Consider the following 121,896-nt stretch of genomic DNA (forward strand, 5'->3'; position numbering starts at 1 on the left):
ACTCGCAGCCAAGAGCACCCTATTTGTTATAACCAGAGAGATGGTCAGCTAAGTCAGGTAGACTATCTTCCTCCAAGTCCTGAGCAGGGCAGATAGTCCACCAGTGGTTCAGGGAAAGCCTTCATTGTTACACAAACATTTACTGAGAGTTTCTCATTTGTTTTAATATCTACCCATTTCAACATATAAGTAGAATATCAAACCTATGACACAATTTTTAAAATAAATTTCTCCATGTAAAAATGTGACTTATTTCAAAGGAGAACACTAGGTAAATAATAGTATGCATGTCACAAAGCAAAATATGAGACACAGAAAGCAATTCTGCAATATGGGCAAATCAGATCAGAGGCTAATGAAGAACTGGCCAGTAAGGAGTGGGAGGAGAAGAGGTGAATCACCATAAGTGAGACATCTTCAATCAGCAACTACTGATTAAGTTCCTGAAATTGCCAAGTCTGGACCAGGCACTGGGGACCCAGCAAGGAACAAGGCTGCCATCTGCCCAGCTGCCCCGGGGGCTTCCAGAGTAGCAAGATGGATGTTGACCAGGAAACTTTGCCTCCCATTATTTAATTACATCTGGTAAATTCTATAAGGGAGAAGGGGTGTTAGGAGTGTGCATATGAGAAAGACTCAACTTCACCCAGAGGGTCTGAAAAGTCCAGAGAAAGAAAGCGAGAAAGGGAAAACTCTCCAGAGCTGCTTGCACACGGGCCCAGCTCAGCTCAATATCCTTAAAATGAACTTTTATTCTAGGAGGCTGTTGTGGCCTGAACTGTGTCCTTTCAAAAACTCATACACTGAAGTCCTAACCCCCAGTACCTCAGAATGTGACTGTATATGGAGATAGGGTCTTTAAGAGATAATTAAATTAAAATGAGGTCATTAGAATGAGCTGTAATCCAGTATGACCAGTGCTCTTACAGAGTTTCCCTGGTAAAGAATCTGCGTGCAGTGTAGGAGACTCAGGCTTGATCCCTGGGTCAGAAAGATCCCCTGGAGAAGGAAATGGCATCCCACTCCAGTATTCTTATCTGGAGAATCCCACAGACAGAGGAGCCTGGCAGGCTACAGTTCATGGGGTCGCAAAGAGTCGGACACAACTGAGTGACTATAAGAAGGAGAAATTTGGACACAGAGACACACTTGAGAGGGAAGATGGTGTAAAGATACAGGAGAAACTTGTCATCTACCAGCCAGGAGCGAGCCTGGAGCAGAACCTGCTCTCAGGGCCCTCAGAAGGAATCAGCATTCCTGCCACCTTGATTGTAGACTTCCAGACTTCTAAACTGTGAGATAATGAAGTTTTGTTGTTGAAGTCACCCTGTCTTTGTTAAGGGAGCCCTTGTAAACAGATACAGAGGCCAAAGTGAGTGTTTGTCCTTTACAAGTGAAAGAGCCCCCACTGCCCTTAGGAGCAAGGAGACTCAAATTCGGGAAGGGAAGATCCTGGTTGGGCTGGGGGACTTCGCAGGACAGCCCCCCTGTGCCCAGTAGGCCCCATGGTCCACCTCCATCCCTCCCACTGCCCCACGTGGGAAGGTGCAGCAGACGCCTGTCTTCCCTCCTGGATGGGGAGTGAACTGCGAAGGAGAGCCCCACTCCTGCCAGGTTATGGGCTCCCTGATGTTCTGACCACAGATCAGTTATAACAGTCCTCAGGGACAGCGGGGTTTACTGCCAGGAAGAGAGACCCCAGGAAGCCAGGCTGTCTGTCCTCAGGACAGTTGGGGTGGAGTGAGATTCTCCAGCCATGACTCACGCAGGGTTTCATGGGGAAGGGAAGTTAAGAGAGTCATAACGACCATACTGCAAAGCAGTTAAGCCCATTTTCACAGCAGTATTACACAGAATTAAAAACTGCACTATTTGCAGCCACAGCCACCAAGAACTAAAGCACAAGCAAACTGGGCAGGGTGGGCTTGGTACTCTGACAGTCTAGGCACACGTGGGCACATGGCCGGTATCCAGGGCAGGGAGCCTCTGCACTTGACAAGAAAAGGCCCTCGCCCTTCAGTCCCACTGCTCTTCCTCAGACCCCTTGAAATCACCTGGGCGGCTGCCCCGGGTGGGGACATGGTTAGAGCTGGCCTGCTGGCCTGCGCAGTGGGAGCCAATGAGACTCACTGTTGTCCTGGTGAGAAGAAAACCCCCCAGGCTGCTGGGAAGGCAAAGACTTTGTAGTCATGCCTAGAGCTGACTCGTTTTTCCTTTCCCTGAGTTTCTGGGCCTGAGCGACACCTCCAGCAGCAGAAAGACTTGGACAGACAGCGCTGAGGAAATCCCGGAGAAGTGGAAGGCCCAGCAGGTTTCGAGAAAAACAGGCTCTTTCATAGAGGACAGGAGATTGACAGGTGCTAAGTAGGGGGGTTGGGGCTTAGCCAGGGGCAGTGCCACACAGCAGCCAAGGCTCAGGGGGTAGGGCAGGTAGTCCTTCCAGGCCAGCTGGTGAGAGCAGTGATTCCGTCTGTCTGCTAGCGTTCATTGAGTGCTGACTGTTTACACTGAGCAATAGCAACAAGAGAAGAGAACTTTAAAAACAGGAGCAGACTATATTCTCTGGCATCCCTGTCTTTGAACCTGGCCTGGATGACAGTGCATCTCATCCTCTCCTTCCCCTCTTCCAATGGAGTAAGCCAAAGGCCACCATGGTCATGGAAAAGGGATTTATGTGTGCAGCTGCTTCAGCTGTCCCCAAGTTCACTCAAGTCCTATTTGCGTTGTGCTAACCTGGTTTCCAGAGTCAACAAACCAGCATGTGCTGTGTGCACTGCCAGGGGGACATACAGAGCGGGCGAGGTTGGAGGACAGGCCTGCAATGATGTTTTCAACCTACCTGAAAGAGACATGTGCATTTGAATCATCACTAAGATCCCAGGTGTTGTGGGTGGAGGTGGTGAGGGCCCCGAACTTTAGAGAGCAAGAGGCAGCTGTTGGCTCACTTACTTCCTCAAGCCACCCTCAAGTGATCCCTGCCCTCGCCTGTCCATCATGAAGAGGAGAAAGCATCCAGAAGCCAGCACAAGGAAACAGGCCATACTCTCCCAGCCCTCTCCCACTCCTTACCCTTGTCCCAGGGTGGTCAGGAAATGCCAAAGGAGCTTTCTTTCCCACTCTAAATAATTCTTGATAATAATGACCCGAACTATTCACTGAGGGTCTGTTATCTGTCCAGCATTGCACAGCTATTCTTTTCAACCTTCACAATGATTCTGCCAAATAAATGGAACCTCCCCATTTTACAGACGTGAAAATACAGTGAAATATTTAAGTTCCTGCCCAAGGCCCACAGCTGAAACCAGGATTTAGTGCAGGAGAGTCTAACGACAAAGGTTTCCTCCCGTCCTGCCTCAAAATTGTTCCGTGTTCCCATAATCAGTGATTACAACTAATTCAATTTCAAGAATAATAAATTTGGAGTGCGTCTGAAAGGGAGTTGAGCAGCCATAAATAAATACTCATGTCTATTTCTCTTGAGCAAGATCCAGTAAATTATTAGGAGCCACAGTTCTACCTGGAATGCATTTTTCATTTAGGACACAAGTCAGCCGTGGGCGGATCTTTCTCCAGGCTTCACAATGCAAGAAGAGTGAGGCCGTCAGCACTGTTTCCTTGAATCCCGCTGTGCAGTGGCAATTTATTCTAGGAACCACACTGCAGAACATGACCAAAAATAGAAAGGCAGGTTTTGCATATTTCCATTCCCTAATGCTAGCATCTTGACCCTGTCCATAGCGGTCTGGCTTGGCTACTGGATAAATCAAACTTTATTGACACTTGATGTGTTCTAAGTGGGCTAGAAATGCCAAGTAACTCAAAGGTGACTGTTACCTTCAGAAAAGCACTTACATCAAAGTTATATTTTAAGCATGTCAACCTCACTTGATGCGAAGTTTCTAAACCTCAATAGACATATTGAGGAATAATGTATTCTTCATTAGGACTAATGTATTCTTCCTAACACATTAGGATAATAGGACTAATGTATTCTTCAAGGCTTGGGCCATGATCAAGCACAGGTTTTTAAACAGTGAGCATAGCTGACTGAAGAGATTTGAAATGGCAGGGGCCAACAACAGCCACAGGTCCATTTAGGTCAATTCCTGACCCCGATGGTCTGGGCGTGTGTGCGACCTAAGTTGCTTCAGGTGTGTCCGACTCTTCGTGACCCCATGGACTATAGCCCACCAGGCTCCTCAGTCCAAGGGATTCTCCAGGCAAGACTACTGGAGTAGGTTGCCATGCCCTCCTCCAGGGGATCTTCCCAACCCAGGGATCAAACCCATGTCTCTTATGTCTCCTGCATTGCAGGTAGCACTAGAGCCCCTGGGAAGCCTTGATGGTCTGGGCAGTTGATGCCAAGGAACAGGGCTCAGTTCCCACAACAGTCAGGAGATGGAAGCAGATAAAGCTGAGCTCCTGAAGCAGATAGAAATCCAATGGTGAAACAGAAGGCAGAGGGGCAGAGAAAACCATGAGGTTCTGTCTGTCCCTACTTAGCCCCTACTGGTGGCTGACTTCCCACCCTTAGGTATTCATCCCTTCTAGTCAATGCAGCCCTTCCCAAATGACCATCACAGGTCAGCAGCAAAATAAAGCTAGTGAACTTTCCTAAACCAGTTCTATTTCTTGTAAAAGACTATCCTTTAATCTGAAATTCTACCCTTTCCACTATTTGTTGCTGTTAAAAAAAAAAAATGCTTTCTTTTAAGAAATACTGGTGATATTCTTGGGTGGGAATTTGTTTTCTTTTTAACGTTCCCACTTAGCAAAGTAAAAAGTTAGCTTTTTGTTGGGGGTTGCCAAAATTTTTGAAAATTTTACTGGCCAAGGAACCTCTGCATTAAAACATTATTCTCGGAAAGCTCGCCTTCAGGATGCAAACAGTGCGTGGTAAGCCCAGAAGAGGCCGTGAGAATGAGCTTGTGGGTTCCTTTTTCTTGTTCAGTGAACATCAAGCAATGCTGAATGGGGACGAGACTTCAAACTGGGAAGGGGTCAGTCAAAAGGACATATTGTTCCTTTGATAATTTTGCCAAGGCTCTTGCTAACTGCCTTTCTGCCAAAACAAAAACAAAAACAAAATATGAGAATAAATCCCCCGAGGAAAAAGGAGAACTGAGCAGATTATGATCTGGAAGGGAAGCTTTATTATGGGTGACTTACCGTCCTTCGGGAAAGACGGGTTATTGTTGGGGCATCTCTAATCAGTGTTCTCTATCTCTCAAAAGTCCTCAACGAAAGGAAATTGCCTCCAAATGAAGCAAGAACGCATCCAGTTAGTACTTGCTGTCACCCCAGACTGGAAAGCTCTTCTCCCACCTTCTCTTTCTTGAGGCCCCAATTCAACTTCTTCCTGATACCCATTCCCACTCCTCCAGGCAGGTCCCACCCTTCCTTTCTCCAGGTTCCCATGGTATTCTGTTCATACTTCTAGTATTACACTTCTCATTGGGTATTTTTAAACAGGCCATTTCCTTCCGATTATAAAAACATAGAAGTTAAAATGTTCAAACTTAAAAATAATAATAGCAAACTTAGGCAAAGCTCACTATGTACCTGGTCTTCTAAGCAGTTCACAGTTATCAGTCCCTTTAATCCTCTCAATAAGCCAATGGCTCAGCATCTCAAGTGTGGCCCTACTCTCACAGCCAGAACAAGGTCCCATCCATCTTCCTGCCTCTGGTGCCTGACATGGTACTAGCCACAGTCAATGCTTAATAAAAGAACTCTGAAATTACAAGAAAGACAATGTTTGATTTGCCTATTTCAAATGTTGCCTAATCTAGGAATACAGGGCTGGTCTAGATGATGCTTGAGAGCTTTTTCCAGCTGTTTAACTATGGGACCCTATCATTAATTTGCATACACTATGGTCATACCAAATGCATGAATATATCAATATACTCATAATTTATCAATTTATTGATCACTAACTGGTAGCTCTGGATATGTAATTCTATCACTACCTTGGATGTTACAGTTATGTGAGTGTGTACAAAATTAGTTATGTGTGTGTGTGTCCCAAAAGGATTAGCAAATTAATACATTGTGCCTGTGTCAACACTTCTATTTTTAAACAAAATGATTTACTTACTTGACTAACTTTTGGCCTTACTGACAGCTATTAGTACAGCAGACTGGTATTTAATGAAGCAGAAAAATAATAAACCATGTTGATATTATTCCTCCAAATAACTGCTTTTTAAAAACATCTCTTTGCTGGGAAGGCAAAATGGAACTGGAGAAGGTCCAGAGAAATGCAATAATATGGTCAAGAAAACGGAATGGTTCCTATAGAGCCAAAAAAACAAGCAGGTCTCTTTCTCCTGGAAAGAAGAGGGATGAAAGAAAATGCAATAAAACACTATAAAAATTGTGAAAGAAACAAAGAAGAAAAAACATAGAGTGTTAGTTCCATAGCCCAAAATTACAGAAGTACGTTTTCTTCCTATCTTGGAGATCAAGGTAAATTTAGGAATGTAAAAGGAAATATGATTGTCTCTGTGTTACGGAAGAGGAAAGTACTATTTGTTGCACAGTGACAGCTTGGAGCTGGTAAGTGGTTTAGAGGTGTATGGATTAAGGAATCATAACAAATTATTAACGGAGGTAGGATGTGGGGGGAGAGAGGGATTTCCTAAACTGACAGCCCTGACACCACCGCCTGGAACCATGCCTGCTACCAATCATGCCTCAAACCAGACAGTGTGCTGAGCGATCGTGAATATGGCACTTGTTTGAATGTATATATCTACATTTCCTATTGTATTTATGTATCAGTTAGATGATGAATTTGATTTTTCACTAGCATGGGTACCTGAGCAGTTTCACAGCATCACTTTTATATAACAATAATTATCTTCTAATAAGAGGTCTCATTTTCCCAACACATGACAGACCTTCCTGACAGAACTACCAGCAGGACACTAACACATGGGCTCTTTGGCTGGTCTGTTGAACGTTAGCCCAAGTTCTGCCCTCAGCCATAACACATCTGTCTCTCTGTTCTTCCAGTGATTTCAAATCACTGAACTGCTGTGTGTTCCAGATGCAACAGCCACGTAAATGATCCTTCTGTTCATAAACTTGCCTTGGCCTTGGGATGCTGAGTCCTGGCAGCCATGCCATGGAGGTGCCCATGGGGACATGTTCTAATACACGAGAGGGGATGGATGGAAAAGGGTCAGGACGCCTTCCGGGGTTTTGGTTCGGCATGCTGTTGCCACTCCTCTGGCTTCTCCTGACAGAGCCTTCACTTAGCAGATAATCACATTTCACCCTTGAGAACATGTGATTTCTATTAACATTGCAGCATTGCCTGGCAGGGCAGCCAGCTTTTCTGTGGCTGCTGGATGCGTGTGGTGCGTCCACAGAGCAGGGGCAGCGCCAGCCTGCTCAGTTCCAAGTAAAATCTTGGAGATCTTTGCCTTAAATAGTAATTATTCTGGCAAAGGTCCTTTATACCTTGCTCTAAATGTTATCCCTCCAATAGCAGAAAATGACTTTGTGGGAAGTCTTTTTTGTTTCAAAAAGTTTTAGTAAAGGCATAGCAGTGTCAGAAAAGGAATGTGTGTGTTTTTATAGGCCATTATGAAATGGACTTGCAGTAACTAACAATTATTTCACACACCCACTCACCTTTTCCAGAGACCTTCCAGGATTCAAGATCCCAAACCAAGCACAGCCTTGTGTGTTCCCAAACTATTTTTTCTAAGTGCTAAAGAGAAATTCCCATGAAGCCTCATTCTTCCAGGATGGAGCACCCTATCCATGCCAAAGAAAAAATACCCGTAAAACTGTTTCTCAGTATTAGGGTACATTATGGATATGATTAGTCCAAATCTCCCTGGTCATATAAAATATGTCACATAATTGTTTCTTTGGTCAGAGAGGAGTGTTACAAAATAAATATTTCCCCATTAGAGCACACTGGGAAATGTTTGCTGACACCTACACTCAAACCCAGCAGGTTTCCTTGGAAGAGTCTGGCAAAGAACAGCCCCCTCCTTAATGAGGTGCTGGAGTTGGTTGAAAATTAAATATTAATTTACAAAAAATTTTTGCATCTTAAAAGTCAAAACTATGGTGTGCCTCTGGGCGTCTATGCCTGTTATGTTCCTCCAGCTTTTGGTCTGTGAAATGACTTGGGTCAACCAAGGATCACCGTCTTTTATTGAATTGCATCATTCTTTCTCTTTCTAAAACAGTCTGTGGAAAACATCAAGAAGTTTGGGTGTTTTGATTTTTTTTTTTTTCCTTCCCCAGAATTTTTTTCTTTTTCTATTTCCCCTACTGGAAAATTCTTTCTGAAACCATTGATGGATTGTTTCATTTGATTCCAGGACAGTCACAGTTGTGAGGGCCATGGTAGAACAAATCAATAGGTGTGATAATTACTGGTTCCTCTTGGAGAATTTTTTTCCCCACCACACCTTCTAGAGAGTTCGTGCCCTCCCCCCACCGCCCCCCAGTCATGCCCAGTTGCTGGGGTCCAGCCCCGGCTGATCCAGGGAGTTCGAAGTGGGGACGGCGTCGGCGAGGATCAGGATACAACAGCTTCAATTAGATATTAATTAGAGATGTAAAAAGTAATAGAATGAGGATAGCTCAGTAGGAAAATTCAGTGGAGAAAAGAGGCTGAGTAGCTTGGTTTATGCGGGAGACCAATAAAACTTCAAGACAAGAAGCTTGCACCACTTATGTAGGCTGAAGGCGTCCTTCAGTTCTCCCGAAAGAGAGGAGACACTGAGGCCTCCCCGGTCGGATCTTAGAAGCCCAGGCAAAATTAGTAAGCTTGGTGGGTTCTGCGCTCCAGATGGAGACTCAGCCAGAGTGAGAGAGAGAGCGACATGGGGAGACCAGTATTTTGAGAAACTGATCCCAATTCTTTATTTTCCATGGTCTACTTTTATACGCTGAGATGTTATGCAAAAGTCATGCGGGGTCAGCAGTCCTGACTTTTATCAAAGTCAGGTGCTTCATACAAATGTATACAGAGGTCTTAGGGGTGTTACATCATCTTCTGGCCAGGGGGCCTGCTGACAATTTATGACCCTCTCCTTGTGACAGCGGTCAGTCAACCAGGACACTTATTTCTCCAGGGGTGATTATTCTTAAAACAGACGCCACCCAAATAAAGTTACATTCCTATAGGGTGAGGGTATAGTGGGTTTTAGTTAAGGAAAGAATTTACTTCACCTAAGGTCTAACATGATTTATATCAAAGGTTAATACTTATTTCTTCTATATATTCATTAATGTGTGTAAGGGCAGGGGATGTGGAGACTTAGCAACAAACATTGGCTCAACAAATGAAAAACCCTTCACCAATACAATTTCTAATCAGCCCACTATACTTATACTAATGGTTTTCTAACTTTTCTAAGGAACCTGTTTTTAGAAGGTTTAAAGCATCTCGTGCCTCTCACAGCTGGGAGGCTGTGAGCAATCACTGTGGCCGGACAAGCCTGTCAGGCAGGCTAGAGAACCTTCAGAGGAGTTTGTAGGTTAAAACACTCTTGTCACACCCAGGAGTTTTTATTAACTGGAGCTCTAAGTTAACTCCTTCTCTGAAAGAGGTGGTAGGGGACAGCCCCCTGTAAAGTCAGAGGTGTAGGTGAGAGCACAAAGTAGTAAAGTAGGCAGGCTCTGGTTATGGGGGTAGATGCTTGAGGATTTCCAGGGGGACTCCTGAGGCTCGATCCCGCCTTTGCGTATGTCGAGCCTCCTTCCTCATGACCTTTGCCACGGGCCGAGTGCCTCACTCTGGCCCCAAACACCCAGTGCTCTGACGAGTCTTGTCTGCCCTGGCTCTGACTGCCAGGTTGAAGCATGATGACCACAGAGCTGCCGGTGGGGCTTTCACTGCTCCTGGCCACCAGGGGGTTTAGTGTCCTCATTTTCAGCTGCTTACGGCTTTCAGGTCCAGATCCAGGAATTTTCCCTCCAGCTCTCATGTTCTTAACAGAATTCCTCTCCTCCTTTCTACACATTCACACACTCAGTCACTCAATTCACACAAAACTTTGTACAGATATGTGGTCTTAATTTGTAAGTGGAGGGATGGTTGCAAATTATACTGATCCTTCCAAGGCAAACTGCATACATTTTAATCCCCTAAGGCTCTGAAAATATTTCTCTTACCTCTAATACTGGAATTTCAAGGCACCAGAGCAGATGAGTAGGATTTAGAGGCAGGCTGGCCTTTGAGGATTCTTCCAATCACAACACTGGCCCTGGCTGTGATCTTCAGATCTTGGGGGTGGGAGTTTCAACACTACCAAGAATGCAAATCAGTCTACATATTTTAACACCCTTTCCCTCTGAAAAGAATTGTTTTTTGGGGGAAAGATGGGAGATGAAGAACTTGACAAAATAATTCTAAAGTGTATTTAAGAGAATAAATACATGAGAATAGCTAAGAAACCCTTTGAAAGGAATAAAGAGAGGGTACATGCTTGATTAGATATGAAAACATATGAGTTCCACTCCTACCTAGAATGTAGAAAGGTTGAAAAAGTACCTCTCCCATCCTCCAAACAATCAGCAGAATCACCACTTTTCTTGAATCCATCTGAAAACTAAGGTCATACAGAATCAAAAAGCCCAAAGGCTATGTATGGACAGACAGCCTCTCCAAAAAGAGATGAAACTAAGCAAGGGCTTACTTGTGGTTGAGTATAGGAAGAAGAGACATTGGGTACCGTACAAAACTAAGCTAAAATAAAAAGAACTCAGCTAAAAGTTGTAACAAACCGTGAAAGGACAAAAGTGGGCTAGCATGAGAGTACAGCACCCCTGGGAGCTGCAAACACAAGAGGAATTCACACCCACTTGCAGGCCCTTCTCTGCAGACGTCCACTCATTGCTCCAGAAAGGACAGAAAGCAGGCAGGAGACCAAAGAAGACTCCCTTTCCCCAGTGAGTCTGGAGAAGGGGAGCAACATTGCTGAGGGAAAGCCACAAAGTTACACCTAGACTCCTCCCCTGAAGCCACAAGGCAGTAACTGTTCATTCAGGGCACAGGTGAAGACCCACCATAGCTGGGGGAAGGATAAAAGACAAACAAAACTAAACAAAACCCAGAAAACCTCTCTATCCATGGGGAATGAGCAATAAATAGCCCTGGATCAGGATCCTGTAAGAGGTGTCCTATCAGAGGGAGATCGGCAGGACATTCTCTTTGACATAAGACAGAAAACAGAGTTCAGCTGTTAGAGAGAGAGATGAGTGGCAGAATTTCTGAGAAGCCCTATATTTGAAACCCACATGCACAGAACCTGCTCAAGCCTGGGATGGAACCAGCAGGAAACACATTTTGTGTTCCCCAGAGCCAAGTAACAAGCAACAGCAGCATACTCCACAGCCTAGAAGCAAGAACCTTTCTCAGACACAGATATAGAGTAAAGATTGCAATCTACAAGTAAAGAAATAACACTGAGAAAAACCCTCTGACATCCCAATCTTAACCATAAGGTAATGCTAAAGGAATTTGAATCTGGTAGTGCACTGAATGTCACTATAGCAACAACAAAACCCAAACCCAGCTCAAACCCCATTATAATTCACTCAATTTAGCAGAAGAAAATGAATGCCCATTTCCAGCACAAATACTATTTACCTCAGCCTTCTCTGTTGTATGTCAGACATACAACATCTGACATGCAATCAGAAGTTAGGAGAAAAACAAAAAAGCAAATAAAAAACAATCCACTGTTAAGAGATAAACTAATCAAAAGAACCAGACTCAGAGATGATACAGATAGAATTATCTAAATAGGGAATTTAAAATAATAATGATTAGAGTATTAATATCCTATTGGGAAAGGCGGACAACATGAACAAATCATGAATTTTATCAGAAAAATGAAAACCATAACAAAAGATTAAGTGGAAGTGTTAGAAATTATAGTAGCAAAGATGAGGAATGCCTTTGATGAGCTCATAATAGATTTGACACAGCTGAGGGGAAAAAAATCAGTATACTTGAAGATATGTCAATAGAAATAACCAAACTGAAACACAGAGAGAAACAAACAATAACAACAACGAAAACAGAGAGTCCAAACATTTAATTGGAATGCTAGAAAGAGAAACGAGAATGAGACAGAAGAAATATTTGAAGAGATAGTGGTCAAATTTTTCCAAAAAACAATAAAATACATCATGCCACAGACTCAAGAGTCTCAGAGAAACACAGGCAAGATAAATCAGATCAGATCAGATCAGATCAGTTGCTCAGTCGTGTCCGACTCTTTGCGACCCCATGAATCGCAGCACGCCAGGCCTCCCTGTCCATCACCAACTCCCGGAGTTCACTCAGACTCATGTCCATCGAGTCAGTGATGCCATCCAGCCATCTCATCCTCTGTCGTCCCCTTCTCCTCCTGCCCCCAATCCCTCCCAGCATCAGAGTCTTTTCCAATGAGTCAACTCTTCGCATGAGGTGGCCAAAGTACTGGAGTTTCAGCTTTAGCATCATTCAGAGAATAAAAAAAGCAAGCATATTAAGACACTTTCAAACTGCTGAAGTCGAATTATACTTACAAACACCTGAAAAATTCAACAAGAAAAAAACAACCTTAAAAAAAAAGACCCATTTGATTCCACTGGAAAATTATATCAAACACTTTAAAAATAAAGTTGCCAATTATACACCATATATTCTAGAAAATAGAAGAGAAAGTAACATACTTTGATTTTATGAGGCCAGGATTACCCTAATATCAAAATCAGACAAAGGTAGTTTAAAAAACTTATCATTTTTACATATGTAGATATCCCTTCAACATTAGCGATATACAAAAAGAATAATATGTATATAAATACCAAGTAAATGATAAACAGATAATTAAAAATGTTTATGTTGATGTTGAAAAATTGACAGAAAAAAAATACATCATTAACAAATGGTGTTTATCCTGGGAAAACAAATTTGATCCAATTTTTTAAATCAATCAATGTCTTCTACCATACTAATAGCCTAAAGAAGGAAAACCATATGATCATATCAATTGATGCAGAAAAAGCATTTATCAAATGTCAACATCCACTCATGATTAAAACTCTCAGTGGAATAAGAGAAGGAAATTCCTCAAATTGATAAAGGACATCTACAAAATACCTACAGCTAACATCACAACTGATGGTGAAAGACGAATGCTTTCTCCTGATATCCTCTTACGAGTCCGATTCAACATCTTACTGGAAGTCCTGGCCAGTGCAGTAAAGAATAAAGAGAAATAAAGAACGTGGAGTTTGGAAATGAAGTGAAGAGAAAGCTGAAAACTTTGTGGGCCTGGCTTGAGGCCCAACACTGAGAGTGCTCAGCACCTAACTCTAAGACTTGCACCTATCTCTAAGTTGGTCATGGAACATGTTAGGTCAACATTAGGTCATGCAGCAACCTTAAGCAAATTTCCATAAACAAGGTGCACTGTAAAATACCACAAAATCTCTGACCCAGTGGCACATCCCTCTTAGGTATTAATTTGGCCCCAAGAGACCCAAGCCTTAGCTAAAAAAAAAATGGGATTCTCAAGTTTCAAAGAATTGAGCATGCCACCTTCCAGCAAAACTTATTTCATAAAAGTCTAAGAACTAGTCCTGGAAGCTGTAAGTGTCTACAAAAATAGAAAATCTGGCTAAGACAATCCAGAATCACAGTGACTATTATAGTATGGTGAATGTTCCAATCAGGTGGGATCATTCATTTACGATGTACACATAGGAAGTAAGTGGTCCCAAACCAAACAAATAGAATGGGATCTGTTTTAACTGGAAATATGCAGAAGCCTCCGAGACTTCAAGATTACAAAATAGCTTCACTGAAAGATTCATTGCAAAGGTTGATGAAAAATTAGACACAAGAGGTAACTAAAATGAAAGACTATAAGACTAACATGACTCCTCCCACTCCCCTCTATCCTCCTTTACCTGAGGACTTGGTCTATGAATCCTCTATTGAACTGTCTTTCCACTCTGATGGGACTACAAGACCATAAGTTGAAGACTACCAAGTTAGTTACCTTATAGCTGCAATAGCTGCAAATAAATAAACCAGAAACCTTAGAACCTCCAGAAACCTTAAATAAATAACACCTGAACCTTCCCTATTGCACCCAACATCAAAACACTGGCCCAGAATTCAATGTCTCATTTGCAGTCAACCAGGGCACTGGAAAAAATTATCCTTGAAGGTTTTGTCAAATCCTTCCATCCAACTTGAATGCTATCATATGTACCCTGGAAGGAGAACCCTCACATGACCACCACCACCCCTCCTCCCCAGGGTTGATGGCACTGTGAGGGACTGTCCAATTAACTGCTATCAGTTTATTCCCTTAAGCAGCCAATAAGTGTTCTAGAAATTGTAGGAAATTCCTAGAAATCTGGTATGTCCTGGTGTAATGCTGTTATTTGGAGGAGGAAATGGCAAGCCACTCCAGTATTCTTGCCTGGAGAATCTAATGGAGGAAGAGCCTGGTGGGATACAGTCCATAGGGTCACAAAGAATCAGACACAACTGAGGTGACTTAGCACAGCCCAATGCTGCCATTACCTTAACACGTTATATGTCAAGAAATAATCAAATTTCCTTGTCAATTCCATTATAATGTACTCTCATCAAAACTTTAACCATGAGAATTTATTTACAATTTTGTTACTTATAGACAAGTTACTGTTTTACTCTGATGCTTTTGCAAAAGTGAGATTCAAGAAAAGGACCCTCCCAGGTACTCTTGACCCCTGACTCCACTGCCAGATTACAAGGTGTTAAACCTTGGGTGCATATTTCACAACGGAAGAAGGATGCATCTGACATCTGGTTATGTGCAAACACTGACAATGCAGTTGTCAGCTTCCCTGGAAGTATCAATTCATGCGCAGCATGTGGTTTTGCTCATAGTCAATCACACTGACTCAAAAGAGAAGATGCTGACATCAAGGTAGACTGCTTCCTCCTAAGACATCAAATCTTCAATGCTTCTTTCTAATCTTCCTTCCCTGTCTGTCTTTTTCCTAGTTCTTGTTCCATGAATGTCTTTATGATTCTTTTGTCTACCTTTTCCCTTGCTCTGGCCTGGAAAGGTAATGCATATCTGAGAATATGTCAAAGGAGGAAGTAATCCAACCTTAGAACAATGGTTGGAGTTGCCATAATGTTGGTGATCCTGTTGTTCTGCCTATCACAGATTTCTCCCTGATTTTCAATGCCTGTTTTTTTTCTGGAATAAACTCAGCCCTGTCTCTGTCACACCAGGCTCTGTACAAAGAAAGGGACACAAGCCAAGTGTAAGTGTTACCAGAATAAAATTTCCCATGCAGTCTACAGACCTTTCAATTTTCCTGATTTCCATGGCTGTCACCTCTCCAGTCTTGAGCCACAGATTCAAATGGGAATTACCAGGAGAAATTCATGATGCAGGGGTCTCTTCTGGCAGATCCCTACACCCCTGGCTAGAAGTAATTCCAAATGAAGTTGTGATCAGAAACCTCTCCTTAACTCTCAAAGATATTTCAGAATCTGCTGCTAAAGTGATAGCTGCCCAATAAAAATCTCTAGACTCTCTGGCCAAAGTTGTTCTTGATAACAGGACAGCCCTTGATTATCTTTTAGCTAAGCAAGGAGATATCTGTGCTATGGCCAAAACCACTTGCGGCATGAGAACTGACACTATTAGGGAAGCTGAAACTCAACTGCACAGGATCAACTGAACAAGCCATTGGCTTAAGAAAGTGATTCTTTCAACAGGGTCTTTCTTTGACTTATTTGATTCTGACTGGTCTGGGTCTTGGGGACCCTAGCACCGAAGTACCCTCCAGACACTGGGAATTCCTCTGCTTGTAATAATCACGGCAGTCTCCCTGGTGCGCTGTAGTCTCTCAAAAGCTTTAAATACATGTTCACAGCTGCTAACCACCAACCAAATGATCTCCTTATGTACAGAACATCAGAAAAGGAACAAAGAGAATGGCCCACTAAAAAACTGTGAACACGACATCATGACCCATAAATACCACACAGAGATTCATCAAAACTGTAGGAAACCCAGAGTGGTCGCTGGGAGGAGCACTCATGCCTTAAAATTTTCATTGTGTCTCTCAGACAGAAAGTCTAATCGATAGGTGAGAATTGTTAAAAACCAGACAGCAGTCTCCAAATGGAGTCACACTAAGCCCCAAGTCACCAAACCGAGACTCGATTAGGTTTCGGCCTCTCCCAGAAATGGACTCTTAAACCAATCAATCGTGAATCACCTGCTCAGCCCCAGTCAGGTCATCTACCTGATAGACCCCCACCATCCTCTAAAGCAACCTCCGTGATCAATGCCTCATGATCTGAGGTGGAGCTGATATAATAATAATAGAGACAAAGCCCATAATAAATGTAAAGTGCTTGAATCATCCTGAAACCATCTCCCCTGCCCCTGTCTCTGGAAAAACTGCTTTCCACGAAACCAGTCCCTGGTGCCACAAAGGTTGCGGATGGTCCCTGTAAAGGAAAGTGTCCTTGCAATAATCAGCCTGCTTTCTTGCCTGATACAACTTCCTTGTTCCTGCTTCCTCCTGCCTATAGCTCCTCAGAGTCCCTTTTTACCTGCTAGACTGGTTGTTGCCCAATTTATGAATCACTGAATAAAGCCAATAGGACCTTTAAAATTCACTCAGTTGAATTCTGGTTTCTTAACATGTATAACATAAGGACCTCACGACAGGATATTGTGTACTGATCCAACATGTGTACTCTTATTATACATTTTATAATACTTTTACATTTCATACGCACATAATACACTGCTACTAGTTTTTTTCACTCTCGACCATCATTTATCTTTTAGAACAATCAAAAATTTTAAGTGTATTTTACCTGCGTTTACTCAAATTCCAGTGCGCCTCCATCTTGCCTCACGTTCCTCCTGAAGAAATTCAACATTTCTTGTAGACAGCATCTGCCAGCAATAGTCTGAGTCTTCCTTTTCTGAATTCTTACCCCTTCGTTAGGGTGGAGGGTTTTTGATTTTGCTTCCCCCAGTTTTGCCAGCACTCTAAGGGAAATAGTGTTTTGCCCTTTCTCCAGCAGATAAGGGTTTTTTGCTCCAGAAAGGGGATGGGGGAGGGTCCAGCAGGGCTTTGCAACCCTCCTGCAGAGGATGTTTTCCCCTCCTCCAGACCCTATTGAGGGGGTTCTCAGGACTTTGTCCAGTCTTTTCGGTGAGAGCTCCATGGAAAAAAGCCAGCGAGAAGACGCAAGCCCCCTCTATATCTGTAGTCCCTCGGGGCTCCGTGCTCCCTCTCCAGCCCATGCTCACTCTCCACCAGTTCTTTACCGACTCCAGGTGAATTCTATTGATGGCATCTGCACCTCAGGTCAGCCCAGGCTCGTCCCACACAGGCCCGCATCAATCCTTGATTTCAGGAGAGGTGATCCCCACTGTGACCTCAGCTTTTGTGATGGACCCCAAAAAAGTAGTAAACTGGCAGTTTGGAATTTTTAAAATAACAGTGGGGGTGACACCCCTTCTAGATTGCTACTTGGTGAGCTTCTTCATTCTCTTTTCACTTGGCTAAGGCAGTCCTGTCTCTCTGCAGGTAGCAGCCTTCCAGGGGTCAGCTCTATCTCCTGGAGAGCCAGGGATCCAGCCGAGTCCTGCCCCATGCTGGGAGGGAACAGTGGAGAGTCCAGCTTGCAGAGAAGGCAAGGGGGATGCCAGAGGCTACCTGGGGTCCTTGACTTTCCAGGCTCTGCCTCAGTGTCCACAGCCTGTCCTCCCCTCACTGAGACCATCTGGGAGGCGGGCACCTGCCCCCACTCTCACAGCATCCCCCCATGTGATATCAGGATCTCCCTCTTCAGAGCTTTGGGGAGCAGTGAAGATTGTTTCAGCTTTTGCAGGTGAGGAGAACATGTTTGAGGGGCTTCCCTGGAGGTTCAGTGGTAAAGAAACCGCCTGCAACGCAGGAGACGCAGGTTTGATCCATGGGTTGGGAAGATCCCCTGAAGAAGGAAATGACAACCCACTCCAGTATTCTTGTCTGAAAAATCCAATGAACAGAAGAGCCTGGTGGGCTGCAGTCCATGGGGTTTCAAAGAGTTGGAGATGACTTAGTGACTGCATAACAACAATAACATGATCAAGGTCCTCATTTACTGGAAAAAGCAAACAAGACTCTGAAGGCACTCTGCTCCTGGTCCATACTGCATACCTGTTTCATTGTGTGAGCTATTCTGGCCTCCAGCTGGTTCATTTGACTTCATTTCCTACAAAGCGCAGGGACACGGTGAAGAGATGCATGCATTGTTCCTGTTGTCCATATGGGGCGTGTATCCATGCGAAACCAAAGTTGATTTCTTTCTTTTTAATGAAGAGCTAATAGGAAACTGCTGAACATACAGCAGAGCCTCCCACTAGACTACACTCAGGGCTGCCTTTCATAGCAGAATTCATCATTCTCTTGCCTTCAAAGATGGCAATGCTCGTGCACATTCATCAGTGACACTGCTTATGGACATACTATGGAAGAGCACTGCGGTTCTTCGTAGGGTTCTTTCACATTTTCACCCAACGCTCACCTCAAAATACCCCTAGAGTGGTAGCTTTGTCATCTGTTCTTTACAGATAGTAAAACTGAAGCTCTGAGGGAACGACTCACCTGGAGTCATTTAGCCCCAGAGCAGAGGAAACGTCTTGCAGTAGTACTCGTGTATCCCCAGGTGGGGAGAGTGGGGACTTTTAAGTGGTAGCTGCGTTCAGTGGTACACTTTCTTGCCTTTGTCACTAAATCCTCTTGTTGGTCTAAGCTTGTGTGTCACTCAGTCCCAGCAAGAAACAGATGACACACTCAAAAGGAAACTTCAGTAAAGGGGACTCATACAATGTAATAAGCAAAGCTCAAGGAAATCAGCAAGGGATAGTGAAGCACCCTCAGGGCTGCGTACAGTGCATTGGTCTGCTAAGGCCGCTATAACAAAACAACATCCAAGTCCAAGATCAAGGTGTTACAGGCTTGGTTTCTTCTGAGGCCTCTCTCCTGGGCTTGCAGGCTGTCTTCTGACTATGACCTTGCATAGTCTTTCATCTGTACGTGTACCTCCCTGGTGTCTCTTTGTGTGTCCACATTTTCTCATAAGGACAGCAGTCAGGTTGTATCAGGGCCCAGTCCAATGGTCCCGTTTTAACTTAATCACCCTCTAAATTTGGAGGCCCTACCTCCAAATACAGTTGCATTCTGAGGTCCTGGGGGTTAGGACTTCAACATGTGAATCTGATGGGACAAAATTCAGCCTGTGAGAGCTAGTAACAATGGAGGAGGCAGCTATTAGTGCCCAGTGACGGAAGGGGCAAGAGGGGAGGTTGACAGAACCCAGACGCTGGCACAGTTGGCTGTGTGGAGAGGCCCCCTGACAGGAGTTGTGTGTTTGGTAGGGAGGTGCAGCCAACAGTTGCCTGGCAGGGAGGGAGTGGCGGAGGGGATAAATACCCTGACGTCACTGTCCTCCCCTTTCTGAGCTCTCGCTGAATCCAATGGGAAGCCAGAGGCAAGGGAACCTACTGACACAGCCCAGGGGGTCAGCCTCTGAGGCTTAGAGTGGGGTGGGAAAGGGACAGGGGCAGGCACAAGACACTCAGAATGACTTGCAAACTGCCCACTACATCCTGCTCTGAAGCCATGGTGATTTATGACAGGAGTGTTCAACTGCCTGAGTTTCTACTTAACGTGGGTTATGTTCAAGAACCCTGAAAAACAACTGTAGGTCATTCTGAGGACACATTTCCTAAGAAAACAGTCTTCAGAGACATCTTCCCTGGGGTCAAAGTTAGGAGGTCAGAAGAGTCATTCACATTGCTCAAGTGTCAGCAGAGAAGGGTCAGGTATGACTGGGTTTCCACCCCCTACTCCGAGCCCCTTCCAGTCAGAGTCCAGGTGTGTTCCTGGGCACACACTGTCATGCTTCCAAGCCTTTGTGCACGCTGCCCCCTCTGCCTGGAGTGCCCTTCACACTCCTTCACTCCTTTTCACTGTTCAGTCTCTCAGTCGTGTCCAACTCCTTGGGACCCCATAGACTGCAGCATGCCAGGCTTGCCTGTCCTTCACTATCTTCCGGAGTTTGCCCAAACTCATGTCCACTGCGTTGATGATGCCATGCAACCATCTCATCCTCTGTCGCCCCCTTTCCTCCTGCCCTCCCTCAATCTTTCCCAGCATTAGGGTCTTTTCTAATGAGTCCTTTTCACTGACTGACCCTTACTTACCCTTCAAGAGCAGAACTAAAGGACGTTCTCTGAGCTTCCTATAAGGTAAGGAGACTCTTACTGGAAATGTAGTAGGCAGATCAGTTTTCTGTTAGAGGACAATAGCAAGTGATAAGGGTGATTATCCAAAGATCGCAACACTTTAATATGTTTTAGGTAGGAAACTATCTCATGTGAGGGTGAAGGAAAGCTGGTATCCATCCACCCCATCTGAGTATATCCCCGGGGAGCTAGGAGGTAAGGGGATTTGGAATAGCAGAAGTGACAGCTTTTGCCCTGCAGTTACTTCCAGGCAGACAACAGGAACACACACACACATGAGGCCTTCGACCTCACGTGTACCACTGTGTACTCCTCTGCGGCATTTCCCTGAGGCGAAGACTGTGTCTCCCGTGTTACTGCACTAAGTTTTACAGGCAGTGTAGCACTGCTACACCGTACGTGACCTACTCCCGTGGTGCAAAAGCTGGACTTTGGAATCAGTCTTCCATCCGGGCTCTTATCAGCTCTGACATGGGACATGTTATTTAATCTCTCTGAAGCTACTTTATCATCTGAACAATGGAAATAATAGTGTCTTCTGCGTAGGATTGATGTGAGGGTGAAATAAGCTAGTAGCACAAATTAAGGACTAATTGTCTTATTAACCAAAGTACTCAGGCCTTCAGGAGAGAGATCACTATGGGCCAGGGGAGCCGGGAAAGGTTTCACAGGACAGAAGAGACTTGAAGCCTGGGAAGGTGGGCCTAGAATTTCTATGGATGATGAACAAAAGGATAGGTAATGTAACAACCCCAAGTAGGGAATTCCCTGGCTAAGACTCCACACTCCCAATGGGGTTCTGGGGGAGCCTGGGTTCGATCAGGGAAATAAATCCCACACACCACAACAAAGAGTTGGCATGCTGCAACTTAAAAAAAGATCCTGCATGCCGCAACTAAGACCCGGTGGAGCTAAACAAATAAATATTTTTTAAATTATTAAAAAATATACATGGCCAAAGGAGAGGAATTCCTGTTGCCTCTGGGCTTAATTTCTACTCCTCAATCTAGCCTCCTGCCTCAGGCAAACACCCCCTCCCCAGACCCTGCTTGCAGGTCTGGCTCAGTCTTCTCCTGCTCAAAACCTCCATGATTTGCTACATGCCATGTGGCCCTCTAATTCCATCCCAAGGCTCCAGAGGTGCAGACCTGCAAACCAGCATGATTAGCCACCACTGCTAGCTCCCCATTCAGCATATAAATCTAGTGCCTGGGATTACCTCATGCCAGAAAACCGAAATCCAAGTCAGATGGTTAAGGCATTAATAGCAGTGAGTGTTGTAAAGACTCAACAATGTGAACCTTCCCAAAATGAACCATCCTGACCTCCCTCGCGCTGACAATGCGTGTGTGACATCATGTGTAAATGAGCCTTAAATTTGAACCAGGTGCCGAGAGCTGTCTGGCGTCTCCTGGCTGCTGTATTAACCACTAACATGCACTGGGGGATTCCGAGGCTGTAAAATGGAGCGAAACGGATGGCAGTGACCAGCGCCGGGCGCAGCAGCTGTGGCAGTTAACAGTCAAATCCCGCCCACCCTGTTGGGTCCAGGCCCCCCGGGGCCTGTAAGGCTGATTTCCGGAGGGCTGGGAAGCCCAGGGAATTTGGCTGGCTTCACTCAGCGACAAGAGCTCCTCCATGCAAATCAAACCACTTGGACTTACTTCCTAGACTTGATGCTGAGCTCTGTCATGATTTGCATCCATGAAGTGGGACTCTCAAGCTCGGTCTGAAGTGGTGGTTGGTCACAGTCAAAGCCGACGCACGCAGGGTCAAGTGGTCTAAGACATATTTTTGCCAAGGAAGAGAGCCAGCTTCAAATCCTTAAGTGCTACGGTTTTCACCCGGCTGGCATCTGGAGATAAAAATATACCTTTGTCCCTCTGGCAGCACAGATTCCCTCAGCTGGGTCTCTCCCCACAAGAGATCAAATGACAAACAGGCCCTAGAGACACTAAAGAAAATGTGGAGGGATGGAATGAGGGGTGTATGTTGTGGCGGAGGGGGGGTGTGCCTTAGCATTGCTACTCACAGAGAAAATAGATGAAGGAGAGAAGGAAACGGCAACCCACTCCAGTATTCTTGCCTGGAGAACTCCATCGACAGAGGAGCCTGGCAGGTACAGTCATGGAGTACAGACATGACTCAGCAACTTTCACACACACACACACACACACGAGTTAGGAAGAAATTAAGCCTGAATAAAAATGAGTTTTCCTTTTTTCTCTTTAAATGCTTACTGTTCATGGTGCCCAATCCCCGGTTATTAACAGCATGGCACATTAATAGCCTGTATTCTGATCATCACTAGCAGACCCATAGAAACTGGCAGCTAGGATAGGAAGGAAGCAGTGATTCTCTCTTGGTAGGAACTGTTCTAGAAGCTCTACACATGCTGGTGAAAAGGAGTTGGAGCCAGAGAGAGTGGAAAACCCAGAGTTCATGGAGTCCATAGGACTTCAGCTCCAAAGAAACCCTCCGTGGTTCAGGGCAAGCTCTTAATCCACCAGTACTCACCAAGGATACCCACACTGTCCTATGAAGTTCGGGGCGCTGGGGTAGGCGTGGGAGGGAGGTCCTAGATGAAAGATGTGACGGGGCACGTAGATGGAAGGATCTTTCCTAATGGCTATGACAGTGTGCTTAGACATAAATATACAATAATGTGTATATTTTGTAATTTAAAGAAATTAAATGTGGCATGATGATGTTGGGGATGGATTTTCTGAATAATGAAACAAAGAGAGTCACATAAAATCATACTCTCAGAAGTCCTTCCAGAGGAGGTTAGGTTTTGAGGAAGAGGACGAGCTTGGGGGACAAAAAAGGATATATAATTTGTGCAAAAATGTGGAGGCGGGAACTCGTGGGGAGTCCCTTGAGATGCCAGAGGTCTTAATAGGATCTGAGGGCATGAGGAACTTGCCAAACTCCAGGACAATTCTTCAGGCTCCCTGGAGCCAAGACTTTGGAACAAATGAAGTGTAGGCTTTTACGTGACTAGCACTTAAAGGGCGAAAGTACCTCTTCTCATAACGTTTTTGGAAGATGATGATGTTGGGAGTCAATGCAGAGACACAATTAATGTTTTTCTATTACCATTTTGGATCACGTCTTGCTCTCTGATGGAAAATCCCACATCAGCCTACCTTTTTGCATTCTCTACAACCAGGCTCCTACTCTTCAGCTTTATTTCTCAAACTGCCATTACCTTTGCTCCCGGCAAAATTCTTACCTATCATTCTCAAAATATTTTTACCTTCTCATTTTCTTGTATGTTTGTTAGCATTTTCTAGTGGGAATGCCTCCATCCCATTCTCCATTCTACTTTGGTTATACTATAATTTTACTCAGCTGTTATTTCCTCCACACAATTTCCCCCACTCACCCAGGGGGCAGTGAGCCCCCATCCCTATGAAGTCCAGCAGAGCTTTTCCTGTTAATATTCCTCACCAAGCTACGTCACTCTTTTAACAAGCACTGCTGATGCTCTAGTGTGCCCATAGCAGGTACTATGGCCAATTCCTGTCCTTCAGGACATTACAATCCTAGCTAGGGGATTATAACCTCCAGAAGTGATTCATCAACTAAAGAACAAATATTATATATCAGTATATACAATGCCATATAGCTATGTGATAGGCAAAATCATTTACTCACAAATTAGGTTGGAAATGGAGTTCAAGGGATTTCTCTCACCAGAATAAAGTTCTAAATGGCTAGAGTATGGCTCTGTGATTTCCTCAAAGCAAGTATTGTTTTTTGTGTTACTATATAGAAATGACAACACTGTGAAATGTTGGAGTAACTGAACCTAGGACTGATTAGACATCTTTTGGAGGAATTGATTGAAAAGAATAAAATCTGGGAAAACCATTTGTACATTGACATTAAAATGCATGAATGCAACTTACTTAGTCTGGTTAACTATTCTGGGGATGAATGAAAACAAATAATTTATCTGAATGCAAATAAACCGCAGATCTCTAGACAGAGACACGGCAAGTCTGCAAGTATTTTGCTTCCCTGTGAAATGTAAATATTATCATGGTATAATCATTACTGATTGACTTTCAATATGAAATATAAACCTATGAAGTCTTATAGCAGAAATACTGTGTTTTCCCCTAAATCCTGAAAACTTGGCAAAATTTTGTAAATTTGTAAGTTGGGAATCAATTAGATATTTTTCCCTTCCAAAGTTTAGGACCAGCAATTTTGGAAGAGAAAGCCAATTAAATCATTAATCTATTTTCGTAACCAAGATCTTTTATATATATATACACACACATATATATACATATCCTTTTGAATATAAGATAATTGAAGTCAGTAAGCATTAGAGGTACCAAAATCTCTACTGAATTTTTTAATATAGACTTTGATTATCTAGACCAATAGTTTTCAAATATTGAAAGTGAGGAAGTTTTCATGTCCTTGATGAAAAAAAAAAAGGAATATAACAGCAAGCATTTAAGAAATCTAGATCTATTGAATTTAAAGGACTGTATTTTATTATAACATGACCTTAACTGAGCGAATTCACTTTCACTTTACTTTTTTATATTAAAGAATGGTGATGAATGGTGGCAAGTTTTTTTTAATGACCTTGGCCAATTTGCAAAATAATGTTGGCAATCTTATGAATGTCCCCAAATTTGTTTTGAAGTTCTAAGAAGAAAGAAGAAATTCAGTTTTATTCTTCTTCAGTTCAAAAGAAATTCAGTTTTGAAAACAATGAATTAGAGTGTTGATGGTCTGAGCTATATCTGTATTTTTAAAAATTGTATTTATACAGAGTCATAGAACACAGAAGTGGATTTCTGTTTTTCAAAGGAGCCAAGATTTCTCTAAGTTTGACTGACAAATATTGGAACACATAACTTTTCTTTGCCTAGAATTTCCTCTGAAATATTTCACAACAATGCTTTGGCAACAGACCATGACTCAGAGGACACATAATGGGCCCAAATGCTGTCTGGTTGGTGTGCAAAACAGACTTAGGCTTATATACAACATTTAAAATGAATAAAGCAGCCTTCAACACAGTCAGTATTGACTATATATCTACTATGAGCAAAACCTTTTTATGGGAAAAACCCCAACAGTTGCTTATACTTAACTATTAGCATGACATTTATGCCCACAGGTTTTACAGTCAAACTTATTTATATTCTGGATGTGTGACTTTCGACAAGTCACTTAACTTCATAACTTTTCTAAACTTTAACCTATTAAATGGTGGGGGCGGGGGGGCACAGATTTAACTACACCTGTCTCCGATCACATGAGATTTGGCATGGTGCCTGGTCCATACATATAAGGGCTTGCTCATCATTATCATTTTATTTTATGAGACTGACAACCTTCATTTAACACACAAATCTCTCTCAGATTTGAATGGAGAACTAAGAGAACTAGAGAATTCTATAAGAGAACTAGGGAATGCTACAAAACGGTCTTCCCTCTTTCCCCATAGGAGTGCCCTTCCCAAGGGGCTCCACCACTTCCTACTCTCACCATCCAATTAGAAGTCAAGTTAAGGGGTTGGGTTTTTCAAATGAAAAACACCTCAGGTTTCTATAAGGCAGCCTCTGGGAACCCAGCCTCTGAAGCACCAGGCTTGGTTCTAGACAATCTGGGAAGATGACTCCAAGGGGAAGTGTTAGGAAGTGCAGCACTGACACCCGTGAGATCCACTTCTTTGAAGGTCTGGTCTTCTGGCTGTTAGAAAGAGGCATTTCCTTACATGTATGATGGATGACTAATCAAGAATGAACCCCTAAGTCAATGAAACGATACTTTACTGCCACTGAGATGTCAACCAAAAGTGCCTGCTCTTTGAGAGTCAGGCTAAGTTGGTTCAACCACCTCTTCCTATGAGGACAGTCTCACAGCCCCTCCAACTCCCCAAGGACTCCGGGAGGAAGCAGTGGTGACTCGTTTGTGTTCTTCTCATCTCTGGCTCTGAAGTGCCCCTTTCCAGAGGTTTCTGGACCACCTCGCTGGCACGTGTGCTACACTGTTCTGCCCTGTGTGGCTCGAGAGAAGGGTGTACACACATACGCTCCTGCTCACACAAGGCATTTCTGTGTATCACTGACTTTTATTGGTTTCAGGAGATGGAGGCCAGCAAATTAAAACTGAATATTAGACATTTATGCTCTTAAAATTCTTAGCTGCTTTTCCTCAGTCTCTAGACTCCCACCATGGCTCAGCACCCACTGCAGGTCTCCTTCTGCTCCACCTCAACTTCTTGGTCCACGCTCTTTTCATGTAAATTGTGTTAGCTATATCTCACTTTCACTTCCTCTTCTCCTGTCAACTCATTCTCATAGGGGCTCACTTTTTTTTTTTTAATTAAGTGAAATTCACATAATATAAAATTAACCATTTTAAAGTACAGTATTCACAGACCTTTAGGACTCTCACACTGTGAAACTGTGTAAGGTCTCTCACTTGTCATTCTCAAATGACTTATCAAGATAACAAAGACAGTAAACAAAGACACTAAAGATACTTCCCTTACTAAGAGAAATTCTGGTGTCACCTGGTCACCCCCTACTTCCCTTAAACCTTGTTCTTCCATGGATATAAGTCTTCTGACATTTAAGGAGAAGATATCAGATGCCATCAAACACTTCTTATCCTTTTGGAGAAAGGGATATAATTTGTAAAAAAAAGGAAAATGTGAAACATTTTTCACAATAGTGTATAGATTTGTTTATAAAAGGTGATTTATAGTACATAAAATGAATTTTCAGCTTTATTTAATACTCAATGGAATATCAGCAACTTACCTGTAAACCATTCTATATATATATATATATATGTACAAAAAATGAACAAACATTAAATTTTCATGGTGAGTACATGGACATGTTCTAACTTATACATATGTTTGAAATTTTTCATAATAAAAAGTTGAATTGGATAAAACTCGATAGAGTAGAGCTTTTAAGATACTTTATAGTATGTGGAATAAAAATTTGTTATCTACTAAGTTCTAGGACATGTTTAATCTGCCTGCAATGTGGGAGACCTGTGTTTAATCTCTGGGTTGGTAAGATCCACTGGAGAAGAGAACGGCTACCCACTCCAGTACTCTGGCCTGGAGAATTCCATGGACTGTACTGTCACTTTGACTTGGTGTCAGCTACAGTCCTTATGCTGAATATTCAAATTAACCAAACCTGTTAACAGATCTAAAGACTGGTTGATCTTTCTGAGATGATTATAGAGAATCCTGGAAAAGCAACAGAAATGGACAGCAATCCTCCTAAAAATATCACACAGGTCACCTCTCTCCTGGGAATGGTACACATGAGAAATTACTACATTGTTGGTGGGGATATCAATCAGTAAAACTTTTAAAGGAGGACAATTTACTAATATCTATCAAAATTAGAAATGCATACACATACCCTTTGACTCAGAATTCCAGTTAAATGTTTACAAGTTTATCCTACAGACATATTCATATATGTGCTAAATTATGAAAAAGATGGGAATACCAGACCACCTGACCTGCCTCTTGAGAAACCTGTATGCAGGTCAGGAAGCAACAGTTAGAAATGGACATTGAAAACAGACTGGTTCCAAATAGGAAAAGGAGTATGTCAAGGCTGTATATTGTCACCCTGCTTATTTAACTTCTATGCAGAGTACATCATGAGAAACGCTGGGCTGGAAGAAGCACAAGCTGGAATCAAGATTGCCGGGAGAAATATCAAGAACCTCAAATATGCAGATGACACCACCCTTATGGCAGAAAGTGAAGAGGAACTCAAAAGCCTCTTGATGAAAGTGAAAGTGGAGAGTGAAAAAGTTGGTTTAAAGCTCAACATTCAGAAAACGAAGATCATGGCATCCAATCCCATCACTTCATGGGAAATAGATGGGGAAACAGTGGAAACAGTGTCAGACTTTATTTTTCTGGGCTCCAAAATCACTGCAGATGGTGACTGCAGCCGTGAAATTGAAAGATGCTTACTCCGTGGAAGGAAAGTTATGACCAAACTAGATAGCATATTCAAAAGCAGAGACATTACTTTGCCAACAAAGGTCCGTCTAGTCAAGGCTATGGTTTTACCTGTGGTCATGTATGGATGTGAGAGTTGGACTGTGAAGAAAGCTGAGCGCCGAAGTATTGATGCTTTTGAACTGTGGTGTTGGAGAAGACTGTTGAGAGTCCCTTGGACTGCAAGGAGATCCAACCGGTCCATTCTAAAGGAGATCAGTCCTGGGTGTTCATTGGAAGGATTGATGCTAAAGCTGAAACTCCAATACTTTGGCCACCTCATGCGAAGAGTTGACTCACTGGAAAAGACCCTGATGCTGGGAGGGATTGGGGGCAGGAGGAGAAGGGGACGACAGAGGATGAGATGGCTGGATGGCATCACCGACTCGATGGACATGTGTTTGAGTAAACTCCAGGAGTTGGTGATGGACAGGGAGGCCTGGCGTGCTGTGATTCATGGGGTCGCAAAGAGTCGGACACAAGTGAGCGACTGAACTGAACTGAGAGCCTGAACACTGTCATTTTTTAAAACTCCCCAAGTGATTCTAAAAAGCAAACAACTTGGGTGGAGAATCACTGCAACAAACCAGGCACAAAGAGATGAGGCTCAGATGCAAGTGCTGGCAGGAGGGTGAGGATAGGATAAAAGCAAATCTAGGAGACATTTCCAAGGAAGAACTGATATGATGACAAACTGGAGGTAAAGAGTAAAAAGATATATAGTTAGTAACAGTCCTTTATGTATTCATTCAACACATTTATTAAGCTACTCCCAATTGCTAGGTACCCTTCAAGGGTCTAAGTGTTTGGTGATAAACAAGCCAGATGATTCCCAGTTCTTATGAAACTCGCAGTCCAATGGACACAGGCAACAAAAAAATATGCAGATCTAATAGGGTAAAGTTATAAATCATGACTGTATGCTAGGAGCCACTTGCTTACATTAGATGGTCAGAGAAGACCTCTCTGAGAGGGTGATGTTTGAGCTGAGGCTTGATGATGAGGAGCCAAGCTTGCAAAGGTCTTTGAAGAGAATGGTCTAACAAGGGAAAAGAGTAAGCCCACGGTAACAACCTTGGTGTGTTCAAGAGACAGACAAGCCTGTGTGCTAGAGAAGAGTGAAAGATAGATATTAGGTGAGGTCAGAGAAATGAGTAGGTACCAATGAAACTGAGCCTTGTAGGCCATGGCATTGTGAGATGGGAAACCATGGGAGAAAATCAAGTAGGGTAGTGAAGTGATCTGACTTACATGTTTAAACGATAACTCTGCCTGTACTGTGAACATAGACTGCAGGTGGCAGGGATGGAAACAAGAAAACCAGCTGAGAGGTTAGATTACAACAGTGGGGCCACTGACAGCCATGGGAAAACTGTGGAGGGGGATAGATTTGAACACACTGGGTCTGAGGTCACTGTGTGGCACCCAAGAGCAAATGGCCAAGAACAACTAGAAACATGAAGAATAGGTGAGAATTTAGGTTGTGCCTACTAACTTGGGAGATTCTTCCAGGGGACCTGAAGAAAAGCAAGTTAGATGACACTATAGGAACATAATAACTGCACCCAGAGATGAGGTTAATGATGACCTGGAAGAAAGGATTCTAGTGGTGGGCTGGGGGTTCGGTAGTTAGTCTTGTGTCACTGAACATTTTCATCTGTGAACATTTTCATCCTCTTTCATGGGATGAAGAAAGGGCAAGACAACAAAGAATGTCAAAAAGCAGGAAACAACCCTAATGCTCTAGAATCAAGATTCATGATCACGCACTTTCTAAGTCTAAAGTGTAATGACGTTGTGAAAAAACTGATGTAAAAACAGAGTATGTATTACAAAACTACAAAAATTATTTTTTTCTGGGACAGAATACATCAGTAGTGAAAACAAATTGCATGGGTCAGGATTATTTCTAGACCACTATTTTCTGATCAGGCTGGTGACTATTGGTTGAAAGCAGAGAACAGAGAAGAGATACATGGTTTTGGAAACTATGTGATTTGAGGAAACATCAAGTAACGAAATTGTAGTTATATTCAATTCAGGGCTTAACAGAGAATGTTTCCCTCATTCAGTTCAGTCACTTAGTCATCTCCAACTCTTTGCAATCCCATGGACTACAGCATGCCAGGCTTCCCTGTCCATCACCAACTCCCGGAGCTTACTCAAACTCATGTCCATCGCGTCGGTGATGCCATCCAACCACCTCATCCTCTGTTGTCCCGTTTTCCTCCTGCCTTCAATCTCTCCCAGCATCAGGGTCTTTTCTAATGAGTCCATTCTTCATATCAGGTGGCCAAAGTATTGGAATTTCAGCTTTAGCACCACCACTTCCAATGAAAGGTCAGGACTGATTTCCTTTAACATGGACTGACTGGTTGGCTCTCCTTGCACTCCAAGGGAGTCTCAAGAGTCTTCTGCAACACGACAGTTCAAAAGCATCAATTCTTCAGCGATCAGCTTTCTTTATAGTCCAACTCTCACATCCATACATGACTACTGGAAAAATCATAGCTTTGACTCAGTTCAGTTCACTTCAGTCGCTCAGTTGTGTCTGACTCTTTGCGACCCCATGAACTGCAGCATGCCAGGCCTCCCTGTCCATCAAGTACTCCTGGAGTTCACCAAAACCCATGCTCATTGAGTCAGTGATGCCATCCAACCATCTCATCCTCTGTTGTCCCGTTCTCCTCCTGCCTTCAATCTTTCCCAGCATCAAGATCTTTTCAAGTGAGTCAGCTCTTCACATCAGGTGGCCAAAGTATTGGAGTTTCAGCTTCAACATCAGTCCTTCCAATGAACACCCAGGACTGATCTCCTTTAGGGTGGACTGACTGGATCTCCTTGCAGTCCAAGGGACTCTCAACAGTCTTCTCCAACACCACAGTTCAAAAAAGCATCATTACTTCGGTGCTCAGCTTTCTTTATAGTCCAACTCTCACATCAGTACATGACCAATGGAAAAACCATAGCCTTGACTAGACGGACCTTTGTTGGCAAACTGATGTCTCTGCTTTTGAATATGCTGTCTAGGTTGGTCATAACTTTCCCTCCAAGGAGTAAGCATCTTTTAATTTCATGGCTGCAGTCACCATCTGCAGTGATTTTGGAGCCCAGAAAAATAAAGTCTGACACTGTTTCCACTGTTTCCCCATCTATTTCCCATGAAGTGATGGGACCAGATGCCATGATCTTCGTTTTCTGAATGTTGAGCTTTAAGCCAACTTTTTCACTCTCCACTTTCACTTTCATCAAGAGGCTTTTGAGTTCCTCTTCACTTTCTGCCATAAGAGTGGGGTCATCTGCATATCTGAGGTTCTTGATATTTCTCCCGGCAATCTTGATTCCAGCTTGTGTTTCTTCCAGCCCAGCGTTTCTCATGATGTACTCTGCATATAAGTTAAATAAGCAGGGTGACAATATACAGCCTTGATGTACTCCTTTTCCTATTTGGAACCAGTCTGTTTTCAATGTCCATTTCTAACTGTTGCTTCCTGACCTGCATACAGGTTTCTCAAGAGGCAGGTCAGGTGGTCTGGTATTCCCATCTCTTTCAGAATTTTCCACAGTTTATTGTGATCCACACAGTCAAAGGCTTCAGCATAGTCAATAAAGCAGAAATAGATGTTTTTCTGGAACTCTCTTGCTTTTTCGATGATCCAGCAGATGTTGGCAATTTGATCTCTGGTTCCTCTGCCTTTTCTAAATCCAGCTTGAACATCTGGAAATTCACGGTTCACGTATTGCTGAAGCCTGGCTTGGAGAATTTTGAGCATTACTTTACTAGCATGTGAGATGAGTGCAATTGTGCGGTAGTTTGAGCATTCCTTGGCATTGCCTTTCTTTGGGATTGGAATGAAAACTGACCTTTTCCAGTCCTGTGGCCACTGCTGAGTTTTCCAAATTAGCTGGCATATTGAGTACAGCACTTTCACAGCATCATCTTTCAGGATTTGAAATAGCTCAACGGGAATTCCATCACCTCCACTAGCTTTGTTCATAGTGATGTTTCCTAAGGCCCACTTGACTTCACATTCCAGGATGTCTGACTCTAGGTGAGTGATCACACCATCGTGATTATGTGGGTCGTGAAGATCTCTTTTGTACAGTTCTGTGTATTCTTGCCACCTTTTCTTAGTATCTTCTGCTTCTGTTAGGTGCATACCATTTCTGTCCTTTATTGAGCTCATCTTTGCATGAAATGGTCCCTTGGTATCTAATTTTCTTGAAGAGATCTCTAGTCTTTCCCATTCTGTTGTTTTCCTCTATTTCTTTGCATTGATCGCTGAGGAAGGCTTTCTTATCTCTCCTTGCTATTCTTTGGAACTCTGCATTCAAATGGGTATATCTTTCCTTTGCTCCTTTGCTTTTTGCTTCTCTTCTTTTCACAGCTATTTGTAAGGCCTCCTCAGACAGCCATTTTGCTTTTTTGCATTTCTTTTTCTTGGGGATGGTCTTGATCCCTGTCTCCTGTACAAATGTCACGAGCCTCCGTCCATAGTTCATCAGGCACTCTGTCTGTCAGATCTAGTCCCTTAAATCTATTTCTCACTTCTACTGTATAATCATAAGGGATTTGATTCAGGTCATACCTGAAAGGTCTAGTGGTTTTCTCCACTTTCTTCAATTTACGTCTGAATTTGGCAATAAGGAGTTCATGAACTGAGCCACAGTCAGCTCCCTATCTTGTTTTTGCTGACTGTATAAAGCATCTCCATCTTTGGCTGCAAAGAATATAATCAATTTGATTTCGGTGTTGACCATCTGGTGATGTCCATGTGTAGAGCCTTTTCTTGTGTTGTTGGAAGAGGGTGTTTGCTATGACCAGTGCATTCCCTTGGCAGAACTCTATTACCCTTTGCCCTGCTTCATTCTGTACTCCAAGGCCAAATTTTCCTGCTACTCCAGGTGTTTCTTGATTTCCTACTTTGCATTCCAGTCCCCTATAATGAAAAGGACATCTTTTTTAGGTGTTAGTTCTAATAGGTCTTGTAGGTCTTCATTGAACTATTCACTTTCAGCTTCTTCAGCATTATTGGTTGGGGCATAGGCTTGGATTACTGTGATATTGAATGGTTTGCCTTGGAAACGAACAGAGATCATTCTGTCGTTTTTGAGATTGCACCCGAATACTGCATTTCGGACTCCTTTGTTGACTACAATGGCTACTCCATTTCTTCTAAGGGATTCCTGCCCACAGTAGTAGATATAATGGTCATCTGAGTTAAATTCACCCATTCCAGTCCATCTGAGTTTGCTGATTCCTAGAATGTCAACATTCACTCTTGCCATCTCCTGTTTGACCACTTCCAATTTGCCTTGATTCATGGACCTAATATTCCAGGTTCCTATGCAATATTGCTCTTTACAACATCGGACCTTGTGTCTATCACCAGTCACATCCACAACTGGGTATTGTTTTTACTTTGGCTCCATCCCTTCATTTTTCTGGAGTTATTTCTCCACTGATCACCAGATTCATATTGGACACCTACCGACCTGGGGAGTTCATCCTTCAGGGTCCTGTCTTTTTGCCTCTTCATACTGTTCATGGGGTTCTCAAGGCATGAATACTAAAGTGGTTTGCCATTCCCTTCTCCAGTGGACCACATTCTTTCAGACCTCTCCACCATGACCCGTCCGTCTTGAGTGGCCCCACATGGCATGGCTTAGTTTCATTGAGTTAGACAAGACTGTGGTCCATGTGATCAGATTGGCTAATTGTCTGTGATTGTGGTTTCCATCTGTCTGCCCTCTGACGCCCTCTGTCAGAACCTACCATCTTACTTGGGTTTCTCTTACCTTGGACGTGAGGTATCTCTTCACGGCTGCTTCAGCAAAGCACAGCCACTGCTCCTCACTTTGGACGTGGGGTAGCTCCTCTTGGCCGCTGCGCCTGACCTTGGATGTGGGTCTAGCTTTGACTAGATATACCTTTGTTGGCAAAATAATGTCTCTGCTTTTTAATATGCTGTCTAATTTGGTCATAACTTTTCTTCCATGGAGCAAGCATCTTTTAATTTCATGGCTACAGTCACCATCTGCAGTGATTTTGGAGACCCCCAAAATTAAAGTCTGTCACTGTTTCCATTGTTTCCCCATCTATTTGCCATGAAGTGATGGGACCAGATGCCATGATCTTAGTTTTCTGAATGTTGAGTTTTAAGCCAACTTTTTCACTCTCCTCTTTCACTTTCATCAAGAGGCTCTTTAGTTCTTCTTCACTTTCTACCATAAGTGTGGTGTCATCGGCATATCTGAGGTTATTGATATTTCTCCCAGCAATCTTGATTCCAGCTTATGCTAGCTCAGTTGGTAAAGTATCTGCCTGCGATGCAGGAGAACTGGGTTTAATTCCTGGTTTGGGAAGATCCCCTGGAGAAGGAAATGGCAACCCACTCTAGTATTCTTGCCTGGAGAATCCCTTGGACAGAGGAGCCTGGCAGACTACTGTCTATGCGGTCGCGAGAGTTGGACATGACTGAGCGACTAAGCACACACACAACAAAAACACAAGGTATATTTCCCCTGGTCAAGAGAAAACTCAGTATCCAAACACAGAAGGTCTTCACAGACTTCAAGTAACTTTTCCCAAATTAGACAAAAAGAGGTAAAGCTGGAATTTGGACACAAGTCAGTTTGACTCCAAAATCCTTAATATATATGTATATATGTGTGTGTGTATATATACATACACACATATATATCTGTGTATTAAAAAAATTAGTCACCCAGTAGTGTCTGACTCTTTGCAATCCATGGACTATAGCCCACCAGGCTCCTCTGTCCATGGAATTCTTCAGGCAAGAATACTGGAATGGATAGCCATTCCCCTCTCCAGGAGATCTTCCCGACCCAGGGATTGAACCCAGGTCTCCTGCACTGCAGGCAGATTTTTTACCATCATCAGACATGAGCCACCAGGGAAGCCCATATCTGTGTATACAGAGATACAAACATGAAATATATAGAGATATAATTTCTCCTTTGGGTTAAGCAGTTTCACTTAACAAGTCCACCTGAAAATGTCCAGCCAGAAAAATCCGAGTTGTATCTAAGCTTTTTTTTCAGGAAAAAATGTGCTTTATTTACCTTCACACTTTTAGCTCCAGTGAGACTGCCAGTACACAATATGAGCTCTGTAACTGTTTGCTTGGTGGAATTAGCCAGCTCCCTTACTGGTGTTGTGCATCAGTGCACTGATCAACATAAGATAAAACACATATACATTCAAACAAGTGGGAAACATTTCTCTGCAAGTTTTTTTTCTTTATAACATTTCATATTATAATGCCTTTTAATTCATCTGTTTTTCTTTTTTCCCCTGGCAACTCCATTTCCCTCTCCACCATTTACTTTGTCCCATAGGTGAAAAAACCTCTCACTCCAACCTGTCCACCTGGCCATCAGCCAAGATGAGTCTTCCTGCTCCTCATAATTGCTCATCCTGATTGACAGGCTGGCAAGCCAGGACACTGGATCACGATGATAGCAAAACCATACATCAGATTGTTTAGGAAGGGTGAGAAGCAAAGAATTCTGATGGCACTGGGGGAACCACCTCCACAACAACTTTACTCATCCTTTGTCAAAATTTTGCTTTCCCATTTTGCCTGCTTCATTATAAAAAGACTATATTTGGGAGGATTATGGTAGAAAGATGAATAAATTATGTGTTTAAATTAGAAAAGCTAATTTCTTATTCTATAGAAGGTTCTGAGAAGTTCTTAGATCAAAAATTATGACACCTAAAATGTAGGCAAAGTGGCAGGAAACAAAGTATGTTTCCAATAGGCTTAATTCTAACACAGCCACAGAGTACTGTCAACATGCCAAGAAGGAAACCAGGTTAAAATGGATGCTTTGAGTCCCTTTGTTTCTAGCACCTACTCTGCATCTCCATATACTAAACTGGCAGTGTCAGCACTGAAGATAGCCCAAATGGAAACACTCTCCACACCCAGCTCCCCACAAATTGCCTAGGAACCTGATCCTGCAAATACACAGGGCAGAAAACGCAGAAGAGAAAAATCTGATCTTCCACATTCATTAACATCTTATACAATGCTCTCATCATTTCATTTGTGCTCACATAATCTTATTCCTAAAACAAATAATTTCAGGGTCAAATGGCTATAGCCCTTCCACCAAGGGATCAAATCTCTACCTCCTGCATTGGCAAGCAGATTCTTTACCACTGAGCCACCTGGGAAGCCCTGTATACCAGGGTACCAAGCTTAAATTTAAAGGGTGCCATGATAGGAAGAAACATGAGGGTACAGAAGCAAACAAAGCCAGAGAGGTAGGGCTGACCTATTAACTAGCTACCCATCAAGTGCCAGTTAGGAATTTCCAGAGAGTACAGAACCTATGCTATTTTACTTTCAAGACTTCAATTCTAAACCTAAATTGTGCTGTATTTCAGATTCTCTTTCTAGATGGAAAAGAAGAAAACACAAAGATTTCCAGACCTGGGTGTTTAAAGGGCCTTCACACAGTAAATCAACCTACTGCTGTCTTGCTTGCTCCACAGCCAGACTGAATAATACCGCGCCAGCAGAGGTGTGAACTACCCCCATTCATCTTAATGGAGTGTTAACTTCAAAGGCTTGTTTTAACCATTTAAATGCTAAGCTCATGAGTAAACATTCTCTGAAAAAAAGTACAATTTAAACATTCACCTTCAACATATGAAAGTAATTTATATTCTCAGCACTTCGTCTTTTAATTTAGCAAACAAGTCTCCAAGTGTTAGAAAAATATAGATTTTGTGCTTTACTTAGTTTTATTTTAAATAGTTATTACCTAATAAATTATGAACATTAAGCCCAAAATGAGAAGGCCTATATTTCCCAGGAAAAAAGCTGAGGAGAACTTGAATAAGGTTTTATGTGAAATCCTGATGAAGGGGGCACTGCTTTTTACCAACCATCTTACTAGCTTCCTCCAAACTCAGGGAAAAGTTACAACTCCAAACAGGCAACTAGATAAGGCAGAACAGTAAAGTAAAATAAAAATAAACACCTCTAGAAATAATTTCTCTTGATATTAACTAAGTTTTGGGCAGTGTTAAATAGGTTACTTGTCTCTTTGCCAAACCTCCCATGATCCCATCTTGTGAGCAGGTGACAAATGTATTAATTGATGCCCACCTGTCATCACACTTAACATCTGCCCCTGGGGACATCCTTGCATCTGCTGCAGATTTAGGGTTATTTTGGTATTATTGGAGTTAGATTTATTTTAGCAGCTGAACACCTATTTGTATTTGGATCTATAATTTCCCATAGAAATGTGGGAAAGCACTAAAAGGAAGGCACATGGGACCAGTTCTCCTGTGAGTGATGGCTAGAAAGATTCTAAACATAATAACTGTGCAAGATGGAAGAGGAAAAAATTCCACATCCGTGTCCGAAAGCAAATTCATTTTACAGGTCAAGGTGAAGGGATGGAAAAAAAGGGGATAAATATCCAATCTATTAAGAGAGCCTGTTTTGGTCTGCACCTAATTTATACAAGGCCATTTAATCCTCTCAACACAACCCTGTATAATTGGTATTAACTCCATTTAATACCGATGTGAAAGTAGAGGTTTGGAGAGGTTAAGTAGTTTGTCTAAACTCACTGAGATTTTCATCTATGTCTTTCTAACCCCCAAACTTGGAGTTTTTCCATTACACCCTGCCGAAGAGATATTTTAACTCAAAAGAGCAGCTCAGTTATCAATTTTTTAGCCCATTTCCTAAGCGGGAAGCAAGGGGGCACCTGCAAAAGTGTGTGTTTTCATACATGCAAATTGGCAGTTTGCATGTAATTCTCTACTTTACATGTGCTCTGGGGCAGGATTACATTTTACTGATACACCCTGGCTTTGGCAGGCTGCTAACAAGGCGCCTTTACACAGAACACGCCCCGGGGCGGTGGGGGTTGGGGGAACCTAACTGCTGGTTTCCAACCAGGAATAAGCCACAGCAATGGGAAGGTGGGAATGATCTATAACTTCCAAACAAAATATGATATAAATCATCAATATTTGTCTCTGTTTGTCAAGTAGAAAATCACATGTTTTAGTGACAAATGAGAAGGCTCAGAGAACTTTCAAATCCACAGCCAGTCATCACAGCTCTATCTCATACTGTATACCAGAGGAAAATCATTAAGTTTCTTAGTCAGGATTTGGAGTCAGGGCAAAATACAAAGTGAAATAATCCCACAGTTTTGTTATGAGTGACTGATGTTGATATTAACGCATGAACTAAGATTTAATTTAGTATATCAACAAGTACTAATTTGTTAAAAAAAAAAATTATCTCAATATATTTAATAACACTAAAAAACTTCTTGGTGAAAGATGCTGCTAAGAGAATGAAAAGACACCCACAGACTGGGAGAAAATCTTTGCAAAAGACATATCTGATAAAGGATTGGTATCTAAAATATATAAAGAATGCTCAAGACTCAACAGTGAAAAACTACCCAATTTTAAAAATCAGAACCTCACCAAAGAAAATACACAGATGGTAAATAAGCATGTTCAACATCATATGTCATTAGAGAAATGCAAATTAAAACAAAAATGAGATATTACTACAACTGCACACCCATTATTAGAATGGTGAAAATCCAAAATACTGACAACACCTGATGCTGGGGAGGATATGCAACAACAGGAACTCTGACACACTGCTGGCAGGACTGCAAACTGTTACAGCCCACTCTGGAAAGCTGTTAGGCAGTTTCTTACAAGACTAAATATTCTACCATACCATGCAGCAACTGCTAAGAAGCAAAGTCTCTGGTAGTGGTATGAACCCAAACAAGCTAAAAATCTCTATCCACACAAAAATTTGCCTACAAATGTTTATAACAGCTGTATTCACAAATGCCAAAATTTGAAAGCAAACAAGAGGCCATTCAACAGGTGAAAGGAAAAACAAACTGGTGCACGTGTGCTAAGTTGCTTCAGTCATGTCCGACTCATTGCGACTCTGTGGACTGTAGCCCACCAGGCTCCTCTGTCCATGGGATTCTTCAGCCAAGAACACTGGCGTGGGTTGCCATGCCCTCCTTCTGGGGATCTTCCTGACCCAGGGATGGAACCTGCAGTCTCTTAGTCTCCTGCATTGGCAGGCGGGTTCTTTACCACTAGCGCCACTTGGGAAGCCCCAAACTGTGGTACATCCATACAATGGAACACTATCAGTGATTCTAAAAAGAAGAGCTATCAAGTTATAAAGAGACATGGAGGAAACTTAAACACATATTGCTAAGTGAAAGAAGCCAGTCTGAAAGGTTAGATACTGCATGATCCCACCAATGTTTTAGGAAAGGCTCATGGTTTTTATGGAGACAGTAAAAAGGTTCATGGTTGCCAATGCTTGCATCTAAAGTGAGCTCTAATGTAAACCATGAACTTCAGTTAATAATAATACATCAACATTGGCTCATCAAGTATAACAAATGTACCTCACTAATGCACGATGTCAGTAACATGGGAAAGTATGGGGGTGCTAGAATGAGGGAATATATGAGAACTCTCTGTACTTTCTGCTCAGTTATCTCTGTAAACATTAAAACTACCCTATTAATTCAAAAAAATAAACTCACAAAGATGCTCAACACACTTAAGAGCATTTTGAGTTTGTTTCTTATTTTGATTAAAACTGCTACATCTACTTTCTCCTACCCACTCTTGTTTTGTTCTGCTTTTCTGTTATGTTTGCAAAAATGTTAACCCATATAAAGAGGATTCATCCAAGGTGCTTTCCATAATCATTCCTTTTTGCATAAGGAGGTAAAATATGCTTCATACAAAGTGGGAAAATAATTTCTTCATTTATTAATCCAATTAAAAATAATGAGTGCTAAACTAAAATTACCAACCAAAATACCAAAGATGAGCAAAACAAATGCCTGTAGAAATAAGGGAAAAGATAAAGAAAAATTAGAATTATTTTTTAAAACCTTCATCCTCTCCAATAATGTATATAGTTCAAAATATATTAACTTTTTTTGATGTAGGTAAAAGACTTAATTAAAAAATGACAAATTATTTCTTAAAATAAGATTCTTAGAAGAAACAAACAAAACCCAACCTACCCCCAACTTTTTCCAGGAAAGAAAATCCTCTCTGCTCATTTTAAGATAAAACAGTCCTGGGAACACAAAAATCAAACACGTTGATGTACTGGAACCTTAAAGTGGGGAGAAAAAAAAAAAAAGAATGCCAGATTTAGATGTGAGACTAGATGATAATTTTACCTATTTTAGAAAACGGAATTTTTGAAATAGAAAACTTACCAACTATACCAAATACATTCCTAATGTCAGGAACATATATTGCAAGTAAAACAATGACAATATTGAGAGCTAGAGTGATCAAAGAATGGCGAATCCATGAGAACGGAAAATTGGAAAAAAACATCATCATTAAAGCTTTCCTTGCCTGTAAAACAGAAAAAGAAACAGATTTAAGCAAAGAGGAAGTGTCAAAGCCACACTACTTGCTTAGGGAAACCCATGTATGGCACGGGTACTATGATATTCCAAACCATTTAGATGCCCAAAATATAGCCTGGACTGTTACTGTAAAGTATTTGTTGCACATAAACTAAGAAATGTACCTATCTGTGTGACCTTCATAAAAGTTGTCTTGGTTTAATTCTTGAAAAAATCATCACATGCAATTTCTTTAGGTTGCATAATTTTCAAAATTACTAACCATAACACTGTGTGAAGAAATCTCAGGGTATCATTTTCAGGAAATTCAACAGATAAAAGAACAAATGGCTCAAAACAGAAACAGAAGTCATGCCATGGTAAAGAAATTCCATTTACTGTTTTATATTATTGTTTCACGGCATGTAAATAAGAAAAGTAGTCCATGATGTTTCCCACTGCCAAGGCAGGCAACAGGCGGTCACAGCCCACAAACTTCTATCCAGCCCCCACTGCACTCCTGGCACTGCAGTTCACACAGGAAGGGGGCAAACATCGGGAAGGCTCAGGTTTTCAGGAACTCACTGTTTAGGGATTCAAGATATTCATGTAGAAGCATTTGTACCCAAAGTTTATGTTTCTATTTTCCCAGAAATTCCTAAGATTCTTATGTATCACAACTAATGCAGAATGAAGATCCATTCTGTCCCTTAACTATAATTCTAGAGCAAATAAAATTTGTGACTAAGATTAAATAAATTTCCAATAAACCAGAAGGAGCTTACTTTTGCTGACTTGACTTTTTCTTCTTCATACACATTCTTTTGAATACAGAATTAAAGGGGGAAAAAAACCCCAAAAACTTTAGAACAACTATGGTCTCTAAATTGGAAACAATGCTGTGGGAAAGCGAAAATCTAAACTAAATCTGAAAAAGCACAAATTCGTTTAGCGGTTCACTGTTCTTTTTGTGCTTTCATGGGGCCATATGCAAGTATGAGGTCTTTGATCAATCCCTTGACAAATGAATAAGATACACGAGACTAGATGCAATTCAAACATTCTAGTCTGTAAAGAATTAGTGTTGCCATATTAGGGAGCTGCAACACCGAGGAACAAAACCTTGAAGAGTACTTACAGGGAAGTGGATTAGAGGGACTGTCAAAAGCACAGAAAATAGTATGCATAACTTCACAGTCATGATGACAACATCATGTGGCAAGTATTTACTGTAACCTTGCAGTAATTCTGACGCCACACTGTCTGTAAATTCAAAAAAATAAGGATCACATTATAAACTACTGAGATGTTAATAATAGCAACGCTATTTGCCTTTGCACAAACAGATCTTAGCAGATTTTGGAGTCCCGGTACCAAATCCATCTCTGGCCTTTTTCCTATCCTACGAAACACAGACACATTAGTCAAACATCTTCTTGGAACTTGCTGTCTTTTCTTTTAATGTAACTAGAAATTAGCCCAGGCAGATTCTCTAAAATTATGACAATGAATATATATATATATATATATTTTTTTAATCTCAAAAAAAAAAATCTCTTTAGAACTTTTCCATAATCTGAAAGTTTTAAGCAACATCTATGTTATTTTGTAAAGTGCTTTCATGTGTACTGCTGAATTTGGTCCCTGTGATAACAATATAAGATAGTAGCTAATGGCAACCCACTCCAGTATTCTTGCCTGGAGAATACCATGGACAGAGGAGCCTGGCGAGCTACAGTCCATGGGGTCGCAAGAGTCACACATGACTTGGTGACTAAACCACCAGGTTAAAAATATTAACTGACTTGCCCAAGATCATACAAGACAAAGGGGTAGGACTGTACATCCAAATTTTTTGATGCCAAAGCCTTTCCTTAATATCATGATGTTTTCTAGGACCTTATAGTCTCACGCATGTTACCTGCTTCATCAACATTTCATCTATAGATTTGTGTTTCATAAAGGAGAATGCAGTGCTAGGGCAATGGCTCCCTCAGCAAGCCGGTGTGGTAGTCAGCGACAGAATCGGAGCGAGCAGACCATGCTTTGCTCCCTGGTGTTGCTTCTACCCTTATGTCATCCTCACCCCAGGCCAGACGAGGACTGTGAAGAGTGGGTACTCAAGAGAACTTCATATCACTGCCATGCAGGGAAAGATGAGTTTCTACTTAAAATACAGTGGTGGATTTTTTTAATTTGAGACCGAATGCTTTGGGAAAGTCACTTTGGAGAAAGTTAAAAAACAAATCAAACACAACTCTGTTTTCAAAGACCTTAAAATTTAAAGGGTGATAAGATGAAAGACACATACATATAATAGAAGGTGTATAAACACAGATACGCACTTAAGTGGCAGAAGGTCTAAACAAAGAACTATGCTGATTTTGAACAGGGAAAGATAACTATGGCTTTGGGATGAACATGAAAGAAATTCAGGAAAACCTGAAGAGAGTCATCCTGAGATAGTGAGCAGCGAGACAGTAGAAGCGGGACTTGAACTCGGGGGTTGAACAGACCAAGATTCAAAATCTACTACTTAGTAGCAACTTAACTTCTTTGAGTCTCTTGGTTTTTACATCTGTAAAATGGGGACAATAATATGTTGACCTATAGGGTTGCTGAGAGCATTACATTAATTAACCTATGTGTGCTCACACTCAAAGATGTTGAGGGAGAAGTTCTGGAACCAAGAACCAGCACAAGCAGAGGCCACCAAGCAACAAAGGGAATTTGCGTCTGAGAAAACAAGCAGCCCAGGAGCACTAGAGAGGCTGAAAGACTGCACTATAGAGCCAACAGCGACGGGTGATAAGGCTGGAAATGCATGAATGACCAAGCAACAGAGCTATTTGTACAGTCAGGACTCAATCTGGTAGGCCACAGAGATGCAATGGCTTCTGAAGAACAGCATGTTATGATTTAAACTAAGTAGGAAGACAGACTGTAAGAAAAAGAGATCCAAAACAGGACTAACAGAAGGCTACTGTCATAATCACTGAGAAGTAATGAGAATCTGAACTAGATTAGTAACGATGGAAATGGGATAGAAACCAATTGTGGAAAGTATCAAAGACATACTTGACATAATACAGGACTAATGGACCAGGCAAGAAATTAAGAAGAGCCAGGAAAGCTGAATTCTAGTCCCAAATATGAGAGATACTTGTGAGTCTTTGGAGACACATGGCAAACTATTTTCACTTTCTGAATCATAAAAATGAATTATTAACACATTGCTTAACAACTTTGTAGACTTTTAAAATGGTCTGGTTATTACGCAACATTTGGGTATTGGCCTGCTCACCAGAGGAACACTTTATTCCTCATCTTATAATGCTTCAACATCTGTAATCAGAACCAATATCATTAATCTAGGTACATACTTATTGGTCCCTTAAACCTGACAAAATTTAGATATTAACTGAGTCTTAAGAACACTGAATAAAAGGACCCCAAGCAGCTCCAGAAGCCTGAGGAACTAGATTTATTACAAATTCAAAATACCTGTCACATATCTACTTTCCCGAGATAAAAGGCTTTTTCCTGAGCCAGCAGTTCTGTGTTCTTAGCTGAGCCTTAACATGTGTAAGGGATAGAGGACAGCACACTTCTCCGGATTCAGACAAATCTCTACAAATCTCAGGAAGGACCCAACAGTGATTCCTGCAAGATGTATATTCTACTGAAGCCAGGTGGCTGTCCTGTTTAATATACACTGTCAAACAGGGGATGATTTTATAAAGATTCCTGAAGAATAACTGAAAGATCACTGGACTAATATTCAGGAGACGCAGGAGACACGCCTCTATTTTTGGACAGGTCACTCCACCCAGGCCTTAATCGGTGACAAGCCCTTCTGATAAGGCCTCAGGTTCAATCAGCAATTTCTTTCTGAAAGACTGAAAGCTACTGCTATTCCAACAGAAAAATACTGTAAAAGATTTACACTTTTATACTGCAAAAAAGTATATACTTATACCGCAAAAAAGAAAACACTGTGAACAGCAAACCAATTCCTGAATCTTCTTCTGTCTTTGGAGAAGGAACTACTTTTATACCATTCTTTCTTTCCTTTTCTCTGTCACCTACCTACCAACCTACCGTGTGATTTTTCTTAGATGCACAGTTCTCCATTACATAAAATGTGGATATTCTGAAGAATTTGAATCAGTGGAGAAGGGTTAAGTTAGAGACAACAACTCTTACTTGATAACCAAGAAAATCCCTGTGTGGAAACATTTCACGTACATGATGAAAATATTTAGTCTCTGTGTTCAAGCAAAGACAGATACGTAGATAGGTAGGTAGGTAGAGATATACCTGAAACTTAAGTATGCCAGGTTTTTCCAAAAGTTCACTCTGAGAATGACGGGAAAATGGATTCTATGGCATAATTCCTGAGGAGGTAGGTAGCACAGAAATACAGGCATTGATTCTGGAGAGAGTCAGAACTGGATGCAAACCTCAACTCATTCTTCATTAACTGCAGGTACTAGCCAAGGTGGCCAATCTATCTGAACCTGTATCTTGCAGAGTTGTAAGGTATGAGTTAGGCAATGTATATAAAACACCTTGCATCTTACATAATAAATGTTACTTCAACAGATGTATTAAAATCCATCCTTCCTCCACTTCCCCTTTAATATAAACTTTCGTACAATTTAACACGGCTCCTAACATCTCATAGGAATTTTTACATAACTACTTTTTGGCTATCCTGGAAATTGGCAGGCATTTAAGGTTTCCTACAGATAGTTCTGTTTATCCATAGGGAATAAAAGGAGGCACGTTTTTTGGACCTTTTCTCAATTTTGAAGATCCCTAACTAGAATATTCAGAAATCTAAGATCATGGCATCTGGTCCCATCACTTCATGGCAAATAGAAGGGGAAACAGTGGAAACAGCATCAGACTTTATTTTTTGGGGCTCCAAAATCACTGCAGATGGTGATTGCAGCCATGAAATTAAAAGATGCTTACTGCTTGGAAGGAAAGTTATGACCAACCTAGATAGCATATTCAAAAGCAGAGACATTACTTTGCTGACAAAGGTCCTTCTAGTCAAGGCTATGGTTTTTCCAGTTGTCATGTATGGATGTGAAAGTTGGACTATAAAGAAAGCTGAGCACCGAAGTATTGATGTTTTTGAACTGTGGTGTTGGAGAAGACTCTTGAGAGTCCCTTGGACTGCAAGGAGATCCAACCAGTCCAGCCTAAAGGAGATCAGTTCTGGGTGTTCATTGGAAGGACTGATGTTGAAGCTGAAACTCCAATACTTTGGCCACCTCATGCGCAGAGCTAACTCATTTGAAAAGATCCTGATGCTGGGAAAGATTGAGGGCAGTAGGAGAAGGGGATGACAGAGGATGAGATGGTTGGATGGCATCACCGACTCAATGGATATGGGTTTGGGTGGACTCCGGCAGTTGGTGATGGACAGGGAGGCCTGGTGTGCTGTGGTTCATGGGGGTCGCAAAGAGTCGGACATGACTGAGTGACTGAACCGAACTGAACAGTATTTGTGCCAGGTGACAATTTCAATTTATAAAAACATACAGCTATTATACAAAGTTTTTGCTGAATTCCTAACAAAGACCCTGCTGGAGTATCTCATTGCTACAGAAAGGTCTTACTGTGCTCAACTCTGTACAGAAACAAACCTAACAACCAAAAATAGTTCATGTATTTCAAAAATGCTGTTTCCCTACTAATGATCAAAAAACATTAAACCATCTATCTTAGCTTTCCTTGTAGTATATCCAGGATCATGTTGGAAGTAGGAAGTATGCTCTTCCTGATGGTGTGCAGAGCTCTACCTCTCTTAGCTGACACAGCACTAAAATGCAAGAGCAGATTTTGGTTCATCAGTTGCTTTTATTACTGTTGAAATGATGTAGAGTTGGCCAGAAAAGCACTATAGAGAGCAATTATAACTTTCTCACACATTGAAAACTCCAAGATAATACGCTAATAATAATATACAGAAGCTACCATATTTAAATTAGACTTTATTAATGAGAGTAAGGAGAGAAGTATAGTGCTGAAAAAAGAGCACCTGAAATTATGAAATTATTGCAATAATGCTGTGTGCCAGATACTGTAATAGGCATTGTACATACAACTTGTTTCCTCTTCAATACAATGCTATACAATTATCTCTGTGTTACACATGAAGAGATGAAGGTGGTGTAAGGTGAAGTACCCTGTTCAAGATCACATAGCTAGTTAGAGCAGAGTGGTTTTTTCAACCATATTTGTTGGGTTTCAAAATCCAGACCCTTTCTACTGGGCTTAGGAAAGGTGGCTATGCAAGTAAATGTCCAAAAACTTGTCAGAGCTGAAAAATATCTGAGAGGCAGGTAAAACCATTACATCTCATTGTGAATGTCTAAAACCTGAAACACATATACACAAGGCCACTCACCATGAATTCAGTGTCAAAACAGCTAAATATCACAAGAACAATAATAGCCGTCTATCTGGAGTGTTGTTATAAGAACATTCATAGACTGAAAAGTGCATTCAAGAATTTGACAAATTGAGTGTAATTTATTATGTGTTTGTTTACAAATTAAACAAGTGTGTCTGCAAATTAAACAAGAGAGCTTACAAGTTTTTCTCTTGTAGACTTTTAAGTTTTTCTTGAGGTTCTTATCAGAAGACAGCAAAACACACTAAGCATGTAACCTTTCAAAAATAAAAGAAAATTTCACTTTTATGAATTTAAAAGTGTCTTTTAAGAATTTAGGGAGAAAGGTCATGCCAAAGCACAGAACACCCACCGCAGAGCTGTGTGAATTAAGTCTGAAGGCAGAGGTCTCTGACCCAAGTGTGCAACTACAGTCTAGCACGAAACTCTTTCCTTCCTTGACTTGCTCTTTTGCCATTAAGATGACTGATGCTCTTAATCTCCCAAACTGCTGAACTAGAGTCTAATATATTGAAATCTCAACGTAAAAAATAAAATCATTATTGTACTTTTTTTTCCTTCACAGAAAGACTTCAATGTTTCTCAGCCCAATATTTTATTTTTAGGTGTTTATTTTAAGAAAATTTTCATATAAAGTTATCAATCTTGAACTTGATCCACTCTTTTAAAAGAAAGAAAATTAGTTCTTTAAGACCTGTAGAGCTACCACAGGAGTGCACTGAATTCTGTCAGCCTGAACAGATTAACTTGCTAATGAAAGGCAGAAACAAAGTCCATATTCAGGTGTGAGATCAACTACAGAACAACTTATATTGTCATCCATAATGAAATAATATGCTTACCATAAAAAGTGAGGTACCCAAAGAGTGCAGATATAAAATAAATGAGAAAACTTAGAGCAATTGCTGTATTGGTTACATTCTGCATCCTTTTCTTAGAAGGGCTAAAAGACAAAAATGGCAAAATTAGAATCAGAGAGAGACACGGGTTTGATCCCTAGGTTGGGAAGACCCCCTGGAGGAGGGCATGGCAACCCACTTGAGTATTCTTGCCTAGAGAATCCCATGGACAGAGGAGCCTGGCAGGCTACAGTCAGTCCATAGGGTCACAAAGAGTTGGACACGACTGAAGTGACTTAGCACCATCTGAATTAATCTAAATAAATAGATATAAGGATTCCTTAATCACTCAAGCCCTGATTCATTAATAACTACACAACAGAATTCCTGATTTTAAATTACTGTGCAAAGGATTATGCTTCCAAGAAATATTCTCAACTTAGACAGAACTAACACCTAGAATCAAGTGATAGGAGGGAAGGGATTCATGGAGGCGAATATCATTCAATCTGAAAGTCCTAGAAGTCAAAAGAAGCAATGAATACATTTAATATATTCCAGGATTCTATAGTACCTTTGAAGTTCACAGTATATGGGCAGTATTGAGGTGTGGCATAGAAATGAAAAAGCCATGGTTGGTATGGCATAAGCACTCTGAAAAAAAAAAAATTTAAGATTAAATTACTAAATTGTACTCTGTTGAAACTACTATTTCATTTGAAAATAAACTCAGTTTTTTAAAAAATAAATTTAGCTATATTTCATTTTTCATAAATCATCTGTTTATAAAACACGTTGTTGTTATTAGTGTTAAATGAGACACACAGTTATGGTCACTAGCAAGTATTTTACTTGATAGGTGGATTGTCTGTACTAGCTGAAATATTTCTTGGCTGCTTCTATCCATGTTGTTTTTACTACAGTCACTACTGCTTCTATATTATTTTGGTAAGATAAAAATAATTTAGGTAAGATAAATAACATTTAGATAAAATCAAATATAATAAAATTTTAGAAATGATCTTATTATAATTCTCAGTCTTTCCTAATGTAAGTATTAGGAAATCTTAAATATATCTTACTACCCTAAGCAGCATTAATACTTACGCTTTTGAACCAGCTTTCACCAAGTCAACCTAAGTACCCACTTATTCTAAGAGAATAGTGAATGTATTAATACATTTTAGCATTTTTGGAGAAGGAAATGGCAACCCACTCCAGTGTTCTTGCCTGGAGAATCCCAGGGATGGGGAGCCTGGTGGTCTGCTGTCTATGGGGTTGCACAGAGTTGGACACGACTGAAGTGACTTAGCAGCAGCATCTTTAGGGTCTCTTTCAATGGGATTGAACATGATTTAGTCTAGACCAACAAATTCTTGGTGATCCACTGGAATATACGATCACAAGTTGTTGCTGTTTTTAAATTTAGAATAATTAACAACCGGAGAAAGTTACAAAGCAAACAAAAGTTACCATCTAAGTGAAAATACTGTCTTTACAAGTGGATGGTAATGATTTACTTTCTCTTTTCTACTCCAAAAAATTTCTCCTTAACTAATTTAAGGCTCTTTAGCACAAGAAGTTCCAAATGACTGAAGACCTGTCTTCAGACACAAGACCTCCTCCTAAAATATCTGAAGAGAGCTGGGAGGAAGGAAAGCTGGAATATTTCCCAAGGCTAAATTAGGGGAAAGAGTGTTCAATTCACAAACTTTCTTTCATATATTTCTCAGTTTCCTGACTTATTAATTACCCTACCTAAATCTTTAAGACATGCGGAAGCCATTACTATGCAAAAGATGTGGTAATCTCCCTTGTGGGGCCAGACAGACATTTCTCATTTTAAAACTGGGGAGTAAGGGAGTTCCCTGATGGCCTAGTGGTTAGGATTCTGGGCTTTCACAGCCATGGCCTGGGTTCAATCCATGGTCAGGGAACTGAGATCCCGCAAGCCATGAAGCACAGCCCCCCAAAAAAACAAAAACAAAAAACCTGGGGAATAAAAAGGAGAATTTTGCATGGAGGAGTTATCACACTAAAATGCTATACTAATAGAGTTGCACATGAGTGGAGGGTATTCTAGCGTCTAGGACCTCCACTTTAGAGAATCAAAAACTGTACATGAAGAAGCCTACAGCAACAAGGAAGACATGGAGCTCTTCTAGAATGGTTAAAGTAGAGATCATCCAGATAACAGTTTCCTGTCTCCTCTGCTGATGCTTAGGGGCTCCTGCAGGCATTTCCAGTATCGTAGGGCTCTCGGAGAAGGCAAGGGGACTTGGTCTTTCAGCTTCTGCTATAGGCATCACAAATTTTAACTTTGGAATGTCAGCCAGGAGACACATTGTCAGTGCTCAATTGCTGGTCCAATCATGAGGCTGTTTAGCCACAGACCAAGGTTCTACTCACAGGGGAGGAGTTTTTGATATAATTGGCTATTTAGCTTTACAAGTCCAGAGGGCAACAGGAAGTCTGTATCCACAGAGGACCTTATTGGCCAGACCAGACATTCGGTAAATCTGTTCTTTTAGGCAGTGGCCCATTTAAAACAGGCTCCATTTAAAGGCATGCCAAAAAAAAAAAAAAAGGTGGCTGTTTCATAATGGGCCACCCTGTGTTAAATAATATTATTCTTCTGGTAAGCAACCCTATACTTAGCACTTTCATGAAAATTAATTAGTTACAGGTACAAAGACCTAAGAGACTCTGTTACACAAATCTCTTAAAACTTGAAATGTGAAAAATCAACCGAAAGTATCTGTTAATAACTTACACACCTCTTTGGAGAAATGAAAGAGCTTTGGTTTACAATCATCTGTAGCACTTGAAATCTGTTTAAGAGGATTGAGGGGAAAGAGAGAAACCAACAGTTATTAAAAGTTAGAACACTTAGGGAAAAAAAAAAGAGAGAGAGAGATGAATTTATTATTACTGGGCTCTCAAATAAAAATATTTCAAAACAAAGTTCCAAAATGCAATATAGCCATACTTTTTTATTAATTAGGCAAAAACCATTATTAGTCAAAAAATTTTAGTTTAAAATAAAACAAAAAGCTAGAAACAAACTGTTACCTGGAAATACTGTTCTACATAATTTAATGTCAGAGGACAAGGGATGGACCATTTTTTAATTATTACCTGTAAAAATAAGTAGAATCAGATTATTTCTTACAAATCTCATGACAAGAAATTGATTTCAAATAGGTCAGCATTTTTTCAATTAATCTTAACACTATAACAAATAATATGCAAACAGAACTATAACAAATAATATGCAAACAGAAGATATTTTATTTATGGGATTTTCCCTGGTTAGAATAGGGTCATCATTTGACATGTGCCCTATAGTGGGGGAGGGTGGGGGTGCTGTGTATCTATTCAGTGGAGATCTCCCCCACTGAACATTGAGAATACTCTCCTGACAGCTTTCAAAACTCCAATAGTATCAAGGCATTAAAAGAAAATGCAGCTCAGAATGGGAACATGATGTTCCCCTATACGGCTATTTGTGGACCTGGCATCAGTAGCAGATAGAGAAATATTAATAGCAGTTTTAGAAATGACCACAGGCAGATGCAAAGGGGGAGGGATGGCTGATGCATGGGCACTGTTTTTCCTCGTTGTTCTAAGACTTATGTTATTTTGTTGTATGTGGATGAATCTGGCAAAGAATATGTTATTTTGTTGTATGTGGATGAATCTGGCAAAGAATAAGAGCACAAAGCTAAGGAACTAGAGATGATAAAATGAATTTTTTAAAAAATTCAAAGAAATCCAGGAGAATGCTACTCCCCAGAAACAGTCAGTGAAAATGGTTAGGATTTTACTCTTAACTGTGGGCATCCTGTTCCTAGACCTACAGTGGAGTTGTGCCAGCATCACCATTGTTGTGGTTGTTTCAGGGCACATAATTATTCCGTAAATCCTTGCTCTGGGCTGAAACCCAGCAAACAAAAGGGCAAGGGGGAATAAAGGAAGCATCTGTCCTTTGTAGCAGACAAGTAAGTAAACACTACTCCTATTTGCTATCTATCTAGTTTTGTTAACTAATTCAATCAAAATTTTATATAGTGATAAACTGAAAAAAATATACTTTCAGGATTAAGTTAATGAGTGCACTGAAAAATTACTCTTATTTAAAACTCACCAAGGGAAAAAAAAAAGAACTATAATGATAATTGAGCAAGTTGCTTTGACATTTCTAGGTAAGTTTTTCATATGAAATAAAACTAAATAGACAATTTATTAGGAGGAAAAAAATCAAAAGCAATAATTTCACGATTTTTTTCTGATATGTTTCCCCAAAGCGGGTGAGGATGGGGTGGGGTAGAAGGTTGTTGCTGGTCTCTCTCTTCAGCCCTGCTCCAAACCCAGCATCTCACATTTCCTCCTCACTACTAGTGGAGGCAGTAGCAAGAACCATTTACTGATCATGTACCAGAGACATTGATAAAGGTCGGTATGTGAGCCACTTCATTTTATCAGCTGTTGTCACCAGACTTGCAAATCCAAATACTTCAAAACAATGCTCCAAAATGCAATGTAATTATTATTTTTTGTTAATAAGAAAATACCACTTCTCAGCCTTCTGGCTAAGATCAAGTGTAGAAAATATCATTAGCAGCCTGAATTTATATTAACATAAAATTCAGTTACTAGAGCTTATTTCTCTGCAGAGACCCACCTCAAGCCCAAGCCCGGGGGGAGACAGAAGTGATGTCCTAGAAAGCAGAAGTACAGGACAGGCATGGAAGATACCCAATAACAAAGGGTAACAGGAGGTCCTTGCTCAGGCTGAAGGCAGAGCACAGTAAGAAGATCCACCCAGGGGTTAGAAAGAAAAAGAAAGAAAAAAAAGATTAAGCATCAGAAACACTTGCTCACTTGCACAGAAGGCCTTTCCTTCTTCTCTCTGCTCCAAGACCTTCCCATCTTTCAAGGCTCAGCTCAAATTTTATTTCCCTCCACATCCTTCTTTATTCTAGCTGTTGGTGATCATTCTCTCTTCTCAACTCTTATAACTTCTATTCTGAAGCAGATATATCAACATTTAACTATGTATTAACTATGTTATTCTCTATTTTTTTTCTAACAAATTTACCTTATTTTCCCAACGAGATGGACAGATCCTTACAAGTAGTATCCTAGTTAAACTACCACAACTCTGATGACTAACATAGTGCACAGAAGGAAAGCCAAATCTAACCAAAATCCATTCAGATGGCTCTCTATTTTCATTACTTACTAAAATGTTAGTTCTAATATTAGTATTAGAATACCAATCTGTTATTATTCTGTCTCAAGACAGAACTTTTATTTATTTATTTATTTGCATTTTCTATTCTTTGTGCTTTTTATTTATTTTTATTTTTTTAAAATTTTATTTTATTTTTTAACTTTACAATATCGTAAGAACTTTTAGAAACACTGTAAATTTGTGTTCAAAAACAAAGCAAAAAAGACACCATCATGCTGAGCCACTGTTACAACAAACTTTATTTTTAAATTTTTAGATATTTCAGCTGGAGAAAAAATTTATGTCAAAAAATTTTAAGCAAAATAAATATCTGGGCTTCCCTGGTGGCTCAGACAGTAAAGAATTTGCCTGCAATGCAGGAGACCTGGGTTTGATCCTTGGGTTGGGAAGATGAATGGCTACTCATTCCAATATTCTTGCCTGGAGAATTTCATGGACCGAGGGGTCTGGCAGGCTATAGTCCACAGGGTAGTAAAAAGTTGGACACCACTAAGTGACTAAAACTTTCAATTTTTTTTTCAAGGATGTGGGACAATAGATGAGAGTGTAGGTTTTGATTTGCATTGTTGGAGAGCATAATTTAAGCAAATAATAGTTTTATGGGCCAATTTTTAAAAATTTAATAATAAATGCTACATAGATTTACAAACACATATTGATACTTTCTTGGGCTCCAAAATCACTGCAGATGGTGACTGCAGCCATGAAATTAAAAGATGCTTGCTTCTTGGAAGAAAAGCTATGATGAACCTAGGCAGCATATTAAAAAGCAGAGACATTACTGACAAAGGTCGATATAGTCAAAGTTATGGTTTTCCCAGTAGTCATGTATGGATGTGAGAGTTGGACCATAAAGAAAGCTGAGTGATGAAGAATTGATGCTTTTGAACTGTGGTGTTGGCAAAGACTCTTGGAGTCCCTTGGACTGCAAGGAGATCAAACCAGTCAATCCTAAAGGAAATCAGTCCTGAATATTCATTGGAAGGACTGATGCTGAAGCTCCAATAGTTTGGCCCCCTGATGCAAAGAAGTGACTCACTGGAAAAGACCTTGATGCTGGAAAAGATTGAAGGCAGGAGGAGAAGGGGACGACAGAGGATGAGATGGTTGAATGGCATCACCGACTCAATGGACATGAGTTTGAGCAAGCTGTGGGAGTTGGTGATGGACAGGGAAGCCTGGCGTGCTGCAGTCCATGGGGTCGCAAAGAGTCAGACATGACTGAGTGACTAATCTGAATTGATTGATAAAAATGGGGCTTCCCTGGTAGCTCAGGTGGTAAAGAATCTGCCTGTAATACAGGAAACCCTGGTTCGATTTCTGGGTCAGGAAGATCCCCTGGAGAAGGGATAGGCTACCCACTCCAGTATTCTTGGGCTTCCTTGGTGGCTCAGATGGTAAAGAATCTGCCTGAAAAGCAGGAAACCTGGGTTCAATCTCTGGGTTGGGAAGATCCCCTGGAGGAAGGCATGGAAATCCACTCCAGTATTCTTGCCTGGGGAATCCTCATGGACAGAGAAGCCCAGCAGGCTTCTCTGGGACTGAGCAACTAAGCACAGCATAGCGATAAAAATAATTAATGAAAAAAGGTACAATGGAAAAAAAAAATCCTAATATTATCAGGATTAATATTATTAAACATTAATAACATTTAATGTTTATTAATGTTTAATATTAATAATATTAAAATAATAATAAAAATTGGAATCCTTCAAAAAAATTGGGGTTACTATCTACATGTTTCCTTTCCTTAATCACTATGTATTTTAAAACTAATAAAAGAGTCTATAATAAATTCAAGCATACGTCATTTGATTGTGCTTTAGTTTACTGAACTTCACAGATACTGTGAAGTTCTTTCTTTATGGATTAAATGTTCATGGCAACCCGGTGTCAGACAAGGCCATTGGCACCATTTTTCCAAGAGCATTTGCTCACATCGTGTTTCTGTGTCACATTTTGGTAATTCTCACAATATTTCAAACTTTTTCATTACAATCATATTTGTGATAGTGATCAATCAGCTGTGCTCCGTGATCTTTGATGTAACTATGGTAACTGTTTTGGGGTTCCATGAACTGTGCCCATGTAAGATGGCAAACAATCCATAACTGTTGTGTATGTTCTGACTGCCCCATTGACTGGCAGTTCCCATCTCTCTCCCTCTCCTTGGGTCTCCCTATTCTGTGAGACACAAAAATATTGAAATTAGGCCAATTTATAAGCCTACAATGGCCTCTGTTTAAGTGAAAGGAAGGGTTGCACATCCCTCACTTTAAATCAAAAGCTGGAAATGATTACGCGCAGTGAGGAAGGCATGTGCGAAACTGAGATAGGCCGAAAGCACTCTTGTACCAAACTGTTAGCCAAGTGGTGGATGCAAAGAAAAAGTTTCTGAAGGAAATGAAAAGTGTTACTCCAGTGACTACACGAATGATTAAAAAAAAAAAGTGAAACAGTCTTATTGCTGATATGGAGAAAGTTTTAATAATCAGGATAGAGATCAAAACAGCCACAACATTTCCTTAAGTCAAAGCCAAATCCAGAGCAAGGGCCCCAACTCTCTTCAATTCTATGAAGGGAGAGAAGTGAGGAAGCTGCAGAAGAAAAGTCTGAAGCCAGTGGAGGCTGGTTCATGAAGTTTAAGGAAAGAAGCCATCTCTATGACATCGAAGTGCAAAGTGAAGCAGCAAGTGCTGATGTAGAAGCTGCAGCAAGTTATCCAGAAGTTCTAGCTAAGATCATTGACGAAGGTGATTACTAAACAATAGATTTTCAGTAGACCAAAGAGCCTTCTATTGGAAGATGTGATCTAGGACTTTCATAGCTGGAGAGAAGTCAATGCTTGGTTTCAAAGCTTCAAAGGACAGGCTGACTCTCTTATTAGGGGTTAATGCAGCTGGTGATTTTAAGTAGAATAGCACAATGCTATTTTACCATTTCACAAAACCTAGCGCCCTTAAGAATTATGCTAAATCTATACTCTGCCTGTGCTCTATGGATGGAACAACAAAGCCTAGATGACAATACATCTGTTTAGTATTTTAAGCCCATTGTTGAGACCTACTGCTCAGGAAAAAAGCCCCCTTTCAAAATACTACTGCTCATTGACAATGCACCTGGTCATCCAAGGGCTCTGATGGAGATGTGCAACAGGATTCATGTTGTTTTCATGCCAGCTAACATAATATCCATTTTGTAGTCCATGATTTCAGGAGGAATACTGACTTTCAAGTCTCATTCTTTAAGAAACAATTACATGAGGCTGTAGGTGCCAGAGATGTGATTCCTCTGACGTATATGAGCAAAATAAATTGAAAATCTTCTGGAAAGGATTCACCATTCTAGATGAAATCAAAATATCTGTGATTCATAGGAAGAGGTCAAAATATCAACATTAACAGAAGTTTGGAAGAAGCTGATTCCAACCTTCATGGATGACTCTGATTTCGGCAGAGGAAGTCACTACAGACATGGTGGAAAGAGCAAAAGAACTAGAATTAGAAGTGGAGACTGAAGAAGTGACTGAATTGCCGCAATCTCACAACACAACTGAATGGATTCAGAGTGCTTTTTATGGAGGAGAAAAGAAAGTGGTTTCTTGAGATGGAATCTACTCCTGGTGAAGAGGCTATGAAGATTGCTGAAATGAATACAAAGGATTTAGAATATTACATAAACTTAACTGATAAAGCTATGGCAGAATTTGAAAGGACTGACTACAACTTTGAAAGAAGTCCTACTGCGGGTAAAATGCTATCAAACAGAAAAATCATCGCATGCTACAGAGAAATCATTTATGAAAACAAGAGTCAGTGTATGCACCAAACTTCATTGTTATCTTAAGTAATCGCCACAGCCGCTCCAACCTTCAGCAACCACCACCCTGATCAAGGGACGACTTTTCACTAGCTAAAACAGATTACAACTTGCTGAAGACTCAGGTAATAGTGTTTTTTAGTAATATTTTTTTCTTTTCCATCAGGTTATTGCAAGATATTGAATATAGTTCCCTGTGCTATATAGTAGGTCCTTGTCATTTATCCATTTTATATATAGCAGTGTGTATATGCTAATCCCAAACTCATAATTTGTCCCCACCTTCTCTCCCTTTTGGTAATCCTAAATTTGCTTTCTGTATCTGTGAGTCTGTTTCTGCTTTATAAATAAGTTCATGTGTATCATTTTTTTAAGATTTCACAGTAAGTGACAGCATATGATCTTTGCCTTTTTCTTTCTGTCTTACTTCACTTAGTGTGATAATCTCTAGATTCATCCATGTTGGGGTAAATGGCATTATTTCATTCCTTTTTAAGGCTGAGTACTTAGAACATCTACTTCTGCTTTATTGACTACACCAAAGTCTTTGACTGTGTGGATCACAACAAAATGCGGAAAAGTCTGAAAGAGATACCAGACCACCGTACCTGCCTCCTGAGAAATCTGTATGCAGGCCAAGAAGCAACAGTTAGAACTGGACATGGAACAACAGACTGGTTGTAAATCGGAAAAGGAGTACATCAAGGCTGTAAATTGTCACCCTGCTTATTTAACTTATATGCAGAGTGTAACATGAGAAATCCCAGGCTGGATGAAGCACAAGCTGGAATCAAGATTGCCGGGAGAAATATCAATAAGTTCAGATATGCAGATGACACCACCCTTATGGCAGAAAGAGAAGAAGAACTAAAGAGCCTCTCGATGAAAGTGAAAGAGGAGAGTGAAAAAGTTGGCTTAAAGCTCAACATTCAGAAAACTAAGATCATGGCATCTGGTCCCATTACTTCATGGCAAATAGATGGGGAAACAATGGAACAGCGAGAGACTTTATTTTCTTGGGCTCTAAAATCACTGCAGATGGTGACTGCAGCCATGAAATTAAAAGACGCTTACTCCTTGGAAGAAAAGCTATGACCAACCTAGACAGCATATTAAAAAGCAGAGACATTACTTTGCTAACAAAGGTCCATCGAGTAAAAGCTATGGTTTTCCAGTAGTCACGTATGGATGTGAGAGTTGGAATATAAAAGAAAGCTGAGTGCCAAAGAATTGATGATTTTAAACTGTGGTGTTGGAGAAAACTCTTGAGTCCCTTGGACTGCAAAGAGATCCAACCAGTCCATCCTAAAGGAAATCAGTCCTGAATATTCATTGGAAGGACTGATGTTGAAGCTGAAACTCCAATACTTTGGCCCCCTGATGCAAAGAATGGACTCACTGGAAAAGACCCTGATGCTGGGAAAGATTGAAGGCAGGAGGAGAAGGGGACAACAGAAGATGAGATGGTTGGATGGCATCACTAAATCAATGGACATGAGTGTGAGTAAGCTCCAGAAGTTGGTGATGGACAGGGAAGCCTGACAGACTGCAGTCCGTGGGGTTGCAAAGAGTCAGACACAAAAGAGCAACTTCACTGACTAAGGCTGAATAAGCAATAAAGTGTTTTTAAATTAATGTATGTACATTGTTTTCTTAGACATAATGCTACTGTACATTTAATAGACTACAGTACAGTGTAAACATAACTTCTGTACATACTCAGAAATGATGTGTGTGACTTGGTTTATTGCAATGGTCCAGAACTGAACCTGCAATATCTCTGAGGTATGCCTACATGCCAATTAAAAGAGAAGTAAGAAGGAAGGACATAGTGTGTCTTCACTGCCTCATAGTAGACCAAATTTAAACTGTGCTCAAAGGTAAAAATCTGAGCACATGGTTTGTAAAGTAGGATAATAAATGCAGAATAAGGGTATTATTTCCATATGACAACTACAGGAGAAATCTGCATCAAATTAAAGAGTATCTGCCATGACAGAAATGAATACTGTGAAAACTACAATAGACGTGTGGTATCAATATATTTTACCTGCTTCAAACTGTTGGCTATAAAAACCTAATTACTCCTACCTATGCAGCACTTGTGTGGTCAATTATCTGTGAAGAAAATATTCAATGTTATGTATACTGATTCTCTTTAATATCTGTATGTTCATTTGCAAATACAGGCCACTCTTAACCACGTAGATGCTTTTCAACAATCAAATTATGATGGAAATATTTTTTGTTCCCCTCTTAATGTGACACCTAAGAAGTGTGCTTATCATTTCACAATATATGTAAGTTAAGTCATCATGCTGCACACCTTAAACTTACACAGCACTGTATGTCAATTATATCTCAATAAGACAGAAAGAAAAAGGTCTTTTAAATAAGTGTATGTTCAACTCACTTATAAGATACAAGTCAGACAGTTTGTGGAGGGAGGGCAATGATTCTAATGTTGGTAAGTTCAACAAATGGTTAAATGGAAACACTGTCAAGTATTTTTAGTTTTAAGAGCATTCATTAAATAAATATTCCTGTACACTGGAACCAGGGTCACTTTCACTTCATTTAAATAATCTAAAGTTATTTTATCCTTGTATTCCAGAAGATAGTCTGGCCTAAGTTGTATGCATCCTAGATTGTTTTGACAGCTTGGAAATCTGGTTCTATCCTATGGTTTAACTAATGATGTGTTGTCTTGCTCTTTTGGATGGCATGTTTCTTTCATTCATTTCTCAATAACCCAGGAGAGTTTAAATAAGCTTATGATTTTAAGAGTTTAATCAAGCCATTTAGGCACGTATTTTGGAAAGTTTAAAATGTTTAATCCTACTTAAAGTTGGACAGATACTGACTGTGGAATAAGCTGCTAAGCAAAAAGAAAAGGATCTTTCCCCCCAGAATTTCACAGAAAGATAGTCTTTGGAATATTACAATCTGTTTTAGAAGAATTAAAAGGAAATCAGAAATTTAAATTCTCTTTTATCTTCATATTAAATTATTTTATAAAAAGTTTACCATCTGAGAGATATTTTTCCTATAATTAAAATGAGCTAATTTAAAAAAATATTCCACATGTGAAAAACAGTATTTCTGTGCAGTGAACTTTATGACAGCTTAACCAATGCTTAATAAATCAGATGGGAGAGAATTCAGGCACTCCAATTCTTACTAGATCTCTTCAGTGGGTAAACCCCTGAAGCTCTGGTTTCATTAATGGAACTAAGTTTTAAAATTAAGATGATTAGGATTCAAATTGATTTTACAGCTTAGAACCAGCCTGATTCTTATGCTTGAGAACCCCCAAAACATAAACATACATACACAATCTTGTACAGAAATAAGTGAATACTTAGACTTACTCAAAGAATTATACTCCAAGGTTTTAACAAAACTGGTGTGCTCTTCTCTCTAGTTAAGCACAGAGAAACTGAACCTGAAATGCTATTCTTGCTAAGCTTCTTCAAAATAGATACTATGAAGGAAACAGTTTTGCAGAATAAAAGTGCTTTTAATAACACACTGAAATAAAATGGGATACCTTTTCAATAAAAAACAGAGTAAAGAGAAAAAAAGACATTAACACAATGATTTCAATTTTAGTGAGGAGATAAGTAATACAGTATATTTTAAACTTACCACAAGAGCAAAGAACACCATAAAGAAAAATGATAAACTACTTGTGTAGCCAAGAAAGCCTGTAAAATAACAGTAAAATAAAAAGCAATTTATAAGGAAAGTGATCCTAACATGCAGCTAGAGCTATACATCTCGGGCATGTTTTTTATTACACTGCTTGGTATCTGGGGCTTAGGGCTGAGAATAACAACATTCCGACTATCTGTCACAGATCATTTATGTAGCTCTGTACGGCAGAATTGGAACTGGCTTACCACTAATGGCACACTGTAAGGAAAGGCTGCTCTTTAATGTTCCGCTGTAAAGATTTTATTTTAGTGGGGCAGACAAAATACTACTGCAAACCAAGTAATAGGTTAACTAGGCAGGGCTGAAGGCTGAACAACCTAAAATAAATCCAAGTTCAAAATTATTCACAATCACCTTCTGATAAAACTGTGGAACTGTGAAATTTAAAAGCCCCTTAACGTTATTTCTTTTTTCTCTTTTCTTATAAACAAATAACATCCTCTTCTCTAGAGACTTACCTATTTTAGGAAGAAGTGCAAGAGGGAACACAATGCCAACACAAATGATTATTAGTAGTGTGTCTCCATCAAGATACCAAGACCTATTAGGGGAAAAAGTTCTACTTGAGGTACAGAGCAACTAAAACCACCTTGACATATTTTGTAATAAAATAATATATTGAATATATCATAAATATATTTAATATGATAACAAGTTTGAGGGAATATAAAGATTTATTAAAAATGGAAAGGAGCTATATTTATAGCCATTATACCTGCATGGTAGAAAGATGGATAATTTTTCTTCTTATACAGTGGTTTTACATATTTTTAAAATTTTCAGGAAAGGGTATGAATTACTAGGAGAAAACATATTACATTTTTCATATAAAGGTAATAGAATACTGAATGAGAAAAGGTAGGTAAATGTGTGATTTGATTATTTTTTTTTAAAAATGGATGCAGAGTTACAAAAAAGTTAGAAAGATATACTTAAAATACCAAAAGCAGATATTTCTATGTAGCAGCACTGAGAAATCTTTGTGTACTGGTGGCATATATAAGGTTTTAAAGTTTCAATATAAAAATACATGTGTTGAAGTTTTTAAAAATCAGACTTAATTCCCTAAGAATTTAATAGTAAAGACTTCTCTTTGGTATATAATAATTAAGCAATTCATAAAAGAAGTGCAACTAGTAAATACACATGAGGAAAAATCCAATCTCTGATGTTAAAGAAATAACTAATAAGGCTATTGAGTACAAATATTTAGAAAATAATATTCAAGGATGTGAATAATTGGTCCTTCACACAACGTTAGTGATCTTGTCAATTAGCACTATCTTCTGGAAAAATACTGATAATGTGTGGTAATCTCTGAGAGAATAATCTAAGATATAAAGAATTCTATGTGCATGAAGCTGTGAGTATAACATTATCATAATATTAAAAAGTTGAGGAAAATCTTATATAACCAACAAGAAAAAATGTTTGTCAAAAACAGCATACTCAATGGAATGTTAAACAGCTTTTATTTTTTTTTTAAAAAGACAGTTTACTGAAACAGAAAATACTAATGATAAAAATACAAAATAATGATTATTAACTATGTTTTTAAAATGTTTTGGTGGAAAAATTCAAAGGAAATAAAATGATAGCAGGGATTGGGTAAGAGATGGTATTATGTATAATTTTTATTTGCTTTGTCTTCTAAATCGTCTGTAAAGTAGCTATCATTTTTACTCTGAAATATATGCATGTGCACATCAAAATGGTAACAAAGTAAAATTCATGCTGATATGAGAGCTGGGAGCATCAAAGATAACAGGTATTACTCTTTCAAGTCGTTTGTTAGATGTTCTCTGAATTTCCACTTGACTATAATGTATCCTTTCACTACCAGCCAAAGTCTCCCACTGCCACATTCAATTAAGAAAATGGACAAACTCCTAGAAACATACAGTGTACCAAGACTGAATCATGAAGAACTAAAAAAATATAAACAGACCAATAATGAATAAGGTCACTGCACCAGTAATAAAAAACTACCAACAAAGAAAAGCCCAGGACCAGATGGTTTCACTGGTGAATTCCGCCAAACATTTAAAGAAAAGCTAACGCCAGTGCTTCTCAAACTCTTCCCAAACACTGGACCATAGAGAACAGTTCCAAACTCACTTTATAAGGTGAGCATGCCCTACCATCAAAGCCACATAAGAACATTACAAAAAATATCCCTGGTGAATATATTATAAAAATTCTCAACAAAATATTAGTAAACCAAATCCAACAGCACATTAAATGCATCATATATTATGATCAAGTGGGATTTATCCATAAGATGCAAGGATGGATCAACAAATGAAAATCAGTCAACATGAAATAGCACATTAACAGAATGTAAGATAAAAAACACATGGTCAAAAACATTAAAACATATAATAAAAATGTTAAAAAATAGGTTTTATAAAAATGTTAAAAACATATGATTAAAAAATAGATGCCAAAAAAGCATGTGACAAAACACAATATTCATTTATGATTTAAAAAAAGAAAACTTCAACAAATTTAGTACAGAGGGAAGAAATCTCAACATAAGGGCCATATATATAAAGCTCACAGCTAATATCATACTCAACAGTGAAAGGCTTAGTTTTTCCTCTAAGGTCAGGAATGAGACCAGGATGCCTACCCTCACCACTCTTATTAAACATAGTACTGGAAGTCCTAGCTAGAACAATCAGGCAAGATAAAGAAATAAATGGCATCCAAATTGGATAAGAAGTAAATCTGTCCTTATTTGCAGATATGATCTTATATATAGGAAATTCTAAAGACTTCAACCAAAAAAACTGTTAGAGCTAATCAAAAAATACTATAAAGCTGAATGATACATAAACAACGCACAGAAATCAGTTATATTTTTATAAACTAAGAAGTATCTGAAAAAGAAATAAACAATTAGTTTGGTCGTGTCCAACTCTTTGCGATCCTGTGGACTGCAGCATGCCAGGCTTCCCTGTCCATCACCAACTTCCGGAGCTTACTTAAACTCATGTCCATCGAGTTGGTGATGCCATCCAACCATCTCATATTCTGTTGTCGCCTTCTCCTCCTGCTTTCAATCTTTCCCAGCATCAAAGTCTTTTCCAATGAGTCAGTTCTTCGCATCAGGTGGCCAGAGTACTGGAGTTTCAGCTTCAGCATCAATCCTTCCAATAAATAATCAGGACTGATTTCCTTTAGGATGGACTGGTTTGATCTTGCAGTCCAAGGGACTCCCAAGAGTCTTCTCCAACACCACAGTTCAGAAACACCAATTCTTCAGCACTCAGCTTTCTTTACAGTCCAGCTCTCAGATCCATACATGACTACTGGAAAAACCATAGCCTTGACTCGATGGACCTTTGTTGGCAAAGGAATGTCTCTGCTTTTTAATATGCTGTCTAGCTTGGTCATAACTTTTCTTCCAAGGAGCAAGTGACTTTTACTTTCATGACTGCAATCACCATCTGCAGTGATTTTGGAGCCCAAGAAAATAAAGGCTCTTGCTGTTTCCATTATTTCCCCATCTATTTGCCATGAAGTGATGGGATTGGATGCCATGATCTTAGTTTTCTGAATGTTGAGCTTTAAGCCAACTTTTTCACTCTCCTCTTTCACTTTCATCAAGAGGCTCTTTAGTTCTTCTTGGCTTTCTGCCATAAGGGTGGTGTCATCTGCATATCTGAGCTTATTGATATTTCTCCTGGCAATCTTGATTCCAGCTTGTGCTTCCTCCAGCCCAGTGTTTCTCATGATGTACTACTCTGCATAGAAGTTAAATAAGCAAAAAAAAAAAAAAAAAAGAAGAAGTTAAATAAGCAGGGTGACAATATACAGCTTTGATGTACTCCTTTCCCAATTTGGAACCAGTCTGTTGTTCCATGTCCAGTTCTAACTGTTGCTTCTTGGTTTGCATACAAAGTTCTCAGGAGGTAGGTCAGGTGGTCTGGAATTCCCATCTCTTTCAGAATTTTCCACAGTTTGTTGTGATCCACACAGTCAAAGGTTTGGCATAGTCAATAAAGCAGAAATAGATGTGTTTCTAGAACTCTCTTGCTTTTTCAATGATCCAGCAAATGTTGGCAATTTGATCTCTGGTTCCTCTGCCTTTTCTAAATCCAGCTTAAACATCTGGAATTTCATGGTTCATGTACTGTTGAAGCCTGACTTGGAGAATTTTGAGCATTACTTTGCTTATGTGTGAAATAACTGCAATTGTGTGGTAGTTTGAACATTCTCTGAGATTGCCTTTCTTTGGGATTGGAATGAAAACTGACCTTTTTCAGTCCTGTGGCCACTGCTCAATTTTCCACATTTGCTGGCATATTGAGTGCAGCACTTTCACAGCATCATCTTTCAGGATTTGAAATAGCTCCACTGAATTCCATTACCTCCACTAGCTTTGTTTGTAGTGATGCTTCCTAAGGCCCACATGACTTCAGACTCCAGAATGTCTGGTTCTAGGTGAGTGATCACACCATCGTGGTTATCTGGGTCATGAAGATTTTTTGGATAGTTCTTCTGTATATTCTTGCCACCTCCTCTTAATATCTTCTACTTCTGTTAGGTCCATACCATTTCTGTCCTTTATTGAGCCCATCTTTGCATGAATGTTCCCATGGTATGTCTAATTTTCTTGAAGAGATCTCTGGTCTTTCCCATTCTATTATTTTCCTCTATTTCTTTGTATTGATCACTGAGGAAGGCTTTCTTATCTCTCCTTGCTATTCTTTGGAACTCTACATTCAGATGTGTGTATCTTTCCTTTTCTCCTTTGCTTTTCACTCCTCTTCTTTTCACAGCTATTTGTAAGGCCTCCTCAGACAGCCATTTTGCTTTTTTGCATTTCTTTTTCTTGGGGATGGTCTTGATTCCTGTCTCCTGCAAAATGTCAGAAACCTCCGTCCATAGTTCTCAGGCACTCTATCAGATCTAGTCCCTTAAATCTATTTCTCACTTCCACTGTATAATCATAAGGGATTTCACTCAGGTCATACCTGAATGGTCTAGTGGTTTTCCATACTTTCTTCAATTTCAGTCTGAATTTGGCAATAAGGAGTTCATGATCTGAGCCACAGTCAGCTCCTGGTCTGTATGCCACTCACAATAGCATGAAAGCAATAAAATACTTATAAATATTTAACCAAAGAAGTGAAAGACAGTCAAACTTAAATGAAAGAAATTGAAGACACAAACAACTGTGTTCATGGATCAAAATAATCAATATTGTTAAAATGTCCAAACTATCCAAAGCTATCTATAGTCAGTGCAATCCCTATCAAGTCCTAATGACAGTTTTTTTCTCAAAATAGAACAAAAATTCTAAAATTTGTATGGAACTACAAAAGGCTCCAAATAGCCAAAGCAATCCTGAGAAAGAAAACCAAGTTGACTTCAAAGTATACTGCAAAGCTTTAGTAATCAAAACAATACAGTACTGGCATAAAACAGACACATAGTTCAAAGGAACAGACTATGGAACCTCGGCATACTCTCCCACCCCATATACTGTCAACGAATATTTGAGAAAGGACTCAAGAATATTCAGTGGGAGTCTTTTCAAAAAATTAGACTGAGGAAATTGGATAGCCATATACAGAAAAATGAAATCTATCTTATACCATTCACAAAAATTAACTTGAAATAAATACTCAAATGTAAAACCTGAAACTATATAATTTATAGAAGAAAACATAAAGAAAATGCTCCTTGACATCGGTCTTGGCAATAATTTTTTTTTTTAATATGACACCAAAAGCACAAGCAACAAAAGCAAAAATAAATGGAACTATATCAAAATGAAAAGTTCTGTACAATAAAAGAAACAATTACCAGAATGAAAAGGCAGTCTACAGAACGAGAGAAAATATTTCCAAGTCATATATCTGATGAAGGGCTAATATTCAAAATATATAGAGAACTCTTACAATTCAATAGCAAAAAATCAAACAAATCCAATTTCTAAATGGGCAAAGTAAATAAATAGATATTTTTTCCCAAAGAAGATATATGAATGGTTAACAGGTACATGAAAAGATGACCAACATCACTAATCAGGGAAATACAAATCAAAATCGCAAGGAAATATGATCTTACACCTGTTAGTATGTATATCATCAAAAAGACAAGAGACAACAAGTATTGGCAGGGATGTGGAGAAAAAGAAAGATTTGTGCACTTTTGGTGGGAATGTGAATTGGTTCAACCACTATGGAAAACAGTTCCTCAAAAAAGTAAATGCAGAACTACCACATGATTGATCCAACAATCCCATATCTGGGCATATATTTAAAGACAATGAAAACAGGATATCAAAAAGATATCTGCACTCCCATGTTTATAGGCTATTATTCACAGTAGCCAAGATACGGAAACAATTTAAGTGTCTGTCAATGGATGAAGGGATAAAGAAAATGTGGGATAAAACACACACACACACACACACACACGGGAATATTATTCAGCCATGAGAAAGATATTTTGCCATTTGTGACAACACTGATGGACACTGAGGACATTATGCTAAGAGATCAGTCAGACAGAAAAAGACAAATACTGTATATCATGTACATGTGGAATTTAAGAAACAATAGAATGGTGGTTAGCAGGGGCTGGTAGGTAAGGGAATGGAGGAGATGTTGGTCAAACGGTACAAATTTGCAGTTAGAGGATGAATAAGTTCTGGGACTCGAATGCAAAACAATGTGATTATAATTAACAGAATTATTTTATATACTTGGAAGTTGCTAAGAGACAGAATCTTAAATATTCTCACCACAAAAAAGAAATGATAATTATGTGAGGTAATGGAGGTATCAGCTAAACACCACAGTGGTAATCATACCACAATATATGTGTATCAAATTTATACATTGGATACCTGAAACTCACACAATATATAGTTGACAATGTTATATGTTAACTTCAGTGACTCAGCAGTAAAGAATCCGCCTGCAATGTAGGAGACATGGGTTCAATCCCTGGGTCAGGAAGATCCCCTGGAGGAGGGCACAGCCACCCACTCCAGTATTCTTGTCAGGAGAATCCCCATGGACAGAGGGGCCTGGCAGGCTGTGGTCCATGGGGTCGCAAAGAGTCGGACACGACTGAAGCAACTAAGCACCAACACAAGCATCAATATCTCAATTTTTAAAAAAAAGAAAGAAAAGGTTTTCCTTTAAATCGGCTTCAACCCATGGGTTTTAACACAAACGTTATGACTCACTGTGTCTCTTTCACACCTTAGTTTATGAAGAAGTCCTCTCTAATGTATCTCGAAAAGGTACTGCTGGGTGCTGACAACTTCCTCTTTAACAGAACAAGAGAAGGAGCAGCAGCTGAAGAAACACCATGATCACAGCTTGCCCTTCTCCACCCTAACTCATGTCTTTAGGAAATGCACAATGCCAGACACTAAATCCTGCACACAAGTATTTCTAGCTAATGGGCCTGAAGCTGTGCTCTCTACATCTGCACATGCCCCTCAAGTCCTGGTATGCAGGAGGTTCTAAGAGAGCATGGAGATTACAAATACAACATGACACTTCCTGGCATATTCGTCTTCTACTCACTCTTGAATACGCATGGAAATGAGAACTTCAAAATATCCCTCACCGAGGAACACCTGGCAACTAAATTTCTAAAGCTGGCAAAAAGCCCAGGGCTCCATGCCTGAAATCTCTTTCCTTCTGTGACCCAAAACAGACTCAGACAGTTGCAGCGCCAGGAGAAAAAAAGGCCCAGAGGCACACCAAAGAAGATTCCATCTGTTAGTTCTGCTGTCCCTCCTGTTACAAAGCAAGAATTGGGCACATTAATCCTATGGACCAAAGATTCTTTTCTCCTGCATTAAGATTCTTAGGAACACTTGGAAACCCTGCACTCTATAACATTTACTATTATGTATTATACTTTATAACTTTACATTATTTCAGATCATAATTCACTCATGTCCACGGAAGTTACACGATTGCCCAAAGCTTTGGGTCTGAAGATAAGTTTACCTCCTCCCAGTGGTAACTCGGAATCTCAGAGTTATGGAATGTTAGAACTAGAAGGGACCTCAGAGATTATCTGCTTCAACAACTTCATTGTATATGTCTACAAAATCAGCAAAAGGACAGTGACAATCTTAGTAACAGAAGCAATGGAAATACTCTCTATTCTTGAATAGTCACTCTGAATTTATGGCCTCATTTTTCTCAAGACTGTGATTTCTTTACGCTCTCCTCTTCACAAGACTACACTTTTAATTTCTGATATTAAAAAGAACTTTTAAAAAAATTTTCTCTATCCCTAGTTTGGCTACTGATTAATATTAGTCATTTCTTATCTTTATTAAGTTATGTTAACACAGCCAATTATAAATACAATGCTTTTCTTTACTATTTGTCAACAATCAAGCAATACAGTAATGCACAGTAAAATTAGCTCAAATTTCATGTGCATGTCACAGTCAACTGAATTGTATTTGGCAATGGATATTTTCCAAGGAGCAGAAATGACTAAATTTTACAAAATAAAACTCCAGCTTGAGAAATACAAGCCAGTACAAAGAAATTGCAGAAGCACAATTGAAAAATCAAGATTTTAGAAGAATATGCTAACCTTAAAATTTTTCCTAAGTAGGGGAAGAAAAGAGTTATCTAACAGAACCCCTGTTTCCTACTGTGATCTAAATATATATTCTCTTCAAGCCAAAAGATTTAGAGTAAAAAGTTTTACACTTCCTAGAAAACTCGTGTGATCTGTGGACTAATCCTATATGATAAAATTGTTCCAAGTATGAAATATATGGTATAGATCCCTAGCTGCATTGCAAATGCTTTGGCATGCAGATTTTTCCCCATATTTTAATGAAAACCAGATTTATTTATAAGTTGCTTTAATTTCATTCTTGAACGGAATGGAACAAGAGTATCATATGTTCTGAATTAGGATCTTACTCACATCCCATATCAATTATGTAACTCAAATGCAAGACAACTTAATTGTGTCAATCATATTCTGCTGACAAGATCATTAAATGTTAACATAGAGCTTCCAAGTTATAACAGCCATAGATTTTTTTAAATGTTACTCTATGAAAAATATAGATGCCTCATAAAAGTTTGGTATAAGTATTAAATAGCTTCTGACTTCTAATAATAATTTTTGAAATTAGAATATTATAAAAGTAGTTTCTTTTTGATAACATCTTTATAAAGGTTTATTTTTCACAAAGGTACATCAAATCTCACATATAACACAGAACATAAGCACAACTGAAAATTCTTAACTGCAATTTATTGTAACTCAAAACCTAAAAGTACACCAATATTATATTGATCTCACAGAAGAAATACTGCTCTGTAACTCTACCTGGAAATAAACTGTGCTAGGTAGTCAAATCAATTACCATAACATTTATTTCTTAATTATTTCATAGTATTAAACTTTTTTCATAGTATTAAAATTTAAAGACATGATTTATCTGCATTCTAACCAATTAATATAATTAGTCACTTTCTAATGCTTTTCAAAACTTTGAAATCCAAAATAAGTGAATATATATTACATTTAAAACAAGATGAGCAATTTTAAAACATCGTTAACAGATGTTGCAAACTGTTCACAGTATTTTGAAGTATATACAGCTTTAAAAATTCATTTCTGATGCAAAAATAACTGATCAATTTTCTTCTAATATGAATAAGATGGGAGTTACTTTTTATTTCCTTCTTTAAACAAATTAGAGAAAATAAGAAAATGACAACTAACTTAAAATGACACTATGGTAAAAGTATCACTTTTAAAGAAAGAAGACCTAAGTTTTAATAGCAATTCTGTCACATACTACCTTAATTATTTCCAAAACTTTATATGTATTTTTGTCCCTCTTCTTTCCGCAAAGACATATGACATAAAAAAAGTAAATAGAAGTAACCAAATTCAGGATCAAGAAAAAGGAGAACACATGTGACAACTATTAAGATTAACACAGTTAATGCAATACATTCAAATTTGACTTTGACCTTTCTGGCAGTTAGAGCAAATAGGGAAAAGCCACCTTTATACAGTCATTATTATTGCAATTTCTTTTTAAAAATTGAGTTGTAACTGACATACAACATTATGGAGTTGCTTGATTTCCCACACTTACATTATGCTATCAGCTTACAAAAGCATGTATATGTATCATATCTTACTCGGTCATCCCAACAACTTTGTGAAGAAGGCAATACCAGTACCACCATTACACCAGATAAAGAAACCTCAGGCTCAAAATTAAGTTATACGGCCAAAGAAGTTAAATTAATTTCCTGAGATTACTGAATATGAAATGAATAGAACACATGTTTCCTTACTCTTAGCCTAACATTCTTCATTTTACCTCTTACTGCCTTGAGTTTCTTAGCACTAAGTTATAATGGAAATTTATGGCATAGAATTTTTTGAGTAATAGAAGTTGTCCTCATTATTTTTTACAGCACATGTAAAAGCAAATTTTACATAGGTGTGTCATTTAGCAATTGTTTATCAAAATAAGAGCATAAAACTTAAAACTAGATAAAGCTACAGATAAAACAAGGTAGCTCTAAGTATCAAATGTGACAATGAATATGGAAACTTTGTCAACTGTAAAGTACTACACAAAAGCACATCTTCCAATGATGAAAAATCGGTAAGGACTTCTCCTTACCTTTTTATCAATCACAGTTCCTATTCAGACCTAAACTATATCATATTTTTCTTATAAATATGTATTTGTAGTTGTCTAAGTAGAATTCTTTCATGGAAGCCAACTTGTAAAAGCTAAAACTCAATTTTGAAAACTTGCCCTGCAATCCAGAAGAAGTTGGAACAAAATATTGGAGCAAAACAACCAAATATTTAAATCAAAAAGTCTGATGGGTTTTGGTGTTGTGATTTAGAAATTATATGAATTAATTTGATGACAATTAAAAGGATTCATTTAGCCCTTTCAAGTTTGTTTTTCTCAAAATTTCATGTTATATATAGTAAGAGGAAAAGTATAATTAATTTGGACTTTTTCCTCATAAAAAAAGATGAATTAATAGTCTTTAGAACCCAGTGTTTTTATAAAAAAAAAAAAAAGGGCAGTATAACATGGTTTAGTATTATATATAATATTGTTAAAAACAGGAAATGAAACAATTTTTTTCCAATAATGCTTTATAACAGGATTTTACATAAGTCTGCTGTAACTTTATCACTCTGATTTCTCTTTATCACTGTGGTTTGCTGAAAAGTGACAGCAGGATTATCTGCTCCCTCCTTTAAGACCTTTACCGTCAGTGCTTTCAGCCTCCCTGCTCCTCCAGCCAACATTTCATATCCAGAAATTTCTCCTCCACTCTTCTCTAAAAGCTGGCTCATACTTGTCCTGCTCTTTCGTACCCCCATGGAAAGCAGGGATTGCCATTGGCCTGTCAGAGGGTTCACAGACCATTGTTCTGAACATAATGGTTACCACCAGCGGTCTGCAGGGGTTCCTTCTCTAGGACCACTGTCTCCACATAACTTTGTAAGTGTCTTGAGGGCAGGAACTACATTTACCTTATTTCCCACAAGGGCTTAATAGATATTTATTGAATTAATAAATAAATGAATACAATGTGAAATACTTTTTCTTACCCACTGTAGTCTCCAGATAAAAATTCTGATATAGTAGCAGGAAGTTCTGTTTTAATGATTAAAAGATAAGATGACATAGCTGCAGACAGAATAAAAAGAGTTCCTATTAGAATCCTATAACTTTTAACCATTTACAGAATAATCTTATTTAGAAACACGGATACCGATTTGGGATATGACAGCATGTGGAAGATTAATTCATACTGCACTGTCCTCAAAGAAAGATACATACCAGGAACGGAGATAAATAAAGACAAATAATTAATATTCTTTGTAGAGAAGAATAATTGGTAAGCTCATTAGGTATCTTTTGTTTACATTTCAAGTTCAAGGCAAAAGATTTAGGTAAGAGAAAGGTTCTTGATTACAACCCACTTAGAAACAAAATTTTGCTTGTGTGTGTGCATGTGTACATGTGTGCTCAGTCATATCTGACTCTTTGGGACCCCATGGACTTTGTAGCCCACCAAACTCTTCTGTCCATGGAAACTTTCCAGGCAAGAATACTGGAGTGGGTTGTTATTTCCTAGTCCAGGGGATCTTCCCGTGAAGCTAGACAAAAACTCTTAATGCTATCTCCCAGTACAAGGCATTAGAGTTTAGTTTAGCAACAACTGATAGAGAAATAAGAGATAAATAAGTATAGCTAATAAATCTGATTATTTGTTTTTATTAGAGAGAGACCTCCCCCCAGTAGTCTCACTTCTCCTCTTTCTCTGCTACTGTCCTTCCACACACACTGTGGACTCATGCTATTATAAAACAAAAGCAAAATGCAAAATGAGTTACATTTTAAATTGCTCTCCAAAACAGATTAGAAAAGATCCAATTGAAATTATTAAGCACATTAAAGGGACAAAACTTACAATTATTATTCTGTTTTATTAACAGGGCTCCTTTATATTATGTAAACAAAACCCAAAGTTAGCATTACTTCTCACACTCTATCAGACAGGATCCAAGAAATAACCTGCTTTTACAGCATTTTAATAATGATCCTATTTCTGGTGTAGCTATTAAAAAACAAAAAACCTCACATCTTATAAACCTTCCATCCCACACTGGGAAATGTTTTCATATGGTTACAGAATAGAGAACTCATTTATATGTAAATACTTGAGCTTAAACTTAAATGCTTAAGTAACTACAGAAACCCAGATGATTTGGAGTCAGTTTAACAGAGTAATAATCTCTGTTTCCCCTAGAGATTAAGTATATATTTAAAAAGAGCCAACAAGTATATGTCCATGAAGAATAGAGAGCACTCTGTGTGCATGTTAATTTTATTACTTATTTATATTTCAGGAAACATTTCACTTTCTCCTTGGACCTACAAAAACCAAGAACATAAATGAATGCCAAGTCTGAATGGCAAAAATCTGAGGAAAAACTGATTGAAAAGCTCCAAGAGTTTTAAAAAAAGAATGTATGTTTTTCAACCAACAAATTTAAAAGTAGCTGAGCTTCACAATTAGTACAGTGCTGCGTGACTGCTCAACCCTGGGGGAAAAAGGTTATATACTAGTTTGTGTATACGTTTATATGAAGATAGGCAATGCTTACACATATAAACACATACACTCTTTCTCATTTTTTAAAAAAAATAAAACAACATGTACCTATGGCAAAGTAAAATTTAGAACACTTAATGGTCACTTCTCTTCAGTGAAAATACACATATTCACACTTTCCAGTTTATGACTATTTCTTTTTTTCCCAGCGGAAGTACAGCTGTTGAAATAAAGTCTTTTAGTCAGCAGAAGTACAGCACGTTTCTTCAAATGCTTTGTTAGTTATGGGACATCACAATTAATTGTATGTGGAAAGATATTCTAAGTCATTCATATTCTCATATGGAAAAATGCTACCAGTTTGGTACAGAACGGAAGGAAGGTTTAGATTAACCTTCTCCACTCAAGAATTTGGGGGTCTTTGTTTGTAATACTTTATCTATTCCAAAGAATCATACACATATGGTGTGATGATGAAAATCATGAACTGAATTTTCTGAAACTGGCCTAGGGCTACTTAAATATATCTTGCAAGGAAAAAAAAAAAAGACAAAAGTACCTTTAAAACAAGGAATGCAGACTTCCTACACAATGTAATTTATTATCTGTCCATCAGTCTTTCTTGCTTGGATTAATCCAATACCACATGCTTTACTAAGGTTTCAGACATTCATCTCTTTCAGTAATTTTCTATTATTTCTTTTAGATCTTTAGTTGTAAAAAGCTGCAATGAATATGAGATCCTATTTCTTCCTAATATACAATCTGTCATTCTTCCCAGAATTTCTATTAGCCCCTGGCTAATCATTTGATCACATTTATCCTCTGTTGTAGCCTTAACTCTTTCATTTTCAAACGAGAGTCCTATTTCATTAGATTCCAGTCTGGAGAATCATGTATATTTCAAGAAATATGAACTCATAAAACATATGTTTCTCTCTCAAAAAGAGTCTCAGCATACAAGATATAAATATAACAAAACATGTAAAATATTGCTCCTTTCTTAGAGAATGCGGGTGTTTGTTTTAAGAGCTACAAAACCACTCATGTAGGGGGGAAACTCTACTGACGAAACAAAGAAAGATACCACTCTTTCTACTGTATATATTATTTTTCCCTAACCACAAGTAAACTTTCATGCAAGGATTGGCACCTTAACATATTATAAATATACGTTAAGTTACGAATACATCTTAATTAGATTTACATAAAAAGAATAATCAGCTCAATAAAATAAAGTGGAAAAGCTTCAAAAATATAAAATCAATAGGAATGCTTATGTATCCATTGTTTTTTCCAGTGGCTTCCCTGATAGCTCAGTTGGTAAAGAATCCGCCTGCAATGCTCCAAAAGTTGCCTGTCATACCTTTCATCTCATGTGTTCTATTAATAGCATAAGGAAGTGTTTAAGGACTTATCTTACAGGCAGGTCATAAGCAAGAATTTGTAAATGATTTTTGCTGACATAGATACACAGCATGGACTCCTAATACGACACACACCATGTTGTCCTCTAAATAATAGCTGGAGCGGGGTCATCCACAAAAGCCATGGTTGTAGTTAAGTGGTTCTGGCCTCCATACCACCAAAGCCAGAATTAGGGCTAGAAGACATACGTTAGTGACAGGTATTCAGCCATTATAAATCATTTAGTTTCACCACATTAACTAAATAGCTATTCTTTTCTCCCTCATTTTAAACCTAACTAATAGAACTCATTTAATAGAAACTGCCCTAGGAAGGAAATAAAAAATCTGTCAACTTAATCAAAACACAGGAGTTGAAAGTATTTTATACAAACCATGAGGAGAAGCAACTGTACATTAAGAAAAGACTAAAATAGGGTAAAATTTGATTAGGTAATAGCAAGTGGAAAGGTATTAATATTGTTTGATCTAATCATAAAGAGAAACACATGAGTTGGGAGCATAGAGGCTGAGGGGAGAGATGTAAAAAACACAAAAGGGGAAGTGGTTCGGAAGAGGAGAATTAACAAGAAGAGCAACATTGGGGCGGGGGCTTAGGATGCCTATTCCAAGTGATTTACAGGTTACTTTCTCCTTTACATTTATTTCTTCACCACAAACCTATGAGGCAGATATTCTTTATTTCACAAATGAGGAAATGGAGACTCAGAGAGTTAACTTGCCCAGTGGAAACAGCCCGTCTGGCTTGAGAAATCTACTCTATTAACTGTTACACTATGAGAAAGTGCAGAGAAGAAAAGTGAAGAAGAAATCCACCACAGCAAAGAAAAATAAGAAAGGTCTACCAAAAGGAGCACTCCCCAGAATTATTCTTTTTTCATCACCATTTAAACAATAAATTGTTTCTGAAAGCTGAGTTTCACAGTTGCATTCAAAGAAAACAAAAGAATTTCTGTAACAATAAGAAGCGCTAAAAACACTTAAAATGTTCGTTTCACTTTGACCTGTATTTTCATTTCAGTTTTATAGCTGGTTTGGTAAAGTGATTAGTCAACATGCCTCAGACAAGCTAAAGGATCTCATGATAGGACTCTACTGGATTTACCATGATGATTCTATTTTATCTACAGCTATTATTGTAGTTCAGAAGAGAAAGTTTCCTATTCTTACATATCTGAGATATTAACACTACCCTGCAATTGAAAAAAATATATAACAAAAATCAATCCCTCTTCCCACAAATCCTTGTTCTCTCATAGGCTACTCTTCCCAGCACTCCTCAAAAAAAGCAAAAGAGAAGACAAATTGGAGTTTGGAGACTTCAACTGGAGTTTGGACCTAAGAAACCATAAGTTTACAAAAATAATTATCCTTTTTGTTAAACATTTAAAATACATGTATGAAGGTTTAGATTGCACAGCTCTATTTTTAAGACAGAATTCGGTTTTTCAGCACTTGGGAAAAGTTCAGCAACTTCTTCAAGGATTAGTCAGCCAGTTCTACACAGATGAACTGCGGGAGGAAATAACAAGTTTGCCTTTCCTTCTAAAAGAGATTCAATTTTACTTCAAACATGTTTTCAGTCATGGATAGCAACTGGTTTATTCTATTCAGTGTGTCTTATTAACCTGGCATTCCTACTAAATGTCCAAATACCACTGAAAGGCTATTCCCGCTCAACACAGGGTACAACAGAACCTCTCGTTTTTAAAAAGGATTTAAAAAAAAATTTGAAAACAGGGTCATTTTCCTACTTTGTGTACAAATGGAAATAAAAAATATATGGAGGAACTTTTCCCTTCAATAACCCTAGGAAAATATACATATTTGTTTTATCATCTATCAAGATCTTAAACTTGAATAAAAACTGACCAGAATATTTACTGTTCTGAAAACCCTATAATTAAACTTCAATAAAACTTTTTATTAAGAAATCCATTATTTTCAAAAACATTTTAAAAATTACACGTATGGAGAAGGAAATGGCAACCCACTCCAGTGTTCTTGCCTGGAGAATCCCAGGGACGGGGGAGCCTAGTGGGCTTCCATCTATGGGGTCTCACAGAGTCGGACACAACTGAAGCGACTTAGCAGCAGCAGCAGCAGCAGCATTTTGTTCCATCTGTGGCTCCTACTTTGTCTTCCCTATTCTGAGTATGGGCAGTGAGTGTTTCTCTCTTCCTAATAGTAGCCTTGTAACAATTTGTGGCAGTATCTTTGTATCCTTATGAGCTTTGTACCAACTAGATTCTTCATATATACTTGTGATTAACAGGTCAAATTGAAAAGCACAGTATTGTAAGTCTAACTTGAAGAGACAGAACATACATTACAAGTATGTTAGGTAACCTAAATCTCATTGATCCCTTTTTTTCATGTCCTAGTCAGGTAGAGTTGCTTCAGTTACTCTAGCCAGTTTGGGTTAGTAAACTTGTTAATTTAGCTGCTAGCAAGTTCAGAAAATGTATTCTGTATCTGTATCTTAGAAGAACCAAAAGGTTACTTTTCTGTTCTGTCCCCTCTCCTTCACAATTTAAGTTCCTCAAGAGCTGTGATCACTTGATACATTTTATCAGTGTCTTTTTACTACAATAGCCCAGGCTTCAGGAAACATCTTTAGGAATACATAATGCTCCTTGGTCTTTATCAACTTACTGAATGTGTTCTATAATCTGTCATCAGAAAGAACCTATGGATAGGCTTCAGGGGTCTGTAACTAGGTCTCTTAACAGAACCACTGACCTGGATCATCTGTCAGGCTTCATTTTCACCTTTAAAGGCTTTGCTTAAAATGCAAATTTCCTCTCTGACTCCATCAAAAAAATAAATAAATAAAATAAAATGACATGTAACCAGTAAATTTTGTCAAAGGAAGGACTTTTGAGAAAGATTCCCCCTCCAAATTTCCTCTATTTCTCCTACTCTCAGACAGAGCTTTCCAGAATTTCCGGACAATACTATTCAGGCCTCAAAAAAGACTACAGATGAGCTGACCAGCAGATGGCATTGTAACAGCACGCCCAACCCCTGTTTCCCGGGTGACAGTACAAACTAGTACTTCTAAGGCTTCCCTGTCTTACCAAAACAAAATAGCAACAACAAGTTTTTTTTCAGGAATAAAGTAAAGCCAAAAAGTTTATAATTTAATATTACGTCCCAATTTTGAAAAACACTGAGAATTTGGCATTTTTATAATTTATCCCTTTCTGTTTATGAGACTTAGGAACTGTGCAACTTGACCACATAAAAGGGCTCTGAGTTTCTCTTAAAGTTTAGATTCCCAAACTGAGGTGTGGATCAAGGCTGCCAGAGTAGATCTGTGGGTTCTCTGTCAGTCCGGAAAATCTGGGTCATTTTAGGAGGTTTCAGTAAATCTAATATTTAGGGTTCTCCTTTCACAATATGCAGCAGTGATTCAGTCTTTATTCTCTTTTAAAGAACTAAGGAAAAAATATGCTATCAACAGTGGACCTTCATATTTCAGAAGAGCAAAATAAGAATTTAACATACTCCTAGAAGCCACTCTCCTTGCATTTTGAGTTGGGCAAGAGACAAGATCAGAAACACCAATTACCTTCACTTTTACCACGTACTCATCGGAGTTAATAGGACTTTCTCTTAGCTTAAGTAAAGATGATTTGAGTTTCCTGCTTGATTTCTAGGATATTTTAGCTAACTGAGTGGTCTATCGCAAACCTAATGCAAATGCAAACACGTATGGCACTAACTACTTCCCTTGGTTTTTAGGAAAGGACTTTCATAATCCAGCAAATTAGAGGAACTATATGGAAACCTGTACTTATTTGCTATTACAGTTCTTAATCCTTTTGCTTACAGTCCACTAAACTCAAGCCCTCAGCCAGAGTTCTCTTCCCTATAACAGCATTAAATATTAAAACTTCCAGATGCTTCTTTTCTGACTTTGTGTCTAAGCAACGACTCTCAGCAAATGTCCCTCTGGTGCCTGAGGCACTAAGCAGCTGGGGGCTCTCTCTGGCTCTGGTCTGTTTTGGGACCCCAATTCATCAGTGTTGGGAATCTATCAGGAATTGCTTCTAAGAAGTATTTTACCATGTGGTTCTCCATTTTCTAAAGGTAACAGTTTCCATAATCCTAAGAATAAGAGTACTAAATTTAATGAGTCATATTTTTTTTTCTATGATAAAGTTCACAGATTTTTCAAAGACAGTAGACTTTTCCAGTCTATTTGTTAGACCACACTAGTTCCCTGTGACTAATACTTGGTATGTGACTGATATTGGGGAAAAAAAGATTTTCTGTGAAGTTCTGACAGTAGATTCTTCCCTAAAGAAACCATATGCTCACTTATGCATTCTGTGTGGTCTTCTCTTCCCAGTTGATCTTCCTTTTAAAGGAGTTCCAAGCCAGGTTGCTGGCTTTTCCTTCTCTTCCTCCTTCTCTTATTCCTTACTTTCTTCCTATAATAAATAAGACTTCAGCTCAGTTCAGTTCAGTCACCCAGTCGTGTCCGACTCTTTGCGACCCCATGAATTGCAGAACACCAGGCCTCCTTGTCCATCACCAACTCCCGGAGTTCACTCAGACTCATGTCCATTGAGTCAGTGACGCCATCCAGCCATCCCATCCTCTGTCGTCCCCTTCTCCTCCTGCCCCCAATCCCTCCATCAAGTCTTTTCCAATGAGTCAACTCTTCACATCAGGTGGCCAAAGTATTGGAGTTTCAGCTTTAGCATCAGTCTTTCCAAAGAACACCCAGGACTGATCTCCTTTAGAATGGACTGGTTGGATCTCCTTGCAGTCCAAGGGACTCAAGAGTCTTCTCCAACACCACAGTTCAAAAGCATCAGTTCTTCGGTACTCAGCTTTCTGCACAGTCCAACTCTCACATCCATACGTGACCACTGGAAAAACCATAGCCTTGACTAGATGGACCTTTGTTGGCAAAGTAATGTCTCTGCTTTTGAATATGCTATCTAGGTTGGTCATAACTTTCCTTCCAAGGAGTAAGCATCTTTAAATTTCATGGCTGCAATCACCATCTACAGTGATTTTGGAGCTCAGAAAAATAAAGTCCGACACTGTTTCCACTGTTTCCCCATCTATTTGCCATGAAGTGATGGGACCAGATGGCATGATCTTAGTTTTCTGAATGTTGAGCTTTAAGCCAACTTTTTCACTCTCCTCTTTCACTTTCATCAAGAGGCTTTTTAGTTCCTCTTCACTTTCTGCTATAAGGGTGGTGTCATCTGCGTATCTGAAGTTATTGATATTTCTCCCAGCAATCTTGATTCCAGCTTGTGCTTCTTCCAGCACATAAGACTTACACACAAATAAGACTTACTAAATACCAAGTGCTAGGTACTTAAAAACCTAAATGAATGAACAAGTTACTTATAGACATGGAATACAAAGAAGTAGGGAATAAACTGAGTCTTACTGAAAGATTCATGGAACAAATATTGATTAAGGAAAATTTTGCTTGATCCATGATCATCTTGCTTCTAAAGGCCCTGTTTCCTTTCTCATAGATTCATCAGGGACATAGAATCTCAAGAAAACTGAGAAATGTTTAAATGTTACAAAGAATAAAAGAGCCAGAAAGCATTAATCTGAGATATGATTACCTAACGCAAAAGTAGAAGATTTTAAAATACTTTATTTTCTATTTTACATAAATAAGATCTAACTTTCCTCAATATTTTCAACCTTTTATTTTTCATATAATTCTAAACACTATGGACATTCAGTTTCTCTGTATCATTTATATGCTATATAAAATTGTCTCATTAAGACAAAATCTTAGTTTTTTAAATAGAATTTTTTTTGATATTTTAATTTTATTTTATTTTTAAACTTTACAATATTGTATTAGTTCTGGTGCACTGGGACGACCCAGAGGGATGGTATGGGGAGGGAGGAGGGAGGAGGGTTCAGGACGGGGAACACATGTATACCTGTGGCGGATTCATTTCGGTATTTGGCAAAACTAAATAGAATTTTTTTAATTGTCTCATTCATTCAACAAATATTATTTATTGAGTTCCTCTACCAGAAACTAGGTCAAGTTAGGAAAACAAATGAAAACACATAGTTCCTGTCCCCAAGGAGCTTTTAAAATCCTCATCATTTAATCTTTTCATAGCTTTTCAACATTTACTAAATCAGAGCAGAAAAAACAAAGCCTTTAGAAGTAGAAAAAGTGAGATTTGAATCCTGGCTTTATTAAGGGGTAAAGGTAAGCAAGTCACTTATCCCCTCTGAGCACTGATCTCATCCTCTGTAAAATGAGGATAATATCATCCACCCTGAAGTGTTGCTGTTAAGTATAAAGTGTCAAGTATAGGCCTGGCCTAAAGATAATTTATTATATTATTTCTCGTTTCTAAACAATCACTGAAAAACTCTGACCACTTATACGAATAATGAATATCCCATCTTTCCAAAAATGCTATCTGAACTACATTACATATGCAGGTAGGCATGCAAGATATGCAAACATTTAATCTGATTCTATACACTTCGTATCATCTTATAAATATCTAATGTATCTCCAATTAATAAAAAGTCAAAATCCATTTGGAAGAAATAACATCAAATAAGTTATATGTACAACATTAAAGAGCCTCCCAAATAAATATGCCGTTTCTTCTCAAGCATACATGGCTTAGTAACTGCTAAGGGCTTCCACAGACCCAACTTAGGTTAATCAAGAAACTACTTAAGGCTGGAGTTCCTAGACTTTAACCTCAGAGGCTCAGCAGCTTCCCTAAAGGGTAGTTCTAAGAACTGAGACTCCCCTTTCTGAAAAAGAACAGCATCCATGAAAGTTTTTACAGCAATAGTGGCTGACTTGTTAAAAATACCTAAGAAAAGAGCAAATCATCTTTTGAACCAAGTATAACCCTTCCATGAAACTTTCCTGTAATAAATAGGCACCCGACTTCCAACCCAGTGTTCTGTTCACAACAGCAAGCTTCCATTTCTATTCTAATAAAGGAATGGTTTATGCATGCTAAGACAAAAGAAAAATAGCTTTGAAAATATGTTTCAGGTATTACTTAGTAGGCTCTCAATAAATAAAATTTTAGAAAATGTGAAGAAAATCACAAGGGTATTATTCTAAAAACTAAACAAGCATTACCAGCTTTTCTGAATTGGAGGAACATTAAAAATTTTTGTGACTGCTTTTAAGTGACTTAAAAAAAAAGTTTCTAAAACAAAGCAAGCAAATCAACAAACTTAGAGCTGAAAGAACTGATGATTTATCTGCCACCAAATGTCAGAATCCAATCCCACTCCCAATCTAATCCCAAAGAAAGGCAATGCCAAAGAATGTTCAAACTACCGCACAATTGCACTCATCTCACATGCTAGCTAAGTAATGCTCAAAATCCTCCAAGCCAGGCTTCAGCAATACATGAACCGTGAACTTTCAGATGTTCAAGCTGGATTTAGAAAAGGCAGAAGAACCAGAGATCAAATTGCCAACATCTGTTGGATCATCGAAAAAGCAAGAGTTACAGAAAAATATCTACTTCTGCTTTATTGACTATGCCAAAGCCTTTAACTGTGTGGATCACAACAAAATGTGGAAAAGTCTTAAAGAGATGGGAATACCAGACCACCTGACCTGCCTCCTGAGAAGGAACAGTTAGAAATGGACATGGAACAACAGACTGGTTCCAAATCAGGAAAGGAGAACCTCAAGGCTGTATGTTGTCACCCTGTTTATTTAACTTCTATACAGAGTACATTATGCAAAATGCCGGGCTGGCTTAAGCACAAGCTGAAATCAAGATTGCCAGGAGAAATATCAATAACCTCAGATATGCAGATGACACCACCCTTATGGCAGAAGGTGAAGAAGAACTAAAAAGCCTCTTGATGAAAGTGAAGAGGAGAGTGAAAAAGTTGGCTTAAAACTCAAGTCAGAAAACTAGGATCATGGCATCCGGTCCCATCACTTCATGGCAAATAGATGGGGAAACAATGGAAACAGCAAGAGATTTTATTTTGCGGGGCTCCAAAATCACTGCAGATGGTGATTGCAGCCATGAAATTAAAAGACACTTGCTCCTCGGAAGACAAGCTATGACAAACCTGCTGCTGCTGCTGCTAAGTCCCATCAGGCGTGTCTGACTCTGTGCGACCCCATAGACAGCAGCCCACCAGGCTCCCCTGTCCCTGGGATTCTCCAGGCAAGAACACTGAAGTGGGTTGCCATTTCCTTCTCCAATGCATGACATTGAAAAGTGAAAGTGAAGTCGCTCAGTCGTGTCCGACTCTTAGCGACCCCATGGACTGCAGCCTACCAGGCTCCTCCATCCATGGGATTTTCCAGGCAAGAGTACTGGAGTGGGGTGCCATTGCCTTCTCTGATGACCAACCTAGACAGCATATTAAAAAGCAGAGACATTACTTTACCAACAAAGGTCCATCTAGTCAAAGCTATGGCTTTTCCAGTAGTCATGTATGGATGTGAGAGTTGGACTATAAAGAAAGCTGAACACTGAAGAATTGATGCTTTTGAACTGTGGTGTTGGAGAAGACTCTTGGACTGCAAGGAGATCCAACCAGTCAATCCTAAAAGAAATCAGTCTTGAATATTCATTGTAAGGACTGATGCTGAAGCTGAAACTCCAATACTTTGACCACCTGATGTGAAGAACTGACTCACTGGAAAAGAGCTGGATGCTGGGAAAGATTGAAGGTGGGAGGAGAAGGGGACAACAGAGGATGAGATGGTTGGATGGCATCACCGACATGAAGGACATGAGTTTGAGTAGGCTCCAGTGTAGGCAAGCCTGGTGTGCTGCAGTCCATGGGGTCACAAAGAATCAGACACAACTGAGTGACTAAACTGAATTGAAATGCAGAAATTCTTTCTAGAACATTCTGACAACTGACCAACCACCTCTGTTTGAATTTTTTCAGGAATATCAGAGCTTTTTCAAAGGAGTGTAGGACATCTCCCATTATCACAAAGCTTAGTATTTCAAATGAAACCAAACCAGCATTACTGTAGATTTCTACCCATTAGAGCCAGTTCTGCCCTTCAGAATAATACTAAATTACTGTAATATCTTTCCATGTTTCACGTTCAGCTTTTCAAATATTTAAAGCTAATGATCAGTCTAGAAGTCCCCTTTGGTCTTCTTGATAAATACAGCTAGAATATTACAAAGTACTTGCAAATAGCACATACAAATTATATTCAGCTAATATTTAGTTGAAAAAAAGGTTTATCAAGTCCCAAATATTGTGCTAGGTTTCGGGAATACAAAAAAAAAAAAAAAATGAGACTAATACTTGACTTGGAGGAGCTGATAATAATAGTGGGGGAAGAATGCATATACAGAGGTAACTTCGACCTAACAGCAAGTGCTAAAAGAGTCAGGAACAATAACAGTTGCATACCAGCTCAGAGGACAAGGAAGTGATCTGGGTGAAGGATACTGAGAATACAGCAGCAGGCATTTGCCATAGCCACAAATTCAGATCGAAATTCCTGAGTTGAAAATTCTACATAAAATACAAACTGTGATTGATGGTTCTTAGTAATCATATTAACTCTGTGTATTTAACTTTACATTAAAAACATTTATTTAGCACTCAAGTAAATGGTAAAAGAAAATTAAGACATTGTTCAGCATGGTAACTTCTTTACAACATATACAAATATGATTCCCATAGGATTTTGGATTTAAATGTTTAATACATTTAGTCAACAATGATCAGTAATTAACTTAACAGTACTTTTTGTTTCTGTAGTTCTTGATACCAGATCATTTTTTTTTAAATGGGAAAATAGGGAATTCCAAAAAATGTGAGAATACTTATTTGTCTCAAGCATATTTATTTTGTACACCACATGGTCATTTTCGATTTCGTGCTTACAAAAGGAGATTGCCTTTCTACACATGACTGTTCACAGCCATGGAACATCCCTCCTTCTAAAGCAGTATACATCACAGCAGGTGATCAGGACAAAAATAGAGGGGAACTACCCCAGAATCACCTGGAAAGTTTTTCCAAGCTGTACTTCACCACTACCACAACTACAGAAAACCAGCGCTTCAGAGGTGTGCTACAGACCTAATAACAAGATTGAAAGCAAGGGTTTGGCTGCAGCTGAATTTAGAAGCTATTGTCCTACAAGGGCTGCTAAAAAGGATCTTTTAAAAAAGAAAGACTAATAGGTCAACACACAGGGCTTCTGAGATACCTATGTCTATAGAGGTTTAGGTTCCCTGCTGGACCCGTAGCAAGCAAGAAACCAAAGGAGGACATCGTTTCCACCACGTCTAGGCATAAGCTGTGCACTTGCAATTGCTTACCTCCAATGTTCTGAATTATTATGGTGCTCGCCACCATCACCTATAAAAGAACAAATGTATTCAGAAGATGAAAGGGGAAACAATATAAAAGGATTGGTATTTTATTAAAATTCAATAACTATTACTTGAAAACAGATGCAGAAATTGAGTGAAGAGAAACTGAAAAGAACACACTCTGCCAGCTATTTGTAATATATAAAACTAATAATCATCACATAAAAAGCCTTTCTTTAATAGTTCCATGGTTACTATAAAGCACACTTTTGTAAGTTTCCTTGGCAGCCATTTTTAAAACAGTTAAAAGTGTTAAAAAGCTAGGGAATCAATGGTTATCAAAGTACCAAAGAATTGAAGTTGAATTTATTTGGTCTCATTTTTTTTTAATTTGGTCTTTTTTTTTTTTTTTTTAATTGGTTATATCACATTGCTTTGCTAGGCATACTGAAACAGCTTGAGGTGTGTTGTGCCAATGCTGTATTGTATAAAGGGAAATATAATCTTCAGAGTGTATCAGCTTGGCAAACACCAAGCCTTGAACATGGGAGCCTTGTTGCAGGGATAAATTAATTCTAGAGCAGAAAACTCTAGAGCCCACATATCTGAAAACTGAAGCATTTTAAACTCAGTAACACACAGTGGGCTGAGTATAAGACAATAGGAGGTAGTGAAGACCTTAATACATTGGAGAATTTCTCCTCTTTCAAAATGTGGCAGCTGTTATACAGCTCTGGCCAGTTGCTGACATGTGAGAATGTGAATCCAATGTAGCTAGATCTTCTGATTGTTCAAGGAAAGTCAGAAACGGAATTCTTTCAAAATGTCATAACTCTTAGTTGGCAATCAGCTAAAAATAAAAAAAAGATTTGAGCCAAACAAAATATGCCTGAGCCTTGCTAACTTGTGATCTTTGATGAGATTCCTGGGAAATACAAGACGGCACTTTATCCATTCTTGGTCATCAGATGTACTCAGAAGAAATGATTAAATATTCTGCTTCCACTCAGGCCTTTCAATCACTTAAATCTTGGTGAATCTATACTTCCAATGTATGTCTGGAGCTGACTAGCTATCTAAGATCATTCAGTCGTGCATGGACTGGAAAGAGATCACCCTTCTTCTCCTAGGAATTCCATTTGCCTTCCTGATGTTCAAGCTGGTTTTAGAAAAGGCAGAGGAACCAGAGATCAAATTGCCAACATCCCCTGGATCATGGAAAAAGCAAGAGAGTTCCAAAAAAACATCTATTTCTGCTTTATTGACTATGCCAAAGCCTTTGACTGTGTGGATCACAATAAACTGTGGAAAATTCTGAAAGAGATGGGAATACCAGACCACTTGATCTGCCTCTTGAGAAATTTGAATGCAGGTCAGGAAGCAACAGTTAGAACTGGACATGGAACAATAGACTGGTTCCAAATAGGAAAAGGAGTTCGTCAAGGCTGTATATTGTCACCCTGCTTATTTAACTTATATGCAGAGTACATCATGAGAAATCCTGGACTGGAAGAAACACAAACTGGAATCAAGATTGCCAGGAGAAATATTAATAACTTCAGATATGCAGATGACACCACCCTTATGGTAGAAAGTGAAGAGGAACTCAAAAGCCTCTTGATGAAAGTAAAAGTGGAGAGTGAAAAAGTTGGCTTAAAGCTCAACGTTCAGAAAACGAAGATCATGGCATCCGGTCCCACCACTTCATGGGAAATAGATGGGGAAACAGTGGAAACAGTGTCAGACTTTATTTTTCTGGGCTCCAAAATCACTACAGATGGTGACTGCAGCCATGAAATTAAAAGACGCTTAGATAGCATATTCAAAAGCAGAGACATTACTTTGCCAACAAAGGTTCGTCTAGTCAAGGCTATGGTTTTTCCTGTGGTCATGTATGGATGTGAGAGTTGGACTGTGAAGAAGGCTGAGCACCGAAGAATTGATGCTTTTGAACTGTGGTGTTGGAGAAGACTCTTGAGAGTCCCTTGGACTGCAAGGAGACCCAACCAGCCCATTCTGAAGGACATCAGCCCTGGGATTTCTTTGGAAGGAATGATGCTAAAGCTGAAACTCCAGTACTTTGGCCACCTCATGTGAAGAGTTGACTCCTTGGAAAAGACTCTGATGCTGGGAGGGATTGGGGGCAGGAGGAAAAGGGGACGACAGAAAATGAGATGGCTGGATGGCATCACTGACTCGATGTACGTGAGTCTGAGTGAACTCCGGGAGTTGGTGATGGACAGGGAGGCCTGGCGTGCTGCGATTCATGGGGTCGCAAAGAGTCGGACACGACTGAGCGACTGATCTGATCTGATCCTGGGAACAAACTAAGTCATCAAGACATGGAGGTCTTGGAAAGCAGGGCTAATGATAGAAACATCTGGGAAGATGTCTTTGAAGATATGATAATTATCATTATAATATTCTCCAGAAAAACCTTTACATGCCATCCCATTTAAAAATTAGTTCCAAAATGTCACAGTTATTTGTGAAAAGACTTTTGTGAAATTTCTGTACACCGTCTTTCATATGCAATTAATATCTGTTGTCAGTCACACACGAAATTTGGATTTTTCTATGAATATACTGCAAAAAGCAATAATATCAATGTGTTGATGAGTATTTTCCCATTTTCTGGCTCAGTTGAAGCATTTTTGATCTAGAAAGTCAATATACCTACCCATCTACCTGTCTTTCTCATGCCTGGTGCAGTGCATGGCCACATGGTATTTGCTCAATAAATGTTTGCCAAGCACATAAACCATGTATAGACAATTAAAACAGTTTTCCTAAAAGGTTCAAATCACTTCAAAAATATTTAACTTCAGAATAATGTGACCCTATCATATGTCATATCTATACTCATGTAACATCTGGGAAGAAGGAAATAGGAAAGTTTCAACCCAACTCTGGAAGTTGAGAGAAAATATTAAACAAACAAACAGCTCTTCATTTATAGTATTCTCTGTCTGTGTATCTGCCTACTAAAAACTGTGTGTATATACTAAGATGATAATGCAGCTACTCTAGAGTGTAGGAAAAGGGGACTCTCAATAATCCATGTTCTTCTTGTAGACTCTGCTGCTATCCAAGGAACAAAGGAAATACTAATGTGAAATAACAGTGATGATGCTCAGTCATGTTCATAGATTGTATTAAATTAATTAGTTTTCTTATATAAATAATATTTTCTTCTTCTCCCTTGATTAAACTGGATGCAGGAAATTGATCTTAATTATAACAAACATCCTGATCTTCAAGAAAAATTGTTACCAAGGATGATTAACAAAAATCTTTACCCTCAAAAGTGACATAGTCTCCATTTAGTTCAAATTTCAGGCTATAAGGATCCAAACCATGAGACTATATAACATGATTTAAATATTCTCTTTTGTACTTTAAATACAAAGTTAATTTGAATGCAAATACACATCTCCCGCCCCTCATTACATAGCTGTATCTTTTTCCTCTCAGACTTAATTCTTAAAGGTTAGTTCAGCCGACAACAAAATAGCATCCTTTTAGATTAAAAACAAACAAAAAACACAAACAACAGATTTACAAAATGCAAAGAAAAAGCTCTGTTTGGAATAAACATATAAATGGGTTTTAGAAGTATGATAGCTCTTCAGAAACAAAAATAATTATTAAAACACTAACAATAATATTTAACTCCAGATTATCTGTGGAAGAAGACAGGTAATTAGTTTAACTAAACTAGTTTAGCATGCCTACCACAAATGAATGCCCCATAAATACTGTTGTTATTCCTCTTATTCTGGGGAGGAAAAGTAATAGATTTTGAGTCTGGAGTCCTATGGTTCCATACTGGCTTGAGTAATTATAGACAAATAGGCCCTTTCCCTTCTCTGGGCCTTAATTTCCTCACTTATAAATGAAGGATCATCTTTTAGCACTATTCAGCTCTTAAATGACATGATCTTCTAATTATCAATTTTATAAACATGCTATAAGGTTAATTCCATGCATCTGTCTTGTTCAGTCTTCATGAGAATTCAAATATAATCTAATCAACATTAATCACAAAATGTTAAAACAGGCCATTGTATTGATTTAAAATTATAAGTCACTGCTCCCCTTCATTAGAATAAAAAACACTAAAAAATTTAAGTGTTGAATTATATTTATCAATGCATTTTTAGGAAGGTCATAGAGATTTCTTCTTTCTCTTCCTGCTCCCATCATTCCTTTTCTTCACTTTAGTTTCCTTTTATTCCCTTAATTTCTTCCTCCTATATATACTTGTCTTTTCTAACTGGAAATGGAAGGGAAAAACTGCCTTTCAGGATTTTGAATACAGCAAGGAGAAAAAAAATTACCTTTCCAGGTAATCCAAATGCAAAGAGTCCAAGATCCTCATAAGATGTCACAGCTGTTGAGAGAAATCATAATTGTTATTTTTACACAATTCTGTCTGTGTACCAAGTCTTACATGGAAGAAAGCTATTCCACTGCTACCTACAGCTATTCAATGTGCTGTGTGCTAAGCTTAGTCACTCAGAAATGTTCGACTCTTTGCGACCCCACGGACTGTAGCCCGCCATGGGGATTCTCCAGGGAAGAATACCACGGTAGGTTGCCCTGCCCTCCTCCAGGGGATCTTCCCAACCCAGGGATCGAACCCAGGTGTCCTGTACTGCAAGTGGATTCTTTACCGTCAGAGCCACTAGGGAAGCCCAGCTATTCGACAATCACATTAAATTTAAAGCTGAAGTACTGACTTGGGGGAAAGTTGAAAACTTATGATCCATAAAGACAATGTCCTCTTATAGAGTTTAGCAATTCCTAAGGTTGTCTAACTACCCAGGTTGCAATAATTCAAATAATAATTACTCAAGAACAATCCACTTCTCACTAAACAGTACTCACAGACTACATTGTCCAATATTAATTTTCATTGACAACAGTTTCTAAAAACTGTCTATGTAAATAAATCTTACTAAAGTATAAAAGCTAAATCATACTTTCAGAGACATTCACTTTTACAGGCTACCTAGGATATAATATATTCAGATGGAAACAATACCTTCATCCTGCGATAAGGGAATATATTTTCTTTCTCATCATAGAGTATGAAATTACATTTTCATTCCACATGTTCTAGAAGTGTGATCACAGAAAAGATGAAAATTAAAAGGCTCATAAAAGAACCAAATTTGTCCTTAAATGGGAGTTTCATGTTAAAATTAATGATACCATAGGTAAAAATAAGAGAATTAAAAATGTTTATATAATCCTAAATCAAAGCTATGGTTTTTCCAGTAGTCATGTATGGATGTGAGGTGGACCATCAAGAAGGCTGAGTGCCAAAAATTGATGCTTCCGAATTGCAGTGCTGGAGAAGACTCTAGAGAGTCCCTTGGACTGCAAGGAGATCAAACCAGTGAATCCCAAAGGAAATCAACCCTGAATATTCATTGGAAGGACTGAAGCTGAAGCTCCAATACTTTGGCCACCTGATGCAAAGAGCCAACTAATTGGAAAAGACCCTGATGCTGAGACAGATTGAGGGCAAGAGAAGAAGCGAGTGGCAGAGGATGAGATGATTGGATAGCATCGCTAACTCAATGCACATGAATGTGAGCAAACTCTGTGAGATAGTGACGGACAGGGAAGCCTGGCGCGCTACGGTTAGTTCATGGGGTTGAGGGAGTCAGACACAACTTACTGGCTGAACAACAACAAAGTCTGAGAAGTTCTTAACTTTTCAGTGCTTATGCCAAAAAAAGGCAGGTTAGTAGATACTAAGACTTAATAATAACATCACACATTTCCTATTGAATCAAAGATATGGATCATCATTTCTTAAATCAAGTTTTTAACATATCCTCTCAAGATATACATGGGTTTCTTTAAGCTATCACTATATTAACAAAAAACTGTATACTTTCATCTTTTAGCACTGTTTAGCTCTTAAGTGACATGATCTTCTAATTATCAGTTTTTTAAACATGCTATAAGGTGAACAAAGTTCATCAAGTATGCAAACATAAGCATTTTGAAAACCATATGTGGTCTTTTCATGTTATAACTACAAAGTTAGAAAGAACACAGTGAAATGCTTAAAAAAATAAGTTTTACTTAAGAACAAAAATTTTTTTAACATTTTAAAATTATAATCTATTATCAGGGTTGATCAAAGAATTTAGAACTTTTTGCATGACATACTTATTTTTAATTTTTTATTTAATATTTTAATTTTTTTTAGCTGGGTCATGTGGCATAAAGGATCTTAGCTCCCTGACCAGGGATCAAAGCTGTGCCCCCTGCATTGGGAGCATGGAGTATTAAGCACTGGACCGCAGGGGAAGTCCCAGACACAGCTATTTTTTAAAATGTATTTACACACTGCTCAACAGTGGGCAAGGACAATTTAATTTGGAATTTGGAATATATAATTTAATTACAAGTAGGAACCTTCATGCTTTAACAGGGAAAGATTTCCTAGAATAATTTCCTAGAATAATCCTAGAGGGGCAGACTGTAGACATATTTTAGACATAAAAATTTTTTAAAAAGTTAAAAAACTGAGATCTGGAATTTTTTCCTCTACTTGAAATGCCCAAATTCTATTTTTACAAATACATATGTTCTAAAGTGAATGTCATCACAAAAATTATTAATTATTTCAACCAATAAATCTTTACAAGTTTGTTTCAAAGTTCCTAAACATAATTAAGTAATAATGTTATTTATAGGGACACAATTTTTTATATTTAACATTCCAAAGGCTTGGTTTTATATATTCAACCAGAACAAGCTCTAAATATTAGCTTCTGATTTGACATTGGGAAGGGAATTTTGTTACATACTATGTGTATGTGAACCAAGTCTTCAGAAGGTCTCTGATTTGTCACTATGAAGCATGAGATTAAAGGAACATCAGTGTTCATTTTCAGCATCCCTCTTTCATATTAGAGTTGAAAGTGTTGTTTAAAGAAAAACTTTCCTTCCAAGGGCTTAAAGCAAGGAGGCTTTCAGTGTTATGCATGGAAATATATCACATAACTTGCTTTAAAAATTACCTATTTTGCACTAGTTTCTTTGTCAGGGAGCAAGTTATCAAGATAATAATCTTCAAAAAATGTAGCTAGGATTTGTTTCACTTTTAAATAGGAGAAAACAAGTATGGCAAGAATACTGAAGCAGGTTGTCATTTGCTACTCCAGGGGATCTTCTCAACTCAGGGATAGAACCCACTTCTCTTTGCATCTATTGCATTGGCAGGTGGCTTCTTTACCACTGCACCACTTAGAGAGCCCCATAAATTGTATATTAGTAAATATGAAAAGCAAGTAACTTTTCATGAAAAGAAAAGGAGGAGAGGATGGGAGGTATGGAGAGAGTAATATGGAAACATCCATTACCATATGTAAAATAGATAGCCAGTGGGAATTTGCTGTATGACTCAGGAAACTCAAACGGGGGCTGGATAACAACCTAGGGGGGTGGGATGGGGTGGGAGGTGGGAGGGATGTTCAAGTGGAAGGGGACATGGGTAAACCTATGGCTGATTCACATTGATGTTTGGTAGAAACCAGTGCAATACAGTAAAGCAATTATCTTTCTATTAAAAATAAATAAATAAAATTTTTTTAAAGCAAGTAACTTTGCTTTAGGCAAAAATAATACTGAAATAATCCCCAAAGAATTGATATTTCAATTACCTAAATTTAAATAAATTAAACACTTAGCACTTAGTCTTAATCTTTAAATTAGAACATTACTCCAGAAAATATAACCACACTAACAGCTTAATGAAGACACTGTAACTGCAACTTCAGACAACAGTGGCATACATCTTAGCAACCTCAAATTAATTCTCTATTATTTTCTAGTTTTTTAAAAATATCTCTCAATATAGCAGAGCCCCAAATTCAGAGTGAAAAAAGGTTTAGACTTTTAAATGGAGACTGACTATTATGTTCAAATCCTAATTCTATTTTTCAAGTCAGCAGATCTGGCTAGTCATTCAGTTCCGTAACTGTCATCTTACTTCTTTTATGTTGCAAAAATCAGAAGTACTTTTCCATGTTTGAGACATCATGAGTATGAATAATGGCTTCTGGCCTAATATTGAGGCATTGCTAAAATAAAATATGTACATAGTCAGCCAAATGCTTTATCTCCACATATTTACTTTTTAACAGTTTTTTGGATCATTTTGACACATAAACCAAAACAATTGTGAAATACTTTTAAAATTCTTTTCTATCATTTGGACAATTATGTGTAAATTGGAACTGACTTCAGAATGTAATCTCAAAAACGAACCTTTCAAAAATGAAAACATTTATAATATTTGACCCCTGGGAGTGTGCATCTTAGGAAATAAGGCTAATATCAGAGAAATCACTGTATGCAAAAATACTCATTACGTATGAGCATGCATACATGTATACAAATGTAACTCATTATGCATTATTACATTGAAAACAAAGAATACCTAAATGCTCAATGATGGTAAACTGGTTAAGTAAATTATGGTAGGTATATCTAGTAGAATAATATGTAGCCATTAAAAGCTATGTTTAGAATAAAATGAAAAATGTCAATATTAAGTGAAAAACAAAAGGTTTTATCAAATATGATCTATAAAGCAAAATATACGATCAGTGTTGTAATACCTTATTTATAATGTTAAAAATGCTTTGAGAGCTATCAAAACAAGATATGGTAATGACCAGTCACACTAATAGCAAATTCTTACAGAAGAGGAATAACATTAATTATGAAAATTATGAAATTAATTCAGCCTTTTACAGGAATTCAAACAAGCAATACTTGGCACAATCCTCTCTAAATAAATAACTGAAAGCAGTTACTAGCAATCTATTTTAGGAAATTAGTTTTTTATATTAAAGAAATCAATGCTATGTCTTTGAGGGGGCAGAAAGGCTGTAAATCTGAATCAAGTAAATTGGGGAAAATTTTCTTCTTTAATGTACCATCAAGGCACACTTTAGTGCTATTTTGGCTAGACCGAGAGTTTGGCCTCCACAGGAATCATTTGGAAAGCTGCTTCCCATGTAGCAGTGGAATATTTCCAGCTAGTTACTCCAGTGTTCTGTCTGCTTTGCATTTTTTCCTCAATGAAATAGGACAATTAATAAACTCTGGTTACAGTACAAAGCCCAAGTTTCAGCAGCAGCAATATTATCTTTGGAACTGGAGTGAGGGACGTGAGTTATTCAAATACAGTTCAACCCTCAGAAAACAGGCCATTTGGAATGCACTCTTATTTTGAAATTCTTTTCTTTCTTGTGCTTTCCTTCATTTTCCTCTTGTCTTTTTTCTCCTTAATAGTGTCACACAGGCCATTCATTTATTGAATATCCCCTATGCAACTGTGCCACCACTTCTGATCTTTCTTAATGTGTACTTAAATGTCAGTTTACCAACTAAATGTGGCATGATTTTAGAGCACTTGTAGTAAAAGAAAATAGAATGCGAGAGTACAAAGAACATACTCCTTTCAGTGTCACAGAAGTGAGATACCTGCAGGCATAGAGAAAGTTCTAGGGTCCCAACATACCACATGGTTCTTCAGTGAACTGGATTTACATGGTTATATCCTATAAATGCTATTCATTGGTTTTCCAACTTTAGACTCAACTTATTCATAAAACATTAATGACTTAAGACAGATTATAAAACAGAAAGTAAATATTGTCAACCTTGACAATATCAGAGTACAGTAGAAGGACGACGGGAAATAGACAACAGGGGAAAGCAAGCACAGTATATATACAAGTATATATATATGCAACCTAGCAGAGTAAAACACCATCTAAGAAACAAAAACAAAACTTTAAATGTATTGTTTAGAGTCACAAATAATCAGAAAAAGAATTATTGAATATAAACTAACAACAATTAGAAGAAGGACTAGTGTACTCAAGCTAAATCCTCACCTTACATAACGAGGTGTCAACAAATAATATCTTAAATCAATAAATAACAGTAGAAGAATATGATTTACACTTAGAGAGGTAACTCCCCAAGAGAAGTCAAAGCAAAACTCTAAATGCTGTGAACTCTGGAAAATGGAACTAGAGGTGGGGAAGAATGGGCAGGAAAGTGTTCCAAGTCCTCCTGCATAAGTGCGCACACACATATACACATGGCATGTACATCCACATGTGTGTGACTGTTATTACCTTGATAAAATTAAAAGAGGAGGTTCATTTAAAAGTATGTTTAATCCTGCAAAGACTTATACCCATCCTTCCCTGCAGCCCACTAACAAAAGTTCAGTTCTGCTACAGGAAACATTCTGCCATCAAGTAAGACAATACAAAGGGGTCATGACAAAAGCAGAGTACACATACAGTCTAGCTCAGGTTTTCTCATCCTGCCCTGCTGATACTTTGGACCTGGATAAGTGTTTGCAGAGGGGGCTGTTGTGTGCACTGCGGCAGGTTTAGTAGCGTCCCTGGCCTCACGAGATGCCAGCAGCACCTCACCCTGTCCACCAATTCTCGGCCTTGACAACCAGAAATGTCTTGGTGCTTAGTTGTTCAGTCATGTCTGATTCTTTGCGACCCCATGGACTGTAGCCCACCAGGCTCCTCTGTCCATGGGGATTCTCCAGGCTAGAATACTAGAGTGGTTTGCCATGCCCTTCTCCAGGGGATCTTCCCAACCCAGGGATCAAACCCAGGTCTCCTGCCTTGCATGCGGATTCTTTACTGTCTGAGCCACCAGGGTCTTTAGACACTGCCACATGCCCCTGGGGGAGAAAAATCCAGGCAAGATGAGTACTTACCAGAAGAAAGGATGAGACAAGACCACCATTCACTGAAAATGGAGTCCCATAATCAGCCCACTTAATTAATTGTGGGAATACTGAACTATGCTCATTAATCCCAAGAAAAAGATACAAAATTATAAATAGTGTGGGCAGCTATCATACCAAACAATAAATAAATACTATGAGCACTGAGATAGGAAATAGGAATCTACTGTCTTTCAATCAGTTTCAGTTTCATTTGCTCTCACAATGAGAGCATCTCAGTGCTGAATGGGACCCTAAAGAGATCCAAAGCCTTCACACAGTACCCAGACTAATGTGGGGGGAAAATAAAAGGCTCTCAGCTTTATTGAGAAATGGTATCTTGGTGTCCAACATGTAAATTTGTACACTTTATTTTATAAACTATACAATAAATTTTCAAAGATACTTCTGACATATGTAATTTCTGCCTGTGTGTTAAATTTGGAACTTTTAAAATAGAATCCCTCTGTAGCTCTAATCCATCCATCCATCATCACCCACATACCCAGCTTTTATTAAACACCCTCTGTTTGGTAGATGCTGAGGAAACAATGGCTAATGCTTTCAATATACACTAAAATTTCCAGGAACATAATTACTATGTTTGGTTTTGTTTGGAACTTTGCCAAAAACTGTTTCCCATTTAGAAAAATCATATCACTAACAGCGTTTATTTTGTTTTTGCCTCTCCTTTACTTTGCTATACGGCATTATATTAATTTTAAGTACTGTATTGGTTTCCTATGGCTGCGTAACAAAGTATCACAAATTTGGTGACTTAAAAGAGCAGAAATTTATTCTCTCGTAATTCTGGAGGTCAGAAGGCCAGAATCAGTCTCACTGGGTCAGCATCAAGGTAGCAGCAAGGCTACAGTTTCTGTAGAGGCCCTAGAGGAAATCTATTCCTTGCCTCTTCCAGCTTCCAGTGACAGCTGGCCTGACTTGATTTGTGGCCAGATCACTCCCATCTCTGCCTCTGTGGTCATAATTGCCTTCTCCACTGCTGTCTGAGCTCTCTCTCTGTGACCAGGTAACTGCACTGAGTCCACAGAATAGTCGCCCTCGCAAAGTCCCTTTTTTGCCATCAGTGGTAACATTCACAGGGATTAGAATCTGGATATGTTTTGGGGGCACCTTTACTTAGCGATGGACATTAGTTTGAGTAGGCTCCGGGAGTTAGTGATGGACAGGGAAGTCTGGCATGCTGCAGTCCATGGGGTCGCAAGGAGTCGGACACGACTGAGCAACTGAACCGAACTGAACTAACTTAGCCCACCACAAGTAGGTTATAATACCTATAGGAATTCACAGGTAATAAAAGAAGCATTTTGAATTTTTTTTTAAAAAAGAGGGTGCTGTGATGGATTTCAAATCACCACTCTACCATGTTTCATTAAAAAAAGAATGGGGAGGGCAAGGGGGTCATTTTACTCTTTATTTCCTCATTATTGCTAAAAAATAAAATCCTCGTAAAAGAATTGTAACCGTTAGAAAGAAGAAGATAGGGGACTATGTTCTCTTTCTCAGTGGGCTCTCAGAAGGATCAAAATTCTCTTTGGAAGCAACAATTGGTGAATCCTAGTATCTACTTTGACTCTTTTCCAACCACCTCAGTGACTTCTCACGGCCTCAGCAAAAGCTCCAAATTCCTTAAGATCTGACACTTGTCTATTTATTCAGTTTCATTTTCTTCTTTGTGTCTTATGCATAAATAATAGTGAACTAGTTTTAGTATGGTGGGTAAAATATTCAGTACGTACCTTTGTATGTGCGGGAATATTCTCTCTTGCCTTGTCTATTGGTCAAATTCCTTTTTAGCTCGGTCCTCCCAATACTGGCCGACCCTCACCACCCCCCTCACCCCCCACTGAGACAAAGCAAAACATTCTCTCCTCCGAGCTATCATTATACCTTGCTCATATTTAAATGATCACACTACATTATAAATCATTTGCTTATGTATGTCTCCCCTTCTAGATTATGAGCTTTTTTAAGGGAAGGAAGGAAGTCATTTATCTCTGTAATCCTCACAGATAAATGAGTATAGGATGAATGAATGAGCCTCTATCCTGGGCTTCACTTCTAGGACTGGTCCATCTAATTTTACTTCAGAGTGCACATATCCAAAACTGAACTCATTTTTATTTTGAACTAGCATCTCCTGCTGTGTTCTTATGACCATTAATGACACTATCATTAACCCAGTGGCCTGTGTCAGAAATCTGGGAGATATCCTCAGACAGGCCCTCCTCCACATTCAGTCTAACTTCGCCAAGTTTCTTAACTTGCTTTTTTCCCCTTTTATTCTCTTAGTTAATACCTTGCTTCAGTCTTCCACTATTTGATTCTTAGACTTCTGTAACAGCCAGGTCTGACTGCTAATCTACTGCTAATCTAACACGTACTGTTAGTACAAGTCAGAGCTAGACAGACAAATGAGAAAGGCACTCCCTTCAGGAAGAAGAAAAAGAAAAGGATTTCCATCCTGAACAAAATCCTGAAGGCAAGCATGACCTGGAAAGCTGACTGCGCCTTTGTAAAAAGAACTACTTCAACCTGCAGGGAGCCCTCAGACCCGCTGTTTGGCTGTTGTCCTGGGAATTCCCTCCACTTCTCCCCTGTGCTGTGTGTGTAAGTTGCTCAGTCGTGTCCAACTCTTTGCAACGCCATGGACTGCAGCCCACCAGGCTCCTCGGTTCATGGGATTCTCCAAGCAAGAATACTGGAGTGGGTCACCATTCCCTTCTCCAGGGGATCTTCCCAACCCAGGGATTGAACAGGCGGGTTCTTTACTGTCTGAGCCACCAAGGAGCCTCTCCCTTGTGCTGGATCCCTAATTTTTTTGGTACCACCTAATTGTGGTAAGCTGAGCACTGAATTGATGCTTTTGAACTGTGGTGTTAGAGAGGACTCCTGAGAGTCCTTTGGACAGCAAGGAGATCCAACCAGGGAATCCTAAAGGAAATCAGTCCTGAATATTCATTGGAAGGACTGACACTGAAGCTGAAACTCCAATACTTTGGCCACCTGATGCAAAGAACTGATGCATTGGAAAAGACCCTGATGCTGGGAAAGATTGAAGGCAGGAGGAAAGGTGACATGGTTGAGAGGATGAGATGGTTGGATGGCATCACCAACCTAATAGACATGAGTTTGAGCAGGCTCTGGAAGTTGGTGATGGACAGGGAAGCCTGGCATGCCGCAGTCCATGGGGTTTCAAAGAGTTGGACACAAGGGAGTGACTGAACTGAACTGAACTTTTTGGTAAGTGGCATCCTCCATTGCTCATTACATAAGAGTGTATAGGAGATAATTTTTTGAGTCTTTTATGTCATTATTCTACCTGTAAAAAATAGTTTGGCAGGATGTAGCATTCTATACTGAGATCATTTTCCTCAAGAATTCTGAAGGTATTGCTCTATAGTCTTATTTATAGTTCTTCCTGGGAAGTCTTTTGTCATTATAGTTTTCGACTCTTTGCATGAGAATTGTTTGTTTCTCCTCTCTGAAGCTTTCAGTATAGTCTCTTTATAACTGTATTCTAATTTTTCATAAAGATACATCTTGATATGAATTCTTTTATAATTATTACACTGGTTACCAGGAAAAATTCTCTCAATCTGGAAACTAATTTCTTTCAGTTACAAACTTTGCTTGTATTGTTTTGTTGATAATTTTCTATCATCTAATTTTTCTGTTTTCATGGAATTCTTATTATTTGCATGCTGAACCTCCTGGACCGATCCTCTCATTTTCTTATATTTTTTCTCCCATTTTCAAGCTCCTTGTCTTTTTATTTCCCCTCAGGAAATTTCCTTAACTCTTTTCAACCCAGCTACTAAATTAATTTTAAATTTCATTTCTAACATCTGGGACTCTTTTACTATATGTTTGAAATAATTTCTTGTCCTTATTTCAATGATGTAATATCTTCTTTTGGTTCTCTGAAGCTATTAAATATAGTTTTTAAAGTTTTCATCTGGTCTGTGAATTATCTCTGTTTCCTCTTTCCCTCTGAGTTTGTTTAAGTTTTTTAAAAACAGATTTTATTTTCACAGCAGTTTTAGGTTCAGAGCAAAATTGAGCGGAAAGTATAGTTTTCACATTCTATCCCCACACATGCACAGCCCCACTCACTATCAAAACCCCCCACCAGAGGGGTGTATTTGTCACATCAGTGAATCTACACTGACACATCATTATCACCACAAATCCATAGACTAGAGTTCCTCCTTGGTGCTGCACATTCTATGGTTTTGATAAATGAATAATGACGTGTATTTACCAGTATAGTATCATACAGAACAGTCTCAACTGCCTTAAATTGCATCTATGCTTCCATCTAGTCATTCCTCCTTCCTTCTTAAGCCCTGGCAACTACTGATCTTCTCATTGTCTCCATAGTTTTGTCCTTCCTAGAGTGTCATATAGTTGGAACCATACAGAATGCAGCCTTTTTACACTGGCTTTTTCAGTTAGCAAGATGCCTTTATAAGATTCCTCCATGTCTTTCAAGGCTTGACAGTTCATTTCTCTGAAGTGCTGTTAATATATTCTATTAACTGAATGGACCACAGTTTATCCATTCACTCACTGAAGGGCATCTTCGTTGCTTCTAAATTCTAACAATTATAAATAAAGTTGCTATAAACATCCATGCTCATAAATTTTCAACTCATGTAGGTAAATACTAATACAAATGTTGGATTGACGGTTAGCCTCTATACCTTTTCATCACGGTCTTCACACTTGTTTTGTCAGTATTTTACTTTCACAATTATAGGACAGATACTTCCTCACATTTGGAAATTGCATTTGGAGTATGAGAAGAAGAGTCCAGAATAATTCTAAGGTCTTTGGCCTGAGCAACTAGAAGGAAGATTTATCATTTACTTAGATAGGAAAACAGTGGAAAGTGTAGACTGGTAGTATAAAGAGGCAAATTTGACATTAGCATATTAAATATCCAAGTGGCAATATCATGGAGGAAGTTGGATATGAGTCTGAAATTCAAGGGAAGAGATCCAGGCTAGGGGTATCAATTTTAGGGCTGGCTGTAATGAGCCCAAGAGTGTAAAAGAAACGAGATCAGGGGAACAGTACCAGGGATACTCCAATGTTTAGAAGACAGGGAGATAAAAAGGATTTAGCAGAGGAAAAGCATATTCTGTGAAACAGGAAGGAAACCAGGAGAGTGTGAATAAGCGTTTTACAGAGGAAGGTGTGACCAACTGTGTCCAGTGGTGCTGACCAGTCAACTAAGATGAAGACAGAACTGACCACTGGATCAGCAATGTGGAAGATGCTGGTCCAATAATTTCTGTGTAGTAATGGGGAAAGGCTGACTGAAGAATGTTCAAGAGAGAATAAGAGGAAGGGGAGGTATCTGGTATAGATAACTATTTTCACAAGAGCTTTACTACGACAGTGTGCATGTGTGCTAAGTTGCTTTAGTTGTGTCTGACTTTTCACGGCCCTGTGGACTGGGGCCCTCCAGGCTCCTCTGTCCATGGGATTCTCCAGGCAAACATACTAGAGTGGGTTGCCATGAATTCTTCGAGGGGATCATCTTCCTGACCCAGGGATTGAATTTGAGTCTCTTGCACTGGCAGGCAGGTTCTTTACCACTAGCGCCACCTGATAATCATCCCCTATGAAGGCATGGAGCATAGTGAATGCATGCAGCATCATTTTTTAAGTGGAAGAAATTATGATCTATTTGTAAACTCATAGAAAGAAAAGTACAAAGATGATGAAAAAGAAGAGAGAAGGGAGAAAGTGGCTGAATACTGTAGGTGAGAGCAGACGGGGTCACAGCAGAAGTGGAGGGGCTAGCCTCAGACAGGAACACAGAGAGTTCATCCAAAGTAAGAGAATATAAGGTACAGGTGAAGACAGGTGGGTGGAAGTGGTAGTAAGAGCTTATAAAGTTCTTCTACGATGGTTTCTGTTTCGTCAGTGAAAAAGAAAGTGAAGCTATCAGCTAAGAATGAAATCAAGGAGAATGTGTTGAAGGTCTGAGAGAAAGAAGACATCTCCTAGACAGCACAGTAAGCAAGTGAATGAACTGAAGAAGTTAATAAGGATTAGATGATAGCATCACAGATCCACTAGACACTGAATTACAGTGACATTAATCTGCATGGCTTTATGTTCTTCTTCAGGAATAGTCAACTGCACAGGTGCATGTGTGAGGTAGGCTGTTACATTTAACTATGATTGGAGTTTTGCCAGGAAAGTAGCATGGTGAAAGGGAGGAGCAAGGGTATGATTGTAACAACAAGAAACTTCAACTGGATGCAGAGAAGAAATATGGACAAGAGAGTGAAGGAGAGAGCAAAAAGTAGTATATCAATGACCTCAAATCCAGGTGGGGGGCGAAGAATTGCCAGAGTTGGAGTACTTGAGGGAATGAATTTTTAACAAATTAAAAAGATGGTAGTTTTTGGAGGGTGGATTCTTGAAAATGAGATTTTGGAGGGGATGAAATTTTGGTAAAGACAAGATCAATAGTATGACCAGGGAAATAAGTAGCTGAGGTAGGAAGAGAATATAATCATTAGAAGAGAAAAAATTACAGAAATGAAAGTGTTAGACTGTCTACATGGGTACTGAAATCGTCCAGTACCCATCCAGATGGGGTGATACTGATGAAACTGAAAGGAAAGCAGAAGCTAAAATGTTCACAAAATGACAGAACATGGCTGAGGAGTCTGTATATGATATCCATAAGGTAGACTTTATGAGATTCAAAGCTGGGGTTTAGGGAGAGGAAGTAGAAATGAGATGTCAGTAGGACATCTATCCTATCTTTAGACCAGTATGAGGAACATGGAAGAGAAAAGAGAGGCCACTTGAGAGAACTGTAGGGAAAGCAGTGTTCACAGAGAAGTCTTAGGTTCTAGAGTAAGAAAGGTAAGGAAATATTCAGAAGAGTTAAGAGGAACTATATTCAATATCCTGTGATAAACCATAATGGAATAGAATATGAAAAAACGCACATATGTGTATAGCTGAATCACTCTGTTGTATAGCAGAAATCAATACAACATTGTAAATCAACTATATTTCAATAAAATTAAAAAAAGAAAATGACAGAACTATATTGGGTGAGTCTGGGAAATGAAGGATAACATAGGATTCTTGAACTGATTGACATAAACTGAGTGACATAAATCAAGTGGTATAAGATTATTAATCCAAATGATCTCAAGGCAAATAATGATGACAATGCAGTGAGTGGTAGGGAGCAAGGACTAGGAAGTAGGGACCTGACCAGATACAGGCTGAGTTCTAAGACTCTGATTCTCTTCTGTTGACACTGATGTGGAAACCAGAGGAGGGGAGCTCTTCCTTTACTCCCAGAGCATAAACATTTCCCCAGAGAATCATAATGAGCCAACTGTTTCTGGGACAGCAGTACAGTATGTACAGCACCTTGGGGGAACTCCCTGGTGGTCCAGTGGCTAAGACTCTGCTACTGCAGGGAGCATGGGTTCAATTTCTGGTTGGGGAACTAAGATCCTACATGCCATGCAGCCAAAAAAAAAAAAAATATATATATATATATATATATATATATATACATACATACTTTGCAATCCTTATGCGTTCTGGCCCAATGAGAACTCATGATAATAAAAGCTACTAGCATTTTACCAAGGACTTGACATTTTACGTATGTCATTGTATTTCATTCTCACAATAATCCCAAGAGAAAAGTATTATCACTATCATTTTAGAACTGGCAAACTAAAGTTTCCTGGATCCGGAAGATCCTCTGGAGACGGGAATGGATCCCCAGTCCAGTATTCTTGCCTGGAGAATTCCATGGACAAAGGAGCTTGGCAGGCTACAGTCCATGGGGATTCAGAGTTGGACATGACTGAATGACTAAGCACAAACTAAGGCTAGAGAGATTAAGGTACCTTATATGCCTCAGCCCTCAAGAAAAGTCCAGACATATCCCAAATCCTATATAAAATCAAAAATACCAGAATTTCATTAAAAGAAATCCTGTTCTTTGGAAGGAATGATGCTAAAGCTGAAACTCCAGTACTTTGGCCACCTCATGCGAAGAGTTGACTCATTGGAAAAAACTCTGATGCTGGGAGGGATTGGGGACAGGAGGAGAAGGGGACGGCAGAGGATGAGATGGCTGGATGGCATCACCGACTGGATGGATGTAAGTTTGAGTGAACTCCGGGAGTTGATGATGGACAGGGAGGCCTGGCGTGCTGCAATTCATGGGGTCTCAAAGAGTTAGACACAACTGAGCGACTGAACTGAACTGAACTGAACTTTTATAAAGGTAGAATTTCTCTTGTGCTCTAGGCAAATAATGAAGCTAATCTGTAAAGACTTGTGATAATCCTTTCTCCAACCAGTGAATCCAGTCTGAATACTCTTTTATGACAGTCCAACAAACTAGAGAGAAATTTAGCTGTGTATTATTCTCTAGCATATATGTATAGCATATGCAATATATATATATATATACACATATATATATGATTTGTTATTATTTTTAAAGCCTACCTGCACAGAGAACTTTACAGTGACTGAAGGAATTCAATCAACAGCAGACAGGTGCAGCAGTGTGTATGAAGAATCATGAAGAAGTTAGTTCATGGACCAAGTAAGCTACAAAAAATCAAAGAAAAAGAAAAAAGAAAGAGAAACAGAGCTTTTCACTTTAGATGCCCCAAAGTTATAGAAAAGAATAACAGATGTCAGAATTTTAAAGTTAAATACATATGATCTGAAGGAAAGCAAAAAAAAAAAAAATAGCATTATCTGGAAATCTTCATAAATTGAATACTACTTCCAAATAATTTAAATTAATAAAGCAAAACACTTCAGGTAATGAAGATATAATTGCCACATGACTTACTACCATATTAATCTTTTAGTAGAAACCATGATAAAATAACCTATGAAGATGTTAGATAGACTATCACAATTAAGTAAAAATAACTTTTTTAAACAAAGAAGCAAAATTTCAAAACATGCATTAAAATTCAGTCCCCTTTCAGCAGGATTTACAAATATACTTCTTTAATGCTCTTACTCCTGAATTTGGGATGTTGTATGAACAACTTGTTACTTTGCGATTAATATTGCATCATTTCCTGGTATTTCTATCTGTCTACACAGTCACCCAAGCCCCCTGCAAGCAAAGGAATGTATTTGTTGGTTGAATGACCAAAAGCAATGACACAACTTACAGCTGTGAACTACAGATCCTAAGTCCATGTTGTGTAAGAGTCCCCTGGAGGACTTTTAAAAAGAGATTCCTGAATCCTACCTCAGATTCTTGGAATTAGAATCCCTGAGGCTTAGAAACCTCTGTTTACAGAACAATCTGCAGATGCGTCTGATGCATAGACAGATTAAACAGCGTAGAGCTGTGGATTTAGAACTCTGTTCTGAAGAGTCTTAAAATCCTCAAGAAACACCTGTTTCAACGAGAACAATCCCATTTTTATCTATTTTATGTATCTGTTCTGTTTCTTAAAAACCTGAAAACAACAGGGCAAAGTGAACCCATCCACATAAGACTTAAACTCATGATTCTGGCATCATAACTGTCGCAATCCAAAGGGAGATCAGCCTAGGCAGATAGAAAGACCAGGATTGGTGGGCACAGAGTATTTATTAATGCCAAAAGAAAAACTTTAAGAAAGCAGTTCCACGATTCATACGCTTTTATTTATTGCAACTTGAAAGAACTTATTCAATCCATGACTGAACTGCGTAAGTGGAAAAAACATATATATATATATGTATATATATGCACACACATCTATATATGGGGGGCAGAGACAGCAGTAGTAGATCTGGGAAGGTGTTCTCCAGAAAGTGATCACCCTAGGAGAAAGACGATCAGCATGAACACCTGGGTACTGCTTCTCCCTAACACAAGGTCTGGATCCTTTAAACATCTTTCAGGTGCTTTCCCTAATCTACTCTAACCTAGAAATCTATGTCACATGTTGTGGAGAAAGGCAGGGGAAGAATGCCGGTTTCCTCCTCCTCGTCTGCCCTCAGATATTCCCCTGAAGGACTGGGTCCATATATTCTGACCTTCTGAAATTCTCCATTTCAACCACCCTACCTAATACTCCCACTGGAAATTAGATTTGAGACACCCAACCTGGCTGACATGATCTCAATAGGCTATTTTATCAAATGAATAAGCAAGCACACATTTTACTTACCTGTCTGAATACACAAGCTAAGCAGGAGATGAACTGAGTAAGAAGCCAGGAGAGCGACTATCAGCAGCAAGAAACTAAAACATAAAAGAGTACATGGTCAAATTTGTCCCCTAAAAGTTTCCTTTTTATGGTATTTCATTCAAAAAACATTTTTTTTTCACATTCAAATGGTCACGTGTATGAGTGCTAAGTTGCTTCAGTCATGTTTGATTCTTTGTGACCCTGTGGACTGTAGCCCTCTAGGCTCCTCTGTCTTCTCTCCAACTTAAGAGAAGTAAGTTTCAGTTTTGAAATCCCATTGTCTTTTTTCTTTACTCTATCGCTCCCCTTTTAATGATGCGTTGCTGTTGTTTAGTCATTTAAGTCGTGTCCAACTCTTGCAACCCTAGGACTGTAGCCCTCCAGGCTCCTCTGAGGAGGGTTCTTTACTGCTGAGCCATCTGGGAAGCCCCCAATGATGAGTACCTCCCTATAATTTTGAATAAACACTGCATTTCAGCATCTATTAAACATACTCAACAAAGCAAACCAAAAAAGTACAGTTAAAACACTTTTAATGATATGATTTGAAAAATGTGTTATGTAATAATTGGGGTCCTCTCACCAAAAGTATGAAAAGAAACAGCATACATAATCCTTTATTTATTCTCAGGAAGATACTGGCAAGACAAGTTTCCAGGGGAGTGCTCCTGAAGTTGAAGAAATTCTATCTTTGCAGTCCACTTAATACTTGTTAATAAGTAGCAAAATGGAGAGGTGAAAGTACACTTGTCAATTGATGTCAGAGACCTCACAAAATAAGGTTGGCATCACCAGATGGAAACTGTGATATGATTCAGCAAGCCCCCATTCGGTGGTATATACCTGTATGTAAGATCCTGCAGTAAAAAAATGTGATTTTTCAAATGGAACTAAGAAATAAGTCCTATGATTATGTCTCGCCTGAGGTGTCATACATAGCTTTTAAGTTTTAAAACTATGAAAGTTTGCAAATACATCCCATAATAAAAGCAAGTTCGGTTACTTAAAAGTTGGTTAGCTAACCAAGAAATTCAAAGTAAAAGCAGAAATGATCCTACATGAGACTGTATTTTAAATTTCATAGAAAAAATAGGTCTGCTTGTACTGACAAAACAAACTTGTTCATTCATTCTATTAAGCATGATGCTCCATGCTAAGGATAAGATCTAGTCCTAAAGGATTTCAGAGTTCAGTGGGGAAAATAACTTGCAAACAGATAATTACATTATAATAAAAGAATGAATATAAAAGTACTATGGAAACACAGAAAAGACAGCAATGTCTTCTGTCTTGGGCAAACTGGCCATGAGCTGTCTTAAAAGATGTAAAGGAATAAATACAGGGTACATGTCTAGCCTCAGAAAGTGAAACAAGTCTACTTAACAGGAGGAGAGAAAGAGATGGAGAGAAACCAAAGGATTATATGTTTTATTTACAGTCACAAAATCGCTATTTATAAATAATCTGCATGACTGATAAACTCTGATTTACTTTGGCCCACTGAACACAACAAATAAGCCACTTGTTAAGGTTATTAAGGAATGTGGATCAAGTTTCTCTTTTTTTTTAAATTAGCCACACTTTGGATAAAAAACCAAATTATATAGCATCCTTCCAAGCTACAGACTAGCAACAATATAAGAATAAGAGGAACCCCAGAAATAACTAGAAATTGTATAATACCAAGTTCTACAACCTATCTCTTTGCTTCTCAATGTACTATCAAAATGAAAAAAAAGAAAAAATTGTAAAATAAGAAAAAAACTCACCTAAATCCAAGGATACCAGTATGAGCCATAACATAAGCTAAGCCAAGGATGCCACTTCCCATGATGGCATTCATCAAATTAAACACTGAGAAACCAAATGAAGCACCTCGGGATCTCTGTGTGTGAACTTCCTGTAAGCACACGAATTAACAGAGTTAAGTGTTTGAATGGTGAAGTCCAACTTTGGTCAAGAAATGACTGACAGGTTATGGAGAGTCTCCTAAAACCACAGACATACTGTGACATACTAGTTGCTCAACAAGCAACCAGGACCTCGTTTCCTTTCCTTTCCTTCTCACTTCCCACTAGTGCAGCTCCAGGAAGCCAGTTTCCTAGGAAAATCGTCTCCACCTGCGCAGAGACCCAGTAGGCTTCAGGAAGAAGGCATGACTAACCTTGTGACTGCAAAAGATGAAGATAGGGTAAAATGGGGTGGGGACAGGGAGCAGGCAGATGGCCTGAAGCTCACGTGATAACTGAAGAATCCCTGAGTCAGCTTGAGGTTGCTGTAGACAACTGTTGCTCCCTAATTACTAGGACTACAAAACTAATCTCTATTTATACACTTAATGAATTAAGTCTGCCCAATGAAAGGATGGGCAGGAATGCCATGCAATGACGATATTGTAAATAGAAGCAATTCACGTTGCTCTGGCGAGGATAAGCCTTGAAAACACTCTCCTCTAAAACAGCATTTGGGAATAAAGTCCTAGAAACTGTTACTGCCCTGGGACTTGAGTTAAAGGGCCGAAGTGCCCACTGCACAGGTTTTAGGGTCAGGGAAGTGCTATGTATTTATTACCAGGCCTCTCACGCTCCTTCACGGTTAAGTATCTCTGTATTAAGACGTTTACAGGTCCCCAATGGCAACCCACTCCAGTACTCTTGCCTGGAAAATCCCATGGATGGAGGAGCCTGGTAGGCTGCAATCCCTGGGGTCGCTAAGAGCCGGACACGACTGAGCGACTTCACTTTCCATTTTCACTTTCATGCATTGGAGAAGGAAATGGCAACCCCCTCCAGTGTTCTTGCCTGGAGAATCCCAGGGATGGGGGAGCCTGGTGGGCTGCCGCCTATGGGGTCGCACAGAGTCGGACACGACTGAAATGACTTGGCAGCAGCAGCAATGACTAAGCTGAGAAAAGCCAAATCTTGTGACTCTTGCAAAAAGCTCACAAGACTGGTGAAAAAAACGAGAAGCCGACAAGTATACCGAGAGCAGTGAGTTACATAACCGTGGGGCTGCTCCCCTAGTAGGGTCCCCTGCCTCCACCTGCTGCTGCGTCTCTTCCACCTGAGCCTGCAGCTTCAACTTTTCTTTATAGGACAGGTTAGGCTCCTATCTCATTGATGAACTCCGCCAGATCTCCTCGAAATCTCGGCTGCTGCCTTTGGGCCCCAGGTCCTAAGCTTCTCCGCGCTCCCCTTGCCATCCCTTTTCTTTCCCGGTCTTATTTGGCAGTCACTTCAGAACGGGGAGCCAGCGGAGCAAACTTACGTTGCTAAGCAACGGGCTAGACTCTTCCGCCTCCGCCTCTTCAGGCTCCTGAGTAGAGACAAACCAGCCGGGCTCGGCGTTGATGACCCCCGCTGGGACCTCCATGCGGCTCGCTGGTCGACTACCCAGTCCATCCACTAGCTGCTACCCCTGCCCTCCCGCCTGTAGTCGCGCTGGAGGCGGGCCTACGTTCCCGGCCCTTCCGGGTTTCCGTACTTCACCAGGGCCGGGACGAAAAGAGGGATCGACGTGATCTGGTGACGCTCGCCTCTCGGCGGCGAACCTTGATGGTGTCATCGAGGGCCCGCCTACCGGCCGAAGACACGCTTCCGAGTTGTACCAGAGCATGAGGTGAGGGTCTGGTCTTGGAGCCAGCGACGGGGCGACGCCGGGAAATGGGATGGTGACGTTGGTGAAGTGGCGGCCGTGGTGCCCTTGATAGATAGTTCGAAGGGGCTGAGGGCCCGGTGGCGGAACCGGTCGGCTCGGCGGCTCTCCGCCTCGCGCTGTCTGGGCGCTAAAACGTCGGGAAGTCGCCCACCGCCCGGTGCAGAGCCTAGGCCTGAGGACGGGGAAGTGAGGGGTGTTTCATCGCTTCAGAACTTTCCGGTAGAACCTTTAGCCACATCTTACTTGTGGAAAGCAGAGATTCACGTTAAGTAATTTACCCAAGATCACACATCTGGTTAACTGCTAAACCCAGTTTGAACCCTGTCAACTTTTTGACAGTTGCTTTACAGGGTTCCTAGGCCTGGTGGGCTGCCGTCTATGGGGTCGCACAGGGTCGGACACGACTGAAGCGACCCAGCAGCAGCAGGCAGGGCCATTTCTTAACAGTTACTTCCTCGGTATTCCGGAAGGCAAAATGAAAAACTGATACTAATGGGATGTGCATGTAACACTCAGCAAATTTCCCATCCTAGAAATACTGAAACCTCTACTTATAGGTAGGACTTGTGGCAGTAAAACATCAAAGACAGCATAGAAATAGATTAAGAACGCAGGCCCTGGATTTTAATCCTTGCTCAACGATTTACAGCAATAAGATTTTGGGTCAATTAACCTATTTCTGAGCTTTAGTTTACACCTTTGCAGAAATGAGAATGCAACACCACACACCTCCGAAGATTATTACTGTGAGTAAAGCGTTCAGTACAATATCTGACCCAATAAGCTTCCATAAGAATATCCTTTTAAATATTGACATTGGTAAAATTATCAATATAGTGACCATGTCGTTTAGAGATGATCCTTTATTTCGGCCTTCCAGTCCCAAAATGTTCTGTAGAAAACTGTGGGTGGGGAGGTTTGTTGACTATAGCGAGAGTGATGGATCACTAAACCCTAGTCCAGGCCGCAGGTGGGCTGGAAGTATACAGATTTATTATTTACTACTAATAAAACTCATCCTATCCTGGAAAAATTATTAATATTACACTTCTCACATACCACTAAAAGTTTTAATCTTTGGCATTTAGCAGGTTATTTGAAACAATTAAAATTTTTATTAAGACTTGTGAATATGTTAAGCTAGTTTGTAGCTTTATGGTAGTTCTTTTAATTGAATGCTTTATTTTTAGGAGCTTATTGAAACAATTTGCATTCTCAAGAAGACGTCTCAAAGTGGAAAGCTGTAGAATAACTGAGTCAGCATCACTGATTCTACTACCTTGGGCATCGTTGATACAGAAGCTTAACAGAGTACCTGTTATTTTCTTGCTGGATCAAAGAAAAAGATTCTCAACCATGCCTGAAATAGAAACAAATCACAGAGACTCTGAATTGTTTTCCCCACCCTCTGAAGTTCGAGGAATGACAGAACTTGATAGAACAGCTTTTAAAAAGACAGTCACCATCCCAGTGCTTAAAGTGAGGAAAGAAGTAGTCAATAAACTGATGCGATCCCTTAAAAGAGCAGCACTGCAGCGCCCAGGCATAAAACGTGTGATTGAAGATCCAGAAGATGGAGAAGGTAGACTAATTATGTTGGATCCCTATAAAATGTTTACTGTTGACTCCTTTGAGAAAGAAGAACTCAGTATTTTAAAGCAGCTGAATGTCAATCCACAGATATCGAAATATAATTTGGACCTAACTTATGAAAACTTTAAGTCAGAAGAAATCTTGAGAGCTGTGCTTCCTGAAGGTCAAGATGTGACCTCAGGGTTTAGCAGAGTTGGACACATTGCTCACCTGAACCTTCGAGATCATCAACTACCTTACAAGCATTTAATTGGTAGGTGTGTCTTAGTAATAGTCACATATTAGAAACCAATTAGCAAGTTCTAATTTTAGTTTTAAAAAAATGTAAATGCCTAATTATAGAAACGGGACATTTTATCATTATAATTTTAAGCAGGATCTTGAGCTCCATACCCTCCTTTAAGGGCCACTTTGGAATAGCCTTCCCAGAGTCATTTGTTGTTGCTGTTTAGTTGCTAAGTCGTGTTCCACTCTTAGAGACACCACTGACTGTAGCCCACCAGGCTCCCCAGTCCATGGGGTTTCCCAGGCAAAAGTACTGGAATGGATTGCCATTTCCTTCTCCAGGGGATCTTCCTCACCCAGGGATCAAACCCACATTTCCTGCATTGGCAGGTGAACTCTTTACCACTGAGCCACCAGGGAAGCCCTCCCAGAGTCAAGCAAGCTCTAAATATCAGTTCAGGCTTTTGTGTTTACAATACATAAGCATTAACTTCAATCGTTTGCTTTGGCACAATTCTTTGGCAACTTATCATTTTGGTATCCAGAACTTACTAGTCCTTCAGGACTATGTTGAATGCTAGGTTTCATAAATGTGTGTTTCATAGTCAAAAGGGAAAGACCGTGTTTATGCAGGCTTTCATCAATTCAGGTAATTGAGCCTCTTCTATATGGTAGGCACCATACTTTGTTTTTTAGTACTCCTAGCTTTTTAGAACCAACTCTGTAGCCCAGAGTTGAAGCATGGGTCTTTTATTCTTTGGGCTAAGAAAGAAGTAGAAGACTAATCAAAATCGCTCTTGTCCTTATATGAATATTTAATGTCCATGCATTCTCCAGATTAATATTTTTGATACAGAGTAATTGTCAGAACTTCCTGGGAATTATTTTCAGCTTTAAAATGTAGTGCTCAGTGTTTTGCATGGGCAGAATTTCAGAGATGTGCTGTTATGCGTTTACTTTGTTTTTATTGATGAAAGGGACTAATAATGCATAGTGATAACATAATAAATACTTAAGCAGAGCCTTATAATTATGATCTGGTACAAATGTCAAGTCTAGGCTTTCCGTTGAATCATTGCCTGTCCTAACTCAACATTCTTTTAGAACTCTTATAAACTCACTCTCATAAAAGGGTACTCACAGATTGAAAATGAAACGTTTTCATACAGAAGTAATTTTAAAGCTTTTACTATAGACCTTTAGAATGTTTTTTTAAATTCTTCATTTCAAACTAACTTCTGTACCTTAAAAATTGAGTTCTGATACCTGAAGCAGAACAAGATAAAACAATGATTGACAATAGTTTGACATTATCATATTCAAAATCAGGTATCTAATTAATCAGAGAGAAATTAGACAAATTCCAGTTGGTATTTAAGCATGTTTGTATTATCAGTTCAGTTCAGTCGCTCAGTCATGTCCAACTCTTTGCAACCCCATGGACTGCAGCACACCAGGTTTCCCTGTCCATCACCAGCTCCTGGAGCTTGCTCAAACTCATTTCCATTGAATCGGTGATGCCTTCCAACCTTTATCTCACCCTCTGTCGTCCTCTGTTGTATCTGTATTATGGAGTACTTTATACTTACTTACAAATCAAAGTATCCTTCTTTATACAATGAGATAGCATATAGATTCTTGTGAATTTTTTTAAGTGCTGACAAAAATGCAGACTTTGATTATAGGGCATCAGTATACCATTGCCAGTGTCTTTTAACCTTTGTACTTTTTGTGCTCTGGAAACTATTTGACATAAAGAACAATTTAAGTAAATAAACATTTTATTTAGAGAAAAGTAAATAATCTATGTTCCTTTTATTTGAAAACATTATTTTGCTAGTATGCATTCCAAAGTGGAAGTATCTATTTTAAATACACAATAAAGCAAACATTTGGTTTGAGGCCAGTGGGGACAGGCTAGTGTTTTCTGAAACCATTTGTTTCCATAGTCCTTAACATCTCTTCTATTTTTTAACCAGTTCCCTGGGCCTACATGTTTGCTTACTGTTGTACTGATACATTTGAAAAGACTAAGTAAAAGACATGGAAAAATATTAGACAGAACAAGCTCTTCAAAATTTTTTCTTTATAAATGTACCCCCACATTTTCTGTGTGTTTGCTTAGGGGCTGTCAGACATTAACTTTAGTAATCTGCTGAATTTTTAGAATTGCATTCCTCTACACACATCAGTTTCCCAGTGGTGCTAGTGAAGAACCCATCTGTCAATGCAGAAGACATAAGAGACCTGGGTTCTATCCCTGGGTCGGAAAAGATCCCCTGGAGGAGGGCATGGCAACCCACTCCAATATTCTTGCCTGGAGAATCCCATGGACAGAGGAGCCTGGTGGTCTACATTCCATACAGTTGCCAAGAGTCGGACACGACAGAAGCCACTTAGAATGCATGCACGCAAAATAGGTGCAATTTTTGACTATAAACCAGAAAATATAGTTCACATCCATTTCATATTTGCAATTTTAGCTTTTATTTTGCAACCAGAAGGCAGTATTTATCATGATTTCTGTGCTTTTAGGCCAAGTTATGATTGACAAAAATCCAGGAATCACCTCAGCAGTAAATAAAATCAATAATATTGATAATACCTACCGAAATTTTGAAATGGAAGTACTATCTGGAGAGGAGAATATGATGACAAAGGTATGGAATATTTTATTGTCTCCTAATACAGTATATATCAAGATTAACTTTTGAAATCAGGATAACAGATTAAGAAAATGTAATAGCCAGTATTGATGAGTATGTGAGAATGTAAGCATTTACATATATGTATTATTGATGGGAGAGCGAATTTGATATAGTCAGGAAGAGTGGAAGTGTATTGTAATACATTGCAATTTTGAATAGATACATCCTTTGACCCAGCACTCCATGTATAGGAAGTTATCTCAAGAATATAACTGGACAAGGTTGTAATGATGTACCCAACCAGGGATTGAACCCATGTCCCCCCAGCAGTGGAAGTATGGAATTTTAACCACTAGACCCCTACCTCATTTTTATAATAATAAATAAACATGATGGAATGAAAACAATCTAAATATCATCAGTAGATAACTGGTTAAATTTTAGGATAATAATACAATGGAATACTCCATCATTGAAGATTATTAGCTCCATCAGTTCAGTTGCTCAGTCGTGTCCGACTCTTTGTGACCCCACGGACTGCAGTATACCAGGCTTCCCTGTCCATCACAAACTCCCGGAGCTTACTCAAACTCATGTCCATTGAGTCGGTAATGCCATCCAACCACCTCATCCTCTGTTGTCCCCTTCTCCTACTGCCTTCAATCATTTCCAGCATCAGGGTCTTTTCAAATGAGTCAGTTCTTTGCATGTGGCTCTAGGTGAGAGATCACACCATCGTGGTTATCTGGGTCATGCAGATCTTTTTTGTATAGTTCTTCTGTGTATTCTTGCCACCTCTTCTTAATATCTCCTGCTTCTGTTAGGTCCATACCACTTCTGTCCTTTATTGTGCCCATCTTTGCATGAAATGTTCCCTTGGTATCTCTAATTTTCTTGATGAGATCTCTAGTCTTTCCCATTCTATTGTTTTCCTCTATTTCTCTGCATTGATCACTGAGGAAGGCTTTCTTATCTCTCCTTGCTATTCTTGGGAACTCTGCATTCAGATGGGTATATCTTTCCTTTTTTCCTTTGCCTTTTGCTTCTGTTCTTTTCACAGCTATTTGTAAGGCCTCCTCAGACAGCCATTTTGCATTTCTTTTTTGGGGGGATGGTCTTGATCACTGCCTCCTGTACAATGTCACGAACCTCCATCAATAGTTCTTTAGGCACTCTTATCTATCAGATCTAAACCCTTGAATCTATTTGTCACTTTAATTGTATAATTGTAAGGAATTTGATTTAGGTCATACCTGAATGGTCTAGTGGTTTTCCCTACTTTCTTCAATTTAAATCTGAATTTGGCAATAAGGAGTTCATGATCTGAGCCACAGTTAGCTCCTGGTCTTGGTTTTGCTGACTGTATAGAGCTTCTCCATCTTTGGCTGCAAAGAATATAATGAGTCTGATTTTGGTGTTGACCATCTGGTGATGTCCATGTGTACAGTCTTCTCTTGGGTTGTTGGAAGAGGGTGTTTGGAAGAGGTGCTATGACCAGTGCATTCTCTTGGCAGAACTCTATTAGCCTTTGCCCTGCTTCATTCTGTACTCCAAAGCCAAACTTTACCAAGCAGGTATCTCTTGACTTCCTGCTTTTGCATTCCAGTCCCCTATAATGGAAAGGACATCTCTTTTTGGTATTAGTCCTAGAAGGTCTTGTAGGGCTTCATAGAACTGTTCAACTTCTTCAGCATTACTGGTCAGGACATAGACTTGGATTACCATGATATTGAATGGTTTGCCTTGGAAACGAACAGAGATCATTGTGTCATTTTTGAGATTGCATCCAAGTACTGCATTTCAGACTTTTGTTGACTATGATGGCTACTCCAATTCTTCTAAGGGATTCTTGCCCACAGTAGTAGATATAATAGTCATCTGAGTTAAATTCACCCATTCCAGTCCATTTTAGTTCACTGATTCCTAAAATGTTGATGTTCACTCTTGGCATCTCCTGTTTGACCACTTCCATTTGCCTTGATTCATGGACCTAACATTCAAGGTTCCTATGCAGTATTGCTCCATACTGAAAGTAAATTGTCCACTGACAAGCCAAGTGACAAAAAATAAACTGTAGAACAGTATACATAACTGAGTTCCATTTTAGGTGTGATGATTTTAAATGTGTAAATATGCATAATATCAGAATGTTAACAGTGAGCATATTTTCACTTGGTATAGTTTCTGGTGACCTTTGTTATCTTTATACTTTTCTAAAGTGTGAGCACATACTTCTTCTATAAGAAAAACAAAACCTATTTCAAAGAAAAAATAACTTAAAATATATAGGAATAGATTCCTGATATAAACCATTTTCTCATCTTCCACCCCAAGACCCTCTGTAGTGTTGGATATAATAAACTGTTTTTAAGTTAAAGCCTTAGATAATTACATGTTAACATTATGTGAAATTTTGTACCCAAGCTAAGAAACAGGCTAGACAAATCCTGAGAGACCCCCAAGTTAATGGCTGTTGTTATTCTCTCTATGCACATGAACTATGAAGGACTGACTGAGCAGAGGGTTTTTGAGTCAGGCTTCTGACTCGAGTCCATGCTTAGTCCTGCCTTGTATACCAGACCTCCACTACCTACTGCCTGTGTACAGTGAGTAAGGTCTGTTATGGCAAGCAAGATTCGAATGTGAATCCTTTGATAATAACTGTGCTCAGCTCAGCTGACACTAAGACATACTCAACTTTAGGCACACCCAGACTGAACATTGTCATGTTCTTTACTTGGTAGTGACCCTTAGGGTGTCAGGTAGTATCATTCTTCTTAGAAAGAAGATGTAAACTTCTATAAACTGAGAAACTTCTGTAATTTTATAAATGCCTTGTGATTGACTTCCCAAGTCAACTAAAGTTTGTTCTTAGGACATACTTTATGCCTAGTATATATACTATCAAATAAATATGAGAACTCAATATAATTTCTTTGCTCCAAACACAATCACATTTAAATTTAAGAGCTCATGCAACATTTAAGTAGTATTTAAAAACATTGCTAAAGTGGATCTCCTGAAAGCAATGCTTAACTAAGGGAACAAGATATCAAAGACAGCATGAGTAAAACCAGAGGGATACTTAGCATCATTTAATCTAGATCTAGATCTGTGACTCACACTAAAGAGCTTAAAGACAAGTAGAAAGGAGATTTCAGGAAAAGCATCCCAAGACACATTTAAGCCTTCCAGGTTATATTATACACCTAGATTGACTCTTAGTTGGCAGAATCATGAAGAAATATTTCAAACTCTTGAAACTTAATAATATGATTAGAGCATTTGATGTGGTCAGGAGGAAAAAATAAGTACAAATTTGGAATTAAGGTCCATGAAGAGAGAGTATAGAAGATGTTTCTATTAGATTTATAGAACTTAGGAACTTTCTGGCCTTTGATTCTTCATCTGTTAAAATAAGGGGCTTAAGATGATAGGTGAGGTCACATTTCACAATTGTAGTTTTGTTTTCTATTTTCTATCATGTTTATAATAGTCCCCAAAGAAATGCTATAAAGTTTTAATTTTGTTCAAGACTTAGCTTCACTGTATATTTAGTTTATCCATGAAAACTCAGATTTGGGAAAGGCAAAAACACGGGAATGATTTATTCTATACACTGGCTCTATTTATAGACATGAAACCTGCAGAGTCCAAGTAACTGTCTAAAAACATAACGAAGTACCTTGAAATTCACTGACACATGACGCATCTATCTTGCCAAACTGAAAACTAAGGAAGCAAAGCATGTTTGCTGCGTGGAAGACTGTCTGCAATTTAGCTACCCACCATGAAGACAGATGTGGTGTGTTGTTTCACCCTAAAGGCTTTCTTCCTATCAGGTGACAGGAGATAATATAATTAAGCCAGTCAGTTGGCCTATCTGAAAAATTCCTAGTGTGATCGGGGAGCCACTTTATGGTCCTTTAGGATGAGATGGAGAGCTGTTTGGTTTTGAAGAGATGACTCCTCTCATGAAAACATCTAATGCAAGATAGTAACTACCCTCAAGTTTAGCATAAACACCAGATTTCTAATTTAAATGCCTTTAAACTCACTGTAATTTGCTCTTAATAGTAGTAAATTTTAATGTGTGTATGTGTGAATGCATCTATCCAATATCAGTGGCTGGAATTTAAGACTAAACAGTTTAACCAAAAGCATAATACTTTTTCAGGTTCGAGAAAACAATTACACCTATGAATTTGATTTTTCAAAAGTCTACTGGAATCCTCGTCTCTCCACAGAACACAGCCGTATCACAGAACTTCTCAAACCTGGGGATGTCCTATTTGATGTCTTTGCTGGGGTTGGGCCCTTTGCCATTCCAGCAGCAAAGAAAAAGTGCACTGTGTTTGCTAATGATCTCAATCCTGAATCCCATAAATGGCTACTGCACAATTGTAAATTAAATAAAGTGGACCAAAAGGTAAAAGTCTTTAACTTGGATGGGAGAGACTTCCTGCAAGGACCAGTCAGAGAAGAGTTAATGCAGCAGCTAGGACCACTGTCTAAAGAAAGAAAACACTCTGTGCACATTGTCATGAATTTGCCAGCAAAGGCTATTGAGTTTCTCAGTGCTTTCAAAGCACTCTTAGAGGGACAGCCATGTGGCAGTGAACTCCTTCCCATTGTGCACTGTTACAGCTTTTCCAAAGATGCTAATCCAGCTAAGGATGTTCAGCAACGAGCTGCAACTGTGTTAGGCATCTCCTTGGAGGCATATAGTTCAGTTCACCTAGTAAGAAATGTGGCCCCTAACAAGGAAATGTTATGCATCACTTTTCGGATTCCTGCTGCTATACTTTACAAGAACCAGACCGTGAATCGAGGTGAGCGATTTCTGGGAAATTAAATGTAAGCTGTAATACAAAATTTAACATAACTTTCTTGGGCAACATACATATTTTATATTCTTTTTTAAACTTAGAAATAGATTAAACTGATTCTAGTTAGATATTTCAGTTCAAGACCCCTTGCCATTCAACAGTGACTAATTTCTCACAATTTTACAGATTTTATTATGATACACTATTCAGTCTAGTAGAAGGCTATTTCATTAAATCCATAGCAATGTTACTATTTCATGCATAAGTTGAGTACATTAAAATGTTTAAAATGCCTATATTATTTGCTTTTTAAAAGTTATTTTAAATGTTAAGTATCTTACATAATATAGGTTTTCTGGATTTGTTACAGACAATCATGAAGGTCCACCTCTTAAACGCCAGAGGACAGATAAAGACTTTTAAGAAGAAAATACACAAATTGCTTCAGCCACTTAACTGGAAATATTTTCTCCATCTCCCCACTAGACCTTTGTGATAGTGAACTATCATTTGTATGACTTTATTTTAGCATTCAGTTACTTTAGTATTGAACCCTCGAGGCTTCCCTGGTGGCTCAGATGGTAAAGAATCTGCCTGCAATGCAGGAGACCTAGGTTCGATCCCTGCATCTGGAAGAGCCCCTGGAGAAGGGAATGGCAACCCACTCCAGTATTCTTGCCTGAAGAATCCCATGGGCAGAGGTGCCTAGCAGGCTGTAATCCACAGGTTCGCAGAGAGTCAGATATGACTGAGAGACTAACACAGTCCTATAAATTGGGAATTATCAAATTAAAATTTAAGCCTACTAAATATATGTTGTTTTATAATTTTATCATCATATATATCTAGTCTTTTATTAGATAAATATGTTTAAATATTGTCCGGAAAATAGTTTTTGGAAGTATGATAATTGCATAATAACTAGGAAAGCACTCATCATTTTACAGTTATCCTTAGTTGAAGAGTGTAGCTAAGTTATATGTAAGTACTCCTATACTTACTGTTAATATAGAAGTATTAGTAATAACAAATGAGATTATTTAGATCAGAGACGGGCAAACTACGTCCAGCAGGCCAAATCTGGTCCACCACCTGTTGTATGGCAAGTAAGCTGAGAACGGTTTTTACACTTTTAAATGATTGGGGGGAAAAAAAATTTGTGACATGAAAATTATATGAAATTTGAATTTCAGTGTCCATAAATAAAGTTTTATTGGAACTTATTTTTTATGCTCATTTGTTTACATACTGGCTATGGCTGCCCTCATTGTATAACACCAGAGCTGAGTAGTTAGCTGCAACACAGATGGGATATGATTTGCATCACTTCACATTGCTGCTCAGCACACTACAAATCAGTGACACGGTTATAACGCAACAGCATTTAAGTGCAACATATATTGCCAAGCTATAACATTTTATTTTACTATTATGAGTGTATATCCATCATTCCAAAACAACAAAAGTGGACATCCATGTTGAGCTTTTAAAGTATGGTAGAGTATGAACATTTTTGATACTGAATTAGATGATAAAGCATCCGTAACTGAGCTAAAGTAAAATATACTTTGACATTCCCAAAAGAACTACTACTCATCAGTATTTCCAAGTCACAGGCAAGCAACTGTCAGAAAAATTACATATTTAAACTGGAAATTCACAGTAGAATTTCCTTATAAAAAATGAAAGTGGGGCTACAACCAAAAAGTCTCCAAGTGACTTTTTTAAGTCAAGAAAGGAAAATTATTTACTGACGGAGAGTTAATTGTGTTTGTTTTGAAAGCAGGAGTCTTAAGAAATATGTCCAGAGAAAGCAAGTTTTGTTTAGGACTGTTAGCCTTTTGGCAAGGACAGTTGCCCAAAGAGTTGTGAACACTGGGAGTACCATCAATAGTCAAAATGGTAAATGAGTCCAAGTAGTTGTTTACTCTTGATGAGTTGATAGATGTTTCTAATACAGCTCAGTTCTTGCTTATTTGAGGTGTCAATTCTGAGTTTGAAGTTACTGAAGAATTAGCCTCTATGAATACTCTGCATGGAACTATTGGTGAATACTTTCAAAGAAGTTGAGGAAACAAATTCGGTAAAACTTGAAGCAGAATCTGATCTGTTATAACTAATGATGGTAAAAGAAAGTGTGAGGTTAAAAAAAAGATCTAGTGGAGAAACTTAAAAGCTTATGAAAATGTAAGGTGTTTAAAACCTATAGTTA

At 39.0% G+C, this 121,896-nt stretch overlaps 2 protein-coding genes across 21 annotated transcripts; one reads left to right on the plus strand and one right to left on the minus strand.

Moving 5' to 3' along the window:
• Positions 1 to 40,136: 40,136 nt before the first annotated feature.
• SLC38A6 (solute carrier family 38 member 6) lies at positions 40,137 to 110,180 on the minus strand. 17 transcript variants are annotated; one of them, XR_015134233.1, is made up of 17 exons: positions 110,000 to 110,180; positions 108,502 to 108,632; positions 106,712 to 106,785; positions 90,034 to 90,086; positions 85,700 to 85,739; positions 72,443 to 72,521; positions 61,279 to 61,361; positions 60,752 to 60,810; positions 52,712 to 52,821; positions 51,100 to 51,165; positions 50,805 to 50,858; positions 48,602 to 48,681; positions 48,031 to 48,131; positions 41,897 to 42,021; positions 40,621 to 40,765; positions 40,420 to 40,514; positions 40,137 to 40,233 (listed from the first exon to the last, which is right to left on the minus strand). XR_015134233.1 is itself a non-coding variant. In XM_086320390.1 (17 exons), exons 6-17 carry the CDS (start codon positions 85,734 to 85,736, stop codon positions 40,153 to 40,155), a joined length of 1,005 nt encoding a protein of 334 aa, XP_086176516.1. In that variant the 5' UTR covers positions 85,737 to 85,739; positions 90,034 to 90,086; positions 105,030 to 105,134; positions 106,712 to 106,785; positions 108,502 to 108,632; positions 110,000 to 110,180; the 3' UTR covers positions 40,137 to 40,152. The 17 variants fall into 17 exon arrangements, 13 of the variants coding, with proteins under 13 accessions (XP_086176516.1, XP_086176517.1, XP_086176512.1 ...); XM_086320390.1 differs by lacking the exon at positions 52,712 to 52,821 and adding an exon at positions 105,030 to 105,134; XR_015134234.1 differs by lacking the exon at positions 41,897 to 42,021.
• A 125-nt stretch (positions 110,181 to 110,305) lies between these two features.
• On the plus strand, positions 110,306 to 120,907 carry TRMT5 (tRNA methyltransferase 5). Of its 4 annotated transcripts, none has more exons than XM_086320383.1 (5): positions 110,306 to 111,135; positions 111,580 to 112,235; positions 114,743 to 114,867; positions 119,033 to 119,687; positions 120,055 to 120,907. In XM_086320383.1, the coding sequence occupies exons 2-5, from the start codon at positions 111,746 to 111,748 to the stop codon at positions 120,105 to 120,107; spliced, it is 1,323 nt and encodes a 440-aa protein (XP_086176509.1). In that variant the 5' UTR covers positions 110,306 to 111,135; positions 111,580 to 111,745; the 3' UTR covers positions 120,108 to 120,907. The 4 variants fall into 4 exon arrangements, with proteins under 4 accessions (XP_086176509.1, XP_086176511.1, XP_086176508.1 ...); XM_086320385.1 differs by having other exon boundaries at positions 110,306 to 110,350; positions 118,491 to 119,687; XM_086320382.1 differs by having other exon boundaries at positions 110,306 to 110,350.
• The last annotated feature ends 989 nt before the right edge of the window (positions 120,908 to 121,896 follow it).

Source organism: Bos grunniens, chromosome 10 (genome assembly GCF_055505025.1).
Source record: "Bos grunniens cultivar Pamir isolate PY7600 chromosome 10, Bosgru_T2T1.0, whole genome shotgun sequence".
NCBI classification, from domain to species: domain Eukaryota; kingdom Metazoa; phylum Chordata; class Mammalia; order Artiodactyla; family Bovidae; genus Bos; species Bos grunniens.

Coding starts and splice junctions, on each gene's coding strand:
- TRMT5 (XM_086320382.1), top strand. Junction 112,236..114,742: donor ACCTTACAAGCATTTAATTG/GTAGGTGTGTCT, acceptor CTGTGCTTTTAG/GCCAAGTTATGATTGACAAA. Junction 114,868..119,032: donor AGGAGAATATGATGACAAAG/GTATGGAATATT, acceptor ATACTTTTTCAG/GTTCGAGAAAACAATTACAC.
- SLC38A6 (XM_086320386.1), bottom strand. CDS start 110,104: ATGGAGGTCCCAGCGGGGGTCATCAACGCCGAGCCCGGCTGGTTTGTC. Junction 85,740..90,033: donor CATTTGGATTACCTGGAAAG/GTAATTTTTTTT, acceptor GTTCTTTTATAG/GTGATGGTGGCGAGCACCAT. Junction 40,766..41,896: donor TCCCTCTAATCCACTTCCCT/GTAAGTACTCTT, acceptor TCTGTTTTACAG/GCAAGGAAAGCTTTAATGAT.